The sequence below is a fragment of the Cucurbita pepo genome, chromosome LG06 (assembly GCF_002806865.2).
Source record: "Cucurbita pepo subsp. pepo cultivar mu-cu-16 chromosome LG06, ASM280686v2, whole genome shotgun sequence".
NCBI classification, from domain to species: domain Eukaryota; kingdom Viridiplantae; phylum Streptophyta; class Magnoliopsida; order Cucurbitales; family Cucurbitaceae; genus Cucurbita; species Cucurbita pepo.
In genome coordinates, this window is record NC_036643.1 from 3414393 (window position 1) to 3548228 (window position 133836).

Sequence of the window (133836 nt, forward strand, 5' to 3'; positions counted from 1 at the left end):
GAGGCTTTTCCGCTTGTTATGGTTGGTGGTGTACTCGAAGCAAAAAGAAGGTGGGACATAGCAAAAAAAGTCATAAATTCAATATCCAAAGAATACCCCGGAGTTCTTCCTGTTTGGCCCAAGGTAGTCTTATTTTCCTCTCTTTACTTTGCCTTATTGCAATTGTGGCGTGAGATCCTACGTCGGTTGGAGAGGGGAACGAAACATTCTTTATAAGAGTGTGGAAACCTCTCTCTAGAGACGCGTTTTAAAAACCTTGAGGGGAAAACCCGAAAGGGAAAGCCCAAAAAGAACAATATTTGCTACTGGTAGGCTTGGACTATTACAAATGGTATCAGAGTCAGACACCAGGCGGTGTGCCAACGAGGACGCCAGACTCCCAAAGGGGGTGGATTGTGAGATCCCATATCGACTGGAGAGAGGAACGAGTGCCAGAGAGGACACCGTCCCTAAAAGGGGGGTAAATTGTGAGATCCCCACATTGATTGGAGAGGGAAATGAGTGCCGAAGAGAATGCTAGGCTCCGAAATGAAACATTCTTTAGAAGGGTGTGGAAACCTCTCTCTATCATTTTTAAAAAAAATCTTTGAGAAAAAGTTCAAAGTGGACAATATTTGCTAGCGGTGGGCTTGGATTTCATTCATTTACTCATTAATTTAGAGAATGAGAACCATCTTCTAGATACCCTCGTGTTCGTGAGCTCACAATTGAAGAGAAGCAACCGGTGCCTAAGTGGTTGAGTGTATAGTTATCCCACATCATTTGCTTAAAATGGGAATCAGAAACGAAAGTGATCCCTTTGTTTCTTACGGTTCAAAGTCCTCATTGTTCTTAACAGGTGGAACCGGCACTTGGTGCAGCATTACTAGCCTGGAATTTTTTGAGCAAGGATTATCAGCAGGAAGGAATATAGAGGGTGTTCTTTCTTTAGCTTCACGAGAAAGGGCTGATGAACATGAACTGTACAGTTTGATTGTCAGACCAAACCTAATTAGCGATGTTGGAAAGTTAAGGTAGAAACTTGAAGTAGTCTTAGCTTGTGTTAGTGTCCCAAGGTCTTCGTTGATTTTCATCGTTATTTTAGCTCTTCATGTTAAGATAGTATATATTTTTGAGTGATCCAATCTCTCGTCTGTATGGTAAACTGGATATGGAGGGAAAATCCAATTGAATGAAACCTTCTTTGATCCTCAGAACATTTTAAAATGGTTGGTGTATAAAATATCTTAATATTTGCTAGCGGTGGGTTTGAACTCTTATAAATGGTATCAGAGTCGGACACTGACACTGAACTGTGTGCCAGCAAGGACGCTGGGCCCAAGGGGGTGAATTGTGAGATCCCACATTGGTTGAAAACCTCTCCCTAGTATACTCGTTTTAAAACCGTGAGACTAATGACGATACATAACGGGCCAAAGCGGATAATATCTACTAACAGTGTGCCTGAGTTGTTACAAATGACATCAAAGCTAGATACTGAGTGATGTGCTAGTGAGAACATTGGCCCCTAAGGGGGTGGATTGTGAGATCACATGTCAGGGAGAAGAACATTCTTACAAGTGTGGAAACCTCTCCCGCCAAAAGGAGTTTTTGGCTTGAATTCTCGCCTACATATACATATATATATATATATATATTATTAAAAATTAATTTCGATGTCTAGTTAAGATTCCATGTTTAAGTTATCAATTTATAGTTTTCGCACAAGTACACATTAATGTAACATTAGGCGAAAATACCTCAATCAAATTGGTCGGTTTTTATTAATATGAATTATCTTCATATTTTCTTCCTCTAATTTTTGTATACAAAATTGTGATAACTTTTTCTAATGTGATAAATAATTTTATTTGAAATCAATTGAAAATCACTAAAATTTATCGCTTAATAAATTTTAGTATGAATCTTTTAATTCATACGATATTCGTAAATATATTTTAATGCATAAAATATTATTTATCGATTTAATTTTGTATTCCAATTATTCAACTTAATAAATTTGGTCCAAATTACGTTATAACCGTAAATCTGAACTCCACAGTCTAGCCCAAATTATACAGGCCCATTAAGTGGCCCAGTTATCCAACTAACTTAAAAATTGGGCCAAATTATGTAGGCCCATAAATGGTCTAGTGTTCTAACTAACTATTTTGAAGTCGACAGTTGGGCCTAATTTTAAAGGCCCATTAAGAAGTTTCTGCTTAAGTACATGGGCTTTGGAATCATTGAAGATGTACCACGTGTTTTCAACGTTAGATTTAAATTAAATGCTTTTTCCTTTTTTGAAAAAAAAAAAAAAGAAAAGAAAAGAAGAGAAATTGTTGGACGCCAAAATTAAATTACAAAACAAAATATAGATCTCGTTTGCTCGCTCTGTTTCTCGGAGGCAAATGTTGCGAGCCTTAATTTTCTACAAGCTGTTGTAAATTGTGTAATTGATCCGCCACCGTACTCGTCGGTTTCCGGCCAATTTTTCGATCTCAAATGCCTAGTTTTCAGCTTCTTGTTCGTCGCCAATGATCCCTTTCAACCAAGCATCCATTGATGTTAGCTCCTCAATTTCTCCGGTAAGATTCGATAACTGTATGTGTTCGGTTGGTCTTGGAAATTCAATGTGGAATATCAAAGCTTTGACGAGGAAATTGAGCACGAAAAAGTAGACGACAATTTTCGATCTTGCTGCCTTGATCCTTCTGTTCAATATTTTTTCCTTTATTTTCTTGGCATCCAAACGAAAGAAGGAACGTACACTTCCGTATCTTCAATTTCTCAATAGTTTTAGATCCGAGTATTTTTATTTACGTGCCAAGAGTACGATGCTAATATGCATTTGAATGCACTGTTTCATTGCTGAGAATATACTGAAAAGGAAAAGGATCAGATGTCTCGCTATGTCCTCTATTGATTGGCGTCATCAGGGAACAAGTGCTTTATTCGTATTTATGTTTGTTTTTCTAGTACATAAAGTGAAAATCTAAGATTTTAATAGTTTTATCTCCGGATATGGATTTCCCTTTCCCAACCAAGCGTTCGCTATAAAAAAAAAAAGGTCATGAATCAATTCTGTTTCTGCGTGAGAGATATCTTCTCTTGTTATGACGTTTGAGATAAGTTAAATATTTTCGCCTTTTCAAGATTGATTTCATTGCCAAGATTTATGTGGTTTTTGAGATCTGCATCACTAATTTTATGGCAGTTGGAAGAAGTAAATTCATGAAGGGAATTGAAGAAAGTAGAATTTATAATGTCAACTGTCGATGAAGATGATAGGGAGCCAGCCATGGAGTCTGGTGAATCTGATGAAGGAATAGTTGTCCGAGAATTCTGTGCAAATGGGGTATGCATAAAAACTACAGAAGTAGAAGCAAAGCTCGATGAGGGAAATATCCAAGAGGCAGAATCTTCATTACGGGAAGGGTTATCTCTCAATTTAGAGGTTTGTTTATAACACTATAAAGACATTATCGTTGAAATGAACTTGAATTTCTGTCTCATGCTTCAGGCTGTTATAAACAGTGTAGTGTGCCATTGAAGACTTTTTTGAACAAGAAGGAAAAATGAAATAGGAATTGGAAATTTAACTTCTCCTTGAATTTCGCCACATGTTTGAACATTTGCTGTCTTCGGGGTAGGGAAATCTTTCCTGCTTTCTTCCTTAAGTTCTGCCAATAATCGAACAATTGTCCACATGTTTCTGCCTGCGTATAATTGTTATTTTTGATATCTCCACCCAAAAATTGTTGGAGGCTGTTTTTGCTGTGTAATTAAAACCCCCGAAGATTACCTAGGATTCTATGATTGTAAAGTTCTATTCTATATATCCCTATTAGAATAAGATTAGTGAAACTACAAAGAAGACCCACAGAAAAAACAGGCCTACTAACATGAGGACAACAAAAAAGAAGTCAAACTTTTAAAAAAAGGGCACATATGAAGTGGAAGTTCTTGTGAGATATAATCTTTTGGTTCTTAGATGGTAAATGTAGGAATCACAAATTTTATTTGAGTCAATCAATGTAAATTTTTTTAATAGGAATCTGAATAAATTTTATTTATGTCTATAACTATAGAGATGAAGTGTGTTTAAAAAGTCAAGTAACATGATGGCAGTGTTATTGTCTTCTGTGTTAGTTGCTATTTGTTGTGTTCACGATTCTATTTTCAGTTTTTCAATAGTATATGATTCACTTGAATAATTAGTTCGTAGAAACATGGCGCCAATACCTAAGATGGCCTTTCCATTTTCCCCAAAATCGTAGGCATAAACTTTAGAAATTGGTTCAATGAATAATCCAAAATCACAATTAGAATACTTTGATTACGTGAGAGTTCTCTAATTGTTAACTGAATTTGGGGAGTCTACCAATGAATGGACAAAGAAGAGACCGAAGTGATCTCTGTAATGCATCCTACTTCCATACTACCATTTTCTTGGGAGTCAATCTGTTCGAGATTCTTATAAACACAGAACTTGATGAATCTTTTGCATAAAAAATGATTGCAGGAAGCCAGAGCCCTTCTTGGGAAGTTGGAATATCAGAGAGGCAATGTTGAAGGTGCTCTACGTGTGTTTGATGGTATTGATCTCCAAGCAGCTATTCAACGATTACAGCCTTCCATTGCTGAGAAGACTCCTCCGAAAAAAGGACGTTCACGCCCTGAATCTCAACAGGCAGTTTCCCAGCATGCTGCAAGCCTGGTGCTTGAAGCCATATATTTAAAAGTGAAGTCTCTACAGAAGCTAGGGAGAGTAAATGGTAACTACGGGGACTAATCTAATGTTAATGATGATATAGATCTATTATTTTTCTCACTCTCTTTAAATGTGCATCTCAAACTGTAATTTATCATATGGGACTTTCAGAGGCTGCTGATGAGTGTACGAGTGTCCTTGATGCCGTAGAAAAGATATTCCAACAAGGAATTCCTGATGCGCAAGTGGATGGTAGATTGCAAGAGACTATCAATCAGGCTGTAGAACTCCTCCCTGAGCTATGGAAGCAGGCTGGCTGTTTCCAGGAAGCAGTATCTGCCTATAGGCGTGCCCTCTTAAGCCAATGGAACCTCAATAATGAAAGCTGTGCTAGGATCCAGAAAGGATTTGCTGTGTTTTTGCTTTACAGTGGAGTAGAGGCTGGTCCTCCTAGTTTAGCTGTTCAACTTGAAGGTTCATATGTACCGAAAAATAATTTGGAAGAAGCAATTCTACTTTTAATGCTTCTTGTGAAGAAATGTTACCTTTGTAAGATAAAGTGGGATCCATCAGTGATGGAGCACCTAATATTTGCTCTATCCACATGCAGCCAGACTTCTGTTTTAGCAAAACAACTTGAAGAGGTCATGCCTGGAGTATATCACCGCGTAGATCGTTGGAAGTCTTTAGCTCTTTGTTATTGTGCAGCCGGACAGAATAAAGTTGCCTTAAATCTTCTGAGAAAGTGTCTACACAAACACGAAAAACCAGATGATGTGGCAGCCTTATTATTGGCTGCCAAGGTCTGTAGTGAGGATCCTTTTCTCTCTGCCGAAGGTGTGGGTTACGCCCAGCGAGCACTGAACAATTGTGTAGAAAACGAAGAGCATTTAAAGGGTGTGAGTCTTCGCTTGTTAGGCCTTTGTTTGGGAAAACAAGCCAAAATGTCTTCCTCTGACTTAGAGAGGTCTCGTCTTCAGTCAGACGCATTGAAATCTCTTGAGGCAGCAAGTGGTCTGGAGAGAAATAACTTAGATTTGATGCTTGAGTTAGGAGTACAATATTCAGAATATCGGAATTTGAATGCTGCTTTGCAATATGCAAAGAAGTTCATTGATGAAACAGGTGGCTCTGTCTTAAAAGGCTGGCAGTTGCTTGCTCTTGTTTTGTCTGCCCAAAAGAGATTTTCAGAGGCTGAAGTGGTCACCGATGCTGCAATGGATGAGACCACAAAATGGGAACAAGGACCACTGCTCAGACTCAAGGCAAAGCTGAAGGTCTCTCAATCATTACATATGGATGCTATTGAAACTTATCGTTATCTTCTTGCGTTAGTTCAAGCGCAAAAGAAATCGTTTGGGCATCTCAGAATTGTCCCTCAGGTTAGAACTTGGACTCTTTATAATTTTCTTTTTATTTACTTATTTATTTATTATTATTATTATTAGTTCAAATACGTTTTAAAATAGAAAATTTCAATCACTTGTTGCTGGTTTTAACTGTAAAATATGAGTTGCTATCTTATAAACTATTGGTATGTCCAAATTGTTCAACTTGGACTAATAAATTTTTTCTACCTTGCCATTCACGTGAAAACTTGTTATTGGGCACTGTGGTTTTGGCATGGAGCTGGAGCCTCTTTGAATCTATCACGACTGCCTCACCTTAACGATGGAAAATATGACTAGTCAAATTCTACTGAGTTCACTTATAGAAGTTGTCTATATTCATAATATATATATATATATATATATATATATATATATATATATATATATATATATTTCATCAAAAAGAAAAGAAAAGAAAAAACTTCTAGAAGTTGTAAAATAGAAAAACAGGAAATCTGCAATTGTACTTTTTTTGCACCTTTTTCTCTGATCTTTCCATTTTTCTTGGTCTAAATATAAGGTAACATACTGAGACAATATATTTTGTACGCATATATGATCCACTTCCTGCCTTGATAATAGGTTGAAGATGATAAAGTGAATGAATTTGAAGTTTGGAATGGTCTAGCCAATTTATACTCCAGCCTTTCACATTGGAAAGATGCAGAGATATGTCTAGGAAAAGCAAAGGAGCTGAAAGAGTTCTCCCCAGAAGTACTACATACTGAAGGCAAGATCTGCATTTCCTACATGAATAATGCATATATTATTTTCTACTGTTCAATGAAAATTTATTAGGAAATGATCTCTTTCATAAATTGCCTTTCACTGCCTGTCTTTGTCCTTCAAGGTTATCCATCAATCATTCTATCTGGATCTTGATCTGGGAAGCTTTTAATTACCTCAAATTCTCTGAAATAGTTGCTGGACTTGGTTCTTTTCATACTTGGTCTATCTTCATGTTGCCAACCTAGGTTCAACTTCATAGTTTAGACATAGCTGAAGACTGCTATCACTGGCAGCCGTTTATCTGACAATCGAACCGACCATATTAGTGCAAGTAGTAGGATTTTTTCATCGAGTGCGTCTGTCTCGCTGAGTTATATGATCTCCTGTTTAGTCAATCTCATGAAAACTTAACGACTCTTGGAAAAATCGGTAGTTTTTCGTTGCTCTGCAGAATTCCTTTTCTCCTTAGTCTTCTTTGCCATGGCTTTGTGCATGTTCCCCCCTTTAATACTCGCCAGGATTTATATAATATGTATGTGTGTGTGTGTGTATATATGTATGTATTTATGTATATACGTGAATGAATGTAAATTTCCCTCTTTTGCAAGATTTACAATGTTGTTTGATGTTAATTGGTATGTTACATGCGTCTATGCCCTATGTCCTATCTTTTTGCATGCTTTAGCATAAATGACTTCTTTGCTGCTGAATGTTCATCACATCTGCTGTTCCATCAGGTCTAATGTGTGAAGGAAGTGAGAAAATACAAGAAGCTCTAGCTGCTTATATTAATGCTATCCTACTCGAACCGACTTACGTTCCTTGCAAGGTTTTGATTGGTGCTCTTTGGTCAAAAGCGGGCCCGGACGCATTGCCTATAGCGAGAAGCTTACTTTCGGATGCATTGAGATTAGATCCGACCAACCGTAAGGCTTGGTTTTACTTGGGGGTCATTCATAGGGACGAAGGACGAATGGCTGATGCTGTAGACTGCTTTCAGGCAGCCGCCATGCTTGAAGAATCAGACCCCATTGAAAGCTTCAGCAGTGTTCTCTAATCAGTCATTAATTTATTGAAGGTCCTCTGTTTTCATAAATTTTCCTTTGAGGATAAACTCATTTTAGATTAATCAAGTTCTATTACTTACTTTTCCACCATATCGTTCTTCGTCGATACAGGACGATCACTTCAAACTGGCTCTGCTATGGGATTTAGCATGCATTTTCTTCGGGACCGAAAAGAAGACGCCTGGCGAAAATGTGGAAGAACTACCCTGTAAGTTGTAACCGAACAAACTTAATCTATAAGTTTAATAAGATAAAAGAAAAATCTGTGTCAAAACTACATAAATTTGAAGTTAGAAAGGATGAATTTGTAGAGTGATGAGTTGGTGGATATTTTTCATTGATTGTTTGTTTTTTTTACCATTCTTGCTCAACAATGTATATTTATTCTTGTAACTGAGCAATATTAGTTAGAGGAATTATACCTTTTTTTTAATGTTTATTTGTTGTGATGTACCAAATTTTTTTCTAATCCAACCCCTCCAAAACTCTCAGGATTACTCAATATTTCTCTTTAACCTTTCAACCATTTGTGGAATTTGTCATCTACTTTTGTATCCCTCGGAATTTTTTTTAGCTCTCTTTTTTCAATTTTTATTTTTGTTTCTGATTTAAATATATACCGGTTATTAATTTGTATCATGCCCGTCGAGTATATTGTGACAAAATGCACTTTTAGTCTTCGAGATTTAGATATGATCTCCACATTAGATTCTTGAAGTTTTAAAAGTATTTTAGTCCTTGAAGTTTGAAGAATGATTCTAAATCATCTTCGACTTAATTTTAAATCAGTGAAATGGTGACGGACACGTCATCACGGACATGGATTAACGGATTAACTTGCATCGCAATTAAGTTAGAAAATTAATATGAAAAAGTGACCTATTGTGTAAAAATTAAAATGGAAAAATATTGGATTTCTGAGTCTACTACTCCCGACGGAGTTGTGTGAATTATTTAAGAAGAAAATGATGAAAGTCCCACATCGGCTAATCTATTTAAGAAGAAGATGATGAAAGTCCCAACTAATCTATTTAAGAAATGATGAAGATGATGAAAGTCCCAACTAATCTATTTAAGAAGATGGTGAAAGTCTCGGCTAATCTATTTAAGAAGATGAAAGGGCTGATGAAAGTCTTCACATCGGCTAATTTAGAGTGATCATGAATATCCATATGGCTCAACCAGAGGGGTTCATTGAACAGGATCACGAGCAAAGGGTTTGCAAGCTTAAAAGATCCATTTATGGGTTGAAGCAAGCATCTCGATCCTGGAACATAAAGTTTGATACTGCGATCAAATCTTATGGCTTTAAACAGAATGTTGACGAACCTTGTGTTTATAAAAGGATAGTCAACTCTACAGTAGCTTTCCTGGTGTTGTACGTTGACGATATCCTACTAATTGGAAATGATGTGGGAATTCTGACTGACATTAAGCATTGGCTGGCGACACAATTCCAAATGAAAGATTTGGGAGAGGCTCAGTTTGTTCTTGGAATCCAAATTGTTCGAAATCGCAAGAACAAAACACTAGCTTTGTCTCAAGCATCGTACATCGACAAAATGTTGATTCGATATAAGATGCAGGACTCCAAGAAAGGATTATTACCTTTCAGGCATGGAGTTCATTTGTCGAAGGAACAAAGTCCTAAGACACCTCAAGAAGTTGAGGATATGAAACACATTCCCTATGCATCAGCGGTCGGTAGTCTGATGTATGCCATGCTATGTACCCGACCCGACATATGCTATGCTGTGGGAATTGTCAGCAGATATCAGTCCAATCCGGGACGTACTCATTGGACTGCCGTTAAGAATATCCTCAAGTATCTTAGGAGAACGAGGGACTATATGCTAATGTACGGTGCTAAGGATCTGATCCTTACAGGGTACACTGACTCAGATTTTCAGACCGATGTAGATACAAGGAAATCGACATCAGGATCTGTCTTCACTCTGAACGGAGGAGCAGTAATATGGAGAAGCATAAAGCAAGGTTGCATTGCTGATTCCACCATGGAGGCTGAGTATGTTGCTGCTTGTGAAGCAGCGAAAGAATCTGTATGGCTTAGGAAGTTCTTAACTGATTTGGAAGTCGTTCCAAATATGCATCTTCCCGTCACTCTTTATTGTGATAACAGTGGAGCAGTTGCAAATTCAAAAGAACCAAGAAGCCATAAGCGAGGAAAACATATTGAGCGCAAATATCATCTCATAAGGGAGATTGTGCAACGAGGAGATGTGATCGTCACACAGATAGCTTCAGAACACAACATTGCTGATCCATTTACAAAGCCCCTCACGGCTAAAGTGTTTGAAGGGCACCTAGTGAGTCTAGGACTACGAGTTATGTAATCTAGGGCAAGTGGGAGAAAAGGCATGAGTATGTGATGCCCTAGTTTATTGTATTTCTCTCTACTCAACGTTATAAAACCCCACTAGAGTTTTAGTCCAAGTGGGAGTTTGTTGGGTTTTATGTCCTAAAACTCATAGTTTGTAAACAAAGATATATTCTATTTTCAATAAAGTTATTATTGTTGTTTATTCAGAAAAAATTGTTATTGAATAAAGTGAACTTTACGATCATTAATCTAAATCCAATAAACTAAGAACACTCTGGCTATAGTATGACTACTTGAACTATATGTAGAGACATAAGAGTGGATCAAGTTCAAGTATATAGTCAAAATGATCTATAGTATAAGGATAAGGCTGAGTACCTTATTCTGGGGACACTATGGATGCGGCCCACTTTTGTATATGATATAAACAATGCGATCACTAAATTGTGCATGTGGAGACATGTGAGTGGGGGCGTCCTATGCAATGAGTATTGCATAAGATCGGACCATGAAGAAAACCACTCTCACTTTATAAAGTCGTTTACTGTTGAGACTGATTTTCTTTTCATTCGATAACCTAGGTAACTCGGTTTTAATCCTGAGCTAACCATGAACTCCTGTTTATTCGGAATTATCCTTAGATTTGCATGGGTGAGAGTGGCTCTAGTTCGCCGACTCAACAGGCCTCCCATTTCAGGGGTAAGACTGGGTGAATGGCTGGGGACGTGGGGTGCAAGACGGAATTCACTCCTACCCACTTTTAGGGATAGAAGAAAGGTAGTTCCCTTAAGCACTGACTCCAGGTCTTGAACAAGGGGCCCCACCCTCTCATTGGCCTGAGAGGGATTCGGTTTACTGGTTGGACCACAAACCAATTGTTTATTAGAGGATCAGTGAGACATAAGGAACAAGAAGTAACTTCAGGGGTAAAACGGTAAATTGACCCAGCTCTAGTTACGAACAACCTGTGAAGGATCGACTTACTAATCATGGTTATATCAGATGGACAGAAATATATCTATAGTGAGGGGAGTGCAACTACTAGGCTATAGTGGAGTGTCCTAGTAGTTAACGAATGTTGGTTAACCAGGTTAATGAGTTTAATCGGTTAATCTTGAATCGTTGGAGCCCATGATCTATAGGTCCATTAGGTCCCTCTGCTAGCTCATATCGGACTAAACCATAGAACAGTGTGACGAGTGAGTTCGAAGTGTTCGAATTCAAATTAGGGAATATGCGTTACATATATACGATATATTTAACCGCAATTTTATTTTATTTACGAAATAAACGAAAAGAGAGAATCTGAGATATTTAAATAAGATTTAAATATCTTAATCAATTATGTGTCGGAATTGACTGGGATTGGCATTTGAATTAATATTAAATATTAATTAAATAGTTTAATTAATCATTTAATGTTACTTTAATTTGAAATTCATTATTCAAATTAATTGTTGAATTAAAATGAAGAAAGTCAAAATGTTGACTTTCATCTAATTAAAATGAAGAAAGTCAAAATGTTGACTTTCATCTAATGGAAAAATCATGTTAGTGGAATTTTGAGGTGTCAAAATTTGGTTTAACCAAACTTGCATGTTTGCCAAATAAACCCCACAAGTTTGAGTGGAATTTTGAGTGTCAAAATTTGGTTAACTCAAACATGCATGCTTGCCACATAATCCCAAACATTTGAGTGGAATTTTAAGTGTCAAAATTTGGTGATCTCAAGTTTGCATGAACATGCAAACTTGACTCTTTAAATAGAGTGATCATGATACTTGGAAGGGATTCTTCATCTTGATGAAAAACCTCTCACAAGCACTCTCTTTCACGTATACAAAATCCCTCCCAAGTTTAGTCACTCACCGGATTCCACAATCCCGTTCTAAGGCCGGAGAATAGTGGAGAAGACACTAGTGGTGGTTCGAAATCGGTTCGTGAGGCAAAAGGAGTTTGAACTACAAAAGGTTAGTATTTAAACTCATTAAGTTTTAATACTTATGAACATGCTAGTCATTTACAATAATTGATGTTCTAAAAGTGCCTAAGATCCAAATTGCTTCCGCATGTGTTATATTAACACCATCAATTGGTATCAGAGCAAGTTTTAGGCACTTTATTTACATTAATTTGATCATGGTGGGTACCATTTCATGCATGAAATTTGTGGTTGCTAAAGTGGATGGTTTTGGTTTTGGCATTTTTTTTATGCTTCCATTTGATACAATTATTGTAATAAGCCTAAGGTGTATGGGCTTTAATAAATGAAGAAAGGTCTGTAATTTTTATAAAGTCATTAGAGTCCACTTTAGGTTGTAATTGATCGAAAATGGAAGAGATAAGCAAGCTGAACCGAAGAGGATGGAAGAGGCGGTTCGGGTGTTTTTTCTGTCGTTGGGGACCGATTGAACGTTTTTAAGGGTTGGTTGGTCCAGTTCGTGATCGTCGGGAGCGGCTCAAGTTATTTTTAGTTATTAATGTAATAATTTAGTTAATTGCTTGCTTTAAAATGCCAAAACCAACCCACTTTAGTGTGTTTAATTAATTATGCATTATGAATGTATGTTTTAATTAAATAGAAAATGTATATGCATAAAGTATGTCATATAGATTTAAAATCCCACCATAGGCTAAGCATGTTTCATGCATTCCAAGTATGTTATAAGTGTTATAATGTATAGTATGCATGTCTTAGGGTTCCATGAGTGATAGATATAAATTGTTATATTATTGCATGGAATGGATGATTATATAAATTGTTATATAAAGCATGTTATAGGTTATTTTCAACGTCATAAAATGAGGTAGACGTTAAAATCTATAATAAAGATAAGTGCATGCTCACTAAGGGTTAAGAACCGAGCACGATCAATTTTAACAGTTAAAAGGGGTCGATGTCTTATAAAATTGCGGTTACGAGAAAGCTCACCTGGCACGATCTTGTCTAAGGCTGAAGGTACTTAAGTTGACGGTTTACGGAACACCTACTACCTGGAGATCGGACCAGTACTTGAGCTTAGTTAGCCGAGTTTTATGAGCATGCTTAAGTGATTTAAGATTTAGAAAAATCACCTAGACTTAAGTTATATTTAATTAGCCGGAATATACTTAAGTAATGAGTATACCCAACCATATAAAATACTTAGTGGGAGGAAAATGGTGTATAAGATACATCGTTTTCTCTTCACGCTCTCTGTAAAATTCACACAGTGAGATTCATGCTCGGCCTCGTGTCGCCCTGGGAGCGTCCTCCATTCGGAAGGTATTTGCATGAGTCAATAACAAGGGGAATTGAGAAAGTATTTATAGTAAGTGGGAGAAGGAAGTCAACACGTCCTATGGTCTCCACCACTAGGTTGCACCGTGAGATTCCCATGTTCCGCCTGCATGTTGCCCTAGAGCAACTACCCATTCGGAGGGTCGTAACATGGGAGTCGGAACAACGCAAACTCCAGAAATGGATAGGATTTCTTAGGTCCATTCCCAACTTTGGCCTTTTCATTCGATAGCGTTGTTGGGGCCGATTTCTGAGGTCTGAAATTGGTGGGTCACACTTGCGAAGAATTACTAAGAGTTAGTATATTCTTGACCAAAATAGCGATAACTAAAACACTATAGGAACAAGAGTTATTCTGGGATTAGTGTTTAAGTCAAGAATGTCTTGGTTTAGTGAATGAGTGATTGACTGCCCCTCGGTAGCAGTTGCTCTAACTCACTAAAGTATCGTTGCAAATTAATAATGATTTGGGTACATTATTACATTTGCTAAAACTGATTGGATTAAACAGGATTAAGTCAAAATCACTAATAGAATTTTCTTTATATCACAGCATGACAAACTCAATAGTACAATTACTCGCTTCTGAGAAATTAAACGGCGACAACTACACAACTTGGAAATCAAACCTAAACACAATACTGGTCATTGATGATTTAAAGTTTGTTTTAACTGAGGAGTGTCCTCCAAACCCAAACTCAAATGCAAACCGAACAGCTCGGGATGCATATGACAGATGGATAAAGGCAAATGACAAAGCCCGAGTGTACATTCTAGCCAGCATATCTGATGTCTTGGCTAAGAAACACGATGTTATGGGTACTGCTAAAGAGATTATGGAATCTCTAAAAGGGATGTTTGGACAACCGTCCTTCTCCCTTAGACATGAAGCCATAAAATACATTTACAACTGCCGTATGAAAGAAGGGACCTCAGTTAGAGAACATGTCCTGGACATGATGGTCCATTTCAATGTGGCAGAAGAAAATGAAGCTGTCATTGATGAGAAGAGTCAAGTCAGTTTTATCATGATGTCTCTTCCGAAGAGCTTCTTCCAGTTCCGCACCAATGTGGTTATGAACAAAATAGAATATAACTTGACTGCTCTTCTCAATGAGCTACAGACTTATCAGTCCCTCTTAACAAACAAGGGACAAACAGGAGAAGCAAATGTTGCTATCTCCAAGAAATTACTACGAGGATCGTCCTCCAAAAATAAGTCTGGACCTTCAACTTCTAAAAGTGTTTTGATGAAGAAGAAGGGAAAAGGGAAAAATAAGATTCCTACTAACCGCAAGAACAAGGTTCAAAAAGTAGATAAAGGAAAATGTTTCCATTGCAACGAAAACGGGCACTGGAAGAGAAACTGCCCAAAATACCTTGCAGAGAAGAAAGCCGAAAAGACACAACAAGGTAAATATGATTTACTCGTTGTAGAAATGTGTTTAGTAGAGTATGACAACTCAACTTGGATACTAGATTCAGGGGCGACTAATCATATTTGTTCTTTTTACCAGGAAACTAGCTCCTGGAGAATGCTTGCGGACGGCGAGATAACACTCAGGGTTGGAACAGGAGAGGTTGTCTCAGCAAGATCAGTAGGAAATTTAAAGTTGTTTTTTGGAGATAGATTCATTATATTAGATAATGTACTTTTTGTTCCTGGAATGAAAAGAAATCTAATATCCATCTCTTGTTTATTAGAACAGTTGTATAAAGTATCTTTTGAAATCAATGAAGTGTTCATTTGCAAAAGAGGTATTCATATTTGTTCTGCAAAACTAGAAAACAACTTATATATGTTAAAACCGAGCAAAACAAAAGCTATTTTAAATATTGAGATGTTTAAAACAGCTGAAACTCAAAATAAGCGACAAAAGATTTCTCCTAATACCTATCTTTGGCACTTAAGACTAGGCCACATTAATCTCAATAGGATTGAGAGATTGGTTAAAAGAGGACTTCTAAATAAGTTAGAAGACAATTCTTTACCTCCATGTGAGTCTTGTCTTGAGGGTAAAATGACTAAACGATCATTTTGCGAAAAAGGCTATAGAGCCAAAGAAACCTTAGAACTCGTGCATACAGATCTCTGTGGTCCAATGAATGTCAAAGCACGAGGAGGGTATGAATATTTCATCAGTTTTATTGATGATTATTCAAGGTATGGCTATCTTTACCTAATGCATCACAAGTCGGAAGCTCTTGAAAAATTCAGAGAGTATAAGACTGAGGTTGAGAATCTATTAGGTAAAACTATTAAAACACTTCGATCAGATCGAGGAGGAGAGTACATGGATTTAAGATTTCAGGACTATATGATAGAACATGGAATAAGGTCTCAACTCTCAGCCCCTGGTGTGCCTCAACAAAATGGTGTATCAGAAAGGAGAAATAGAACTCTATTGGACATGGTTCGGTCCATGATGAGTTTCGCTCAATTACCCGATCCGTTTTGGGGATATGCAGTGGAGACTGCTACATACATTTTGAACATGGTTCCTACTAAGAGTGTTTCAGAAACACCTTATGAGTTATGGAAAGGGCGTAAAGGTAGTTTACGTCACTTCAGAATTTGGGGATGTCCAGCACATGTGTTGTTGCAAAATCCCAAGAAATTAGAACGTCGTTCAAAATTATGTCTATTCGTAGGATACCCCAAAGAGACGAAAGGTGGTTTGTTTTATGATCCTCAAGAAAATAGAGTGTTTGTATCAACGAACGCTACATTCTTAGAGGAAGATCACGTAAGAAATCATCAACCTCGTAGCAAACTAGTATTAAGTGAGATTTCTAAAGAAGTTACTGATAAAACAACAAGAGTTGTTGATCAAGCTGGTCGTTCAACCAGAGTTGTTGATGGAGCTGACACTTCTGGTCAATCACATCCTTCTCAAAAGTTGAGAATGCCTCGACGTAGTGGGAGGGTTATAACTCAACCCGATCGTTACTTGGGTTTGATAGAAACTCAAGTCATCATACCTGATGATGGCGTTGAGGATCCATTGTCCTATAAACAGGCAATGAATGATGTTGATAGAGATCAGTGGATTAAAGCCATGAATCTTGAAATGGAGTCAATGTACTTCAATTCAGTCTGGGAACTTGTAGATCAACCAGATGGGGTAAAACCTATTGGTTGCAAATGGATCTATAAGAGAAAACGAGACCAAACCGGTAAGGTACAGACCTTTAAAGCAAGACTAGTAGCAAAGGGTTATACCCAAAGAGAGGGGGTGGACTATGAAGAAACCTTCTCACCTGTTGCTATGCTTAAATCAATTAGAATACTCTTGTCTATTGCCACATTTTATGATTATGAAATTTGGCAAATGGATGTTAAGACAGCTTTTCTAAACGGCGATCTTGAAGAGAGTATCTATATGGCTCAACCAGAGGGGTTCATTGAACAGGATCACGAGCAAAGGGTTTGCAAGCTTAAAAGATCCATTTATGGGTTGAAGCAAGCATCTCGATCCTGGAACATAAAGTTTGATACTGCGATCAAATCTTATGGCTTTAAACAGAATGTTGACGAACCTTGTGTTTATAAAAGGATAGTCAACTCTACAGTAGCTTTCCTGGTGTTGTACGTTGACGATATCCTACTAATTGGAAATGATGTGGGAATTCTGACTGACATTAAGCATTGGCTGGCGACACAATTCCAAATGAAAGATTTGGGAGAGGCTCAGTTTGTTCTTGGAATCCAAATTGTTCGAAATCGCAAGAACAAAACACTAGCTTTGTCTCAAGCATCGTACATCGACAAAATGTTGATTCGATATAAGATGCAGGACTCCAAGAAAGGATTATTACCTTTCAGGCATGGAGTTCATTTGTCGAAGGAACAAAGTCCTAAGACACCTCAAGAAGTTGAGGATATGAAACACATTCCCTATGCATCAGCGGTCGGTAGTCTGATGTATGCTATGCTATGTACCCGACCCGACATATGCTATGCTGTGGGAATTGTCAGCAGATATCAGTCCAATCCGGGACGTACTCATTGGACTGCCGTTAAGAATATCCTCAAGTATCTTAGGAGAACGAGGGACTATATGCTAATGTACGGTGCTAAGGATCTGATCCTTACAGGGTACACTGACTCAGATTTTCAGACCGATGTAGATACAAGGAAATCGACATCAGGATCTGTCTTCACTCTGAACGGAGGAGCAGTAATATGGAGAAGCATAAAGCAAGGTTGCATTGCTGATTCCACCATGGAGGCTGAGTATGTTGCTGCTTGTGAAGCAGCGAAAGAATCTGTATGGCTTAGGAAGTTCTTAACTGATTTGGAAGTCGTTCCAAATATGCATCTTCCCGTCACTCTTTATTGTGATAACAGTGGAGCAGTTGCAAATTCAAAAGAACCAAGAAGCCATAAGCGAGGAAAACATATTGAGCGCAAATATCATCTCATAAGGGAGATTGTGCAACGAGGAGATGTGATCGTCACACAGATAGCTTCAGAACACAACATTGCTGATCCATTTACAAAGCCCCTCACGGCTAAAGTGTTTGAAGGGCACCTAGTGAGTCTAGGACTACGAGTTATGTAATCTAGGGCAAGTGGGAGAAAAGGCATGAGTATGTGATGCCCTAGTTTATTGTATTTCTCTCTACTCAACGTTATAAAACCCCACTAGAGTTTTAGTCCAAGTGGGAGTTTGTTGGGTTTTATGTCCTAAAACTCATAGTTTGTAAACAAAGATATATTCTATTTTCAATAAAGTTATTATTGTTGTTTATTCAGAAAAAATTGTTATTGAATAAAGTGAACTTTACGATCATTAATCTAAATCCAATAAACTAAGAACACTCTGGCTATAGTATGACTACTTGAACTATATGTAGAGACATAAGAGTGGATCAAGTTCAAGTATATAGTCAAAATGATCTATAGTATAAGGATAAGGCTGAGTACCTTATTCTGGGGACACTATGGATGCGGCCCACTTTTGTATATGATATAAACAATGCGATCACTAAATTGTGCATGTGGAGACATGTGAGTGGGGGCGTCCTATGCAATGAGTATTGCATAAGATCGGACCATGAAGAAAACCACTCTCACTTTATAAAGTCGTTTACTGTTGAGACTGATTTTCTTTTCATTCGATAACCTAGGTAACTCGGTTTTAATCCTGAGCTAACCATGAACTCCTGTTTATTCGGAATTATCCTTAGATTTGCATGGGTGAGAGTGGCTCTAGTTCGCCGACTCAACAGGCCTCCCATTTCAGGGGTAAGACTGGGTGAATGGCTGGGGACGTGGGGTGCAAGACGGAATTCACTCCTACCCACTTTTAGGGATAGAAGAAAGGTAGTTCCCTTAAGCACTGACTCCAGGTCTTGAACAAGGGGCCCCACCCTCTCATTGGCCTGAGAGGGATTCGGTTTACTGGTTGGACCACAAACCAATTGTTTATTAGAGGATCAGTGAGACATAAGGAACAAGAAGTAACTTCAGGGGTAAAACGGTAAATTGACCCAGCTCTAGTTACGAACAACCTGTGAAGGATCGACTTACTAATCATGGTTATATCAGATGGACAGAAATATATCTATAGTGAGGGGAGTGCAACTACTAGGCTATAGTGGAGTGTCCTAGTAGTTAACGAATGTTGGTTAACCAGGTTAATGAGTTTAATCGGTTAATCTTGAATCGTTGGAGCCCATGATCTATAGGTCCATTAGGTCCCTCTGCTAGCTCATATCGGACTAAACCATAGAACAGTGTGACGAGTGAGTTCGAAGTGTTCGAATTCAAATTAGGGAATATGCGTTACATATATACGATATATTTAACCGCAATTTTATTTTATTTACGAAATAAACGAAAAGAGAGAATCTGAGATATTTAAATAAGATTTAAATATCTTAATCAATTATGTGTCGGAATTGACTGGGATTGGCATTTGAATTAATATTAAATATTAATTAAATAGTTTAATTAATTATTTAATGTTACTTTAATTTGAAATTCATTATTCAAATTAATTGTTGAATTAAAATGAAGAAAGTCAAAATGTTGACTTTCATCTAATTAAAATGAAGAAAGTCAAAATGTTGACTTTCATCTAATGGAAAAATCATGTTAGTGGAATTTTGAGGTGTCAAAATTTGGTTTAACCAAACTTGCATGTTTGCCAAATAAACCCCACAAGTTTGAGTGGAATTTTGAGTGTCAAAATTTGGTTAACTCAAACATGCATGCTTGCCACATAATCTCAAACATTTGAGTGGAATTTTAAGTGTCAAGATTTGGTGATCTCAAGTTTGCATGAACATGCAAACTTGACTCTTTAAATAGAGTGATCATGATACTTGGAAGGGATTCTTCATCTTGATGAAAAACCTCTCACAAGCACTCTCTTTCACGTATACAAAATCCCTCCCAAGTTTAGTCACTCACCGGATTCCACAATCCCGTTCTAAGGCCGGAGAATAGTGGAGAAGACACTAGTGGTGGTTCGAAATCGGTTCGTGAGGCAAAAGGAGTTTGAACTACAAAAGGTTAGTATTTAAACTCATTAAGTTTTAATACTTATGAACATGCTAGTCATTTACAATAATTGATGTTCTAAAAGTGCCTAAGATCCAAATTGCTTCCGCATGTGTTATATTAACACCATCATATCTATTAAGGCTAATTTAGGGAATGATTATTATCTCCATTGGTATGAGACTTTAGGAAAACCCGAAGCAAAGTTTTCTCCATTGGTATGGAGACATTTTGGGAAAGTCCGAAGAATTTCTCCATTGGTATGGAGACATTTTGGGAAAGTCCGAAGAAAAGTCCTGAGAGTTTATGCTCAAAGTAAATAAAACACACCATTGTGGAGGATCGTGAGAGATTTTGAATATTTTAGCATTTTCTTTTTTTAATTGTTTATCTAACTTATTTGCCATGTAATTAAAANAAAAAAAAAAAAAAAAAAAAAAAAAAAAAAAAAAAAAAAAAAAAAAAAAAAAAAAAAACATCGACATGCCATTGGATTCACGTTGGGGGATATTGAGTGCATCTTGAGCGGTAAAATGATAATCATTCTAAATTTTACATATTATATAGTTGAAGTGAACGGTAAAAAGATAGTACAGTTTACCTCATTATTACTCACAAATCACTACAANAAAAAAAAAAAAAAAAAAAAAAAAAAAAAAAAAAAAGATTAAAACAGTGAAGGGGTAATTTTTCTATGACCTCTTCAGCTTCATGAAAAGGCTCCTCCTATGGAAATAGTGACCTCATACAAAGATTAAAACTATAACAAATTGATACTCAAAAGAAACACTGTCCAACAAATTGTCTATTCCATAGCGATTACATATTCCAAATCTGACCTTTCAACAGCTGAGAGGGCCAATAATGCTCTTTGTCAAGAAGCCATATGCGAACACCCAACAGCCAACAGCCAACATGGGAAGCAATTATTATAGTGACAGCCTCCACATGATAGAAGTTGTGGCGGAAGAAGAATCAGAAATTGTTCCTAATCAATAATTGATTGCCTGCCTCACATATATTATAACTAAACGCAAAAACTTCATTATTCATCATATTCAGTAAAAATGTTAGGTAGTTGTAACATTCTTTCACATCAAGGAGACAACGCTACACTATTAACCATATCGCTAACCACTGCTACCCAAATCATTAGAACATTTGACCAAAACACTGACGGATTGATCCATGCAAAACCCATCAATCAATGTCAAACGAACATGTTGAAGGAACAACTTACAGGCGGGATATCAGCAGTGGTACTGATACTGGCTGCTCAGCTAGGACTGGTCGGAATATGTCGAGTTCCCCATAACGCTCGAGTACTCGCATTCTGCAGTCCTCGGCAGCCATTACACCAGTTGCGAATGCACCGTGCACAGAGCCTGGGAAACTTGTGCTTGTTGCCTCCCCTGCAAAGAATATGTTGTCAATGGGGATTCTCAACTTCTCATACAGATCATGGGGCTTCCCAACTATGTCATAACTGTATGATCCAAGCGTGTCGACGTCCGAACCCCATCGGGAAACGAGGAAATTGATCTGCAAATTTGAGATATGTGATGAGTTTTTCTAGTTCCAAATAGTTTTTTTATTTGAACATTCAAAAGAAAAGATTTTACCGGTTCAGAAGCATCAGGAAGAATTTTCTTGAGTTGTGTAAAGGCAAAATTTGCAGCTGCTTCATCGGACAATTTCTCGATGTCTTCGGCCAGCTGCCCAGCGGGCATGTAAACGAGAACCGAATGACCAGTGGCCTTGTGGAGATTGAGAAAGTAGCTGCATTCATATGTTGTTTCTGCAACCACTCCTAGAAACTCTACATTCGGCCAAAAAACATGTTCAAAATGCAGTATTATTTTATTCTCTACTCCTACTCCAAGGTCAGATATGGCGGATTCCTTCCAGTCTGGGAGCTTAGGCTCAAACTTTATGGTATTAGCTTTGAGCACCCCAAGAGGGACGGCAATAATAGCAGCATCAGCAACGAATGTTGTCCCGTCTTCGACCGTGACCTTAATTTCATGATATCGTCTAACAACTTTTGAAACCCTGAGAACCAAGGAAGTAAGAAACCAAAAGCTCAGGTCTTGGCCGAAACACAAATCATAAGAAAAAAAAAGTAGAGAACAAAGTTTACCTGTGGCCTAAACGGATATCAAGACCCTTAGCAAGAGTGTTGATAACAGGGAGGTAACCCCTTACCATTAGCCCATGACCTCCAGGCAGCAGCTCTTCCTGGACAATCAGAACGACATTTTTAAAAACTGGGAAGAGATTAAAGAAAATAAAGCATGAAAAAACACAATCATTCTTAAGAGAACTAATCTTAAAAGTTAACTCGTTGGAAATGATTTTATCTTTTACATTGAGGTGAGGATTCGTACGTTTGACCTTTTGGTTAGGTTGGCAGTTCTAACTCCTAGTTCATAGGGAAATCTGATGCAATAAAAACATAACTATCTATCTTTCTTTATTATCTTTTCCTGGAAAGACCCAAGCCCACTATTGGCAGATGGTCCTCATTGGGCTTAAACCTTCTAGCTTCCCCTCAAGGTTTTTAAAACGCGTATGCTAAGGAAAGGTTTCCATACCCTTATAAAGGGTGTTTCGTTTTCCTCCTCAACCGAGGTCCTTTCGGGCTACTCTTCAAGGTTTTTAAAACGTGTTTGCTAGGGAGAGGTTTCCACCCTTATAAAATAGTGTTTTGTTCAACACCCTTATAAATGGCGTTTTTTTCTCCTCCCCATCCAATGTGGGATCTCACATTGCCTGATATAGAATTACCTAATTGTGCTTCATTGGTCCAGGATGAATATCATGCCATACATATCACTACCAGAGCTAGAAAGATCGTCCAACTTTATTCACTACATTTTTGTTAATAGTTATGATTGTACTTAGAATCTAGAGATCAATTGACCTTGCAACTACACTACTGTAGCCAAAATATCATTCAAACATATAAGTATCACAAACTAAACTTTCAGCTTCCAAAAGTTAATGACAATAGATTGCGACAGCAAATATTCATTGCTATTCGGTGTTCACTATATCGTCTTTCAACATAGTAACATAGAAAAATCATTGGATTATTAAGGAAAAAAAAAGAAGGATCATGAAGACTCTAATAAAGAATACCTGATCCCAACATTTTAGTGAGATAGTATTGGCATCTGCAGCAAACCATCCTTCCATCCGACACAGATACCATTGAAGAACCTTGTGGGCAAGCCCATCCATCCTGTGTTCAAGGATATTTATCAATTACAGTTGAAATGAAAGAAGAATAAAGACTAAAATAACAACGGGAGAAAGAGCATACTTCAATTCTGGTCTTCTTTCAAAAACAATTGAGAATGCACGGGTTATAGTCATGTCCTCAGTATACTCATCTCTTACTTTATCCGCCTGTGTAAAGCATAGGAGATCAACTCAGAAAAGTTGGCACAGAACCAAAAGGAACAAAAAATAAAATTTCAATAAAAAAAAATCAAGTAAATTACGAACTTCAGACTTTGAAGTTGATTTCTAAAGATGAACTACCTCTTCTAAGATGGCCTCAAATACTTTTCCAACTTTTTTCACTAGTTCTTGAGGAACTTGTTTCCCTTCCATATCAAAGAGTGCATAACTGACAAACGCATCAGATTTATAACTATTATTCACACATAACAACAACCATAGTAATAAACTGTAATAATGAAACGTATTTGTTCCTTAAGGGTACAAAAATAAAAACAAGAAAGACCCATAACAATTATATTTGTGACTACATGTTTCATATGTAGTGCATTTACCTCTCTAAGTCGTGGTCGTATAATACAGAGTTGTCCTCACTGGTACGGTACAAGGGTAATCCCAATTTGCTAATTAAGGGAGCCAACGGATTTTCTTTGCATACCCCATGTAACCTGAAAATCAACAGAAGACTGATATTAGAACATAAATGTGGGTGACGAATGTTAGTTTCTCTAGAAAAATGACAATAAAATAACAAGTTTACCATGAAGCACCAAGGTCAACAGGAAAACCAAATGAATAATTCGTATGTATGCGACCACCAAGTCTATCCCGTGCTTCTAACAAGATAACCTNAAATTATCAACTTGAACGTAAAAAAAATTGAAAGAAAACACCAAAACAAGTAATCTGATTTCTCCAGTTTTCTTAAAACAGTCAATAAATTAGTCTCCTATACTTCCCCTTCACCAAGCTTGGTTGGAGACTGTAGCAGACATTTAACGTCAAGCTTCTGCCACCAGTTAACTATTCGTTTTTAAAGATATTGATGGAACGGCAAACTTGTTTTTCCTGATTTCAGGGAGATCCATTTAGAAGGGCAAAAGGTCTAAGCAGTCTCCCAAATGACATCATATTTCTATATCACCTGTTATTTGTACGGCATTCAAGAATCACTGACATTATCTTCTAGCTAATAAGTCATAGGCACCGGTAAGGGGTTTTAGTTTTTAGTTTCTTTCAGGTACCCATGTGATGTTGGCATACAGTAGAAACAAAAAGCATATTTTGGGAACCCAACATTAGGTAGCTGGTTTTATCATAGCTTGTGACTGACTATTATTTTTCTTTTGTTCTTTTTATACATACCTGAAAGGAGGCATCATGAAGAGCACGAGCAGCAGCTACTCCAGCAATGCCACCACCAATGACAATCACAGAAGGTGATCTTACCTGTCTTTTCCCAGGACTTGAATTGCAAACAGCTGCATCAAACAGCTTCTAGTATGAGCACACACATTTAGGGTTATATAAATATTTGCAGTCTACACAACAGGAATATAAAAAGGATCCTCACAAAAGCTATAACATTGGTGCAGACAAACATATTATTAACAAGTCAAACTAGAATCATAAGTTGTTCCGACGTCTAGGGACAAAATATACCAGAAAACATTTTGAAATGTTGCATCCTATTTCACCTTCTTTCGATCACTAGTATGGTTATCCTGAAGTTTTCTTTCGAAGCAATTGCATAATGATTAACACTATTTTCCTTCATTGAGAAACATACAGTTCTGAGATCGCGATGATTGCACTACGGCATCTCATTCAGTTAAATCAATGATATACCACAATCAGAGTAGAAACCACTTAAATTAACTTAATCGAGCACAATAACAAGCAAACATTTATGATATGCCCCTCAAAACGATCGACCCTAACCCTAATTTCCCCATTTTTCTAATCGATGACCATTTCTTTGTTTTATTCTAGCACAGAAACTAAATTAAGCCGCATTTGGCCATTTCAGCTGATCACGCATTCTCGAAATTTGTACGACATGAACTACTTAAGCAGACGTAAACAAGAGTAACAAAAACCAAATGATAATAGGAAACACGGAAATAGGAGAAAATGGGGGACCGGACCTTTACGAAGCTGGGAATTACTCCTGGAACCAGACTCCATTCTTGAACGATAGCAGCAATCAACTTAGGTCGTCGGTTTATTATTAAGAAAACGATTGAAATCAGGATTCAAAAGCAGTAATAATAAGGGATCAATGGATTTATTGTCCAAATTAAACAAAGAAGGAGTCAATTGAGGCGAGTAATGGAGGAGAAAAAGCAAGAGACACGTAATGAAGTGATTAGAATTAGAACTCAAGTTTAAACCCAGCTTTCCCAACCAGTTCATGCGCCTCGGTTTTCCAAATTCTCAAACAACCAAACTCGTCGTCCTTCAGCCCACTCCAACCGATCAAATCCGAATAAATCCACGATTACGATTCAAGCGTCCGCTCAAATTCTGCACAAAGCGATCGCGATCTCTACCTCCGATTTCCAAACGAATACAAATCTCTCCGATCCGTCAAAGAAAATGAACCTCAGATCGAAAAAACAAACAACAAAAATCCGAGGAAAGAGAGAGATGGAGGCAATCGAATTCCCGTGAAAGCGAAACACTTTTAGTGCCACTGAGAGGATGCAACGTATCACAATTACGAGACCCATCGTTGAATTTATAGAGAGAGAGAGAAATTGTGGTTTTCTATTTGCAAAACCAGCAATGTAACTAATACGCGCGTGAGTCCACGCAAGCCACGTGGCAAGTTTTGATTGATTGAGAAAGGTCGGCGGGCTACAGCATTGGGAACCTGGCGCGTGGGATTGGAGAAAATGGCCTAGCCTTAATTGTAAATTGGCTTAATTATGAAATTCTTTTTTTAAAAGGCTGTAATTATGAATTAATTGTATGAACAAATATAATTAAAATATTCCCTTACATTTTATTCGTTATATATTTAATTTAAATTTATTTTTTAGTTTTTTTATAATAAATCTTAGTTATTAAATGTTTACTTTTATCTAATTTTCAATTATATAAATACATTTTCAAAAAAATTATAATTGGGACTAAAATATCACTTTCAACTTAAATTTATATAATTTTATTTTAATATTATAATATCTTGAACGTGTCGTCGTGACTAAAATCGGTTAGATATGACCTACGAAACATAAGAAAAATAATAATAATAAAAGAGAACAAATTTTGACTCGAGAATATTCTTTTTTCGCCTTTGAATGTATTTTGATTAAAATATTATACTTTAAAAACATTCTTTATATGCTTGAAATTTCCATCAATTATTTTTAAATTTTTATTTTTTGTTTATGGACTTTTACAATTATATTATTAGATTTCCTAAATATTTAGCTCAATCTCTACATTTTTTTAATTTATTTTATTTTTTAAAAATGTCTATTTTAATCTTTGAGACTATTTTAGTATATTTATTTGAACAAATTTCGAATATGTGTATTTAATAATTAATTAAGTCCAATAAATTAAAAGTAGACGAAAAAAAATCAAAATTTAAAATAAAATAATAATTTACTTACTAATTATAGCAATTTTCATTTTTATTATTTTATTTAATAAAAGATAAAAAGACAGAATGATAGCAGCGGTAACATCTTTCCCAAACTCCTGGGGATTGATCTCAATGATTAAAAGTTGGATCGAAGATTATAGTAATTACTCGTAATTTTGAAAAGCTTTAATCACAAACTTTTGTGTCTATACGAATTAAGTTGGTTGATTCTTTTCAAGACTGAGACCTGCTGTTAATGAAGAGAAAAATCTCATCTTCGATAAACAATGGAGGAAGGAGCGAGGAGTAAAAAAAAAAATTATTTATCCCGATTCCCGTCCCCATCCCCGCCCCCACCCTAATTACATTTTTTATATATAATAATAATAATAATAAAATTATTATTATTATTATAAAAACATGAAGGGTTGAAGGAGGGATTTTGTAATTTTTTAACCAAGTTAATCGATAACGTCGAATAATTGACGTATATCTATATATCGATAATTAAATAATTTGATAGGTTAAATTATTATTTTTATATATTACCAAGTTTAAATTTTATTAGGATATATATATATATATTTGAAGGGAAAATGATTTTTTAATTAAAAATAACTTCAAATAAGATTGTTTTTGAAAAGTTCGTAAATTTTTTGTGGATAGGAACGAAGAAAGTATTAGGTCGTCACTTCATAGACATCTCTACTAGTAAGACGTTAAATTAAATTAACATTAATAAATAATGAATAGCTCAATTTTATTTCACAAAAAGTAAAAAGTAATTTAAAAATTGACATTATTTAGAAAGATATTTTGGTACTTGACAAGAGCAGGGTAAAAAAGTAAATATAAAAGACGTCACAAAATTAACCTTGGCTATTGATTTCTTCCGTTCTTCTGGAAGCCTCTGGCTATTTATTCTATTGCTATTAAAAAAAGTTGCCAACTTTGAAAATGGTAAGAAAGTTAAGAGTCATTATTCCTCTAAAAAAAAATTAAATTAAAATAATAATAATAATAAATAAATTTACCGTATGAAAATGACCAAAATACCCTTAGACTACAGGTTCAAAGTATATCCACGTCCATTTGAATTATGATTGTCATTGTCGACCGCAACAACCACCACAAATGACCATCAAATTCACCATTGTTGCCTACCAACCCCCAACTATCATTATAAAAACAAAATATTTTTTTTATAAAAGTGTGGAAACCTCAATTTAGTAGACACATTTTAAAACTGTGAGGCTAACGGTGATACATAACAGACCAAAACATATAATATCTACTAACGATGAGTTTGAGCTGTTATAATCATCCTTACCACCGCTGCTACCATCACTTGCCTAAGTACTAACATAATAATAATAATAAAAAATTTAGGGTAAAAAAAGAAAAAAAGGAATAAAATGGATAAAAGTGTCAAATTTTGGGTATTGAGAGCCAAAATTGTCAAAATAATTTTGTAGTTCGAATAATTCAAAAAGTGGACGGAAAAATGGGAAATTGCATTTAATAAGAGGAGAAATTCTGAGCATACACTTCCAATTAATGAAAAATATTGGGAAATGTAAAAATGGTTTGACACGCAACTCCGCCTTCGCCAAACTTCCCATCTTCAAACGTGCCTCTGCATCTGGAAACCTCTATAATCTTTTACCACGTCTTCATTGCATTTTTTACCGTGGGGTAAATTTATTCAAAAAAATAACCCTTCTACACTTTTCCGTACATTATAAAATTGATATTATTTCAAATACAATAATTATTAAATTCAAAATAATAATAATAATAAATATATATATATATATATTAATCCAACTCAAAATTTTANTTTTTTTTTTTTTTTTTTTTTTTTTTTTTTTTTTTTTTTTTTTTTTTTTTTTTTTTTTTAGTGTATGAAAACTTCTTTCTAATAAGACTGGTTTTAAAAACTTTGAGGGAAACCTGAGAGAAAAGCCTAATGATAACAATACGTGTAAGTGGTGGACTTAGATTGTTACAAGTGATATAAGACACCGGACGATGTGCCAGTGAGAACTTTTGGTCACGAAAGTGAGTAGATTGTGAGATCTCATATCGATTTGAGAGGGGAACGAGTGTTAGCGATGACGCTAGGCTCTGAAGAGGGTGGATTGTGAGATCCCACGTCGATTTCGTAAAAAGAATATTGTTTTCATTTAAATTAATTTTTTTTTAATAATTACAGCTCATTAATATTATGGAAAATAAAAAATAGGCCAATAATTGAAGGAGAAGGAATAGAAAATACCTCCAAAATAAAGCAAATTATTAATAATATTCTCACGTTCGTTTCGTATAAATATTATGAATTAAATCTCTCTCTTTCATTGGTTTCTGTTTTGCGGACGAGATGGGCCCAATTCCCTCATAAGCCCAGATGTAACACGGACTGTTTGGGCTTTTGAAGCAGCAAATACAGGCCCAATATAATTTCATTTGGGCCTACCAAAGTCCATATAAAGAAATCTCAAGGATTTTTCCATTTAATTTTTTAATAAATAAAAAAATAGTGTTACCAAACTTTTTTATTATGTTTATAATTTTAAAAAATTAATTTCTAACTATAAATTTATTTTAATATATGTCACTCTTCCGTCTTCATTTACATATATTTTCCCTTGAAAATCTCCTAAGTTATATGAAAATGATCATATTTATAATAAATACAAATAAAAAATATTATTTTTTATAATTAATTATGAAAAAACCCATAAACTTTTAAATTTTTAATAATAATCTTAAACTTTCAACAAAATCGGAATAAATTAATATTTTGTTTCAATAATAAACTTTTAATAATATTTTAAAAATATATATAAATTTTAAAGATTTCATTAATATCTTTCAATTTAATAAATTAATATTTTGTTTCAATAATAAACTTTTAATAATATTTAAAAAATATATAAATTTTAAAGATTTTATTAATATCTTTCAATTTTTTTAAAACTATTCTACTGTCAATATTATGTTTAAAAAATATCCATAAATTTTTGTTAATATCAAAGTATTTTTGAAACATTATTAAAGGTATTTTTGAATTTTGTAAAAACATTTGAGGATATTTTTGAAGTTTTTAAAATACTTTAAAGAAATTTAAAAAAAGAATTAAGGATATTAATAAAACTTTAGAAAACTTATGGTATTTTCTAAACCATTTTAAATAAAGTATTAATGGTTTCTATCCAAAATTAATTTCAAGTGTTTTCTAATTTTTTTAAAGTTTAGTTTTAAAAAAAATTAAGGACATTATTAAAAAATTTGAAAGTTTTAAGACATTTGTTTAAATAAATTACAAAATTTAAGTGCATCTTTATTAATTTAGTCGGTAATTATTAATAAATATAATATTACTAAAAATGCTCCTCCCAAAGAATATATATATATTATATACATATATATATTAATTTTTATTTTAAGAAAATAGTATTCTCTTGATGCTTCTAGATTCACTTTAATAATACGGATAGGATATAATAAAATCTCTTTATCCATTGAATCACATACAAATATAGAATTTCCAATTATTTAAATAAAAAAGATTCAGAAAATAATTTATCAAGATTTTAAATGTGAATACAACGAAAATATCAAATGTTTCAATAATACTCTTAAAATTTTACTAAAAAAATTAAACTTAAAAAAAATAAAAAATATTCTCCCCGGATCATAAATAGAAACCACTTACATTTTGTTTAAAAAATATATTTAAAAAAAAATTAATGAAAATTTTTAAAATTCAAGAATATTTTCTATTAAAGGGTGACGCGAGTATTTTTTAAATAAGGTATTAATCAAGATAATAAGGATATTTTTTTAGATTATTTTAAAAAATTTAAGAGTATTTTTTAGATTTTTTTTTTTAAGTTTATAGTCATTTTTTAGATAAGAATAAAAAATAAAATAATAAAAAAAGGGAAAGAAATTGAGTTATCTATCCATATTCTGTACGGAATGTGAGCAGAAAAGCAGTGGCAGTGAATGAAGGTAATAACAAATGATTGGTACACCAAATGCCTTATCTAATCTATTATCACCCACTTATTTTTCTTCACTTTTTTTATTCACACTACAAATTTTCTCTCTTTTTCTCTGCATCCAAACAGGAAAAAGAACAGCAGCACCACTCAACTCGGCTGCTTTAACTAAGCAAACACCGAGATTTGGGTTGAGTTTGGTAAGTCGGTGTTTAGCTTTGATACCATTTGTAACAGCTCAAATCCACATTTTCTTTGGGTTTTACCTTTCCGGCCTCATCTCAAGACTTTAAAACGAGTTTGTTAGGAAGAGGTTTCCACACCCTTGCAATGAATGTTTCGTTCCTCTCTCCAACCGATGTGGGATCTCACAATCCACCCCTTGGGGACCCAACGTTCTCGTCGGCACACCGCCCGGGGTCTGGCTCTGATACCATTTGTAACAGTCCAAACCCACCACTAGCAAATATTGTCTTCTTTGGGATTTCGTTACAGGCTTCCCTTCAAAGTTTTTAATACGCGTATATTAAAGAGAAGTTTCTACACCCTTATAAAAAGTTATTCGTTTCCCTCTACAACTAGTGTGGGATCTCACAATCCACCCCCCTAAGGGTCCAGCGTCTATGCTCGCACACTACCCAATGTCTAGCTTTGATACCATTTGTAACAACTCAAATCCACCACTAACAGATATTGTCCTCTTTAGGCTTCCCCTCAAAGTTTTTAAAACACGTCCGTTAGGAAAAAGTTTCCACACTCTTATAAGAAATGCTTCGTTCCCCTTTCCAAATAATGCACGACAAGTTGAGGGAAAACTACAACATACGAGTTTAACCTCTACAACAAATGCAGGACAAGTTTCCCTCTCCAACAAACATTTAACTAAGCAAAGACACAGATCTGGGTCGAGTTCAGCAACGTTCTCTCTCGTTATCTCTCCATACAAACAAAGAAACTAGAACGATAAGTCCTTAAAAAACAACCAAAGACAAGAACCCGAGTCGAGTTTAGCAAGTCAAATCCACAATTAACAACCAAAACCAAACCAAACCAAAGCCAATGATTGAGAAACACAAAGCTTCAAATCCATGGAATGTCACTAAGTTATCACTCAAAGTGGTTGGTCCTTTTCTTTTCTAACAAGTGGGGGCATGAATGGCCATGAAACAATAAAACATACCATCAACCAAGTTGGCAAAAGATAGGACTAACTTTGTGCAAAAACAAGTCCCTTTCAAACTCCCAACAATCAACAAAAAGATAGGGATAAGATGTTAAAGCTCTCTATATAGAGCTGTCAATATGCTATACCCATTTATTGAATGGTCCTTCTTTGTTCATCTAAGTCCAAATCTCTTGTGGGTCCTATTTCATCATTCTATCCCCACCCACCCTTAAACTTTAGGTCACCCCACCCTATAATATGTTCATGTTCGTATCACGAGAATAGTTGCAGAAAAGACACAAACTCAAAGATTCAAAGCTAACTTATTTTGAATTCATAGATAAATGTAAGAGATATTACATAAGCAAGAGGTTAAGCTGCTTTTAAACTCGATATCTCGGTAGAACAAACTAGATGAACTTATTTTTCGTAGCGGTTTTTCGACAAAAAAAATTGATAAATACCTTGAATTCATATAAGCTGTGTTCTTGGAGGCAAGGAGGCAAGAATCTGTATCAGATATACATGGAGAACAACAATCTGGGAATGATGCTCTGTTATAGACTGAGGGAGGAACCTTAGCTAACTGATAAACATGGATAATTTTCGGTTGTCAACCTGTTAACATCAGCAAAAGAAAAGAGTGTTAACGATAGCTACGTGACCGAGAGACACTTGCGGTATCGGATTCAAAAAGAGGAATGTAGTTTTAATTCCATTGGCCACCGTGCATTTACACTCGAGATTACGACTTGTAAAGAGAGCCACTAGAACGAATGGGGCGAATTGGTTGACAACAAGGTGAAGGGTAAGGATTTTGATGACTTGGTACCCTAAATTATGTCGAAACCGACACATATGAACATTGATTACGGGAAAAGAAGTCGTGCCCAAGTTGGATTATGTAACAGCCTAAGCCCACCGCCAGCAAATATTGTTCTCTTTGTTGGGCTTTCCCTTTTTGGGTTCCTCTTAAGGTTCTTAAAACGCGTCTACTAGATAGGCTTCCATACCCTTATAAAGAATGCTTCGTTTTCCTCACCAACTGATGTGTGATCTCACAATCCACCCCCTTTAGGGCCCACCGCTAGCAAATATTGTTCTCGTTGGACTTTCCCTTTAGGGGTTCCCCTCAAGGTTTCTAAAACGCGTTTGCTAGGAAGAGGTTTTCACACCCTTATATCACAATTCACCCATACTTCTGGGCCCACCGCTAGCAGATATTGTTCTCTTTAGATTTTCCCTTTCGCGGTTTCCCTCAAGGGTTTTAAAACGCGTCAGCTAGGGAGAGGTTTCCGCACCCTTATAAAAAATGTTTCGTTCTCCTTCCCGACCGATGTGGGATCTCACAGATTAACATTAATCATTTGTTAATGACACAATAAGAATGATTAGTAAGACTTACCCAAAGTTCCATTTACAATATCATTGGCTATAGGTCCGCCAAAAGTAGGTCCACTAGGAGGGCCAGTTGCTGCTGGCGTTTGACTTTGCAAGACTGTTGAGGGACAAAATCTGAAGACATTTATGGGCTGCAAAACAAAACCAGACATGATTAATCTTAATTGTTACAATTTTTGAACAAAACATCCAACAGACAAACTCTAAACACAATCCAATATCTAACCTGCGAGCTAGGTTGCATATGATGGAAACTCATTAGACGAGCATACTGCTCTTGCAAAGCGGGATTCGACATCTGATTTTGATAATTCACGGGGTTGAAAAGTTGAGGTTGGCATATCGTCGGTTGGTTTGGAGTCGGAGTCGCTGAAACCGATTGATCGACAACCGGGACCCGAGGTAATTGCATTGAGTTGTGAATTGAAGGCATTGAAGGTTGAGCCATTCCCATGCCCATAGCCATTCGAGACATGTAATGTTGAACGCCGGGAAACATCATTGGTGCCATCCCGTTTCCCATCCACATAACCTATAGAACATTAAGCAATTAAAAAAACTTTAACAGCTCAAGCCCACCGCTAGTAGATATTGTTCTCTCTGGGCTTTCCCTTTCAGGCTTCCCCTCAAGGTTTTAAAACGCATCCACTAGAAAAAGGTTTCCACACCCTTATAAGGAATGCTTCGTTCCCCTCTCCAACCGAGGTGGGATCTCACAAAAACGCAAAAATCAGTAGATTTTGTGGAATTCGTAGCTAAACTCATACCTGTAGTTGTAATTGAAGTGACTTCAAATATTCAATAGCTTCATCTAACATTGAAGCTTTGTCGGTCTGTGACAAAGAACAAAAGATTCATGAAAACTGAAAATTTTAAAGTCAACCAAGTTGACTTAATATGTTCCAATCATTGTCGGTTACCTTATTACAATGTGGTATGAGTTCTTGCAGTGCTTTCATCTTTTCATTTATCCTTTCTCTTCTTCTCTGCACTAAAACTAAGCTCTTAACATGAAGTTCATAATAGAAAAAAGATTGATAAATGAGGAACGGTCGATATCCTACCCTTTCCGAAAGGTTATGTACTTCAGCAGCACGAGTCCTGCGCGGAAATCCCGACCGTGGAGCTGCCTTGTTTCCCTCAGCAGATTCTAGTTCAGCAGTCTGCAGAAAAGCTCGAGGCGTGATGTTCATACCTCGAAAGTATAACTAATCGACTTCATGATATAAAAAAACGCTTAATAGCTTTACCTCGCTTTGGCACTCGGATTCTTCCCCGTCTCGACCTTTTCTTTTGTTGCTATTACCTCCATTAGATTGTCCAATTGTTCTACTTCTATCCATACTACTTCCCGAACCGCCCGAGGACGAAGTAGCGGTTGGATCCATGGTCTCAGTTTTCCCCCTCTCACCTTGTGCAGCCATCTTTTTGTTAGAGAGATCAACAGATAAGCCAGCATTCCCGACGCCACTCGTCGAAACTCGACTCACATTTGGTTCAGGATTAGGAACTTGGTTGCTTCCACAGTGGCTCGAACCAACCGTCGTTGCTGAACAATCTTTTCCCTCTCCATGTATCAAGTTTCCAGCTTCTCTCCCTCCATTTGATGATCCCAAATCACCCCTCAGTGCCACAGGAACTTGAGAAAAGTTCATCATTTTCCCTAAATCTCCCAAATCCTTCGTTTGTCGTATCGAATCCGAACACTGATATCTCGGAGGAGGCATCGTGTTCGTAGGCAGCTCAGCAAGAACTGCAGGAGGCTTAGAGTTCTGAGTAGCAGTAGCAGCAGCAGCATCAAAGGCACCAAATCTAGTTTGTGGCAATTCAGAGAAGAACTCCGAACAAAATTCCTTGTCGAACGAATCGTCGTCGAGTGGATCATGAATCCACGAAACCGTCTCATCATCTTGAATCAAAGTGCTTGAAATTCCACAAGAAATATTAGTCCTATCAAGTGGTTGATTCTGTTTCTGAATAAGGCTTGGTTTTCTAGCCTTTTGGCTTTGTAAGACCACTTGCCCATTTCTCCATAACAGCTCCACAAGATCATCATGTTCATGTCTGTAAAATCCGCCATTAAAGCTTAAAAACCATGCTTGAAAATGCACAAAAAATTTGAAAACAACAAGAAAAAAAGGGCTAACCCCATTGATTTCTTATGGCTAGCTGAAGGAAGATCACCCTCAAAGTTCCAATCAGGAAAGCAATAATTCATGGCCGCCGCCGCCGCCGCTTTGACACAAAATCTCTGTCAAAATGGAAGAACAAGGCAAAAAAAAGCCTTTAAAATCTCAAATTAGAACACAAAATTCAATACTTAGAGGCTTCCAAAGAAGAAAACAAGAAACACCCACAAATTATTCCACAAAACCCACAAAATCTAGCATAGAAATTGACCAAGAAATGACATAATTAATGAAGATTAAGCCAAAGAATGAGAAGAAAGTCCAAGTAAAGCAGTAAATAATGCACATAATTGAGTATCTAAACAAAGAAATGATTAGAAAACGCCATAATCAAGCCTTTAAAACAGAGAAAAGGAAAGAAAATACCCAAAACCCAATACCCATAAGCAAAGAACACGAAGAACACGAAGAACACGAAGAACAGAGTCTAAAACCTGAAGAAATCCGAGTTTGAATCGAGAGAAAGCTGGAAAATGGAAGTGACCCTGTTCGTGATTTCTCTGTGAAAGGAGAAAACTCCACAGCAAATGCAATGGAGCGAGTGAGAAATGGACCAAAAGGCATTTAAAACCAGTGGTGAGGGAAAAGGACGTCACACACACAGAGGTCAGAGCAAAGATTCGGTACTATAAGGAATAGAGGTGAGGTAGAAGGGGAGGACACGTGGCGAAGAGGCAAGGCGTCTGTGATTTTCTTGTAGGACCAACGGGGGAGGTTGAAGATCAATTTCCATGGAGGGTGTGTTTTATTATATCTCTCAATGATGAGAGGGAGAGGAGACAAATGTGGTCGGAAGAACAGTAATGACAACTCACCACCTGATTTTGCCTATCCCAAAAGTTATGTTATCTTTCAGGTTAAAGCTATAGATTTTGTCCTTCAATTATTATTATTTATTTTAATTATTTAATCAATCCTAAATTTGTTATTTTGTGTTTAATAATTATTTAATTTTATAATTCAATTCTCTCTATAATATACTTTTAAAAGTAATGATCCTAAGTTTAAAGATTTTATATTTTTGGAAGAAAATATTTGATTTTTTTTTATATTAAATTTAAAGAATAAAAAATAATTTTTTTTATATAAATATTTGAAAATTTAGTCCATTTTTTATGAAAAAAATATGTTCTTAAAAACTAATTATTTTAGTTTTTTTAAAATTTGGATTGGATTCTATTGTCCTTCAATTATTATTATTATTTATTTTGGTATGTTTTTTTTTTTAAATATTTTATGAATCCTAAATTTGTTATTTGTGTCTATTAATTATTTAATTTTATAATTATTAAAAAATTTAAATTATTTAGCTTTTCAAAATTGTAAGGAAATATTTGATTTTTTTTATTATTATTAAATTAGGAAACAAAAAATAATATATATATTATTTTTTATTTTTTTATTTTTGAAGACTCCACCGACAACGACCACAAATTAAAGAATGAAAATTACCATTTTTTCATCAAATCTATGAGGTCTCATTTGTATTTATTTTGTAACAGCTGAAGCCCTACCGTTAATAAATAATATAAGAGCTAGACATCGAGCGGTGTGTCAGCAAGAATGTTGGATCTTTAAAGAGGGTAGATTGTGAGATTCCAGGTCGATTGAAAGGGGAACGAAACATTTTTTATAAGGGTATTGGAAACTCTCCCGAGTAGACACGTTTTAAAATTATGAAGCTGACGACGATACGTAACAAATCAAAACGGATAATATTTGTTAGCGGTGGGCTTGAATTGTTACAATTTTATTTTGAATCATGAACTTTGCTATCAATTTTTGGCTCCGGGGATGGGCACCACGTTGTCTTGTGCTATTAGCCAATTAAGCGCTACCTGATCCGAGCCAAGTAAGCCAACTTTCAGCATTCTTATTGAAAACCTATAAATTTTACGTAGAGAAGAAGAAATCAATTAGCTACCTGTGTGGATGTTTTGTTGTAGGTTTGTCCTATGTCCCGGATCCGGTTTAGTAGCGGTTCGAGCTGAACGTTAAACAAATACTTTAGAAATGAACGAAACGTGTTATGGGTATGTTCAAAGTATCGAGTGTTTCTACCGACCTTTGTTAAGAACTGTGGAGTGTAGATTTGACCTCGAAGACCAGTTGGAGGATTTGTAGGAGTGTACTTTCCCGAGAGAACGCCTGCATTATAACCGTAGTTAAAATAATAATATTGTCGTTATTGAGGGCACTCCCTCCAACAATGGCTTGCGTTCGGCTTGGCTCAGTTACATGACATTCATGGTGAGGGACGATGCTCTCTTATAGTGAATGGGATCGATCAACGTTACATGATTACAAAAGCAAGTGAAGTTTTTGAACTTGAAATGCGATAACAAAAGCGTTAATGAATATGAACGAGAATTTTATTAGACTGTCTCATTTTACTAAACTTATGGATACCGAAGTTTAGAGAGCACAACGATCTATTATGGGTCTAAGAGAGAAAATGTAGAACACGATAGCAACTCTAGCTCCATCAAATCACAAAACGACCCACTTGTTTAAGAGTAAAATGACAAATCGTTACGGTTGATATCAGATCAGCTCAAAGCAAAAGCAATGAGATATTTGAATGGACTTACCTTGCCCAATAGGCGAATATGCAATTAAGGTGATTCCAAGTTCATCGCAGGCGGCCTTCACACCGTTCTCTTCTGGTAATCTGTATATAAGGCTATAATTCACTTGGTTTGAAGCCAGTGGAATACCTCGTTTCTTCAATTTCTCATGAGCTTCTCGAAGTCGCTTTTCTAGATTGCAAATTTATCAGAATAAGAGTGATCGGGAATAAATTAAATAATGGTTAAAAAAAATTTAATTCAAATAATCATTATTAAAATTAATTAATTAATTAAATATTTATATTGAATAAAAATAAAATAAGAAGTTTATTTATTTATTTTCAAACCTACTAAATCAATTTTCATATATTTTATATTTCAAATAATTAAAATTTATTTTTAAGAGTAAAAATAATCATATTAAAAAGAACTATAATAAATAATCGTAAATTATTTTTTAAAATTAATAATCAACTCGAGTTAGTCAGTTTTAACTTAATCTAACCATAAATGTTTTATTTATTTAAATACAACTCAATTCAAATAAGTTGATAAAAATAGTCAATGGTAATATAAGTAGGTTCGTTACATTCATGATTTTAAAACAGGCCTGTTAGTGAGAGGTTTCGTTTCCCTCTTTAACCGAGATGGGATCTCACGATCCATCTCTTTAGGGGTCAGCGTCCTCGTTGTCACACCGCTCAGTGACTGGCTCTGATACCATTTGTAACAATTCAAGCCCACCGCTAGTAAATATTGTCAGTTTTGGCTCGATACGTACCTCCATCAGCCTCACGGTTTTAAAACGTGTCTAGTAGAGGGAGAGGTTTCCACACCCTTATAAGAAATGTTTCGTTCTTCTCTCCAACCGATATGCGATCTCACAATTCACTCTTTGGAGGCCAGTGTTCTCGTTGACACACCATCCGGTGACTAGCTCTGATACCATTTGTAAACGGTCCAAGCTCAAACCCACTGCTAGTAGATATTGTCCGCTTTGATCGATTACGTATCGCCATCAGCCTCACGGTTTTAAAGCGCGTCTACTAGGGAGAGGTTTCCACACCCTTATAAGGAATGTTTCGTTCCTCTCTCCAACCCATATGGGATCTCACAATCTACTCTTTGGAGGCCAGCGTTCTCGCGGCACACCATCTGTTGACTAGCTCTGATACCATTTGTAAACGGTTCAAGCCCAAGTCCACCGCTAGTAGATATTGTCCACTTTGACCCGTTACGTATCGTCATCAGCCTCACGCGTCTACGAGGGAGAGGTTTACACACCTTTATAAGGAATGTTTCATTTCTCTCTCCAACCGATATGGGATCTCACAATTGAGCTCCTCGAGTAACCAGGTATATTTTGACACGACCCAAGTTTTTACTGCAGTAATACTAGAACATACCGCTGTAATTTGAAACACCAACGGCCTTCACAAGTCCCAGCTCAACAGCATCTCCAAGACCATCAATATACCCTTTAAAAGCAATTGTTAATGAACTAAGCTTATTCTTTATAGAGAAAATTCAAGTTCAAGGTTGGGGAGTGAAGAACAACCTTCATTTCCCCATATTCCAGGCCTGAGAAACAAAGCCAAAACCAGCCAATATAATGAGTCAAAAGCTATATATGTAGTAAAGAGAAGCTGCTTGGAAGAGTCAACAGGCACTGACCAATGAAGTTGATATAGGTCGACCGACGCAAGTCCGAGGCGAGCGAGGGAGTCCTTAAGGACGCATATCACGCTTCGACGACCTAGCCTCCATGGTAATGCTGCAAATTTTGTAGCCACTGTGACATCAACTCCCGGATCCTTTGCCTTCTTTTCTTTAATGAATCTGTAGCAACACTCGGAAGTCAAGTCAAGTGTTGATAGGTGGGACGTAAAGACAGTTATTGTAACAACTCGAGGCCATGGCTAGTAGATATTATACACTTTGGCCCATTATGTATAGCAGTCAGTCTCACGGTTTTAAAACGCACGTCTATTAGGGAGAGGTTTTTGCACCCTTATAAGGAATGCTCCATTCCCCTCTCTAATCAATGTCAGATTTCACTGTTATCAAATAAAAACGTCGTAAAAGAGACACGAGAAACAAAGACGACGTAAAAGAGAAACGAGAAGCAAAAACTTAGTAGGGAACGAGACACGAGAAACAAAAACGTCGTTTAAAAGGGTACCTTCCTAAAAGAGTTTCTGATTCTACAGCACCTAAAGTATACTGCAAAAGAGGAAGGTTATTAGATTCATTAGCAAAGGTCATTTTCGGAATATAAAAATAATAAGGTGAAAATAAGAGGGATATATCCGACTGAGGCGCCATAGATTTCAGCAGTGTCAAAGAAGGTAATGCCATGGTCAACACTGGCGTTGAAGGCAGCTTTAGTAGCCTTCAGCTTCCTATCTGAAACAAAATATCTCAAACCACGTTAACCCGAGCATACCACGATAAATAAGACTATAATTTCGAGTATCAAAAAAAATCTCAAACCACGTTAATCCGAGCATACCACGATAAACAAGACTATAACTTCGAGTATCAAAAAAAATCTTAAACCACGTTAATCCGAGCATACCACGATAAATAAGACTATAATTTCGAGTATCATTTTAAAAGATCGATGATTCGATTATTCCACTAATTAAAAAAATTATAAAAAATTTAAGTTAAATATATATTTTAGTTTAGAAGTTTATTCTTTATTTTAAAAATATTCCATTTAGTTTATATAATTTTAAATATTTCAATTTAATTCTAATAAGTCATTAATAAATTATATTTTATCGACTTAGGCATTTATTATTTATTATTATTATTATTATTATTATTATGTTATATATTGTTTTACCATAAACTATGATACAATCAACCAACCCAATTACTCAAATAAAAAAAATGTTGGGATGATGAAAGTCTCACGTCCGCCAATTTAAAGAATGATCATGGGTTATAATCAAGGAATACTCTCTTCCTTGTGAGACCTTTTGGGGAAGCCCAAAACAAAGCATGAGAGCTTATGCTCAAAGTGGACAATATCATACCATTGTAGAGAGTCGTGTTCATCTAACATGATATAGAGTTATGACTTAAACTTAGTCGTGTCAATAGATTGGTAAATCCTTAAATATCAAACAAAATACTTGAAAAGAAAAGGAGTCGAGCCTCGTTTAAGGGGATAATATCATACTATTGTGGAGAGTCGTGTTCATCTAACAAAAAAAATATACAAAAAAGAAACTTTAAATCGTAACAATTAAATTTAAATTAAAAAAAATGAAAAAAATTTAAAATTATAAGTTAATCTGTAACCATAATTGAAACTTTTTTGTTGAAAAGGTAAATAAATATTAAAACAGTAATTTTGAGATGGTAATTGATATATTATCTACTAATTAACTACTAAAATTACATATATTTACTCCGATCTCAAAAGGGTTAATTCCGATTTTTTATTTTTTATTTTTTATTTTTACCTAATTTGAGAGTGATTTGATAAACTTACCGTCCCAATCAAGGCTGTTCCAATAGATGTCACCCCAAGACCAAGCTCCAATACCAAGCCTGGTTACCTTCAGTTCAGAACCGCCCAACTTCACTTTCTCTTCCGCCGAAGCAGCCACCACCACGGCGGTCACTCTGTAAATTCTACGGCCGTTTATCGGAGGAATTGAAAAGAAGCGGCCGGAATTTAACGGCACCGCCATGGCTACGGCACCCCAAAGATTAAAAGAAGAAGGAATTTCTTATTGTTTTCGATTTTTGTTTCTGAAGGTGAATGGTTGAGAATTCAAGCTTTCATGTGTGGTACTAATGAAAATACGTGGTATTAATTGTTTGGTCATTTTCTTTTAAATTATATTTAGAAATAAATTTATTTTATTTTATTTTATTTTTTTCTTCCGTTCCAAAAAAGAATCTTACAAGAGTGTTTACAACCATTTTTCTCTATTCCCCCACATTTGTCGTATGTGCCTCCATTGAAATGTTGGACACATACGATAGATACCTCTACCTCCATCGACACGTATGTGTTATACGTGATCATCGTACAAGCGAGAAGAACAAAACAAATCAAAATTTCATACCTACAAGACCTGTTAGACGAGGGTTTTATTCGTCTCAACGTCTCACTCTGGAAAGCACTAGTGTTGTTTATAATAAAAGACGGATCAATTAGATTGTGCATCGAATACCATAAAAGCTAAACAAGGTGACAGGGAAGAACAAGTACTCTTTCCCTAGCATATTCTCACTGAATAACATAAAACGTCAAGTTGAAAACAAAAAAGTCAATGTTTCAATAACGTCCTAGCTTAATTTATAAACCACACGACATTGACGCAAAGCTATGTAGAAGCTATTTGTTTGACTAAATTTATAGCAAATGGAACTCCACGATGATAATACGTCGTTTCTACTACGTCATTAAATATAGCTTAGAAAAAGAGATGGAACATATACTTCATAAAAATATGAAATGGATTTAGACAGAAGCATCACTCAAAAGCATATTCAATTAGAAGCCAACAATGAAGTCAACTATGACATAAAAACAGCAAACTTATATTCCAAATCCAGCTACCTCTTAAAGGTTGACTTGACTAAATATTTCTTTTGTCGTCTCTCGACGCACGATAATACCTCCTTATAACATAGTAGGGTATCTCTCGAAGCTCCGACAATACCTCCTTATAACATAGTAGGGCATCTCTCGACGCAGCCCTTGGACTCGGCAAAGTCCGACAATTCCTCCTTATAACATAGTAGGGTGTCTCTCGACGCAGCCCTTGGACTCGGCAAAGTTCAACAATACCTCCTTATAACATAGTAGAGTAGACCACGAGCAACAATACAAGGATACAAGGAGCAACCCTCTACTACCCCGATTAAGAAACTAAAATCGAAACTCGACCTACTCGTCAAATCCAGCCCCAAGTCAAAATTCAAGGGACGTTAGGAGGAAGGTGAAGAGATATCCCAATGAATTAACACCTAAAGGAAGATAAAAACAGACGAATGTTTCAAAGCAACTCATTGAAGAGCAAAGAAACGGTAAGATCTCACATCGGTTGGAGAAGAGAACGAAACATTCTTTATAAGGGTATGAAAATCTCTTCCTAGCAGACATGTTTTAAAAACGTGATAGGAAAAGCCCAAAGAAAACAATATCTGTTAGTGGTGGACTTGGACCGTTACAGAACCCGTCCTTTTAGAACCATGTAAGAAAACACCAAGCTACCAATAGATTATATGTCTGATAACCAAAGGCTCAATCAAGTTTCACACAAGAATATGAAGTACATGAAGCATATTTCAATGCTCAATGCAAACCACAATAGATCATAGCTGCCAAAGCATTGAATTATCGCTCGGAACCCCATCCCGAACTCGATAAGCAATCCGGTGAAACAAAGTACATAGTATTCTAGATGCCAAAGCAATGAATTATCACTCAAAACCCCATCCCAAACCCGATAAGCAATCCCATGCAACAAAATAAATGGTATTCTAGATGCCAAAGCAATGAATTATCGCTCAAAACCCCATCCCGAACCCGATAAGCAGTCCCGTGAAACAAAATAAACAGTATTCTAGATGCCTAAGCCAGCCATCTCAGATCAGTAACGTATCAAGTAGACGAAATAAAGCGAAACGAGTACCTTCGAAATAACTTATTCATTTAAGAAATAAACTTCATGATTCCCATTTAGCATGAATCTTAACTTAGAAAAGTGATTATAGTAAGTATTTACAGGAGCAACAGTCAGAGAGGAGGGAAGAAAAGAATAAGAACCAGGGACAGCGATACGTCTTCTCGTTAAGCTCCGCCGTTGCAATAGTGGACGCCGTTGCTGTATGCATTCTTCGATTTTACATTTAGTCCCTTCACGCCCCAAATTCTAACCGTATGGTCATCGCTGGCCGATGCCAGCATGTGCGGGTTCGTAGGATTCCAGCTCACACAATTAACCGAGCCAGAGTGACCAGTCAGCGCTTCGATAAGCTCTCCGGATCCTCGGTGCCATATATATACCTACAAACAGCAAGGACAAAGGATCAATTAGGATATACAAAAGAGTATTTATATAGTTCATAGAAAGAAGAAACTCGAGATCTCGAAAGAGATTAGTGTTCTCATCGAGAGATTAGTGTTCTCATTTTAACTAAGTCATCAACGTCCTTCATTCGATGCCTTCATTTTAACTAAGTTCTCGAGATGTTAAAAGGACGAACGATTTGCCTACCCGTGAGTCCTCACTGCCACTTGCAATAAAAGCTTCCTCGAGTCCTCCAAAACAGGATCGAATAACAAACCGAGACCGCTTATGACCTGTATACTTGCATACAAGATTGGGTTCACCAACTAAGCTCCATAGATGGATTTCTTGATTCAGAAGATTAACCAGCAAGAATTTATCATCTTTGGACAACTGAAAAGAAGTTATTGCTTGATCTTCTTCAATCCATCTATCAATTTTGGTCTCCCTATCGAGAAGCAAAATTGCGGTTTCTCGACATATAGTAATAATGTTCTTCCCGTCGTCCGATATTTCTAAATCCGATATCTTCGAAATCCGTTGCCCTTTCCAAGAGTCCAACTCTTTGCCATCTAAATCCCACATGGAGATACTCTTGTCATTAATACCAGCAAGTATAGCCTTCCCATCAGGAAACCATCCACATGAAACCAACCCGAAGCCAGCCTTTTCATAAACATGGAGGCACTTGCCAGTCGAAACATCCCACCGCCTAATAACCTCCTCCACCCCACACGTTAGCAGCTGATTATCGTCGGGACTCCATGAAATCAAGGAAACGGGTTTTTGGTGGCCGGATAGTTTATGCTTTAGAGAGAACTTACCATTGGAGTTTACCTACAAAACAAACAAGTACACACAGAGATTAGATATTTGAACGCACGGGGTATTGGCCCGAGTCGCATGGTTAATATAGCAAAGGCAGGATGAAAGAGATAGTAACGAAAAATAGAAAGCCCTCGTATAAAAGTTGGATCGGAATTGAGCATTTTTACCGAATAACTCTCAAGAAATTGGTTATGGAAACTAAATTTTCAAGACGAGGCGAGTAATTTTTACCGAATGCTATATGCTCAACGAGCGTAGTTCTAAAGAAAATGAATACAGGTTTGCCTGTTGTCACCTTAGATTAGCTAAGCTAAGCTAGACTAAGGTGTTCATCAACTAACCTGAATTCTTACGGATATTAAAATCCTAAAAGTTTTCCGATAATCAAGTACAATACGGTCAACCTATTGTCACCTTAGATTAGCTAAGCAAGTACAATAGGGGCAACCCGTTGTAATCGTAGATTAGCTAAGCTAAGCTAGGCTAAGGCGTTCATCAACTGACCTGAATACTTACCGATATTAAAATCCTACAAGTTTTCTAGTAATCAAGTACAGTACGGTCAACCTATTGTCACTTTAGATTAGCTAAGTTAAGCTAAGCAAGTACAATAGGGGCAACCCGTTGTCACCGTAGATTAGCTAAGCTAAGCTAGGCTAAGGTGTTCATCAACTGAACTGAATTCTATAAGTTTTCCGATAATCAAGCACAATACGGTCAACCTATTGTCACCTTAGATTAGCTAAGTTAAGCTAAGCAAGTACAATAGGGGCAACCCGTTGTCACTGTAGATTAGCTAAGCTAAGCTAGGCTAAGGTGTTCATCAACTGAACTAAATTCTATAAGTTTTCCGATAATCAAGCACAGTACGGTCAACCTATTGTCACCTTAGATTAGCTAAGCTAAGCAAGTACATTAGGGGCAACCCATGCTCACGTAGATTAGCTAAGCTAAGCTAGGCTAAGGCGTTCATCAACTAACCTAAATACTTACAGATATTAAAATCCTACAAGTTTTCCGATACGGTACGGTGAACCTATTGTCACCTTAGATTAGCTAAGCTAAGGTGTGCTTCAACCGACCCGAATACTCACAAAGATCATAAAAGAAATGTAAATATTTCCCGATTGGGGTGATAGCGATTATACCTCCCATATGATTGCAGATAGATCACTAGATGATGAGGCTAAGAACTTCCCATTATGAGAAAATTGCAAAAACCAAACTTCATCACTATGTGCTTGTAATACCTGTCCGAAAAAAAAAACTAAATTTAGCCAAAGAGGATAATATCTCGAACAATTATTTAAAATCTCACCTGAAAAGTTTGAGAAGGTATCTTATGTTTCCCACAGTCATGATCCGTATACAACGACATTTCTTGATCCGAAGCGTTGTGATAAACACAAGAGTCTCGTTGCAACAAAAGAGCCTGTTCGACTAAATCTTCCAACCTATTTTCAGGTATCATAATCGCCGGTGGAAGAAGTTTCTGCAATTCCCCGAGCAATTTCGTCCGAGACTTACCTCTCGAATTCTCTTCACCGATTAAACCACTCCGTGAAGGAGACATAACGAAGGACGAAAGTTCATGTATTCTATCAATGTTAATAGAAAGTGGAGCAATCTCAGTCCTCAATGTCTTCAAAGCTTCCATAACCTTATCAATTTCCAAAAGCTCCAAATATTTCTGTTCTAATATCAAAAAACAAGCAGATTTAACCATGTTTTCATTGGATAAACCAAATTTATGTAAGGTTTTAATGCTTTCATCCCAATTTCCATCAAGAATTTGCTGCATAAATATATTTACAGACGAAGAACGCAACGGTATCCCAGACTCTTCTTCGAGACGAGCGCTACTGTTCTTGTAACCGAGAGAATACAATGCATTAGCAATTATTCTCACGAACTCATCTCTTTTAATAACTCCTCTGGATCCAATAACCTTGCCATTGTCTCCTTCAGACGGTAGGGGTCTAGCCATTAAGTCCTTGGAAGAACCGTTGGAAAGAGCCCTAAACTCAGTAGAGGCTAGTTTCATGCGTTTCGAGGCTGGTTCTTCATCCTCCACACCTCCCATGAAAGGTGTAGCTCAGTCCATATAAAAATATATATATATATATAGCTGTATAAAAGGATCCGCCATTAAAGGAAAGCTACAAAGATCTTAAACAATGAACAAAATTACAAAAATGCCTAAAACTCCGATTACTTTGACTTAAAAACAAGCACTATTTGAAGTTCATCAAACAGATTTCCAGCACTTCCAGTGAATCAAGCAATCTCAACAAATCAAAGATCCAAACAAGAACAAGGAATTGGAGTATTCAACCAAATCAATCAAAGATGAAGTGTGAACTAACCGATGATCGAAGGCAAGATTCTCAAAGATAAGGCAATCCCGCGAGCAAAGGAATATGAAGGGGAATTTAAGAGGAGGAGAGAGCAATAATGGAGGAGGATAAAAGAAGGAGATGAAGTGTGGAGGGTCAAAATTCATAAAATATTTATTGGAATTGATGATTTGGGATATAGAAAGGGGAAGGAAAAGGGAAGAGTCGGTAGCATTTTTGTGGGTTGGAGCTTGGAAGAGGAGTTCACTGGGTTTGGCTTTGCTTTGAGGAAACCGCATCAAAAGGTTTTGGTGTAGACTGCGAGAGAGACTTGGAGACGCAGAGAGGAATGGAAACATGGCCGCCATGGGAGGCCTGCTTCTTCTTGGTTTGGGCCTTCACATAAATGGTCGGTGTTTCTGCGTAATGAAGCTGAATTTAAGGGCTTCCTGTTCTGTTTTCTNTTTTTTTTTTTTTTTTTTTTTTTTTTTTTTTTTTTTTTTTTTGTCTATTAAATTATATATCATCGACCAAAACGTCAAAAACACGATTAAAAAGGTTCGAGAACAAGCATGTCTTAATTTTGAGTATGATGTCTTAGATTTCATTGTTTTATCAAAGCTTAACGAGGTAGCTATATTGCTTACGGACCAAGCATTCAAATGTAACTGTTCAAGATCACTGCTATTTGGTCCGTTACGTATCACTATCAGTCTCACGATGCTTACCATTGTGGACCAAACGTTCAAATGTATCTACTCAAAGTCACTGCTAGTAGATATTATCCGTTTTGGTCCATTATGTATCACCATCAATCTCACAATTTTAAAATGCATCTACTAAAGAAAGGTTTCACGCCCTTATAAGAAATTCCTTTATAAGAAATTCTTCAGTGGCTTGGGAGCCCAGCATCCTCAAGACATCTTGAGCCCAGCATCCTCAAGACACCTTTATAAGAAATTCTTCAGTGGCTTGGGAGCCCAGCATCCTCAAGACACCTTTATAAGAAATTCTTCAAGTGGAATCTCATATTCCACCCATCTGGCTGCTCAAGTGGAATCTCATATTCCACCCATCTGGGAGCCCGAGTTCAACCACCCAAGCCCACTTCTAGTAAATATGATCTAATTTGGTCTGTTACTACTTATTACCATTAACCTCACGATTTTAAAACACGTCTATTAGAAAGAGGTTTCCACATCCTTGTAACGAATGGCTCCATTCTCTGGCTTCATTCTCCTCTCCCACCAGGATCTCAAATCAAAAGTACTTCTAATATATATAGAGAGGAAAAAAAAGGAGAATTAAATGGACTGAGAATTTTATTAATAGCAACTTTGAACGTCAAGAACTTGGAAAGAAGCAGCTGAAGGAGGAAGTATTTACAGAATAACAGAGGCACAGTAAAAGGAAAGAAAAAGTGGATACAAATGGGTGTGAATTTGTATTATTCTTTCTTCAAGATGTTCCTCTATTGCTACAATGGACGCCATTACCATTACCATTACCATTACTACTACTACTACTACTGTGTTGTTCATTGCTTTTGGAGTTGACAACATCCAAATCCATCCCTCTTAGGCCCCATATTCTAATCGTATGGTCGTCACTGGCCGATGCCAACATGTGAGGATTTGCAGGATTCCAACTCACGCAGTTTACAGACCCTGAGTGTCCTTCCAATGCCCCTACAACCTCCCCTGTTCCTCTCTGCCATATGTATACCTGCCACAATCCATACACCATCCATCAGCCACAATCAAACCCGAATCCGAGCTCGAAAGAACATACAACGCCATGCAAAAAAAAAACAACCCCACAACGACCGACCTCAAACTACCCCTACCGAAACGATTTCGAATCCAAAAGAATGAATCTCAACGAACGACGCCTATAGAGAAGCATAGAACCTCACCTAAAAGGGAGAGTTCATAAGGATCTTCTCGATCCCGTAACACGCTACAACAATCCCAACCAAACCAAGCCCACAACAACGACCGACCTCAAACTACCCCTATCGAAACAAATTCCAATCCAAAAGAATGAATATCAACAGACGACACACATAGAGAAGCATAAATCCTCACACCCACAAAATAAAAGATCTTGAAGAAGGAATACAATCCTAAAAGGGAGAGTTCATAAGGATCTTCTCAATCCCGTAACACGCCACAACAATCCCGACCAATATGATCGAGGTCAGTCAGTTAAACCGTAGGGAACCTTGTAGAAAGACATTCACTTCATCCTCAAATCGAGCAATAAGAAGGCAGATATGCAGATATGTATTATACTTCATCTTCGTATGTTCTATTTAACTAATATCAAAATGTTAATAAGACTAGAATTATAAGTTAAAAGGACGAACTAAGAACCATACCAGTGAGTCCTCACTACCACTTGCAATAAAAGCCTGGTTGAGCCCTCCGAAACAGGACCGAATAACAAAGCGGGTGCGCTTGTGACCTGTGTATGCTGTAACAATCTCAGCCTCGCCTTCTAAATTCCACAGATGGATTTCTTGGTTCAAAAGGTTTACAAGTAAGAACTTATTATCCCTCGACAATTGAAAAGATGTTATTATTTGATCCTCTTCGATCAACTTATCGACGTTTAACTCCCTGTCGAGTAGCAATATCGCAGTATCCCTACAGATACTGATAATTTTCTTCCCATCATTGGTTATTTCTAGATCAGAGATCTTAAGAGTTCTTTGGCCTTTCCAACCTTCCAACTCGTTCCCATCTAAGTCCCACATGCAGATACTCTTATCGGTAACGCCAGCAAGTATATGATTTCCATCGGGAAACCACCCACAAGAAACCAGTCCAAGACCAGCTTTTTCATAAACATGGAGGCACGCACCCGAAGCGACATCCCAACGCCTGACAGCTTCCTCCACCCCACATGTGAGTAGCTGACTGTCATCAGGACTCCATGAGACCAGAGAGATCGGCTGCTCGTGACCTAACAGTCTGTGCTTCAGAGAAATTCTTCCATTCAAGTCTACCTAAAAACAAAAATGAGGCAAAGAAAAAAAAAAAGAAGAAAACCCTTAGACCTGAAAGCATCAATAAAAGAGTGGAAGTTAGAGTGAGTGCAATATAGCTACCTCTTTTCTTCCACACACACACACAATCGATAAACTAATTCTACGTCGTCATTCTAGAGAGAAAAATTTAAAGCGATCACCATAATTACCTCCCATATGATTGCAGATCGGTCACTGGAAGACGAAGCTAAGTATTTTCCATTGTGAGAAAATTGCAAAAACCAAACCTCATCGCTGTGATCTTGTAACACCTACTCAGATCGAAAAAATTAAAAGTTTCAACTAACAGCAGAAAGAAACGACCCGCACAGTTACAATTTTTTCCCTTAAAAAACCGCTTAAAATGAAATAATTATATTAATACAATATGAGAAGATAAATCTTGACAAGGTAGTGTTATGTATATATATATATATATACATGTGTGTGTGTGTGTGTAATGGAATTGGATACCATTCAACCTAATCCAAACAGTTCTAAAAAAGTATTTCTCACCTGTAAAGTTCGAGAAGGAATCTGATTTTTCCCACAATCATGATCTCTATATAATGACATCTCCTTATTTAAGGCGTTATGGAAAGCGCAAGCATCTCGTTGCAACAAAAGGGCACGTTCAACTAAATGTTCCAATCTTTTTTCCGGAATCATAAGAGATGCAGGAAGAAGTTTCTGCAATTCCTCCAGTAATTGTGACCGAGCCTTGGCCTTTGCACTTTGTTGGCAGGATGAGTCAATTTGAGCCCTCATTGACGGAGAAACCAAGCAGGACGAGAGCTCACGAATTCTGCGTTCATTAACGTGATATGGAGTAATCTCGGTCCTCAGCGTCTGTAAAGCTTCAGTGACTTTGTCCCCTTCCAGAAGCTCAAAGAACTTCTGTTCTAATACCAAAACAGACGCCGCTTTGACAACACTTTCATCTGATAGACCAATTTTTTGCAAAGTTTCAACACTTTCATCCCATTTTCCATCATGGATTTGCTGCATAAGCACGTTTATGACCGGAGAATGTAGCGGTATCCCAGACTCCTCTTCTAGATAAGCACCAGTTTTCGTATAACCAAGAGAATACAATGCATTGGCTATAAGCCTCACAAACTCTACTCTTTTGATCACTCCCTTCGAACCAATAACATCACCATTGTCCCCTTCGGATTGTAGGGGGCGAGCCATCAAGTCTCGTGAAGAGCCCCCTGAAGGCTCGACCACAGATGAACCGTTCGATAGTCCCTTCAATTTGTCCGGCAATATCTTCATGCGTTTGGAGGCTGGTTCTTCATCCTCTAAACCTCCCATGAAAAGTTCACCTCAGCCCATATATAACTACGATGAACGGATAAACAGATATTTTCGGAATCAAAAAACATCCCGAATAAATTTCTAACTCACTACTCCACAATGTAGCCAAAGAAACAATTATAAAACTACAATAAATCAAATTGAGACGCAAGAACATAGTAAAGAACTTCAAACCAAATCCTGCTTTTCAACAACAACAATAAAATAAAATAAAAAATTAAAAAAAAATTAAAACATTCCCAAGAACAGCAACTTCAAGCGTCGTATATGAATCTAAAGACATTTCAATCATCCAGCAAGATCAACTTTCACCACTTTCCTTAAGTAGATTTACAAAATGCAATCAGCAGTAAACAACATGCCGAAAAAGAGAAGAAACGACGTCGTATTACTAAAGCAAACATAATCAGAGTCAAAACACGACTTAGCGTAATCTCAAACCTGATTAATCAAGAACCAACGCAACACTAATCCCATAAGAATATCATTTTGCGATCAATCAAATAGTTAGCAAAATTCCAACGCAAACACATTACCGACAGAGAATCAAGAGAAGAACATACCGTATCATAAAATCAAAAACAAAACAAAGAAATTCAACAGAAGAAATGGCAACATACCGATGGTCCAAAGCAAGATTCTCGCACAAGAAGCAACCGAGAAATTTCTTTTCAACGAAAAAGAAAAAGAAAATTCAAGAAGACGGAAAGAGTTCTCGGCGGTTGAAGAGAGAAAAAAGAATCGGAGAAATTGGGGAATCGGATTTGGAAATTGAGGGTTTGGTGGAGATGATGATGAGATGATGATGGGTTAAAGAAGAGTTGAAAGAGATGATGGCGAAGAAATATAAAAGAAAAATCACAGAGTGGGTTTGGCTTTGCGTGGAGGAAACCAACTCAAAGAGGGAGGGGGCTTTCCTTGTGCAGTGAGTGAGAATGAAGAATAGAAATGGAAGAATTCCAACAAAATAATACAGTGAATGTGGCGAGACGAGATGAAGAGCCGTGGGCGCCATGGAAGTCAAGCTTGGGCCTTGTTTTGTTCTTCATTTGGGCCTCTCTAATGGGCCTTGTTCTGTTCTTCATTTGGGCCTCTTTAATGGGCCTTCTTCATGGCCCATTTTCATTCTGTGTATTTATGATTCTTCAGTTGACTATTTTGGTTTTTACTTGTTTTTAGATTACTAAAAAGAGATGAAAAATGTGGCAAGCACAATCATACTAGAATGGTTAAAGTAGCCTTTGATTTACGAGCGTCGTTGACAATGTCATTTGTTAGTGATTGTCTTTGTAACAGCCCAAATCACTGTTAGTAGAGATATTGTCTGCTTTAGCCCATTACGTATTGTTGACAATGTCATTTGTTAGTGATTGTGTTTGTAACAGCCCAAATCACTGTTAGGAGATATTGTCTGCTTTAGCCCATTACGTATTGTTGACAATGTCATTTGTTAGTGATTGTGTTTGTAACAGCCCAAATCACTGTTAGTAGATATTGTCTGCTTTAGCCCATTACGTATTGTTGACAATGTCATTTGTTAGTGATTGTGTTTGTAACAGCCCAAATCACTGTTAGTAGAGATATTGTCTGCTTTATCCCATTACGTATTGTTGACAATGTCATTTGTTAGTGATTGTCTTGCCCAAATCACTGTTAGTAGATATTGTCTGCTTTAGCCCATTACGTATTGTCGTCAACTTTACAGTTTTAAAATGTGTCTGTTAAAGGGCCTTGCATCCTTACTAGCATATTGCCCGGTGTCTGGCTCTGATACCATTTTTTGTAACGACTCAAGCCCACCGCTAGTAGATATTGTCCACTTTGGCCTATTACATATTGTTGTTAGCCTCAAGGTTTTAAAACAAGTCTACTAGGGAGAGGTTTCCACACCCGTATAAAAAATGCTTTATTTCTCTCTCACATTCCACCCTCCTTGGGGGCCAGCTTCCTCACTGGCACAGTGTCTGGCTTTGATACCATTTGTAATAACTCAAGTCATCCTTAGTAGATATTGTATGTTTTAGTCTTTACGTATCGTCGTTAGTTTCATAGTTTTAAAACGCGCCTACTATGGTATGGAGAGAATCTAGGCTTACTCTGACCAGTGTCTCACACTGTTCGGTGACTGTCTATGATACCATGATGTAACGGGCTAAAACAGACAATATCTGCTAGTGGTGAGTTTGTGCTTGGACTGTTACAGTTTTTCTGATAAAACTTTGTCGCTGATTGTTAAAGTAGAGCGGTAAAATTTAGTTAGTACTAAGATAAATAGAACTGAACAACTCGACTTAAATTAACCTGAACCGCCAATTGGGACTTATGTCTCACTCTATCGCTTTGAAAAGCTCCGAATCAAAATGAATACTAGAGGCTTTTGCTAATAACATGCTACCTGTTTTGATTCCTTTGGTTGACACGTGTCAATTTCTTATTGATTAAATAAATTCAAATTCATAAATTTTGTTAGGTCGATGAATTTCATAAAACGATCATTTTAAATATAATTATTTTGTTCTTATTTAAATTTTAATTATTTTTATTTATTTATTCTTCAACAACTTTTTTTAATTGCGAATCTTAATTAAATACTTAAAAATAAATTAATATTTTACTTTTATTTAAAATAAAAGTTTAAATAAATGAATTAAACAATCTTAAAAAAATTATAATTAAATTAGGTTGAATTTATTATTTAATAATTATTGATTGAGTTAAAAAAAAATAATAATCTAATTTAAAAAATATCTTAAATCCCTTAAAAAAATAAATATAAAATTTCAGAAGAAAAAGAAACATATAAATTTGAACTACCGAACCAAATGGATGAGATTAGTCAAAAGTTTATTAAATCCTTTACATCGCCACCGTTGGTTTCTAAATCGTTAGCCATCAAACGTCCTGCAACGATCCTCAAGCGAGTACGCCATTTTATCCCAATCTCGTGAAAGTATAACACCCCATCTGCCCGCCAACCTGCCCTAGGCATTAATTTCAGCCCAAACTTCCCCCAACTAGATCATAGGTACTTCATTATTAAATTCTCGAGCAAATTCAAAGTACTTTATGGATATAAATACGATCTAATTAAGACATATATCATTCATTAGAAAACATTAAATATCTTGTATGTACCTTACATATTGAATTACCGAAAAATTTTAGGTCGGGTTCAAGGGTTATTTTCTTTTCACTTAAATATCATCTCGAGCACCTGCACAAACACGATTGAATGTATTAAAATTTCATAATTTTGATCATGTTCGTGGTTTGTCCTCCAAAGGCCTCCAACTTATGTCTCAGTTTAACTTTAATGCACATTTTTCTCGGTATGTTGAATGATGCACTGTCTTCTTTGATTGGATCACGACACTTGCTTGTCTAAGTGTCCATCCTCAGTCTCGCGTGCCCGAACAGATGTCACTTTAGGTCATTACGTTGTACGTGAAGGTCATAATATACTGTCTTCATTGTATGATTGTGAAACTCTCCCCCATTTAAATTTTCACGAGCGCACGGTCACACAATATAACTCAATAATTCATAATTTTTTATTTTTGTAATTACTTGTTGATTGCCCACTTAATTTCATCATTTAATTCCTCAAATATTATAATATAATAAGTTTAGATAAATAAATAAATAAAAGGGAAATTAATTTAATGGAAGCACAATTCGAAGTCTATCCACAATTATAGAATGGTAAATACATTTTTTATTTTCCTTCACTCGCTAACAGAAGTTATTGGTGTTTCCATAGCCCTTCCATATATATATTTGCCTTATTTTTTCTTCATCATTTTCACTATCATTCGCTTTCTCCGTATTTCTGCTACGTTTCTCTCTCTCTCTCTCTCTCTCTCTATCTATCCGCAGTTGTTATTGGTTGCTGATTCTTCTCCGGCGCGTTGCGACGTTTTCTGGCGATTTGCCGGTGAGTTCTTTATGGTTTCGGTGATATATGTGGTGATTTTTGCTCATCGCTTTGTTTTGATTGATGTTCTTTTTTCAAACGCGCGTTTCTGTGTTATTTGTTATTTTGTTTTAATGCGTGTTGTTGATTGCGTTGTTTTGTGCTTAATCTTTGTTTTTGTTTTGTTTTATTTAGTTTGGTTGATTTCTTTTGTTGCTGCGTTAGAAATTGGTGCCGAACTTCCTTCGCGAAACTTGCTGATTGCCGTTGACGTTTTTTGGACGATCTTCTTTGTGTTTTGATTTTCGCGATGAGTGTAAATATGAATTCTACTTGTTTATTTCTTTCATTTTTTAGTGTGATCGATTGCTTTTGTCGCTGCATTAGAATTTGATGTTAGACTGCTTTTGTGAAACCGACTGATTGCTGGTGATGCTTTTGGACTATTTTCATCGCGTTTCGATTTTCGTGATTAGTGTAAATTTGATTTGATTTGATTTGTTTATTTTTTTTTTCTTTTTCAGTGTAGTTGACTGCTTCCGTCGCTGCATTAGAAATTGATGTTGGACTGTCTTCGTGAAACTTGCTGATTACTGATGTTTATGGAGGATCGTCTTCGTGTTTTGATCTTCATGTTGTGTGTAAATTTGAATTCCACCTGTTTATTTCCCTCTTTGTACAATGTGATTGATTACTTTTGTTGCTGTCTTAGAGTTTATAAATTCATGTNAAATTAGGTTGAATTTATTATTTAATAATTATTGATTGAGTTAAAAAAAAATAATAATCTAATTTAAAAAATATCTTAAATCCCTTAAAAAAATAAATATAAAATTTCAGAAGAAAAAGAAACATATAAATTTGAACTACCGAACCAAATGGATGAGATTAGTCAAAAGTTTATTAAATCCTTTACATCGCCACCGTTGGTTTCTAAATCGTTAGCCATCAAACGTCCTGCAACGATCCTCAAGCGAGTACGCCATTTTATCCCAATCTCGTGAAAGTATAACACCCCATCTGCCCGCCAACCTGCCCTAGGCATTAATTTCAGCCCAAACTTCCCCCAACTAGATCATAGGTACTTCATTATTAAATTCTCGAGCAAATTCAAAGTACTTTATGGATATAAATACGATCTAATTAAGACATATATCATTCATTAGAAAACATTAAATATCTTGTATGTACCTTACATATTGAATTACCGAAAAATTTTAGGTCGGGTTCAAGGGTTATTTTCTTTTCACTTAAATATCATCTCGAGCACCTGCACAAACACGATTGAATGTATTAAAATTTCATAATTTTGATCATGTTCGTGGTTTGTCCTCCAAAGGCCTCCAACTTATGTCTCAGTTTAACTTTAATGCACATTTTTCTCGGTATGTTGAATGATGCACTGTCTTCTTTGATTGGATCACGACACTTGCTTGTCTAAGTGTCCATCCTCAGTCTCGCGTGCCCGAACAGATGTCACTTTAGGTCATTACGTTGTACGTGAAGGTCATAATATACTGTCTTCATTGTATGATTGTGAAACTCTCCCCCATTTAAATTTTCACGAGCGCACGGTCACACAATATAACTCAATAATTCATAATTTTTTATTTTTGTAATTACTTGTTGATTGCCCACTTAATTTCATCATTTAATTCCTCAAATATTATAATATAATAAGTTTAGATAAATAAATAAATAAAAGGGAAATTAATTTAATGGAAGCACAATTCGAAGTCTATCCACAATTATAGAATGGTAAATACATTTTTTATTTTCCTTCACTCGCTAACAGAAGTTATTGGTGTTTCCATAGCCCTTCCATATATATATTTGCCTTATTTTTTCTTCATCATTTTCACTATCATTCGCTTTCTCCGTATTTCTGCTACGTTTCTCTCTCTCTCTCTCTCTCTCTCTATCTATCCGCAGTTGTTATTGGTTGCTGATTCTTCTCCGGCGCGTTGCGACGTTTTCTGGCGATTTGCCGGTGAGTTCTTTATGGTTTCGGTGATATATGTGGTGATTTTTGCTCATCGCTTTGTTTTGATTGATGTTCTTTTTTCAAACGCGCGTTTCTGTGTTATTTGTTATTTTGTTTTAATGCGTGTTGTTGATTGCGTTGTTTTGTGCTTAATCTTTGTTTTTGTTTTGTTTTATTTAGTTTGGTTGATTTCTTTTGTTGCTGCGTTAGAAATTGGTGCCGAACTTCCTTCGCGAAACTTGCTGATTGCCGTTGACGTTTTTTGGACGATCTTCTTTGTGTTTTGATTTTCGCGATGAGTGTAAATATGAATTCTACTTGTTTATTTCTTTCATTTTTTAGTGTGATCGATTGCTTTTGTCGCTGCATTAGAATTTGATGTTAGACTGCTTTTGTGAAACCGACTGATTGCTGGTGATGCTTTTGGACTATTTTCATCGCGTTTCGATTTTCGTGATTAGTGTAAATTTGATTTGATTTGATTTGTTTATTTTTTTTTTCTTTTTCAGTGTAGTTGACTGCTTCCGTCGCTGCATTAGAAATTGATGTTGGACTGTCTTCGTGAAACTTGCTGATTACTGATGTTTATGGAGGATCGTCTTCGTGTTTTGATCTTCATGTTGTGTGTAAATTTGAATTCCACCTGTTTATTTCCCTCTTTGTACAATGTGATTGATTACTTTTGTTGCTGTCTTAGAGTTTATAAATTCATGTCTGACTGTCTTTGTGAAACTAGCTGATTGTGTTGATGTTTTTGGAAGATCTTCTTGTTTCAATTTTGGTGATTATTGTAAATTTGAATTCTACCTGTTGATTTCTTTCTTTCTTTAGCGTGGTTGATTGCTTTTTGTTGCTGTGTATGTTGGACTGCATTTGTGAATCTTTTTGATTGCTGTTGATGTTCCTGGAAGAATGATTTTGTAATTAGTGTAACGTAATTTCTACATACCGTGTTACTCTGAACTTAATTCACAGTTTGTGCTCGCTTGGTTTTATCTTTCAGTTCCTTTGTCATGTTGAACTCTATCTGTTGTGCTTAATCTGTGTTTCTTTTGTTTTTGTTTTTTAAATTCATTTACACATATTTTCAGTGTGATTGATTGCCTTTTGGTTTTTCCTCCTATATTAGGAGTTTAAATTAGACTGCCATTGTTAAACTTGCTGGTCACTGGTCCTTGGCGATCTTCTTTGCATTTCAATTTTCATGATAAGTGTAAGTGGAAATTTTACATCCTGTGGGACTCTGAAGCTAATTCACGATGTTTCTGTTTGGTAGTTTTTATCTTTCAGTTTCTTGGCTGAGGTTGTTATGTATTATTCATTGTGTAGAACTTCATTGAATTGCTGGCTTATGTTGGTTTAGGAGGTGCTCTGTACTATCAACCTGTGAACAATAAAATCTTCACATGTTTGTTTGCTTCACTTCAATGTTGATGGAGCTGATATGTTTGTGAACTAGCGATATTATAATTACAAAAGATGTCTTTGTGATTTGAACAACACCAAGAGGCCATATGCTGTACACTATAGAACAAAAGAAGCCTCTATATTCCGCTTGTTTTCAAATGAAAGCTTCAAAACGAGGCCTTAAACTTGATAAACCTATGGGTACCATTCCAATCATAATTCCTTAACTAGGATTCTGAGAGAACACTGCCACAATACCCTTGCCATCCATTTGGGTTACCTCTGTAGAGTGGTGAATGTGAATAATGCTCTTGTTTCTAAATCTGCCCATGATCTCTATTATTCTTCATTATGTTGATTAAGCTGTTTACCTATTCTTTTGAAGACAGATGTAAAGAGGAGGAGAAGTTAAAGAATTTGGATGAATTGGGCATCTTGTTGTTTCTTTTGAAACCATAGCATGCTGTAACCGAAGATTGAAACAAGCAATCATGTCACTTAAGTCGTATCAAAGCCAGGCTGAGCAACTACTTAAGTATCTTGTACTATCAGATCCTGTTGTACCATACATTTCCATTCCCGCAGGCATACTTGCTAGTAAATTGGTACCTCCCCGTCATTTATGGCTCTTTTATCTTGTTGAATGTGGGTCCCTTGCATTCGACTTTATCTTCAATTCAATCATCGTGGTGTTAACAGGTTGATAGTAATATGCTATTAAGTAGTTTCTCTTCTTTGTGTGAGTTTGCATGTCCTCCTCCTCCTCCTCTTCTTCTTTTTGCCTGTCATTTGTAAATCATCCTTTCGTTTCCAGGTCTATGACGTAACTGATTTGATCAGCGGTGTTTACTTCAAGAGTTATTCCAACCTTTCTAGGATTCAGCGGGTGGAGTGGAACAACCGGTAAATGATCATTCCCTTCTTTGTATTGGTTTATTTATTTTTCCTGGTAATATTATTTCGTTTGCTGTTTTTACAGGGCTATGTCAACTCTCCATGCCATTTTCATCACAGCAGCGTCATTGTACATGGTGTTTTTGTCAGATCTCTTTTCTGACCGATATTTTAGCCTTATTACCTTTCGTAGTTCAACAATATCTGCATTTGGCCTGGGTGTAAGTGCGAACTTTGTACTAAATTCATATATATGGCCAACTTTTCTGTTGTTGGACGGTCTGAAAATCAACTTTCATTTTATTTCTCACGTCCACCTATTTTAATTTTAAGCTCTGTTTTAGTTGCCAACGGTAACTCCCATCACCAACCATCATTTCCATAATAGACTTAAAATTTTGCCAATCTAAAACATAATAGACTTCAAATAGATTTAAATTTTGGTGATACTCCTGCAGGTGTCTGCCGGTTACTTCTTTACTGATTTGGGAATGATCTTGTGGTTTTATCCTGCACTTGGTGGAATGGAGTATGTAAGTGCGTTCTCCCTTTAAATATTGCTGGTTATTGTATATTCCTGTCATATTATCTTGTGTGTTCTTTTGGGTAAAACGGTTATGTGGGAAATTTGTTGTTTGTGGAAAATCATAATGTTGTCTTTTCAGGTGTTACATCATCTCCTTTCTCTCTTAGCTGTGGCCTATGCTATGTTGACTGGTGAGGGGCAACTTTACACCTACATGGTTCTCATCTCTGAAACGACTACACCTGGAATCAATTTGAGATGGTAGTTTTCTGTTTGTTCATATCTTTATCTTGTGTATAGCATTTCATCAGAATATGATCTAAAAGAAACAATTCCCTTCGCATAGGTACCTTGACACAGCTGGAATGAAGAAGTCAAAAGCATACCTCATAAATGGGGTTGTGATATTCTTCGCTTGGCTGGTGAGTATAAAATATCTGATTATTATATATGTATTTTGATTTTATATTTCTTTTCAATTGTGCTCCATGGAGAGTTGGGAACAAAGCAATTTAACTTGTATATTACATCAGGTTGCCAGAATTCTTCTGTTCATGTACATGTTTTACCATGTCTACTTCCACTTGAATCAGGTATCATCAATCTCACCTTTTATCAGTTGTTTGGAATAACTTTATAAATGCTTAAAAAGTGTTTTTAATTGCTAAAAATATATTTATATACTTAAAAAACTCAATCCAAACATACTTCATACTAATGGCAAAACATTAACAATCTGTTACTGGCCATATGATAACTTTGTCGCAGTACAAGTCTACAATTGTTTGAAAGAGACTCGTCAGCTTGCATGCATCATATGAACCATGTGCCATATACATATATTTGTTTCCTTCTTTACAAATCAATACAACATTTTTCTTTTATAAGAAAGAATTAATTTGATTGATTATATGAAATTTTAAAAAAATGAAAAAACATGGTAAATTACGAGCTTAATTTCCAAACTTTTTAGATTGGTGTGAAAATGTCCTTTAAGCTTTAAAATTATCTAATATGTCTCAAAACTTTCAATTTTATGTCTTATAGAATTTTATGTCTTATAGAACCTTGGAAGTATCTAATGAGTCCATAAACTTTCATTTTTATATTAATAAGTTGTTCAAACTTTTAGTTTTGTATTTAACCTTCTTTAAAATTCATGAACCTACTAGATAAAACATTGTAAGTTTAATGTCTTACCAAACAATTCTATTAGACACTTTTTAAGTTAAGAATCTATTAACAAAAGCTTGAATCTATTAACAAAAGCATGAAAGCTTAGGGGGAGATATTTTATCTCCTAAGTAAGAAAAAGTATAGATTTGTGAACATGAGATTAGTTTATCAGCTAAAGCATTCACTCATTTATTCGAGGTTGGAACTCCAAATCTCCACTAAATCTGTACTAAAAAAGAAAGTATAGATAGACTTGAGAAGGTTTTGGGGTGTCATTATTTATTTGGAAAATTTTATGATCTCTCTCAAATCAATTCAACAATTTTCAAATTTACCAACCCTTGGTTATGAAACATGGTAATGATTTTTGGATATGGTGTGGGGGAGAGTCCTTAATCATTACTTTTTGTAATTTTCAGTTTGGTATCATTCTTTTGGATCGATCTCCTTTCTTGTAGTTGAGGTCTCTCTCTTTTAGCTTGTTTTTGAAATTTTGATTTTTTTAAATTGTACTTTATTCTTTTCGCCACATAAAGTGTTTTAACAATTTCGATCTTTGGGGTCCCTCTTGTCAAGTTGGAGTTGGTAGTTGAGACTTTTTATTGTTAGTGGCATGCGACACCAATCATGTCTTTTGGGTGAATAATTCTGTGATCATAGCTGTGTGCCATTTAAATCATAGCCTCCATCCAGTCTGATGATTACTTCTAACTTTAAATTCTCATTATTTAATAATTTAACGCTAAAACTTATATTAAAGTTGTCAAAATATTATGACCATAGTTTATTTTCAATGATTTTTTGAAGAAATTGATGTATTTGTTCAATTTGGTAGAGAAAAATAAAGGGAAAAACTCATGTTCTGAAGTTTGTGTTAATGCATTTCCCTTAATCATACAGGTTCTCCAGATGCACGCTTTTGGGCAGCTTTTGGTTTTCGTGGTTCCATTGGTATTATCGGTCATGAACTGTATGTGGTTCGCGATAATATTCAAAGGATTGAAAAAGACATTGGCAAAGAGACAATGAAACAGAAAAACATCTGCTGCTATTTGGGCCAACGTTGTGAGATAAGGTAGTGTTTCAAAATTCTCTTCTTTCTTGCACCACTTGTACATGTTCAAGTTGCAAATCTGTACAATTTCATGTTAATTTTTAGTACATAGATAGCCATTCTAGATCGAAAAATAATGGGGAAAATTTTTTTTTAGCATTATTTAATGCATAATGAATGATTGTTTATTGTAGATTTACAGGATGGGATATTTGCAATCAATGCAAAATGCCTTTGCTGATATAATCTCTCTCTGGTTTGTTTCTGATTTAATTTCTCAAACTTATATATATTTGTGTCAATTTTGTTTAGTTCTTTCGATCTCGCGTCACTGTTTAATTCCTAAATTTTTAAGTGTCTAATAGGTTATTGAATTTTTAGTTGTGTCTAAGAAAGTTCTTTCGATTTTGCGTTAGTTCCTAAATTTTTAAGTGTCTAATAGGTTATTGAATTTTTAGTTGTGTCTAAGAAAGTTCTTTCGATTTTGCGTTACTATTTAGTTCCTAAATTTTTAAGTGTCTAATAGGTTATTGAATTTTTAGTTGTCTAAGAAAATATTTAAATTTTAAAAAATGNTCAAATTTACCAACCCTTGGTTATGAAACATGGTAATGATTTTTGGATATGGTGTGGGGGAGAGTCCTTAATCATTACTTTTTGTAATTTTCAGTTTGGTATCATTCTTTTGGATCGATCTCCTTTCTTGTAGTTGAGGTCTCTCTCTTTTAGCTTGTTTTTGAAATTTTGATTTTTTTAAATTGTACTTTATTCTTTTCGCCACATAAAGTGTTTTAACAATTTCGATCTTTGGGGTCCCTCTTGTCAAGTTGGAGTTGGTAGTTGAGACTTTTTATTGTTAGTGGCATGCGACACCAATCATGTCTTTTGGGTGAATAATTCTGTGATCATAGCTGTGTGCCATTTAAATCATAGCCTCCATCCAGTCTGATGATTACTTCTAACTTTAAATTCTCATTATTTAATAATTTAACGCTAAAACTTATATTAAAGTTGTCAAAATATTATGACCATAGTTTATTTTCAATGATTTTTTGAAGAAATTGATGTATTTGTTCAATTTGGTAGAGAAAAATAAAGGGAAAAACTCATGTTCTGAAGTTTGTGTTAATGCATTTCCCTTAATCATACAGGTTCTCCAGATGCACGCTTTTGGGCAGCTTTTGGTTTTCGTGGTTCCATTGGTATTATCGGTCATGAACTGTATGTGGTTCGCGATAATATTCAAAGGATTGAAAAAGACATTGGCAAAGAGACAATGAAACAGAAAAACATCTGCTGCTATTTGGGCCAACGTTGTGAGATAAGGTAGTGTTTCAAAATTCTCTTCTTTCTTGCACCACTTGTACATGTTCAAGTTGCAAATCTGTACAATTTCATGTTAATTTTTAGTACATAGATAGCCATTCTAGATCGAAAAATAATGGGGAAAATTTTTTTTTAGCATTATTTAATGCATAATGAATGATTGTTTATTGTAGATTTACAGGATGGGATATTTGCAATCAATGCAAAATGCCTTTGCTGATATAATCTCTCTCTGGTTTGTTTCTGATTTAATTTCTCAAACTTATATATATTTGTGTCAATTTTGTTTAGTTCTTTCGATCTCGCGTCACTGTTTAATTCCTAAATTTTTAAGTGTCTAATAGGTTATTGAATTTTTAGTTGTGTCTAAGAAAGTTCTTTCGATTTTGCGTTAGTTCCTAAATTTTTAAGTGTCTAATAGGTTATTGAATTTTTAGTTGTGTCTAAGAAAGTTCTTTCGATTTTGCGTTACTATTTAGTTCCTAAATTTTTAAGTGTCTAATAGGTTATTGAATTTTTAGTTGTCTAAGAAAATATTTAAATTTTAAAAAATGTTGGGAATGTCTTATAATATTTATATAAAAAAAAAAAAAAATTAGACTAAATGGGTAACTAAAACATATAATATGAAATAGAACATTACAACAAAACAATATAATCCACAAAAAGTGTAATAAAATACCTAATAATCCACAGAAAAAGGGTAATTAAAATAGCTAAAAAGCTATGAATCTAATGGGAAAGTGGGAAAGAGGGGTTTCATATGGTTAGGTCCAAATTTGTAAGGTGGGGAGGAAGGGGAAATTGTTTTAGTTGTACAAAATTGAATTGGTATATTTGTGGGGAGGTAGAATTGGAAGAGCTGCTTACATCTTGGCCGCATAATTGTCGTGTCATTGGAGAACGAGTGGGTTTTAGGGATAACGACAGTTCACAGTCACATGCTTCCTCCTGGTCGTCTAACATTTCTTCTGACATTCTGCTTTGCAAGCACGAATCTGAATCCTGCAAAATAAACCAATAAATCAATAAATAAAAAGGTTAAATGTTTAATTTCAAGTTCAGTTTTTTTTTTAGGTGTTATGCATTTCTGAAATTTGAAGTAATTAAATTTAAAATTAACCAATTATGTTATTAAAAAGCTTAAATGATTAATTTTAAGTTTAGTTTTTTTAGGTTTTATGCATTTCTGAAATTTGTAGTAATTAAATTTCATATTAAAACCAATTATGTTATTTAAAAGTTTTGTTTTAGGTTTTCAGAATCTAAAACTGGGAATTTTTTCTGTTCAGGGATACTAATATGAATGAAACCAAAACAATTGAGCTTTTAAATACACATTTTTTCATTTTGTTTCTGGTTGTTTCTGGTCGAAAATATCGAAGTGGTAAGAGTATAAAAGCAACCAACATAAAATTAAAATAATAGTAATATTAATTGTTACCAAATATGTCTAGAATATCAAAAGCTAATAAAAATTTTACCATATAAAGAATATTTCATTCAATGGGTTGATAAGATTTTTTGTATTTTTAAAGTTCAAATCAATTAGCGTCTATATGGTTCTTAAAATTTTAAAATAAATTATCCGTAATTACCAAGTATAGGATTGTACGTCCAATTAAGCGATAATCTTTTCTTGTTATATTGGGAAGGATATTTGAGATCAATGACATGCCGTCCATGCCATAAGCCATTGAAAACAAAGTGATAAAGTTTTCTTGTTTGTTTCTAGATTTAGATAAAAATATTTTTAGAAGTTTGTTATATAGAAAGCACAAATTAATTGGCTGATGTATTAGGGATTTTTTCAAAATTAGAAAAAAATAAATTGAATTCCATATTTCAAATAAAATTTGAAACGTTACTTACCTGTTGAGAAATAATGCTGTCCTTCATGATGGATGAAGATTTGTGTTCTCTTTTACTTCCGTTGAACTCTTCTTCTTCTCTCAATGTCCTGCAATGTATTGAATACACATTTTTTTATATACTATTATTTAATTAAGTTCATGTTACAAACCAAGAGAATTAAATTTCATGTAATTTTTTTATTACTATAAATTAAATAGAATACATTAGATATCTGTTTTCATTATAAAAAAAAAAAAAAGGATACTTTAAACCTTTCGTAATCAACCTAACATTATATAATCCAATTAGTAATTTACTTTAAATTATCTTTTGATTTTTACACCTTTATATATAGAAATTAAGAGGGATTAAACTATAGTTTGATCTAACTTTCACATACATGCTATATAATTTGTAAAAAAATGCAAAGATAGAAGTTATATTTTCCATGTATTTCAAAACTTATTTAATTTATTTCGATCTAGTTGTCTTCAACTTTTCATTGCCCATCCTATCGGTTTATATATTTAATTTATTTTTACAAAACAAATTAAATAAATAAAAGATAGGGGGAGGAGTCGAAGAAAAGCTAGATCGAAATAAATTAAATAAAATTTTGAAGCTACATGCATGTAATCGATAGTATATAACGGTCTACATATGTAGAAGTTTACAAAAATACTTACAAAATACGACAAAACCATTTTATTAAAAAAAAAGATGTCATAATTCATATTGAACTACCGTTAATTTTTTTATAATGTTTTATTTTTTTAAATAAGATTGTGATTCCTTAAATTTTTTTAGTTTTAAATTATTGAATTCAATTTTGAAAACATCCCTAAAAATTTTAAGATAGCAAAATAAAAAAAAATTATAGATTATAAATTTAACCTTCAACAATGAAAAATAAAAAAATAGAAAACAAACTATGATACGACTTTCTGTTATTGAAATTTGTACTCAACTTTTTCCAATTTTTTTATGGTCGTTTTTTCCTTTCTTAAAAAAAAAAATATTTGAATTAAATTTTTTTAAAAAACTACATTTCTTAATTTTTAAAACTTTACTTGATTTTTAAAATTATTATAACAAAATGAAAAAGAAAAAGTGAATAAAAAGTCTTTATAAATTAAATTTTAAATAATAATAAATAAAAAAATAAAAAAATAAAAAAAAGTCATCAAACAAAGTCCCGATGATTATTAAACTCCCGCAAACAAAATGAAACGATTTTTACGGTCATTATAACGGCAGTAAATGATTAGAGGAAGAAAATTGATGAACATACCCACTTGAAGAGGAGACCGAAGATAAGAAGATTTTGATATCAGAAGAGTGCAGCGTTCTTCCTCTTGTCTGCTTCGTGGCTTGTTTCAGCACTACATCCTCGAACCTACTGCTACTGCCCTGCTCTAGTTTCATACTTCTGTACATCTGCCCAAAATGGATAGATAATAAATAAATAAATAATGAAGAACAGCAATTTTACTAGAATACAAAAAGCTATGTACACACTCACAAAGAATAATGGTTATTTACGACTCATGATTAAAAATGAGTAGCGTCGCCATGCACGAACTCGTAATGATTCTACTTCTTTTGTCTTTATTTTCATATTTAATTGAATTTAAAGCCTACTTTTCTCTCCCGCTGTATGGAATGTACCTAACCAAAACTTAATTAATACAATGTTCAAATCCTACCTAGGAAGCTACTACTATTCTTATCGTTGTAGTCTGTTTGGCTTAATGCCATTTTCACATTTAGAGAGAGAGTTTACACGGCTTGATTCAAATATTTGAATAAGTTTCTCGGAATTTTTTTATTTATAATTTGTCTTTTCCGGTTATGAAAATACTTTTCATTACAGATCATGCTCGGCTCATTAGGTTTAACAAATCAAATTTGAGTTTGTGTAATTAGGAGTTAGAAAGTTCAAATCTACTTAACAAACATGCTTGGCTTGTATAGATCCCGTATAAAATGTGCTTATTCTTTTTTAAAACTATGATTTGTGGTAGGTTTATGAGATCAGCAGACTCTAACAGGTTATACAAGTCACAAACTCCAAATTGTAAACGGAAACATCCAGTTGAAGGATTAAATAAGACATAATCAAACAAGACCTTAATTCGTCTGTATTTGTTTTGGTATCAATTCACCATCCAAATACTGAATCAAGCATGATCATACCGGAACTATAAATAGATTTTAAAAAATCGGAGAGGTTTTTTTTTTTTTTTTTTAATGAATTGACGAGAAAATGTAACCGTAATAAAAAGAAATAATCACTCGTGCCAACGATAGCGATGGAAAATTAGCGTTTATCAAAATTTAATTGAAAAGCACCTGTAAATGGCTCTTTATGTGTGATATCTTCAGTCCTTTCACTCCCATCATTTGCAGGATTCTTTTCGGCGTTGCTTCTGCAACAAGTCAGATTTCAGAAAAAAGCAATCAAGATTCCAATACGGACGCATACACTCTCTCTGAAACAGTTTTCTGTTTCAAAGCGTGATGAAAGTAAACAAACCTAATAAATACAACTTACGATTTCTTCCGCCAAGGATCTCGACGGTCTGAACGAAGTACCGATGAAGCTCCGGCGTCCACCGCAGCCGCGGCAGTTCCGATTTATTATACTGTCGAACTCCGATTCTCTCCGATGAACAGGATTTCATCTTCTTTTGCCGAAAAACGAAGAAATCTAACTATGATGATTACTTGTTGCAGAAGAATACTGAATCGTCATACAAAAACAGATGAAGACGAAGAGGAAATGGATCGACCGATCGATATAATCGCTATATAAAATCAGATGAAGACGAAGAGGAAATCGATCGACCGATCGATATAATCGCTATATAAAATCAGATGAAGACGGCATAAACTCTGAAATTCTCCTCAAATTCGTCTATGGAGCTCACAGAAATCGAAGCGAAGAGATAATCTGAGGCGGGAAGCAGCAATTGTGGAAAGCGGAAACCGAAAATCCTCTCTAGTCTAACGCCCTAGACTTTCACACTACGTAGTTTTTATGAACTTCCTTTTCATGTTTTTCTCCTTTTATATTCGGTCTTATAATTCATTTTGAAAAATTCCTTTCGTATTTAATATATATATATATATATATATATATTTAATTTAATGCTTTAGCTACCATCTTTTTGAAAATTTCCCTCCATACTTAATAAATGCTTTAAGCATTTTTTAATTCTTTTTTTTTTTAAAAAAAAAACCTTTTTTTAGTAAATATTTATTTACAACAAATTTTTAGAATTTAGACTACATTATTAAAAAAAAATAAAAATTTGTATTTTGCCAAATTATTATATTTTTATTTCATATTAATTGTGATATCCACTCTGGTTGGGGAGGAGAATGAAACACCCCTTTACATGGGTGCCTTGAGGGAAAGCCCGAAAGAGAAAGTTTAAATAGGACAATATCTGCTACCGGTGAACCTCGGGCGTTACAAATGGTATCAGAGTCAAACACCGGATTATGTGTCAGCGAGGAAGCTCTTCCCCGAAGGGGTTAGACACGAGGCGGTGTGCCAGTAAGGACGCTAGGCCACGAAGAAGGGTGGATTTGGTGGGATCTCACATCAATTTGAAAATAAAGAACGAGTGCTAGCGAGGACGTGGGACCTTGAATGGTGAATTAAACTATTATTTTTAATATAAAATTGTGAAAATGAGAGATTGAACCTCGATTTCATGAGTTTATCCATTTACATCTTTGTTCTGTACTTAAAATCTCAAATTTTAATAAATAATTTGAACAAATACAAAAATATATTAATACGAAAATAGTTTTATTAACTCGAGCCATTGTGAAGTCTTCCAGGTTGGAGAGGGAAACGCAACATTCCTTTAAAGAGTGTGGAAACATCTCCATAGTAAACATGTTTTGAAATTGACGTCAGGTCAAATGAGACAATATCTGGTAGTAGTGGGTTTGACCTGTTACAAATGGGAGAACCATCCATCCTTTACAAGTGTGTGAAAGCCTCCTCTTACTAGACGCATTTTTAAACCTTTGAAGAAAAAACCCAAAAAGGGCAATATCGGCTAGCGATAAACTTGAAATGTTACAGTATCAGAGCTAGACATCGAGCGTTGTGCCAACAAAGACGCTCATTGGGCCCCCAAGGCAGGAGGATTACGAGGGCCCACATCGGTTGGAGAATGAAGCATTTTGTGCACATCGGGCAATGTACCAGCGATGACGCTCGATGGGATCCCTTACTCACAAGTATGTGAAAATCTCTTCCTAATATATTTTTTTAATGTCAAAACCGACAATATCTAGTTGTGAATTTTTAAAATAAATATTTATAGTCTGGGATAAACTTGGGATGTTACAATATCAGAGCTAGACATTGAGCGTTGTGCCAACAAAGACGTTGATTGGGCCCCCAAGGCAGGAGGATTACGAGGGCCCACATCGGTTGGAGAATGAAGCATTCCGTGCACATCGGGCAATGTACCAGCGATGACGCTCGATGGGATCCCTTCCTTACAAGTATATGGAATTCTCTTCCTAATATATTTTTTTAATGTCAAAACCGACCATATCTGCTAGTGGTGAATTTTTAAAATAAATATTTCTAGTCTCCAAATTGAATAAAATAATTTTAAAACACTAAAATTAAAAAATAAAAAATAAAAAAAAAAGGTGGGAAATTAGAAGTCAAAGGCGTAAACTAAAAGAAAGTGATCAAATTCTCCTTTTTTTTGTCTATCAAAAATTTGGTGTGTCAATTAAAGACGGTGCCTACTTTTGTACCCATCTCTCCCATTTCAAAACCTAAGAAAAACATTTAGCCTTTCACTTCCAAAAATTTCCTTTTTTTTTAATGTCTTATATGGTTGAGCCGACATCGATTACGTCTATGTCCATACAAATGTAGGATCTTCGGTCATGTCCTTTTGATCTCGTAAACAAACCTTTTTTATTATAATGATTAGATTGACATCTAACACGTACGTTTATATTCACACTGTAATACGATCAATCATCCCACTTCGACAACTTTTTCACGTGTATCCTCCATAATTNCGACAATATCTAGTTGTGAATTTTTAAAATAAATATTTATAGTCTGGGATAAACTTGGGATGTTACAATATCAGAGCTAGACATTGAGCGTTGTGCCAACAAAGACGTTGATTGGGCCCCCAAGGCAGGAGGATTACGAGGGCCCACATCGGTTGGAGAATGAAGCATTTTGTGCACATCGGGCAATGTACCAGCGATGACGCTCGATGGGATCCCTTACTCACAAGTATGTGAAAATCTCTTCCTAATATATTTTTTTAATGTCAAAACCGACAATATCTAGTTGTGAATTTTTAAAATAAATATTTATAGTCTGGGATAAACTTGGGATGTTACAATATCAGAGCTAGACATTGAGCGTTGTGCCAACAAAGACGTTGATTGGGCCCCCAAGGCAGGAGGATTACGAGGGCCCACATCGGTTGGAGAATGAAGCATTCCGTGCACATCGGGCAATGTACCAGCGATGACGCTCGATGGGATCCCTTCCTTACAAGTATATGGAATTCTCTTCCTAATATATTTTTTTAATGTCAAAACCGACCATATCTGCTAGTGGTGAATTTTTAAAATAAATATTTCTAGTCTCCAAATTGAATAAAATAATTTTAAAACACTAAAATTAAAAAATAAAAAATAAAAAAAAAAGGTGGGAAATTAGAAGTCAAAGGCGTAAACTAAAAGAAAGTGATCAAATTCTCCTTTTTTTTGTCTATCAAAAATTTGGTGTGTCAATTAAAGACGGTGCCTACTTTTGTACCCATCTCTCCCATTTCAAAACCTAAGAAAAACATTTAGCCTTTCACTTCCAAAAATTTCCTTTTTTTTTAATGTCTTATATGGTTGAGCCGACATCGATTACGTCTATGTCCATACAAATGTAGGATCTTCGGTCATGTCCTTTTGATCTCGTAAACAAACCTTTTTTATTATAATGATTAGATTGACATCTAACACGTACGTTTATATTCACACTGTAATACGATCAATCATCCCACTTCGACAACTTTTTCACGTGTATCCTCCATAATTTTACTTACATATATTCAAAAAAACCCGATAACCCAAAAAACTTGATCAACCAACCTCAATTCGTATGATTTGAGTTGGATTGTAAACTTATTTTGGGTCGGGTCGAACTAAAATAACCTAAATTTATTAGTAATTTTTTAAAATACATTTTCACTTATATATACATCATTTTTATTTTAAAAGGCGATAGAGTTGTAAAACTTAATTAAATGCTTGAAAATAAATAAAAATATATTTTTAATAAAGGACTCGAACAACTCGAACTATCCAAACCCAAATATTTTATAGTTGGTTTGAGTCAAATTTATTATTGAATAAAAATTATTTGAGATGTCGACCAATTGAATTTGGTCAACCGGACCTAATCCAACCTCCAAACACTACTAGTTTTGCTCGTTTAATTATAAATACAATCTCCCATCCAAAAAAATAACTATATATTATATGATTAGGTTAAAACCTGATATACGTTAACTATTCTTTCGTTTATAACACTTTCATTATTAAAATAGATCCTACAATAAATTAAATTAAAAAAAAAAAAAAAAACCTTATTATTACCATAAATATATTTAAAAAAAATCACAAGATTTTTCAACGGTCATTCATTTCCAAAGTGAGTTGTCATGAAAAGTTGCACCAATTATTTATGCCTTTTCCATTTGATTGCCAATTGGTGAGAAACTTACAAAATTTAATTTTATTAATTCGATTGACTAATTCAACCTTTTGACCACCCTTTTACACATTTATTGCAACAAATATAAATTAATTAATATATATATATATATATATATATATTATGTTAAAGGGTTTTAAGATAACAAATATTGTAAAAAAACAATTATTTCCAATAATATTTTTTTTTTCATTTTATATGATTTTTTATAATTAATTTTCTCGTAATATAATAATTAGCTTCGTAATCTGACTTTTATAAAATCTTACACATCATTGATGAAATCGTAATTTTTTTAAAAGAAACGTCTTTCGAGAGAATTTTGACTTTTTTACACGTAAAAAAAAATTATAAATATATATTATTAAAAAAAAATTAAAGAATATTTTAAGTATAATTTTGGATAAGACAAATTTAATAATAGTAAGATATTGAAATTTGTGTATATTTAATTATATATATTTAAAGATAAATGACTATGAATTTTCATATACATTTGAATTTTGATTTTTTTGCTTTAATTGAATGAATTTCAATATTATTATTATTATTATAAATACCAATAAATTCAACTCAATAATTTTTTTGCTTCTTTTTTTAATGGAATGCTGGAGGAGCATTTAATGTTAAAGGGTTTTAAGAGGACAAATATTAATTAACTTTGAAAAAAAAAATATCATATTAAATAAAGAAATAATTAAATTCCTTTGAATATAACATTCTAACCTTTTGAAATTATTATATTTCACTTTCAATTAGAAAAATATGTACCTTTTTAGTAAAAAATAATAATAATTACGGTAATGTAATTAATTATCCAAACCAACATAATTATTTATTTATTTTAATTATTGTAGTTAAAAATATATTTTTTAATTAACCATAATTAAAACGACAAAATTATTAGAATCGAACATTAAATAATATCGTCCAAAATTTTGTATAATTAGAATGCAAAAAATTAATTAATCTGAGCGTATTCAATAAATAAAATATTAATTATTAATTTAAATATAATAATAAAAAATAATTTAAAAAATTACATAAATATTGGGTAATGTTTTAATAAAATAAAAGGTGGGAAGAATGTGAAATAAGCAGCAAAAAAACGTTGTTAGCCCTTTGAAAACTCTGACTACTTTTGAAATTTTCTTAAAAGAATTATTTTTTTATTAATTAAAAAAAATATTACCATAATTAGATATTGTAGTAAACAAATAGCTAGTGGATTAATTTTAATTAAAAACGAATTATTATTATTATTATTATTTTAATAAATTATTGATCTATTTTTTAATGGTGTTAATAATTAATGAATTATTAATTATATTTTAATGAAATAAAATAAAATATTATTTATATATAAGTCAAGGAAAAATAAATTAGATTTTTGTTCTTTTTCCACAACCGACCAATTCCAAATTTAAAGATAAAAAAAAATTTAATTTAAAAAAACACGAGTACAAATATAGGGTTGTTAAAATTTAAATTGAATTAAAATATTAAGTAAATTAGAGTTTTATTCCCACAAAAATAAATAAATCTATAATACATCGTTGTTTTAATTAATTAATTTATTTATTTATTTTGAAATTAATTGTTTAATTTTAATTAAATGTTAATGATAAAATAAAAATAAAAATTTTGATTTTGATGCCAAATTATTTTTATTTTGTTATATATATATATATATTAAAATACAAAAATGGAAAAAGTTAATAAGTTGCTTTTTTTAGGTGCGAAAAAAACGAAAATAGAGAAAGAAAGGAAAACGTGATACAAGCCTATCGAACACGTGCTTTTTAAACTTAAAATTTGTGTTTGGATTGAAATTACAAGAGAGGGACAGAGTCGTAATTATTGTTGACAAAAAGTTTCCGACAAAATTTGTCATAAGGAAAATTTCGATAAGTTGAATAATATATAAGTTAGATGAACACGACTCTTCACAATGATATGATATTGTTCGCTTTCAATATAAGCTCTTGTGACTCTGTTTTGTGCTTCCCAAAATACTTCGTACGAGTGAGATAGTATTCATTTATTATAAACCCATAATCATTCTCTAAATTAGTATTTTCTTTATTAGTATATTATTGTATTTAAAAATAAATAAAAATTTATTCTATTATTTTGGTCGAAATTAGTTTACTATTTAAATTAAAATAATAACTATTTTAATTAGTTTTTATTTTTTAAATCAATTTTAACAAATTATAATCTATAATTAAAATAATAAATATTAAAAATTTATGATCAAATTAGAATAAATTAAATTTTTTAAAAAATAATGCTCTTAAAAATGGTGAGAATTTGATAATCTATATTTTTATTTACATTTATTACATTTTGTAGAATAAATGCACCTTTTGAAAAAAAGAAAACACAAAAAAAATAAAAAAAAAAAAGTTTGATTTTGATGGAAGACTTTTGGTTGCAAATTCATGCATATGCCACCATTTTAATGGAAGATATTACTATGCATATTCGGCGCCTACCTTTAAGATTTTTTAGCCCTATATTTAATTCGGTATATAGCTCAAATTTCTTAATTTCTTCTCGTAATTACCATTTTTTTTTTATTCTTTTAACTAATTATAATTTATATACGACAATTTTAAAGAAAGAATGACCCGTCATAATGATCATTATTACTGCGACTGACATATAGTACTAAAGTCGTCGAACATTTAGACTTATTTCTATAAATTTAGGGGACGGGCAACCATACAGTAAAGTGGTCGAACGTCTAGACTTATTGAAAAATTAGGGTTTATTAGTGAATTTTTTAAAAATTAATTGAATAAATTTCATAGTTTTTAATAAATTGAGAAGAAAAAAAAAAGTTTTAAAAATATATAAAAATTAAAATATCAAGAAGTTTGTATCTAAAATAAAAGGTTTTAAAAATTATTATTTTTTAAATATGATTTTAGTCAAAATATAAGTATTTATTTATTTATTATTATTTTATAATATAATATTCTTTGCATCAAAATTTTCTGCCTCAACTGCTCCTCCAACTTTGTCAAACTTTCCACTTTGAAATAAATAAATAAAAAATTGAGCAAGTGGGATTGTAAAATGACCAAAATGCCACTACTCATCAACTAATTATTAGGTAACTCTCCTTCCAACTTCTAAACTCATCCAAATTTCCATTTTGATCAAAATGACCAAAATGCCACTACTCATCAACTAAGTATTGGGGAGGCCCATTTCTCCTAAGCCCAATAGGCCCAATAACAAAATAAAAAGCCCAATAGGATATGAATAAAAAATCGAACCCACATTTTGTAGTGTTCTAATTTGGTAATGTATTTGAAAATTTTAATTTTTAATTTTTAATTTTTATTATTCTCGCAAGGTATCATCAAGATACTTGTTTCAATGTCGATCAAGGTCATGAATTTATTGATTGACGGTTGTTGATGATTTATGATTTTAAGGTTAATTCTATGTATATTGAATTTTAAGTTGACGGGTTGTGATAAATTTAAGTATATCAATATTGTAACGCCTACGATGTTTCGGTTCAATTTTAGGTCAAATAAGGGATGAATTGGTGCCTAATACGACACACCGATATGATGCTAGTTTAACGTACTCTATCTAATACCTAAATCAAACGAGAGAATGTATCGTCTATCGAGAGGTTAGCCTAGAGTTACTGATTGCTTCCAATATTGATCTCGAGAGCATTCTCCCATATCTCACTAATAGATTATTATCTGTGGATGATTAGTGAAATCAAGCAAAGGAGGGGAAGACGACGAATAGAAGCTTAAATGAGCTGCAATCGGTTTAGTTTGCCATCGAGAATCCTTCGTTTCAACGTTACGAATGTATATAAATGTCGTTATATTGGACGATCCGAGGTTCAGATATAAATGGAAACTTTATAATAGACGGTTAATCGTTTTGATTTTAAATTTTATAAAAAGATATTATATAAAAAAATTTAATGCAAATATTNTTTTTTTTTTTTTTTTTTTTTTTTTTTTCTCACGGACTCATAAATTTCTCCGTCACGGTACTGACACCACGCGCCAACGCGCCAAAAAATTCTTTTGCCTGAGTACGTCCTGGCATTCGGTAATACTTGCCACGTCGGTATTCCAGACAACTTAGGCCCACGTGTCAAGGCAGCTATTAGAGAAACAATGTGTGCCAATTATAAGACGCCACGTGGAAAAAGGTCACCCCTTGTATATGATCTTCCCGTGATCCACGGGATATTTCCATTTCCACAACACACAAAGAAGAAGAAGAAGAAACACTGAAGCAGCGCCATGAGGAAAGATGTCGAAAAGGCCAGAGCTCTGACGGAGGCGGTGGCGACGACGGCGACGGATGGAATCACTGCCGAGTCGGAGTTCACGCTTAAAGGATTCAGGAACTTCGTTCGAACGAATCCGAAGTCGGATCGGTTTAAGGTTAAGCGGTTCCATCACATTGAGTTCTGGTGCACCGATGCTACGAACGCCGCTAAGAGATTCTCCTGGGGTCTCGGTATGCCGATTGTGGCTAAATCGGATCTCTCCACTGGAAATATGACTCATGCTTCTTATCTTCTCCGCTCCGGCCAGCTTTGCTTCCTCCTCACCGCACCTTATTCGCCCTACATTGCTGCCGCCGCAAACCTCAGTCCGGAATCTACTGCTTCGATTCCTAGTTTCGACCATTCCGCCTGCCGCGCGTTCGCCGGTAGCCACGGATTAGGCGTTCGAGCAATCGCTCTAGAGGTCGAGGACGCCGAGATCGCATTCAGAACCAGCGTCGCACACGGCGCGAAACTTTCGTGCCCTCCGATTGTTCTCGAAAATCGCGCCGTTCTCTCTGAAGTCCACTTGTACGGCGACGTCGTTTTGCGTTACATTAGCTATAAAAATCCTGTTCCTGGCGATGATGGCGAGAATCAACCAGACGTATGGTTCTTGCCAAAATTCGAGGCCATGGAGGAGATTTCTTCGTATCCGCTCGATTTCGGGATTCGAAAACTGGACCATGCAGTCGGAAATGTGCCGGAGTTGGGACCGACGGTCTCTTACTTGAAAGGATTTACTGGATTCCACGAGTTTGCAGAGTTCACCGCGGAGGATGTGGGGACGAGCGAGAGCGGATTGAATTCGGTGGTTCTAGCGAACAATGAGGAAACGGTTCTGCTACCATTAAACGAGCCTGTGTACGGAACGAAACGAAAGAGTCAAATCCAGACGTATTTGGAGCACAATGAAGGAGCAGGAGTTCAGCATTTGGCATTGATGAGTGAGGATATTTTCAGAACCTTGAGGGAGATGAGGAAGCAAAGTGGCGGTGGTGGATTCGAGTTCATGCCGTCGCCGCCACCGACGTATTACAAGAATCTGAAGAGCAGGGCGGGAGATGTGCTGACGGATGAACAGATTAAGGAGTGTGAAGAATTGGGGATTCTGGTGGATAGAGATGATCAAGGAACTTTGCTTCAGATCTTCACCAAACCTGTGGGAGATCGGTACGTGGTTAATTGCTTCTCTTAAAAACCATGGCGTTTTTTCTTCTGCTATCTTCATTACTACTTCAAAATTTTGCTGAATTTTTCCATATTATATCTTCATAGTTGTAGTCTCTGTATATAACATTGCTGGATTGCTTCCCTATACGCTTTTGAGCTGCAAATTTCTTAGCGAAATTGTAATAGTCCAAGCCCACACCGGTCAGGTATTGTCTCCGTAGGAAGGGTTTTCCGTTCCGTGCTTCCCTTATTGGACTTTCCTTTCCGGGTTTACTTCGCTTTTGAGCTGCAAAGCCCGTAGTGAAATTGTAACGGCTCAAGTCCACAACCAGCATATATGTTCCTTTTTAGGCCTAGCTTCCTCTTTGGGCTTTCCCTCCCAGGCTTCCTTCACTCTTGAGCTGCAAATGTCGTAATGAAATTGTAACCGTCCAAGCCCACACCTAGCAAATACTGTTCTCTTTTGGCTTTCCGTTCTAGGCTTTTTCTCAAGGTTGTGCTACGGAAAGGTTTCTACACCCCTTACGAGGAATGATGCTTCATTCTTCTCTTCAACTAATGTGTGATCTCACACTCCACTCCCTTCGGGGCTAGCGTCCTCACTAGCACACTGCCACCACCTAATGTCTAGCTCTAATACCATTTGTAACAACTCAAACCCACGACCGGTAGATATTGTATATTTTGTGCTTTCTCTTCTGAGTTTCCCTTGATCTGCTAGGGAGAGGTTACCACACCCTTATAAGAAATGTTTCAATTTCCTCCCAACCAATACGAGATCTCATAGAAATTGTCCTGTTTTCTCGAGGTCGATGATGATCCCGTCAGTGGTAGCATAGATCTGTAGGCATAGGTGTTTCTAACCAATCAAAGCTGTAGTACGTGATATTTTGTTTATGTGTTGGTAGATTTAATCCATATAGCTCATAAGTTCATATACATATTTGTGTGCAGACCCACCATATTTATTGAGATAATCCAGAGAGTGGGATGCATGATGAAGGATGATGAGGGTAAAGTGTATCAGAAAGGAGGGTGTGGTGGCTTTGGAAAAGGAAACTTCTCGGAGCTCTTCAAATCCATCGAGGAATACGAGATGACACTTGAACCCAAGCCAGTGGCTGAACCAGCTCCATCCAATATTATAACATCAAACCCAAACACTAACCGTCCAAGCTCACCGCTACCCTAGATAAGATGGTGCCCTGAATTCTAAATGTCGGGACGAGCAAGAGCAGGTTGAATTTGTTGGTTCGGGTGAACAACGAGGAAATGGTTTTTGTTACCATTGTACGAGTCGGTGTTCGGAACGAAGCGAAAGAGTCAAATAGAGCGGATGAGCAGATTAGGGAGTGTGAGTGAAGGGTTGGTGTTCTGGTGGATAGAGATGATCCCTACTGATTTAAAAGTTTCGAATTTATTTTTAGTGTTAAATTTTCTATTTTAGTGTATATATATATATATATGTTTTGTTATTTATGTTATGGAGCGACCCCGAACTTCATAGGTCAGTCTCCTAGGGGTGAGACGAGGAGGAACACCGACCATACGTGGAGGGTATGGACGAGACACGCTCTTTTTCGCTCCAATTAATGAGGTACATCAAATTACTATAGGTTTAGCAATTCTCTATCTAGTCTAACGAACGATAATGTATGCAACTATTTTAGCTCAACTCGACATCAACATGATTTAACACGTACTTTATTAGTATTTAATTGGACGACTAAAATCTCTCGTGTTAATTTGAGATTTTTTTTGTTAATACAAAATTTATATGTTAAATTTGACTTTGTTTGACATTAAATTGAAATTCATATACATTCGAAGATGAAATTGAAATTAAGCCTGAACTATAAGTTTATACCAGTAAATTAAATTGAAATTAAATTGAAATTCATATACATTTGAACATGACACAAATGAATAATTCAGACATTTCAAATGGGCCGGGCCGGTTAGACACTTGTTCGGCCCAGTTGTGGAGTAGCACTTTAGGGTTTTACTTCGTTCTCTCAACACGAGTCTAAAAGCTTTGCAGCATCGAGAGGATCAAATCGAAGCACCGGTGCCGATCTCTCTCAGATCCTCGAGTTCAAGATGGTCACATTCAGAGTAAGAATATGAACACTCAAATCTTCTCGATTTGAATTTTCTTTTCCGTAATTTTTTTTGTAACATTTTCTTCTCTGATAAGAATGCGTTCTAGTTGTTCATTGGATTCGCTTCTCCCAATTGGAAGTGAATTTGCTAGACTTTGATCTGTTTTTTTCATTATCTTTTCTCTTTTGCAGTTTCATCAGTACCAGGTTGTGGGGAGGGCTCTTCCTTCTGAAGCGGATGAGCATCCGAAGATCTATCGAATGAAGCTTTGGGCTACCAACGAGGTCCGCGCCAAATCCAAGTTCTGGTATGTTCTTCAATCCGTCAATGTTTATCTATCGTTTTGTTTAGTTGTTCGGGAGAAAATGTAGCGGAAGAACGAGAGTTTGAATCGTTATTAGTGGATTTGTTGTTTTCGACGTGATTTTGTCTACAAATTCACGAGGAGATTTTGAAGGAATCTGTGTAGCTTGAATCCCTATTCTTTTGATCCTTGCATCTGGATAGGTACTTTTTGAGGAAGTTGAAGAAAGTTAAGAAGAGCAATGGTCAAATTCTTGCCATTAATGAGGTATTATTACTCGCTTAGTTCCTTCTTACGTTGCTCCATGTTCTAAATCATAATACAATCAATAATCTTCTCGCGTTCATATTGCAATTTGTAGATCTTTGAGAAGAACCCAACCAAGATCAATAACTATGGCATTTGGCTGCGGTATCAGAGCCGAACTGGTTACCACAACATGTACAAGGAGTATCGGGATACGACATTGAACGGTGCTGTCGAGCAGATGTATACCGAGATGGCTTCGCGTCATCGGGTTAGGAGCCCCTGCATCCAAATCATTAAGACAGCGACTGTTCCTGCAAAGCTCTGCAAGAGGGAAAGTACGAAGCAGTTCCATGACTCAAAGATCAAATTCCCCTTGGTGTTTAAGAAGGTGAGGCCACCCACCAGGAAGCTCAGGACGACATACAAGGCATCTAGGCCTAACTTGTTCATGTAATTCTTCTCATCTTTGACCTCTCTTCTTTGATATGGGTAGTTTATAGAAACTTGGAGAAGTAGATTAAATTTCTGCACAAAAAACCTTTTGTTTTTCTAGCACAATTACAAGTTCCTCTGCTTTGGGTGTGAGGTGAGTTTGACAATTTTGGTTGGATTAATTTAAAGCAAATTTTTGAGGGTTTGTTTCTTAAGTGTTGGAAATTGCAGTCTTGAATTGTTTTATTTGGTATTTGGTCTCAAAACATTTCAATCATGCGTGGTTTGATTTTTTGAAGTAAAATTTTCTTCTCTTATGAGTTTGGCCTAATTCAAAAGTAATATTGTCTCTTGCCAATCGAATCCAACTAAATTGGGATGATCTTGATCAAACCAAGGTTTGGTCGCTTAGCCCCGTTCATTTTTGTTTCAAGAGATTTTTTCAAGAGATTTTCTAGAGATCCCCAATGACCAATCAAGGATTGCTAATGATCCAATAAGTCTATCGGTAATTCCGTGTCAATTGGGAAAGGATTGCTAATGATCCAATAAGTCTATCGGTAATTCCGTGTCAATTGGGAAAATGCATCCATAATGACTATTGCTAATGATCCAATAAGTCAATTAGGCAAATGCATCAAGAATGACTGGGTGATATCGGGAAGGATATCACGGAACCGAAAACTAGCCGTTAGCCCTGTCAATCCTCATGACTCAATTTTCTCCCTGACACCTATTTGTGTCAGTGAAATTGAGTTGGTTGAATTGGCATATGGATTGTTTTTTAAAATTGGTTTATGGATTGTTTTTTAAAATTAGTTGGAGTTGAATTATCTATTGTCAATCTCAGAAATTGGAAATGGGCTTCATGGGCCCATAATACAAAGAGAGCCCAATTTGAAAAGTACAGAAATGGACCTATTCAGAAATTGCAAAATGGGCTTTTTCATGGGCCTATAAAGCAAGAAGATAGCCCAATTTGAAGTATAGAAATGGGTCCATTTTCTTGGGCCCATTCGGAAATTGCAAATGGGCTATATTTGTCATAGGCCCATAAAGTAAGAAGATAGCCTAATTTGGAAAGTACAGAAATGGGCTCTTTACAGAAATTGCAAAATTCATATGTAAGTTGATATTTTTTCATAATTATAAAATACCCAAATTTTCTTAACTCTTAATAATCAACTTAATCAGCGTTATAAAGTTCTCCATCATCTTAAAATTTAAAACTTAAGTCATTAATTTAATCATAAGAACTTAGGTAAAATATCAATTTGATGTTATGTTGAATCATTTGCACCAACTTTTCTTTTTATTCATAATGAACAATAACACAATAATAACTTCCTTTCCCTTTTTTTCTTTTTAAACTTTAGATTAATGTTCAAAAGAAACATGATAAAATTGAGTGGAAGAGAAGAAATTAATTAGAATGGTCAAAATTTAATTTAATTTTTTTTTTGTATATTTATTTAGTCACTATTTATAAAAAAAAAAAATTAAATTTGTGGTTCACGTGCTCTCCAACATGTATTTTTTGTGCCAACCCAAATGTAGAACCGATTAAGACAGATTATCGACCAAAATTTAGATATTTGACTCCCACCACCTCACATGTCGTTGATATAAAAGAAAAATTTTAGCGCTCTCTCTATCATTCTTTTTCAACGTGTATGTATTGTTATGTCATATTTCTCTAAAAAGCTAGCTAGCTAGAACAACTCAAAAGGTAGCCTTTATGGGAAGCTTGATGATTAAATGTCATTTTGGATGTTTGCTACTATCATTTTTCATTTGTTACGATGATAGAGAGAGTTTATTGCTAAATCTGCGTCTTTCATCAAAATTTGAAATTAAACATTGAAATTAAACAAGTTTATTAAAATTCATACTTTCGGTATATCAACTAAATTTATCATAGAATTTCTAAACCAATTAGACATTTTTAAAGTTATACAGTCTAGAGACCTATTAAATAGATAAGCGTAATAAACTTTTAAACACAAACTTTGAACTAAATTGGACCCATTTTAAAATTTTAATAAACACGAACTAATAATCTCATAAACATGTGGGCAAGACATTATATTCAATCAAGTATTTTGGTTTCCTTTATTAAAGAGACAAAGAGAGAAAGGTGTTCTAGTAGTTAGTTAGATGATGCTAATCACTACTTGATTAAACTTCAAACTCAAATTTTGCCAATCATCCCTTTTTGAGAATTTTTTAAATAATATAATTTCTTTCATTTCTTAGAAATATTTTTAAAATCTCCCGTCAATATTATTTTAAAATGTAAGGACAAAATAAATAAATACAACTTTATCAAAAAGTTCTTTTAGTTATGAAAGATTTGCATTTTTGATTTTTGACTTTTTAATCATATCAATTGAACTATGTTCATGTTGATACCTTAATAAAAATTAAAAGATTATTTCTTGTTGTTAGACGAACACGACTCTCCACAATGGTATAATATTGTCCATTTTGAGCATAAGCTCTCATGGGTTTGCTTTGGGATTCCCAAAATTAGCGGATGTGGGACTTTTATCATCCAACACTCGTAATTTAGTCATAACAATAATTATAAAGATAAAATACCATAATTATTATTTACTCACATTAGAACAAACCAGCCATGCATACTTATCAGCTAAGAAATGAATATTGTTGGCAAAATATTATCATAAAAGTGGACAAAGTTCTCTCTCTAATTTGACCCACAAAAGTAACTAAATTATCCTAAAATCTCTGAATTTTACCATTTGGATTACATATTCAGAGGAACTCTCTCTCTACAAAACATTATGGAATTATATTCAGATTTGATGTAACTAAAATTACCCTATTTTTCTTCTTTAGTATATGCTTTTGTTGAATGATTACAAGAAGGTTAATTTAATTTCCTGGATTAGCAATTACAATCACGGGTTCAAAGCCACTAATTAACAATATATTGTCAAAAAGAATCAACCAACAGTAAAAAGATAATTTGGATAGACCCAACTTTTTTCTTACCCACCTCGCCTTTATAGATCTTCATGCTTCTTTTTTGGTCTGTGAGTTAAAAAAAGACTATACATTAATCATAATGAACAATTGAATCTATTAGCAATTTTGAAAAGTAAAGATGCTTTTTCCTAATGTACTTTTTTACTGATTTATTGCTGCTAATCTTCTAAACTTTCACCTTCAAATAAAACTAAATTTAGAGTCGTGTAGCTTATGGAGCAACTTTTTCGTGTCTTTTCCTTTTCGGGTGTGAAATTTCGTTCTAGTTGGTAAAAAGTCAACTGCTACGATCAAGGTCCATTTATTGACATGTGAAGGAGGAAGATTGAGCTCGTGATGTTTAAGTATTTCATATTATTGAATTTACCATAACCGGGTTCGGTGGTGATTTAGCATGATAATATAGCAGATATTGTCCACTTTGATTTGTTACGTATCGGTCGTCAGCCTCACGGTTTTAAAATACGTCTACTAGGGAGAGGTTTCCATACCCTTATAAGGAATGTTTCATTCCCCTCTCCAACCAATGTAGGATCTCACAATCCACCCCCCTTGAGAGCCTAGTGTTCTCGCTAGCACACTGCCCAATGTCTGAGTCTAATACCATTTGTAACAACCCAAGCCCACCACTGGCGGATATTGTCCACTTTAGCCCGTGTCAACCTCATGGTTTTAAAACGTGTCTACTAGGGAGAGGCTTCCACACCCTTATAAGGAATGTTTTGTTTTCCTCTCCAACCAATGTGAGATCTCACAAATTTCCACTTGTTAACCATCTATATATTTTCAACTTTTGAGTTCAGTGGTGATTTACCTGTACAAGACATTCGTCCATTCGGCTATACACCGCCTCTACCCTTGAAAACGACATATTGCAATTTGAATAAAACCTACAAAAGAAGGAAGAAAGTAGTAATTTATGGTTAAATAACAGCAGAATGACTGAAAGAAAAACAAAAATGGTGACTGAAGATGATGCAAGATTGGAAGAGATTCTATTGACAAATAAAGAGCAATTAGTTCAGCGCCAATATAACACTACACCCGTGAATGTTCAGCTAAATAGAAACAAACAACTTTCTTGAGTGCGTGTGTGTGTGGGGCGACAGTGGCGTATGTGTTCACAAGAGACCACAGTGGACAACAAAAGATAATGTTCTGAGCAGTATCCACTAACAACCCACTTTCATTTTCAGGCTCATATTTTCTTCTATTATTGAAAGTCCCAACTATTTTGCTGCAAAATCCCATTACATTCTTCCTTTCATACCGCAAAAAATGATATCAAATTTCACAGTGAACCCCCACATGGTTGAAAACTTTGTCTATACTAACCCCCCCAAGACCTTGAAATTTTTATACTAAAAAATGTTTATAGTATCACCAACTTTCAAACATTTTTCCCACTTTTTCTTTTGCTTTCTAGATCATATGAGAAACTGAGAGGAAAGAAAAAAAACTGACAGCCCACTTTAGTTTTCTAATCATTCACGATCAAACTTCTAACTTTTGTTCATCGGAGAGAGAAACGAGTGCCAGCAAGGACGCTAGGCCTCGAAGGGGAGTGAATTGTGAGATCCCACATCGGTTGGAGAGGGGAATGAAATATTCTTTATAAGGGTGTGGAAACCTCTCCCTAGTAGATGCGTTTTAAAAACCTTGAAGCCTAAAGAGAACAATATCTACTAGCGGTGGGCTTAGAGTTATTGGAAGAGAGAGAGTAGTTGTATTTCTTGAGAAAAATCAAGTACCTCTAAGTCCAGTGTCCACTTTAGGCATTATTGACCACCACCATTAGTGGTCCTCCTCTGACATTGTTCTGCTTATTCCTTTTTCCTCATTGCTACAAAAGCTTTCAAGATGGCTTGTGAAATCCATAGCAAACAAGTAAGCAGCCAACGCGGGTGGCTTCTGCATTGTGCTTGGAGCTTGTTCCATCAGGATCAAATAAACAATGCTCTTTTTACAGAAGAGAATGTTTCCTTTCTCCATCCCTGCAAGTTCTATACTTTTTCTCCTCCTCCTTCTCAAGTTTCAATCAGTCAGCTCATCCCAACAGCCCTACAAAAACGAAAACTTCCATACAAGCAAGAAAGACCACAGCCAGAAGGTTTCCTCTTCTTTCATTTCATATTTTACATGTCTTGATATTTGAAAAGACACACCAATGCAGAAAAAAAGAAAAAATGTATAGCTGAAATTGATTATTGGTTATAATGGTAACAGATGAGTTCCAGCCTACTGTTTGATATCACACTCCATGGGTTTCTCCTATGGGCTTCAATGGGGTTTCTTATGCCTGTTGGGATACTTGTTATCAGAATGTCTAGCAGGGAGCAATGTGGAAGAAGGCTGAAATTTTATTTTTACATTCATACAATTCTACAGGCAAGTTCATCTCTACTCTCTTTGTTCATCACAATCTTCTCCAGCAATACTCTCAAATACAAAAATAAGTACTTTTTTTTTGTTATTGTTTTCATAAAGAAGAATATTTTTTTTAACTAAACAGACAATAAATGTAGAGAGTTGCAGGAAAGCATCATTAACGCAATTAACTTTATCTTTTCATCAAACAAGCAAACAAACCATTTTTTTTTTCTATACTATATGAGCTTAATGATGGTTCAAGGGAAACCACAAGGGTCCTGATTCTGAATATCTTATACAGCCCCCAAGTTTGTTAACACAAAAGTTGATTAAACAGATAATTATGAATACTTGTGTCGAAAGAAAAGATACAAATCATCATATTCTAACTAATTAGAAACTCATAGCCAAATATCCATATTGTTGAAATCTAGCAGGTTTATGGATTATAATATAGGAGTTAGGTGAGTTTTAGCTCTAAAAAGTCAAAAAGGATATAAAAATATGAAGTTGAAGGATTTTGATCATCCTTCAACCACATAGATGGGGTCCACTTTGATGGATCTCATTCCAAAAAAGAACTGTGATTTGTGATCACAATGCTAGTATTTTCCATTCTAAAATAAGTTAATACAGTCATTATATGATCTTCACTTGATTCTGTTCAACAGATACTCTCTGTATTACTAGTCACAGCAGGAGCAGTCATGTCTATCAAGAAATTCAACAATGCTTTCAATAATAGTCACCAAAGGATAGGGATTGGCCTATATGGGATGATCTGGTTACAGGCGTTGATTGGAATTGTAAGGCCAAAGAGGTAAAATTTCATACTTCATCAGATATAAGGCAATATGTCCTGTTCTATATTCGAAACATTTCTAAGAATATGATTGGGCAGCTTATAAATGTTTGTGTTATTATACATGCGAGCCAACAATTTTTGAAGGATGAAGAGTATTGGTTGTTGTAAGAATAGGCCAACCAAGAACAGACTCGGAAAAACAATTTTTGTCACAGATATTCAACAACCATGTTTCTACTGATCTTTTGTTAAAAGAAACGATTAGAAAAAACAAACAAAGTTTCCTTACTCCAAAGTCAACTTTTGTATTGACTTCTATATGCTGAATTCTCTCTTTTCTATCTCTCTTGCAGGGGCTCTAACACAAGAAGCCTATGGTTTTTTATACATTGGATGCTGGGCACTGCAGTATCTCTCCTAGGAGTATTCAATGTATATTCAGGATTATTTGCTTACCATGAGAAAACATCTCGAAGTATACGAATTTGGACTATAATTTTCACTGTTGAAATTTCTTTGATTTCATTCTTTTACCTATTCCAAGACAAACTGGAGTATATACAAAAGCAAGGAGTTATTTTGGGGAATGATTTGGTAACACCTACCGATCAAGTGCTCTCTCCAAATGACAAGCAAAAGGAGCTGACTACTGATCCTTGCTGAAGGAGTAAATAGATTTGTCAGAAGCTTGCTTTCACTAACATGAGATTGTTGTCATTCTTCTTACTCATATCTCTCCTCTTATTGGGATTTGTATAGGGAAAGAGTGGTATTTTGTAAGAGATGAGATCTGGGCTTGCAGGAGATATTTTCTGATGTGGTTTTTCTGTTTTCTATCACAGATTTGAACCTAATGAATACAGAGTTTTTGAAGAATAAAAAGAAGATACTGTCATCTGGTTTTTTTTAAAAAAGAAAGATACTGTCATCTGATAGTTGGTAAACATAAGAAATTATCTAACATTATTTTCAAAATTTTGAGATCCCACGTCGGTTGGAGAGGGGCACGAAATATTCCTTATAAGGGTGTGGAACCTCTCCCTAACATGCGCGTTTTAAAATCGTGAAGCTGACGATGATACGTAACGGGCTAAAGTAGACAATATATGTTAGTAGTGTGCTTGAGTTGTTACAAATGATATCAGAGCCAGTCACCAGACGGTACGAGGCACTGGTCGGAGTAGGGCTAGACCCTCTCTATAGAAGATGCGTTTTAAAACAGTGAAACTGACGGCAATACATAACGGGCCAAAAACAAACAATATCTGCTAGTGGTGGGCTTGGGCTATTACATTCATACTTTTCCAGAAATATAGAACTCAAGTTGAAAATTAAGATGAAAACAATGGGCAATGAATCTTCAATATCATGAGATAATCACTTCTATAAATATGATGTTTGTATAAACTGTATATCATGGAAAAAGTTAGCCCTACTTTTTATAGCCAGTTATTATAGCAATTCCCAATATTAAAATAGAAGGCAAAATTATAAATGCTTCAACTGTAGCAAAGAAAACTGAATCGTTCCTTTGAGATATTTCATTCAAGTATGATTGTCTTTTGATATTCCTCTTCTGAGAAATTGTCAAAAACTTGGCACTAACCTTCTTCAAGTTCTTACCCAACGGAACGTTAAAATCGTCATATCTGTCTCTGAACAACCGTGCAAGCTGATCACGGATCGTAATTTTCTGGTAACTGCCATCGCTTTCATAACCTGATAACATAAAATCTCAGTAAGTTCAAGTGAAATGGGGATGATCTCTTTCAATGAAAGAGGGCTGATGTCATTCTATTTCATTGCCATTTTGTTTGCTTGTTAGAAGAGAGAATCAGCTCACTTACCATCAATTATTTGGCTACCAGAAGAGAGTTGCTCCAAGAGATCAAGCTGTGTACGTGCAGAAGAAGATGATCCTATACAGTTGAAAAGAAAAATAATGATAATCTTTAATTGCTCCGTGAAATCTTTAAAACAAGCAGGTTAAACTACACTTTTGACTTCTCATGCTTTAACCTTATTTGAATTTGATTCCGTTACTTCTAAAATTATCATATTTCGTCCTTATGAAATTGTTAAAATTTGATTCCTCATGAAATTTCTAAAGGCATTAGAACTAAATTTGGAAATGGAATCATGCTATGTCGAAGCATAGAAACTAGAAACGTATTTAGCCAGGAAAAACAAGATAATCTTTACTTTATTATATTTGTATAGATAAGGCACTTGAATTGGAATTGGATCCCCTTCCATATCAAAAAAAGGAGTCCATAATGTCCATTCCCTTAATAATATATTCTCAAAAGAATTTAAAATCTCAATCGTTCAGATTTACGAATAGGATTCTTCCATTGTATAGGTAATTAAACTATAGGATCGATTACAGAGCTAAGAATCAAACGAATCACAATTTTGAAGAAACAAATAGAAAGAACAGCAAGAAAATACGCATCAACGAAACAAAAGCAGTGAATTAATGCATACCAGATGAAGACGAAATGAGAAGTTCCTCCTCTTTAACTCTACCCTCCGCGCCCTCAGAAACAGCCAGTTTTCTCGAAGAAGATGAACACAACGAGGATGAAACTTCAAAAGCGGCCATTTATTCTACAGAATATTTGAAGAAGAAGAAGAAGAAGAAGAAGAAAAGTGTGGATTTGAGCCATGGAACGCAATCACGAAATTCGAGTTCATGATTTTATTGTATTCAAGCGAAAAATCTATGGCTTCTGGTCTCCATTACAGGGACTTGGAGGGGAACTTGAATTGGCGGCTACAATTTTTCCATTTTTTTCGAACTTTAATTTACATAATGCAATTTATAGCCACTTCAACTTTCATAATTTAATGGAAAATAGCTTCGCGGCAACAAAATCTTTATTTATTTTAAATATTACCGTCGCAAAATTAATTAATTAATTAATTAATTTAATATTGCTAAAAAAACATATTTATAATATATATTAAAAATATATTTATTTTAAGCGCCTGACAACCAATATAATCTTGTTCTGACCCTATTTATTTTACTGAAAAAAAAAAAAAAAGTTCTCCACCCCTTCCCTCATTTTTTTTTATCTAAATAGGAAATTATCTCTTCGTTCGGGCAGAGTCCCATAAGTAAAATGAACATCTCTATCATTCATATCATGAAATACGAGATTGAATTTTATATAAAAAAAAATAAGTTTCGAGTCAGCTTCCGATGGCTAAAAGGGTTCAAATATAATAATTAAATTCTACACTAAATTTTTTCATGAAAAAAAAATTAAAATACGAATCAATTTGAGCTAAAAATAGAAAGAAAAACTGTGGATTTAAAATATTCACATGAAATTATTTATAATCTAAAGTTTAAAGTTGTATTAATTAAAATCGAAAATTAATAATTATGTCCATTTAAATCCTAGAGATGAAGAAGGGTATTTTGGTAATTTGGAGAAAAGAGAAGAAGGGAAGGGATTTGAAAATATGACCGTTGAAGGCGTTTTGGGGATCATTATTGTATTCTATTTGGAAAGAAAAAGGAAAATATTTTAAGAACTCCACATCGAATCAGATTCAAAGTGAGCGAAGCCTTTTTCCCCAAAAATACTCTCTCACACGCTCTTACCCACATTTCTTCCTTCTTCTCTCGGAGAAACCCGGCGGCGGGTTAATGGCAAGTCCCGACACGGCGGAGTCGACACCGGCGGCGGCGGCGGCGACGGAGGAGGAGGCTCATCCCTATGCTTTTCATGTATCTGGACCGCGCAATGTTATTTCTCCTAATTGGCGAGATCTCATTAATTCGAGTTGGTAACTTCACTCTCCTCTGTTTCCACCATTTTTTTCCGGCTCTGTTTTCTTCTTCACTTCTTAAATCAAGCTTATAATCTAAGATCAAATAACATTTTGATGTTCATGAACTTTTAATCATTTTGATTTCATCCTTCGAACCTAAATTTTATCGAAATTAGTAACAATTTTGATTTGATTCTTCAAGTCTAGACAGTGCAGTTGTTAGAAATGGAATTTGTATGCAAGATGTTTGTGGAGTTCTCGAGATCATTACGAATCTCAATTTCTTTAAAATTTTGGTTTGTTAATGCAGGATGAATTTGACCAGGTTGAGTGTTGAAAAAAAAAGACTTAGGGTTTGAGTTATGAATTTGTTTGAACTGATTTAAATTCAAATAGATGAGAAAACTTATGGGTTGGGTTTTCACGAATTTATGTAAAACTAAATTGGATTCAACAGAATTGAATCTATTGTTAAATCTTTTAATTTTTTTCTTTTACAAAAATTTTATAAATCTTATGTTGAGTTGGATTGAGTTTATTATTTAATAAGGGTTGTTTGAGTTTAAAAAATTTGTAACCTGAATAATTGAGTTAGGTTTAAAAGCTGTCCCAACTTAACTCGAACCAACAACCCATGAACACCTCCATGTCCCAACTTAACTCGATCCAACCCAACCCATTAACATCTCCATTCGAGACTGGCCGGAAACCATGCAGTTCAATTGAAACATTTTTTTTATTAATTTTCTTAGTTCAATAATATGGTAGTAGAAAATTCGAACCTCTATCATTTTAGTCGATAGTATATGATTTACATCAATTGAGTTATGCTCACTTTGACATTCCGATGAGGAACTTCGGTGCAGGAAGGACGGGAATTACAAAAGAACCGTCGTTGCATGTTTTATCCAAGCAGTTTACCTGCTTGAACTAGACAGACAAGAGAACAAAAGCAACAAAGAAAACGCACTGGCTCCCAAATGGTGGATCCCCTTCAAATACAAGCTAGTACAAACCTTGATAGACGAAAGAGATGGTTCCATATTCGGTGCAATACTAGAATGGGATAGGTCAGCAGCCATGGCTGATCTAGTCCTCATCAGACCCAGTGGTGCACCAAGGGCTGTTTTAGCACTAAGAGGTACATTACTCAAAAGTCCGACGATCAGACGGGACATCGAGGACGACCTTCGGTTTCTTGCTTGGGAGAGCCTAAAGGGTTCAGTCCGGTTTAACGTAGCTTTGAAGGCACTGAAATCAGTTGCTGAGAGCTATGGAAGCCACAATGTTTGCATTGCTGGGCATTCCTTGGGCGCTGGGTTTGCTCTACAAGTGGGGAAGGCCTTAGCTAAAGAAGGAATCTACGTTGAAACTCATTTGTTCAATCCTCCTTCTGTTTCAGTGGCTATGAGCTTGAGGAACATAGGGGAAAAGGCTGAGTTTGCTTGGAAGAGGATCAAATCAATGCTTCCTTCAGGGAGTGAAACTACAGGGAATAGCAGCATGGAAGGGGAAAAGGCCAGTGGAGGGGGAGCTGGTTTCAAGAACTGGGTAGCTAATCTAAACAGGTTGAAGAATCCTGGGGTGGGAATTGGGAAGTGGGTCCCACATATATATGTAAATAATAGTGATTATATATGCTGTTCATATACTGAATCAGATCAAGTAGAGAAAAGCAATGAAGGGAAAGAGAATGTTAACCCTAAAAATGGGAAAGCAGCTGCAGCAGCTGCAGCAGCGAAGTTGTTTGTAATGTCTAAGGGAAAGCAGAAGTTTCTTGAAGCTCATGGATTGGAACAATGGTGGTCTGATGATTTGCAGCTTCAGCTAGCTCTTCATGATAGCAAGCTTATAAGCAGGCAGCTTAGGTCTCTGTACCCTATGTCAACAGGACAGCCAATACAGGGAAATCCGGGTAGGTGAAGTTAAGTTTTGGGGATTTTTGTGGCTAAATAACTCGTTTTCGACTTCGGGATATGTCGGTACAGTTCTTATAAGCAGGCAGCTTAGGTCTCTGTACCCCCTATCAACAGCACAGCCAACACAGGGAAATTACAGTAAGTGAAGTTCAGTTTATGGAATTTTGTGGCTCAATAACTCGTTTTCGACTTTGGGGTATGTCGGTATAGTTCTTTTGGTGTCGTGTCTCGTGTTTGTTGCTTCATTTGGATTGTGTTCATCGTGAATATATGAGATTTTTCTCTTTGTGATTCTTTTCAACTCTGTTTGGTTGAGCAAATCATCTTGCAGTGTCTTGCCATAAACTAGACAGATACATCATTATAAAGACAAGTTCTAGATTCTTTTCTGAAATATGCAATGTTTGAACCTAGTGGAGAGAGTTTACTTAGTTTTCTTTTGTGAATTTCGTATGGATGAAACAAGTATTCTATAAGAAATGCAAATAAAGTTGATCATAAGCTAAATTTTTACACGCTGGGCATTGATTTTAATTTTGTTTTTTCTTCGTGTATAAGTTTAGGGGGCATAATCTTTTTTAATTAACAATATGCTGTGAGATCCCACGTCAGTTAGAGAGGAGAACAAAACATTCTTTATAAGGGGGTGGAAACCTCTCCCTACTAGACGCGTTTTAAAAACATTGAGGAAAACCCGAATGGGAAAACTCAAAGTGACAATATTTGCTTGCGGTGGGCTTAGGCTATTACAGATGGTATCAAAGCTAGACACGAGGCAGTGTGCCAGCGAGAATGCTGGAGCCCAGAGGGGGGTGGATTGTGAGATCCCACATCGATTGGAGGGGGGAACGAGTGTCAGCAAAGACGCTGAACCCTGAAGGGAGGTGGATTGTGAGATCCCACATTGGTTGGGGAGAAGGAGAACGAAACATTCATTATAAGAGAGTGAAAACTTCTACCCAACAGACGCGTTTTCAAAACCTTGAAGGGAAACTAGAAAGGGAAAGCCCAAAAAGGACAATATCTATTAGCGGTGGGCTTGACTGTTATATATGTCGTTAGTGTTCGGATAATGAAAATGAATAAATCATATAGAAATGAGCAGCAGCCTAGGTCTCTAACCATTTGCAGTTTATACGAAAGAAAGAAAGCAGGAGATTAGCAGCAGCCTTACCTCCATCCCCATGTTTCTAACTGTTCTCTGCCAAGTATATACTAAGCGTCCATTCCTTACGTATGAAACCAAAAACGATCAGAAAGCTATAAACAGAAGAATCGAAGATATTACAATCAGTTAAACCAGACAAAAGGGTGTTTTAACTTTGAACTTTACCGCTTAAAAGTGGGCACAAGGATCATCTTGCTCGGAATGTCACGATCCACTGATATAAGCAAGAACAAAACAGAGAATAGAAGAAGAAGAAAACAGGGAATATTTCTTCAGGAACCTCAAGTTTGTATATTTCTGCTCTTAATCGTATCTCCCAAATTCTACACATCATATTGACTAAAGCAGCAGCTACACTAGTCTAGAACATGAAGGTATGACTAACATGAGAAAAATTTCTACTAGAATTCAAAGGAAATAGATATTTCCACTCCATTACCATCACTGGTTAGCTAACTTAACAAATCCTGTTCTTCAAGAGCTGTTCTCCAATAAATGAGATGAAGCTGTCCGACAGATAAAGGAGATGAAGATGGAACTGGCTTACCCAGAAAGCAACACATATGTACAGTCTTTGCTAGAGATGGAAACAGGCATGATTTGTCAGCGTTGGGCATTGAAATGACGATCCGGGCATAGATATGATGAGGTTATCAACAGCCATGAATGGAACTGGTTTTGAAGTTGCAAGCTACTCGGCCTTGAGAATCGATTGATGAAAAGAACATGAACTGATTCCTGCAGAGATAGGAGCAAAAGAACAATTCACCATTGACATCCAAAAGGAATAAAGCTAAAACAAACATTTTAAGCCAAAGAAAATGCATACAGAGCAAACATGGAAGTTAGGCAAGTGAAAGCAAACAGAAGAACTCAGAGGAAGAAAAACTATATAAAGTGAACTTAGAAAGCCATTAGATAAACAAAAATGGAAAAAATATGTGAGATCCCACATCGGCTGGGGAGGAGAACGAAACATTCTCTATAAGGGTGTGGAAACTTTTCCCTAGTAAACACGTTTTAAAAACCTTGAAGGGAAGCCCGAAAGAGAAAGCCCAAAAAAAAAACAATATCTGCTAGCGGTGAGCTTGGACTGTTACAAATGGTATCAGAGCCAAACACCGGGCGATGTGCCAGCAAGGAGGCTGAACCCTGAAGGAGGGTGGACACGAGATGGTGTGCCAGCAAGGACGTTAGACCCCAAAGGGAGGTGGATTTGGGGTCCCACGTCGATTGGAGAAGGGAACGAATGCCATCGAGGATGCTGGACCCCGAAGGGGGGTGGGTTGTGAGATCCCGCATCGATTGGGGAGGAGAATGAAACATTCTTTATAAGGGTGTGGAAACCTCTCCCTAGTAGACGCATTTTAAAAACGTTGAGGGAAAACCCGAAAGGGAAAACCCAAAGTGGATAATATCTGCAAGCGGTAGGCTTGGACTATTACAAAATAATATATGAAGCAAAGAGAAAGGGGTACGTGTGTAAGGTGTAGGGCTGAAAAGTTGGGATGGTGATGCTTGTGCAACAACAGAAACTGAATGAAGACAGTGCCAAAACTACATGAAGTAGAATGATTTTATACCAATGGAATAACTTCCAAGCTCCCTACAGCACCAATAAGTATCCATCCTCAAGGTAACACTCGCAAACTTGTTAAAAATTTGAACAAGTCAAACTAAAATCAGTCTATGCTAGAGTGAAAAGCCATGATACGTGAAGATAAATGTGCCAGTAAAATAGTTCTAAAGAAGAACTTCCATGGTGAGTGAAACATATGCAACATAGAGTTCAAAAGATCCAACACAATTATCTTCAAGATTCTAGGAAATATACACTCAAGGCTCCAATTGACTCGTAGACCAATGTAATCTTGGTCGATGGTTCCCGCTGCCATCAGACATGGACACAAGTTCGATATCTTCAAGATTTTGGTGGATGCTTACAATTTTGAATTCTGCCCTTACCCACCTTCACTCGATAGGAAAAATAACGACACACACCTACGTTTTTATTTCCCTCTTTCCAAAGGCAATAATACTATAAAAAGTATTGAACCAAAATCAGTAAGCTTCATCCATATTGATTGCAACGCAGGTACTTGTTGAGGTAAAAAACAAGAACCAGTTAACGCAATATGCATATGAGAGAGATCGACTTACAGTTGGTTGACTGTTGACCCACTTGTCCAGGTTCCGTAAGACTTAATTCAACGTCGTGACTAGCTGTCCAACCGGGCTCGTAAGCTTCAAGAAAACCCATTTTTGCTTTATTAGGTAGATCATGAGGATGAACAAACGGCACCCCAGGAGGCCATCCAATCTCCATTCTTGTGCTGGCACAAGGGCTATCTAATGTGTGAATGTGATTCTCACAGTCCTTTAGATTACAGAACCTCAATTTGATACCCTTCTTATCTGCAATTTCCTGTACTCTCTCCTTCAGAACTCTCTGTGCCTCGAGCCGTAATCTCTTAGAAGGGGGTAGAGGTTTGGTACTTGAATTATTCTTTCTCCTCCTCATTTTTAGGGATCCTGTACCAGCATTTCATCGATCCAATAGCCTGTTAATTGAAAGCTTCTCACTAAGGGGGCTACTAACACTAAGCAATTACTAAACAAGAAACATTGCCCAACAAGTGAATAAAGACGAAAAGAACAAATAAAAACTCAAGCAAGCAATATATATTGAAACATGAATCATTTTCTCACACGCTCTTTCACTATGTAAATAAATTAGATACGTTATTCAAGCACTTGAACCCACTTAGATCACATCTAGACAAATCGAAGTGGGACGAAGGGCAATGACATGAAATGCACGACGAGATGGCAATGCATTTATCAAACTCAAAATGGATTCGACTTCGGAAATGCTCCAAATGGGTGGATATTTTAATACTATTTGTCGGCACAATAATAAAAAAATTATAAAAATAAGATTTGACCTACCATCTTGGGATGTAGAGAAACTGAAATTCTGGAAATTTGGGCGGTTAAAGAGTTGGTCAGTTGAGGGTGATCTCTGCATAAAGTCGTCCACCGGTACTGGGAGCTGGAACTGAACGTCTACCCCATGGCCAGCTGCTCTCATTTCTGAACAACTGAGGCTAGTCATGGATTTAGGCATGAGTTTGAACGACAAGGAACACCGTCCATACATACTACCTTGAATATTATTCACATCGGTTCTGAGCAAAGCAGGATTCACATACCCTGCAGTTGCTTGATAGAGTGCAAGTCCAGGATAAACTATAGCATCTTGAGGGCCAAGATCTCCATCCACAAGAATCCACCTACCATTGAAATCCTTTATTAGTAAACCTGCCTTATCTGACTTGACCAGAGTAAGAAGACTTTTATCGATTTGATGCTCATGGTCCGACGTATACATAGCCAACTGACTATCCTCTTGGGGAGTTAATTTATGGTGATGCTCTCCATGAAATGAGGGCCTCCCATAACAGCAAGCGGATAACACAGAAGATGATATCTCCCTACTTCTTAGAGGAACATTATCGAGTATTTCCGTGAAAGGAGAGCTGCGCAAGTTTAGATAGAAGCTGATGGCATCCAAAATAATTCGAGATGCCTTTCCATAGAGTGCAAATATGTCGGCCAAACCTGCAGGTGGTAACTCCATTCCATTGCTGGGCTCAACTGGAGTCAATCCAGGCCTATAATCATACGTTTCTTGCCACATCTGAGAATCTACATAGTAACCAGAAGTTCTGCACCACTCCCGTGTATCATTATTTTGCATCAACTCAGCAGATGGACATGCAGCTCTCTGGTGGAAGTAGAGACGAGCAGAATCTAAACCAGACCTTAAAAGAGCCCCATCACAAGCAGGGAATTGGATGATGGCAGCAGAGTATTGAGCTAGTGAATGTGACAGAGTTGAGACCGACAATTTGAAAGTTTCAGAAGGAACGCCTTCAGATGGAGCGATATCGGTAAGCTTCACACGACCCAATGATGGCAGGCCATTGCCTGCCATGAAATGAAATGCTTTCAACGGCCAAACACCTCAATTCAAGAAACTCTGCTCATTCTATACACAAGAACAAGCGAAAAAGCCCAATCAGTGACAGCAAAGATAAATACCAATTCATGGAAGTATGTATTACAATCACAGTGGAGTTTAAACATTTCTATTTAAAAGAACAATCAATATTCTTAACATACATGGTTTTTCGCATTCACAACTCAAACAAACAACCATTTACGACTGAAACTTTTGCAGAATTAGCATGAGGTAAATAACAGTATAATCCCCAAGTCACACAGGCAGAAGAGAATCGATTGTAAAATGTAAAGCCAAGCAGAACCCATCAATTAGAGAAACATCCGAAGGTCGGGTTTGGATCAAATTCAAAGCCCTAAATCCATGGCCAAACATTGACGCCAAAAACCGAGTAACTAGTAAACGAACCTGAATATGACGAGTATTCCTTAGTCGCCGGAGCAAGTCACTTGCCCTGTGTTCCTGACAGCAGCTGAGCGAAAGATCAAAATCAAGCTGAAAAAGTTCGAAAAAATGACATACTTTATAGGGCAAAAAAAAAGAAATTTATTAAAAAGAAGATGAGAATTCGAGTTCGAGGAGAAAAGCGACCTGAGGGAGTCAATTTGACCAAGAAGTATGCGCCGTTTTTCTCCCCTTCCATTTGGTGCGTTACTATCCCAAATGGCGTTTTCTGTAAATCATGGAAAATATCCGCAAAATAGACCATCTATAGAATTCTGGAACTCGAATTTTCCCCCCTTTAAAACGACGTAGTTTTAATCAAAAATAAAAAAGATATAAAACAAACTAAAAGTTTAAAATGGATTTAAACCCAAAACAATTCTGAAAAAGTTAAATTTTTCTAAATTCAAGATTTCCATCTATATAACAACTTTTAAAAAATAAATGTAGACATTAAAATAAATAAATAAAAATTAATATACCCCAACTTTTACTTACTACTTAATTTTACTCCTAAATTTTTTATCTAAAATATCTCACGAGATATACCAGACATGAAATTCTAGAGTAAAGGAGGATGAAATGCTAATTTCGTCTACTATCAAAGTCATGCCCTAAAATTAGACATGCAATAACTCCAAAAGAAAAGGAGTCAAGCCTCCTCGAAGGCCGTAAAAAATGACCAAGACTTTGTTCGAGGGGAGATGTTGCATGATAAAAGTCTCCCACATCAGTTAATTTAGAGAATGATCATAGATTTATAAACAAATAATACTGATGCCTTTTGGGAAAATCAAAAGTCCAAAGCAATGCCACGAGAGCTTATACTCAAAGTGGACAATATCATACCATGTGGAGTCGTCTTCGTCTAACACCTATGAATCATAAAATAAAAAATTCGGTTAAAAACTTATTAATCATTTTCTAAAGTTGCGAGCAGAAATTCTTCACGAGAAAGGATAGGAAAATCCTAAAGACGGGCATCTTGTTTCGTGCCCCCACCCCACAAGAGTCGAATAGACACAAACTAGACCGACGTAAAATACAAGGGGATGTCTCTAAAACGAATAAGAAATGGGAGAACTCGACGTCTGAGCCTTTGTATAGTAGAAGAAATGTAATAATACAACAGAGTGCAGTTAGAAGCATGGATATCAAAATGTTTTGATTCAATAGTGACAGGAAACTAACTACTGCTGACAAGCCCAAAATGGCATTTAATCCACAAATATTTTCACTACAAGAAGGCTCGGCTCTTCACCAGGTGTGGGGAAAAAATGTCGCATCTTTTGGAATACACAGATAGAACAAGAGAGAATTAGGGAGTGAGAGGGCGCAAAATGTGTAGAGTTCTTTCTTATGGCTTGCGGGGTGGAGAACTACTGCTACTGCTCCTGCTGCTGCTTCTCCCTCTTAAAGGCCTGTACACCAAACGATCGCACAACATAATTAAATATGTATGTATATTATAATAATGCTTGTAATAATATGATTAAGAGAGAATTAATGGATGTTTGGTTAGATGATCAAGAGCACATATGTAACGGCCCAAGTCCATTGTTAGTTGATATTGTCTGCTTCAACCCATCAGCCTCACGATTTTATAAAGCATCTATTAAGAAGAGGTTTCCATGCTTTTATAAGGAATGTTTCGTTTTTCTCTCCAACCAATGTGGGATCTAACAATCCACTCCCCTTCGGGGCCGCACACCGTCGGGTGTCTAGCTCTTATGTTATTTGTAACAACAGCCTAAGCCTACCGCTAGTAGATATTGTCTACTTTGGCCCGTTACATATTGTCATCAGCCTTCATGGTTTTAAGAGAAGTTTCCACACGTCTACTAGAGAGAGGTTTCCACGCCCTTATAAAGAATGTTTTGTTCCCCTCTCCAACCGATATAGGATCTCACAACGTAACTTAAAAACACTTCAAAAGTATTTAAGTACTTTCTTTCAGAAGTCATTCCAGACTTGTTATACTCGGTATCTGTAAGCTCGATATATAGAATAATCCAATTGCAGTGGTTCTCTGTGGGTTTATGGGTTTGGAAACACACTCGTCTTTAGTTAAAAAGAAACGGCAAAAGTCCATGGAAAAGTCAAGTGATTTAAACTGGGCAGCAAACTGGCCTACAAGAATATCGAAAATTCCTAACATTTTTGGAATATCAAATGCACAGAGTTACCTTCTTGGACTGCGAGATACTCTCCTGGGCACCTGTAATTTAAAATAGAGAACAATGAAGGCGCTCGGGATGCAAGGAAGAACGAACAATAATAAACCCAGAGCGGTGAAAAAAAATGGCAAGATCAATCACAGCAAACCTTGCGTGGACTAGGTGATGCAGAGTAGGACGATGATCTCCCACGTCTACCAGCAGCTGCAGGCCGACCTCTGTATAGAGAGAACCATAAGAATACACGGACATACAAAACAAAAGGCCAGAAGAAATATGAAGCAAGCAACAAGCTACAAAAAGGGGGTCTCACTCCAATAAAATATGATCTAGCGAGTAATTACAAATTGACCAACTAGCCAAAGTTCAAAGAGAAACATAGAATTTAACAACGGACCAAACATTACAATAAGATCTTTCCTGCCATTGAAGAAGACTTCTCACACCAAAATCCCTACAAATGGAACATGCAATATGACTACAGATGCACATTATTCGCATCCTTTCTAAAAGCTAACTATACAAAACAAATGTTATCCACTAATAGGCAACTACGCACATACCTTTTTGGGGAATTTGGAGGTTATTATTTCCTATACAAAGTTTCAGGTAAGAAATAGGAACTTGAGATCGTTTAAAGCTTAGTTTCTAAGCATTGTTGTAATATGAAATCCCAAGACCACAACACCAGAAATCTGTCAAAGTTTGCTTAAAAAAAACTGCAATTGAAAAGAAGCTTATACATCTGTCAACGTTTGCTTCTTTTGGAAGAAACTTGGCCTGGCAAGTGGCAACTAACTTTAGCCAAGAGCATCTTAGACGTTATCACAATTATTAAAGGACACCTTGTGAATGCTCAACTTTAGATTTGCTTCCCTGGAATGTCTGGCCCCAATTGTCTAGATCGAAAGGACCCCTCAGGACCCAAAGGAAAGACTCTAGAACATGGAATGCTGAAAATCGGTCATTTGATTTCCAAATCTCGATTCAAACATCTTATGAACAAAATCTAGAGCAATTACTCGAGTGTTTTCTAAAACGATTTGGATAGCAAATACTCCAATAAAGTGAGAAAACAACAGACTTTACAACAATTTTACTAGCTTCCTACACCAATATAATTCTTTGGCTCAGTACTAGCAACGTGCTATGATGGAAAACTAGAACATGAGAATCTTTGAACTTGTTTCATAGCCCTCACTTGGGGCTGTTCAGAAATGGTTTATTATGACTATTATCCTTTCTTGATCGATGCCAATGGTTGGGACTTCTGTGTCTACTTCATCATTTAATTTATGCACCACAAACAGAGTGGACAAGCAAACAATATGAAATAATTTTTCTTTAGAAGGGAGTTGATCATGAAAAAAAAGTTCATTGGGCATCCATAGATACTAATATTTTTTCTTTAANAAAAAAAAAAAAAAAAAAAAAAAAAAAAAAAAAAAACATTAGGCATCAAGTTACCTCCGCGGTGAAGATGATCGGGAACGTGATCGAGCTGGTCTTCTAATCGGTGAACGGCTCCGTCTACGAACTACTGGAGACCTTCTGGGAGGACTACGAGCACGGCGAGGCGGTGTACTGAAAGAAACACAATTTAGTTAAGTAATGCTCATATACCTAAGCAAAAACATAACTGAGACCACTGAGTCAGACTACATCATTTTCAAGTAAAAACCATGGGTCAACCATAGTGAACAAGCAATTAAAAGCTCCCACTGCCATGCTTAAATGCTTAAACTTCTCAAACATTAGAAAGTAATCATGCCCCCAGTCACCATTCTTCTAATGCCTAAGATTAAACTACAGGAACACCTTTGTACCATAATTAGTTTTAAATACATCAAGAGTAACTCAGATTGCTACTTCATTCTAAGTCTGAAATAGCATTATTTTGAATTTGCTCGGATCACCCAAAAACCACAGTTACCTGTGTCTAGGCATAACAAAATGATCAATGGCAAACAAAAACCGCACAACTAAACAAAACCTGATGCAATTTTTATTCTACAAAATACCTGATGTAGCTGGAAATCTAAAAATAAAAGAAACACACTCTAAAATCAAAAGCTCAAAATAAAAATTGATATTAACATATGGTCCTGCATAATTCACTACTCTCCAGACGTTTACTCTAACTCAGAAACAATAAGATTAAACTTAACACGTGCAGTAAGTCATAAATAGTTCACCTTGTCATTATATGAAGATTTGTGAAGTTAGAAACAATAAACATGTCTGTGTACCATTCAAATAAACTGCAAGAAAAAATACTACGATATCTCAGAACAGTCAAATGTGTAATACCGGCGCCTAGGAGGGGGTGGTGAACGTCTTCGAACAGGACTGTCACGAATTCTTCTTGGAGAGGGCCTATTCAACCGAAGTTAAACAATGTTAATGCTCCCACTATTTACAGGAAAGGAGATAGATTGTGTGTGTGTGTGAGGCTGGGGGGTTGAAGAGTGGGGGGATGATGGTCAACCTTGGAGGAGATCTATGTCGCCTTGCCAAAGGCGATGGAGAACGGCCACCTCTCATGGGTGATGCAGGCCTCCTTCTAGGGGGAGATTCTAAGCGGCGACGCGGAGGAGACTCTGGACGGCGGCGAGGAGAATCGGGTTGTCTTCTAGGAGACCCACCTCGTCGAGCAATAGGCGAGCGTCTTCTAGGAGAAGGAGGCTTTCGACGAGGTGAAGCTGATGTGACAAACCAGACATAAATCACTAAAATAATATATCCTCATGAAAAATAGAATAGAATAATAGGCAAAAACAATTATACGTTCTCTCTGTCTTTTCATGTCATTCTTCTCAGCATCAGCACCAACATTTTCAGGCTTAGGACCATCTCTCTTTGGAGCGGTTGCTACAGTCCTTGGAGGTGTTGGGATCTTCTGTCTTTGAGGCAATGTAAATCTTGTTCGAATAACATTCCCATCAATTTGGGCCTACATTCAGCCAACCATCACAATCATTTCCCAGTTATGAGAAATTATCAATAGATGTACTTCAAGTACTTGAACATTTAAGAAAAACATACACCATCCATATGCAATTGGGCTTTTTCAGCATCAGGTCTTGTTTTGAATTCAACATATCCATATCCTTTAGGAAGGTTGACCTGTAAATATTAAAACAGATGCATCAATATATTATTCAAGAAAAAGTTCTTCAAATACAATATGCATGGTAAGGACTCACTGTGCGATCCATTGCCAGCTCAACATGGACTACTTCACCAAAATTACCTAAAGGGTATCAAGAAAAAGAAAAAAAAAAGGAAATTCATAAGAGTTACAATTTTTTTATAAAATAACAAATTACCTATTCAATCCAATATCATCAATCCTAACTAAATAGATGGAGACTTTTGGAGGGAAAATCGTATTTAAGGGGATCACTTCAATTGAATGAGGATAAAAAATTCATGAAAATGAACTGTCTATAATTTCAAAACAGTCGAGAGGAAAGGAAGGAATGAGCATGCCGTGATGAAGAGTAATTGATAAGACAAATTACTCAATTATTGAGGACAAAACAACACGGTCAATGATCATTACCAATAAACAGGCTAGGTTGAATTGAATCTAATACATAAATACATACGTTTACACAAAGTCTTTTTTTGTAAGACAAAATACTAGGTTCATGAAGTCAAAGTGTTGTATCTTTCACATAATGTGATTGAAGGTTGAAATAAGATTTTCTTTTCTCTTACTCTTCGGTTTTAATTGATGAATTTTACTTGTAACTTTTAAAAAAAGAACGATCTGAAGAAATAAGTGCATTTATCCAACAGAAAAATTGTTTAAATGCTAAATAAAGCGAGTGAAAAACCATACTGAAGATTTCTTTTAAATGGCCCTCATGGACATTCCTACTCAGTGCATCAATGTGAAGAACAAGTGACTCGCGTACAGGAGATGGTTTCCTGAAATCAATTGACAGCGTGATAAGCAAATTATATAAATACAACTGACAGGCAAGGAAAATATCACAAAATGAAAGAATTATATGTAAATCGCTGATAATACAGATGCATGACTAAAGAAAATATTGGTATTAAAAAAATGCAAATGTCAGCTTTTAAATAGTCAATTACATATACATTTGCAAGTGATTATAGATTACTAAGATAAAATTTAGTTGCAAGATAATTAAAGCTAATAGAACATTCTTTATCACATTTGAGTTCAACAAGGGCAAAAAATGATTAAAAGTTAAAATAATGCAATAGTTACACTACAGTTCCGTAAAATTATTGAATTCAAAGATTTTTTTAATGCTTCGTTAAATAGTTAAGGATTTAAATCAAACCATGTTTTAATTGACTAAATGATAAGGAATAATGAGCTTCTTAGAATAAAATAAAAAAATAATATATTAAACCATATTTAAGTTCAAAAAACAGTATAGACAGATTTTTAAGAGGTAAATACATCAAAATCTTATCTTCTTTGTTTTTCAGTTTGTTCGAAACAGATCCGCATCCTCTTTGAGGAGAGATATGGACAGATTTTCATCGAAAGAAGGTTCCATTTTTCTTTTGGGAGGGGGGGAGTTCTTTGGATGCATTTCGGATTTTTTTGTGGACAACATGGAATGAACGTAACCATAATCTCTTTCAAGATAAGTACAACACTTTTGATCATTATTTTAAGCAAATTTACTTCCAAACAACGTCTTTGGGTAAATGCACTTCCTTTATAAATCTTATGGTCTCTCTACACTTTTGACCAATTGGATTCTTTTAACTCCTTTGGTTTAGACTCTGACCTTCTTTTGAAAGCGAAATTGTTCCCTTGTCATCCATAATTTGTAACTTACTAAACAAACAGCAGAAAAACAACCATTGAAGAGGCTCGGAAGCAGTCTTTAACAAAAGGCGGGGATAAAAAACCGCGCCAAAGTATAAATGTAAGAGGCTTATCGGAAAATGCATGCCATGAACAAATAATGAAGAGCCTAAATGTCAATAAGATGATAAAAAATGAGAAGTTGGATTTAACTGTAGGCGAGGTATTATTACCTGGGTGGCGGAGAAATTCGTTTAGCTGGTGGAGGTGAAGCGCGAGTCCGCCGAGCTGTTTCATTCGGACTGAAAAACAAATGAAGATGTGATAGCGATATACAATGACCGCATAAAAACGGTTTTTGGTATATGGAGCGCGTCTGTTTCTCGATAACGTAATGATTCCAAAACATGCCTTCGAATAAATACAAGAAAAACCAATCAACAGCGACAAAAAAGAAAATGCATAATCGACCAACCTCCCAAGCATAGAATACCTAATTCCGATACTTCCTCTCACACTGACAACCAATAAGCACCAAATGCAAGACCTCAGAACGAAAAATGCAAGCTCAAAAGAAAGACGAACCTCTTTCTTTGAGGAGGGGGGCTTCGGCTTCGAGAAGTACCGCTTCGAGACAGAGACGAAGACGAGGAAATGGACTTGGAACGAGAGCGGGAGCGGGACACAGATGCAGACCTGGAACGCGAGCGGGAACTGGAGCGGGAACCAGAGCCGGAGTACGAGCGGGAACGTGAGGAGGATCCCGAACCCGACGGCGGCGAACGACGGCCTCTGCTTGGTTTAGCCATGGCCGGCAATAGCTGCAGAGCGAAATTTGAAACCCTAACTTAAACCCGTCTCGTTTGGGATTTAGAGATATTGAAGAGAAAAGCGACACAGAAATGGTCGAAACGTATTCGTACGGAACCGAATGGACCAAAAAAATTTTTACTTTGGCGCCATATAAATTTTTTTGCTAAATTACTAAAATAACCTTTAATTTTGTAATTTATCTCTAAAATATCTATAAATTTTCAAAAATAATATCGGAAAAAAAAAAAAAAAACAAATTAAAATTATTTATTTATATAAACCATTAGTGTTTTAATATTTTAAACTTTTAATAGCATTTAATAAATACTTTATAAAAAAAAAATACCCATAAAATTTTAAAAATATCAATAACACCCTTTGTAAAAAAAATATCGTCAATAATATGAACAAAAATCATCTATCAACATCTTATAGATTATCTCTAACCTTTTTAATGTTATTTTTTTAAAGTTCATGAATATTTTCTTAAAACGTAATACTAATTATAAGAATATTTTTAAATTTTAAAAAAAATTAATAAAGATGTTTTTTAAATTTTTAAAAAAGTTTAAAGGTATTTTAGAAGTTTTTTAAAAAATTAAAAATATTAATAAACATTTAAAAATTCAAAGTTATGTTTTTTTTAGCACTTTTGAAACTTAAAAGGGTATTTTTGAAATTATGACTCAAATTCTCGACATGTCTCTGTTCTCGTGTATTAATATACTCGAACATAAGGGAATGCATACAGCTCAAAATACAGTTATTTCAGTTTGAGCAAGTGAACTGAAAATCTTAACAAACACCAACAGTTCTTACATGGACGATCTATTTCAGTTCTTCCATGGAAACAGAACCATCCAAGCGCTGTCTCTTAGCTTCGTGGTCGCCCAATTGCAACGAGACGCAAATATCTTCGCAGTCGTTCCGAAGCAAAGATAGGTTCTGGGAAACGGCATGAACCAGAGAGCTGTTTTGATGGGAGGGAGAACAACTGAAGAGGCTTGGAATGAACTGATGTTCTACACTGGGAGCCGTGTTCGTTCCAGCTTCGAGATGAAACTCGGTCTCCAGGAGAGACGATTGGTCTTTAGCTGAAGAAGGTTCTACTTCTGTAGGCATATGCTGGATCTGAAAACCCAATGGCTCGAACTTCTCTTCGCTCTTCTCCCTTGGTAGCGTTGTGTCGGGAGGAGAGGAGTCTCCAACAATCGAGCCGATAACCGTCGCTGAAACGGTTCTTTGCTCTTGCACTGCCGCTGCATATAGTAATGAAGAAACATAACAAAAATATTTATCAGAACATGGCCAAAATGGTGAAACTAGCCCAAGCCTACCGCTAGCAGATATTGTCCTCTTTGGCATTTCCCTTCCGGGCTTCCCCTCAAGGTTTTTAAAACGTGTTTGGTAGGGAGAGGTTTCCACACCCTTATAAAGAACGCTTCGTTCTCCTTACCAACCGATGTGAGATCTCAAAGTCATTTATCGAACGTCGTGATCCATACTAAAGTGTTATCAAACGCATATTCTACTAGACAGAAAATGAGTCATTCCAGATAAGAGAACGTGAGATCCTACATTGGTTGGAGAGGGGAACGAAACATTCCTTATAAGGGTGTGGAAACCTCTCACTAGTAGACGCGTTTTAAAACAGTGAGCCCGACGATGATACGTAACAGGCTAAAATCGACAATATTTGCTAACGGTGGGCTTAGGTTGTTACAAATGATATCAGAGACAGACATTGAACGGTGTGCCAGTGAGCACGCTGGACTCCCGAGGGGGGTGGATTGTGAGATCCCACATTAGTTAGAGAGGGGAACGAAGCATTCCTTACAAGGGTGTGGAAACCTCTCCCTAACATCCGCGTTTTAAAACCGCGAGGCTGATGGCGATATGTAACGGGCCAAAGCGGACAATATCTGTTAGCGGTGGGCTTGAGTTGTTACAGAGAAAGACTCCAATGAGTTTGAGGGGTGGTTTAAGGGTCGGAGAGGATTGTTACGTGTACGTAGGCACACAGTACTTTATCCCTAACATAATTGGAAGAAAGTCTTCAACAACACTTCAAAAGAAAGAAAAGAAACACAAATGCTACAATAGATTAAAGCAATTTGTAAGACATTGAGAGAATGGATAGGAGAAGCTTTTAAAGTCCTAACCTTTGAGCCCTTCATCACTTGTGATCAGGTCAAGTTCAAGCAGGTTGAGAAGGCGCCCGAGATCGACCCCACTCGTCCAATTCTCAGGAGGTTGCCCGACTTTTAACTTAAGTCGACCCCGGTTAGCCGTTCCACCCCATATGATCCCGATCGGTTTCAAACTCTCTCTATTCTCACCCTTTAAAATGATGAGGCTACCGCTATCTCCTTCGAGATCAAAAGTCTGTTGATTCTCACCGACGACGAGAAAATCGGTTAAGAAGCATATTCCTTTCTCGTCATTGTACTCGAGAGCATAGGCCAACACAGTTCCTGTCGTCAAGCCAGAACTTCTTCCAACTTTCACGACCTGCTTCCCTATGAGCGTACTGATAGGCGACTGCAAGTCGATGAACTTCACGTCACCGATCTCTCCAACACCTTTTACAGATGTAGTGACAGTGGACATGTCGAAATCATCAGCAAAAGGAATAAACGACCCATCTGCCCGTACAAACGTCTCTGCAATATAACAAAATTAGAATACGTGCACCCGAGCTATTAACGTTTGGCGAGATGAAAATGGAACAATAACACTGTCACTATCTAATGATCTTTTGTTTTGGCATGAACTGTATTACCTGGATTTATGCCAGCAAAAATTCCGTACCAAAGCTCGTCCGTGATGAACGAAGTAGCTCTCTCTACAGCACCAAGATACACCCCGGGCCCGAGTGTCGGTGGAAGAGGATGAAACATCTTCTGGTTCGGATAATCTAAATCAACAGCGACATGACGGTTTGTGAGAAAACCAACTTGACGACTGCCCGTTTGACTCCTTACTATAGCGCCCAAGGTTCCGTAAGTCTCCTGGCTGGCCACCTGATGAGGTGGAATTAAATTCAAATAAACGGTTGCTAGGTGTCACAATCGCACTTTGTGAAAGAAAATAAAGGGTTTGGCATGACATGGGCATGCAGCCACAGGCAACATGCCCCGGACAAACATGACTGTGATACTAAGAGGCACACCGTGCCTCAAGACGTATCCCTCAATTTCAAGTATAGGGCTACTTCATGTAATAACATTAGAAACGATTATAACCGGGAAGTATCAACAAGTGTTCTTAATCCTAGTGTGATGCTGTAACAGCCCAAGCCCACGCTAGTAGATATTGTCCGTTTTAGCTCGCTACGTATGACCATCAGCTTCATGGTTTTAAAATGCATCTGCTAGGGAGAGGTTTCCACACCCTTATAAAGAATGCTTCGTTCCCCTCTCCAACCAATGAGGGATCTCACAATCCACCCCGTTGGGGGCTCAGTGTCCTCGCTGGCACACCGGTTGGTGACTGGCTCTGATACCATTTGCATCAGCCCAAGTCCACCGCTAGTAGATATTGTCCGCTTTGGCCCGTTACATATCGCCATCAGCCTCACAATTTTAAAGCCCATATGTTAGGGAGAGGTTTCCACACCCTTATAAGGAATGTTTCGTTCCCCTCTCCAACCAATGAGGGATCTCACAATCCACCCCGTTGAGGGCTCAGTGTCCACGCTGGCACACCGCTCAGTGACTGGCTCTGATACCATTTGCATCAGCCCAAGTCCACTGCTAGTAGATATTATCCACTTTAGCCCGTTACATATCACCGTCAGCCTCACAATTATAATACGCATATGTTAGGGAGAGGTTTCCACACCCTTACAAGGAATGCTTCGTTCCCCTCTCCAACGAATGAAGTTTCTCACAATCCACCCCCGTTGGGGGCTCAGTGTCCTCGCTGGCACACCGCTCGTTGACCAGCTCTGATACCATTTGTAACAACCCAAGCCTACCGCTAGTAGATACTTGACCCGTTATGTATCGCCGTCAACCTCACGGTTTTAAAATGCATATGTTGGGGAGAGGTTTCCACACCCTTGTAAGGAATGCTTCATTCCCCTCTCTAACCAATGTGGGATCTCACAAATACGGCATTTTGAAAATCAAATATTAGTTGCTTCCAATAAAGGGGCTCACGATTCAAGTCGAAACGAACATGATTAGTAGAAAATCTCACATTTCGTGCCCGTTGCCAATCGTTCTCTCAAACTTTCCCCCTTTTCTTAAGCCGTTTAGATGTCTTTTTCCATATAATAGCAAGTTTTTAGGTCCCTAGTTGCAAAGAAACACGAAAGTACCTGTGAACCCGAGCCAATGCACGGATCAGAGCCACGCAGATCATCGACAATTTCGGTATACAACTGTTCTTTAGGAGCAGGGTTCGGTGCACCGAAATACGAAAATTCTACAACATCCACATCACACCACACACCGCCCGGCCCCTGAAAAGAATCCAGCATACTCATTAAAGATCAAAGTGAAACTAAAAACACTCCTACTTTGCAACCATGAGGTAAGGAAGAAACTTGAATACAAAGTAAAAGGACTTCAGCTTCAGACCTCCAGGGCAGTGGGCAGGCATTGAATAGGACTAAGCCATTGCTTATGAACTTTCCTGGAAACAAAAACAAGAATAGCAGGAATGTCGGTCAGCACGCCCTTTCGAATACGGAATCCAATAGCCGTTCCGAGACTGTAACAACGCAGGATCTTGCTATGGAAGGCTCGTATCGTCATGAGCTCGAGTAACGTGTTTGCCCGCTGCCCTTTTGGTAACGGATGAAGGATATCGGGTAGCACTCCTTTTTGAAGATTTGCAAAATAGTTTGCCCGCTCCTCCGTACCGACGCTTATTCGGATAGGGGTCGGCCATGAAAAGTAAGCTGCATTGCTCTCACAATGCTGTCCAGCAGATGCAAATGGCTGGAGTGTAGGTGAGCTGAAAGAAGGTAAATTTGAGTGACTGCAGCCATTTCTTTCAAGATTCAGAGCTGATTCCTCTGATGGAGTTGAACCAGAGCAGTTAATCCTGTTATGGCGTCTAGTTTGCTCCATTATCGCCTAATGATACAAATAGAAAAAGAAAAGAAAATAACCAATCAAACCGGTTGATGGAACGACAAGGAAGAGCCCGTAAAACTATCATCAAGGGAGAGGTTTCCACACCCTTATAAGAAATGCTCCGTTCCCCTCTCCAACCGACGTGGGATCTAACAATCCACCCCCTTGGGGGCCCAACGTCCACGCTGGCACACCGCCCAGTGTTTGGCTCTGATACCATTTGTAACAGCTCAAACCCACCGCTAGTAGATATTGTCCGTTTTGGCCCGTTATGTATCATCGTCAGCCTCATGATTTTAAAATGCGTCTGTTAGGGAGAGGTTTTCACACCCTTATAAGGAATGCTCTGTTCCCCTCTCCAATCGATGTGGGATCTAAGAATCCACCTTCTTGGGGGCCAACGTCCTCGCTAACACACCGCTCAGTGTCTGCCTCTGATACCATTTGTAACAGCCCAAATCCACCACTAGTAGATATTTTCCGCTTTAGTCTATTACGTATCGTCGTCAGCTTCATGGTTTTAAAACGCGTCTATTAGGGAGAAATTTCCACACCTATATAAGAAATGCTCTATTCCCATCTACAACCAATGTGGGATTTAACAATCCACTCCTCTTGGGGACCAGCATCCTCGCTGGCACACCGCCCAGTGTCTGGCTCTAATACCATTTATAACACCTCAAACCCACCGCTAGTAAATATTATCCACTTTGGCCAATTACATATCGTCATCAGCCACACGGTTTTAAAACGTGCCTGTTAGGGAGAGGTTTCCACACCCTTATAAGGAATGCTCCGTTCCCCTCTCCAACTAATATGGGATCTAACAATCCACCCCTTTGGGGCCAGTGTCTGCCTCTAACACCATTTGTAACAACCCAAACCCACCGCTAATAGCTATTATCCACTTTGGCTTGTTACGTATCGTCATCAGCCTCACGGTTTTAAAACGCGTCTGTTAAGAAAAGGTGTCCACGCCCTTATAAGGAATGCTCCGTTCTCCTCTACAACTAATATGGGATCTAACAATCCACCCCCTTTGGGGCCCAGTGTCTGCCTCTAATACCATTTGTAACAACCCAAACCCACCGCTAATAGCTATATCCGCTTTGTCTTCTTACGTATCGCCATCAGCCTCACGGTTTTAAATCACGTCTATTAAGGAAAGGTTTCCACACCCTTACAAGGAATACTCCGTTCCCCTCTCCAACCCGACGTGTGATCTAACCGATGAATCATACACAATCTTTTATAACACTACCTCACATGTAAGTTCATATGTTAATTTCATTCATGAAGTTCAACACCTAAAGTATTAACACCAACGAATCAAGGATGAAATAATTAAGAACTGGAGTTCATCCTACCAATCATAATACCTAAATCAACGCATAACCCAGCAATCAAACCATCAGAAACAATCAAATCAACGCATAACCAAGTAAACAACAAAGGGGCAAACTAGATATCACAATCAAAAGGGAAAAGGAGAGCTGATACTCACTCCAAGCAATGAGGAATTTGAAGAGGATAGCACAGGGAGCTGAGTTTAGGGTGAAATGGTTTGAAAAACGGCTAACCCATTGAAGCTTTAAGCAAAATTAGAGCATGGATTTTGGTCAAAGACAGGAATATAGACAGAAAACTGCAGCTGAGCTCAGCTGGAGCAGAGAAAAGACAAGGACGGAGGCTTCTTCTGCGCATAAACATTGAAAAGTGAAGGTTTGAAAGAGAAGACTTTACACGAAAAAGGTAAAGTTAAGGGAGTAAGTGCGCGCATTTTTTAATTCGCTAAGCAAACGAAGGTTAAGCGATGGTAGGGAGACGTGTCCACAGTGATTGCCTTCTTCCGCCAATTCTATATATTTTGTGTTCATGTCGGAAGGCACTGGTGATGTTGGAGGAGTCCCACATCGGCTAATTTAGAAAATGATCGTAGGTTTATAATCAACGAATTCTTTTCATTGGAATAAAGCCTTTTGGGAAAGTTCAAAGCAAAAGTACGAGAGCCTAGGTTCAAAGTGGACAATATCATACAATTGTGAAGAGTCGTGTTCATTTAACATGATATCAGAATCAATTATAATCAGTGAAATGAGGCCTCTTGGGGAAGTCCAAAGCAAAGGCACGAGAGCTTTGAAGAGTCTTATTCATCTAATAGGTCTCAGCCCAGTCAGGTTGTATTTTTACTCGAGAATGGAACATTTCTTACAAAAGTGACGAAACATCTCCCTAGTAGACGTCTTTTAAAATCGTGAGGTTGACGGCGATATGTCAGAGGATACTGTGCCCCCGAGGACGTTGAGCCAAATAAGTTTCAAAACTATGAAGTTGACGGCGATACATAATGGGCGGTGGGCTTGGACTATTACCCGAATAATAATAATAACTTTTAAATAAAAATTTTAATGGACCCTTTTTAAGAAACGGCCCATTGCAGTTTCATTAAATTATATATAATATATATATATATATATATATATATAATAAAATTCCAAATATGTGAATATGGTGCGGAAATAAGGCCGTTAAAAAAATGGTTATTTATTTATTTATTTATTTTTAAATATATAAATAGTTTTAAGGCCAATTAGGCAATAGAAGGGTTGGATTTATTTTTAGCCCCTACTTTATTTATCCAAGTAATTAAAAAAAATATATTTTATTTTATATGATAAAACTTCCACTTATAATAATTTTTGAAGTAGTTGGGTTGTTAGCATCATTTGTTCCTAATATGGGATTTTATTTACTCAATTATAAGTTTGGTAACATATATAAGTATTATAGGCAAAGATGAATCTTGGACTATTTCATGAAAAAGTAATAGTTGGATTTCATTACTTGTTTAGGGAAAAATGGTACTTCAATGCCTTTAATTCTTTCTTTTTTAACGATTTGGTGAAAAACTGTGTGTCGGTACGTATTTTGAGTTCAATGTGTGTGAAGGTGGAGATTCGAGTCTTAGACCTCTCGGTTAAGGGTTTGTGTTGCGTATATGGGTGTATTTTGAGTCTGGTGTGTGAGGGTGGAGATTCGAGTCTTAGACCTCTCGGTTAATAAGGGTTTGTGCTGCGTATATGGATGTATTTTGAGTCTGATGTGTGAGGGTGGAGATTCAAGTCTTAGACGTCTCGGTCGAGGGTTTATGCTATGGGGTGGAGATTCGAGTCTTAGACCTCTCGGTTAAGGGTTTATGCTTCAGGGTGGAGATTCGAGTCTTAGACCTCTCGGTCAAGGGTTTATGCTACGGGGTGGAGATTCGAGTCTTAGACCTCTCGGTCAAGGGTTTATCCTATGGGGTGGAGATTCGAGTCTTAGGCTTCTCGGTTAAGGGTTTGTGTTGTATGTGCGAGCATATTTCGAGTCTAATGTGTGAGGGTAGAGATTCGAGTCTTAGACCTCTCAGTCAAGTGGTTTATACTGCGTGTACGGGTGTATTTTGAATCCAATGTGTAAGGGTGGAGATTTGATTCTTAGACCCCTCACTCAATGGTTTTGAGACTAAAATTGAGACACGACCACGACCACGTGGATTTTATACTTTAGTATTTTTAAACTCATATTCACCCTCGACTTATTCAACCGAATCACAAAGAAAACAAGAACAAACGGTCGACAACTACAAATAAATACAATTCTGATTACGAAAAGTAGATATACAAGACGANAGGATTACCAAACGAAACCCTAATACGTACCGAACGAGCTCAAGAGAGAAACAACCGCTCTCTCTCTCTCTCGGGCCGGTTCCAGTTTCAATTCGAGTTCGAGTAATTTTCGGAACTTTAAAACACATAAAGCTCAGCCAATTCCTCTAAATTAGAATCAAAACAAATATTCGGATCAGAATTCTCCAACATCCACAAGAGATGATCAAACAGAACAACTTCACATCTCACTGAAATACACTCATCATCATCATCTTCATTATTACCCTTAGGAGGCTTTGATTTATCAATAAGAGCATTAAGCAAAGGATGGCTCAAATACTTTGAACTTATTGCATATCTCTTCCTTGTACTCCCAACATAGATAATTACATTACTGCCACTCACCTTTTCAAACCCTTCGTGTTCTTCGCGTTCTTCGTGTTCTTCGCGTTCTTCGTGTTCTTCCATCGTTCTATCACAAACCCATAGATCTTCCCTTGTGGATTTGGACCTCAAACTGCTGTATGAAGAGGACCTCCCCAATTGCCTTGAAAGGCTCTTGCATTTCCTCAACAGAGAATTCATTTTCATCATTGTTCTATCTNAAAAAAAAAAAAAAAAAAAAAAAAAAAAAAAAAAAAAAAAAAAAAAAAAAAAAAAGAGGAGAGAGAAAGGGAGGAGAGAGAGAGAGGGGGTTTGGTGCAAAGTCTCTGTTTTTTTGGTGATATATATATCAATATCACTGCACTTTTGCCAACCAGATCACCCTTTTGGTTTTAAGTTATAAAAAGAAGGTTAATTATAGTCTTTTTCATTACTTGAAAGATAGAGAAATAAATAAATAAATGACTATCAGATTGATCCGAGCATAACCCAATTAGTTCAGACATATTTCGTTGTGATTAAGAAGCTAAAATGCATCGAATTTCTCCCTCTGAACTCGTTAAATTGAACTCGAAATAATAATAATGGTTAAAATTATATTATATTGGTTCTCGTACTAACGACTTGTTTTATTTTTGTTTTAATATTTTTAATAAATCTTGAAATAACATCGTTAATTGTTGATTTTCGTATTTTATTTAAGAAAATTATTGTTCTTGAACTAAATTAGATATATATATTTTTAAGTGTATGGACTAAAACGGAGGAAAACTCGAGGTATAAAGATGATAATGATATTTTAACGACGAGATCCTACATCAATTGGAGAGGGGAACCTCTCTCGTGCAGACGTATTTTAAAAATCGGGAGGTTGAGAGTGACACGTAACGAGTGAAAACGAGCAATGTCTGCTAGTAGTGAGTTTGGACTATTACATTAACCTATACATATTTAGATAAAACGAAACGTGTGGTGTAGAGACTAAAGCGATATTTTATTTTCACACATTAAATATTTAGATGATGACGATCACATTTGCCTTAGTTGCATAGTTTATGTTATAGCTCATTTTTACGTTTATTACATCAAATAATTCGATTAGAAGAAACGTCTCGAAATAACAATAACGACCCACTTATTAATTAATGAGAGATTTTCATCAAAATGATACTTTTAAGAGTAAAAATGGATCAGTGATTGGTTTAAAGGTTAAGATTGTTGAGTAGAAGCTAAACAATACATGTTGCCATAATTTAATGAAATTTACACAAATTTATGATAAATAATAAAGGAATATGTCGTTTCCAATATAGTATTAGAGTCATACCTTTAACTCAGTCATGTCAATAGAATCCTTAGTGTCGAACTAAGAAGTTGTGAGCCTCGAAATTATAGTCAAAAGTGATTTAAGTGTTGAATAAAGGGTGTAGTTTATTCGGCTCCAAAGAACGAGTCGGGCCTCGATTAAGGGGAGGCTCTATGGTGTACTTTGTTCGAGGGGAGAATTGTTGGTATAAGGCTTTTAGGGGAAATCAAAAGCAAAATACTAACCGTTTATACTCAAAGTGGACAATATCATACTATTGTGAAGGTTCGTGGTTCCTAACAACGTTATGAAGGAATAAAAAATAGACTGCAAAGGGAATCGTAACAACACGTCGATTACACACTAGAAGTTGGAAAATAATGGAAGGCAGACAATGCCTCCTGACCTAATCGTGTGGAGAAGCGGTTTAGTATCGAGCAACGCCCTCGAAAAGAATCCATTTTTTTATTTTGATTAAAAAAATTTTAAAACAATATATCTAGTACAATAGATGTGGATATTTTTTTAACCATATATTTTAGCAATAAAATATAAATAAATAAATAAATAAATAAAGTGTTTAAAGGTAATACCAAGATTAATTGGGGCATTCATAATGAAGATTCCGCTTTTAAAAAAAAGTAGGGGTTGATGCTTAATGGTGTAATCAAAGCTAAGCTAACGACCTACTGCCATTTAAATGCCACATCAATGACACAAACAAACAAAAGTCCTACCGGTTATTTAAAAATTACAACAAAATAATAATATATATATATATATATATATATATATATAAAACTTTCAAAAAAAAAAAAATTATAATTCTTAAAACTTGGATTAGATTTTAAAAAGTAAAAAGTGAAAAATTAATTAAAATTTACCTAAAATAAAATGAGATTTTGAGATTAATTAAAGTGTTCCAATATATTAGAATAATATTTTTAACAATAATTAATTAAGATATTTAAAACATGATAAATTAATTAAAAGTTAATATAAACAAAAATTAAAAATTTTGGATTTACACGGACCATATTTTCAATAAAACTCTAAGCTTTTAATTTTGTATCAAATAAATTAATAATTTTAAAAAAAAATCGAAAAAAATCTATTAAAAAGTTTAAAGAAATATAAAATATTTTTAAAAAAATGTAAAGACATAAAAATTAAAAAAAATTAAAATTTAGGGATTAAATGAAAAAAAAAAAAAAAAAAAGTTGGGGGAGATGTCGATTCACCAATAGGGTAGATTTGAGAGCAAAGAGAGGTTGGACCCTTTGGCTCTTGTGGTGCTACCAAAAAGAAAAACACATGCTAATCATTACGTTTTAAGAACTTATTTTATTTTTGTGCCTTCTTCTCTTCCCATCAAGTGGCTTCAATAATATCATTCATTATATATATTTATAATTCACATATATAATTTTTTAATTTTTTTTATTATAAAAGAAAGCGATATAATAGGTCGACTTAAGCGTTTCACTTTTGGTGGTTCAATGTTTTTGAAAGCTTCTCGATATGGTTATCCAAAAAGGGAAAAATCATTAAAAACAGAAAACAAGTCCAAAAAGTAAAGTATATGAATAAGTGAAGCTATGGATTCTTGCATCTTAAGGACTAGAATTAATAGTATTTTTTCTTTATCAAGATACTCGAGATTCTATTCTTTTATATTTCTATATATAATTCTATATAGACACCAAAATTTGACCATTTGAGGAATTAAGCTAAATGTAGATTGGTCGGTATGGACTTTTCTTTGTTGGCTTTTATGATTATATCAAGCGTTTTTTTCAATGAATTTAGACTTCTTTTTGCACTATTTGTTTCGTTAATTGGTTCGAAATATGTCCGAAGGAGTTCATGACCCCTCCATCTCCTCCGACCTACAAAGAGACCCACCCAACCTAAGTACCAAGCTTGAAAGATCACAAACGTTTAAACGATTGAGTTTTCCACAAAAGGATATCTTCATACCTCCTAACCTTTTCGAAAGACGCGTCCAACCCGACGACCAAATTTAAAATACGACCACGGAAGTCTTAAATCATAAGGTATTTTGACACAGGGATCTGAACCAAAAACTTGATAAAAAGATATCCTAAAAGCCCCATGATTTTGAAAAGAGAATAATACAAGAAAATGGCACCGAATTTGAAAAGGATGGAAAGAAGTGTGTAGTGAAAAGAGTAGTAGTAAGAGGGTAAGAATGGACTGAAAATGGGGAATGCATGAGGCGCAGTGCCCCACAGAAATGGCCATTTGACCGAGAAGATTGTCGTGTAGAGTGGAAAAACAAAGGGACTGCACGTGCAGACGATATTTAGAGGATCAAATTTGATGCAGTGTACATAAAGAAAAGATACAATTGAAGGCCACACATGGCCCACCAGCTTTAGCTTAACCACAGACATCCATTTCTTCCATTTTGCTCGCACATAGAGAATTCGGTGCATGAACTCTGCTCATAATTCCCATTCCCTAGCTCTCGTTACTCCCTCGACTTTTTCTCTTATTATCCATTCAAACCTCTCTCTTTCTTCATTTGATTCGTATAATTTGAAAATATTCTTGAACTTTTGTTTGGTAGATCGAGTTTCAAAAGTTTTATTGGGATGTTGTTTGTGATTTGGTTTGAAGGTTTATGATTTGTAGGAGTTACGGGTGCATTTGGCATGTGTTATGATAAGGAACAGTTTGTACCTATTTCATCGGTTTTCACAGGACTACTGTCTAACACTACTACATTTGGTTGTCAAAAATACTTGTAAGATATTAAATCTCACACTATTTTTTCCTTTAAGTTATCTCTCGTTCACGGAAGAAAAGGATGCCCTTCTCTTAAGTTTTTTTGGCTTACTTGAATCTAATCTCCAACCTCATATTTATAAATATCTTCTATCATAAAAAATCAGCGTCTATATTATAACTTCTCTCGGTTGAAATGGGTCCATGAACCAACCAAGAACATGTCCTAAATTCAACCTATTTAAACTAGATAAAACCAAAACAAAGTTATAATCTAACTAGAGCCAAACCATTCTAGTTAAGTTATACCAGACTGGGCTAAATTATGTGCATAGATGGAAATATATACATACATCTATATCATTATCCCAAAAAATAATTAAAAAGGGAATCTCCTAATTACAAGAAAGGGAACATGAAATCTAGCAGTGTATGACGATGTCTCTACTGCCGAAGCAAGCATGGGCAAAATGCAGATTTTAATGAGACTAACTCTTTTATAATTTCTATGCATTTGATGTGTATACATAAAACAGATTACTTTATATTAATATTTTATCACCTTTCTGCTCCTAACAAACATGCCCCATCATCGAAGTACTAAATTACTCGTGCCTAAATAATGCTAGAAAAGGCAATAATGAATTTTTAAAGAAAATAATAATAATAATAATAATAATTAAAGAAATTCTATTTCCACATGCAGCATTCCTCGACTAACCAACATTTTTCTAAGCTGAAATCAAGACTCTATTAGAATTATGACAAGGAAGAAATTCGTGGTAGCAAAACACAGAATTTTCTATTATAAATAATTATGTTGTTGAAGAAAAAGAAAAAAGGTTATGGTAGTTTTGGTCAAGAAAAGATCATTGTCTAGCATATACAATTTACCAGCCTACAAGACATGGACAAGTTACTTGCCTCATATGGCCAATGATACTTATGTTTCACAGACACCCATCTAAGAATATAATAAAAACTTGATTTCATGTCCTTTCAACATATATTTTCAAAGTATTTAAATTAGTATTTGGAGTCTTAAAAAGCGACCATTTTAAATCATATTTGTAAAAGTTTAACAGGAAAGTAATTCACGGTGAAAACATTTTAATGCAAATTTATAACAAAATTTTAAGATATTTAGTAAATGAAGTATCATGCTAAAATTTCGGTTGAAAACAAAAATGAGATAAAAGATGAAAATGACGGAGTCAAAATAGTCAATTTTTAAAAGTAGATCAAATTGGACATTTTGAAAGTATTAAGAACTAAAATGATCATAAGACCAAAATGAACAGAAGCGAAAAAAAGTATAGAGACAAAAGTAGTATTTAAGCCTAGAAACTATCATAATTGTGACAAGTGGGTCGAAAGTACCAAAGTTTAATTATTGATTTCTTTCATTTTCAAAATGGTATATTCAATTTTATGGACTAACTTTTCTAAAGGTGCACTTTTGACTAAGGCTAAAGCAAATTTAAAAACTTATCTAGCAAGAATAAACAGCCAGGTCGTGTCTTGCTTAGAAGCAAAAAAGAGCATTGCTATATACGTCTTCTAAATATCGCTAATACAGTAAGACATTGAAGCCAAGCAAAAATCACTATTTGACAATGACTAGCTATCTAGTTAGGATAATGATCATCTCTCAGGACATTGACATCATCAATAAAGAGAAAGTAAAAAAAGAATTCATTATCAAAGATAATTCTATGAGAATAATGCACATACCTGTTTCTGTCCAGCCAAATTTCCCCCGTTGATTTAGATCTTGAAACCACTGTACAATCTGTTAGGTAAGATAATATTACAATGGCAAGAATTATCGAGTAACAAGAGTCCAGGGAACCTTCAAGATCTATCAGGATGGATGAAGTTCAAAATTGGGATATCTTCAAAGATCATATTAAGGACATGAGTAATTTTGGAAGACAATCACACATCACTCTGCAACTAGTTTAAAGTATAAAGTTCCAGTTCATATAAACTATAAAATGCATAGCGGGTTTGAGTGCCTTTAAAATTATTTTTGTCGGGTTCAAACCACACTGAATATACTTTTAATCATTCAAAATCAATTTGATGTATGGTTTCGCATTCTAAATGCAATTAAACATCAAAATTAATTTTGAACAAGAAAAAAAACATATTTTCAAGTGATTTTAAACCTGACAAAAATCACTATAAATTCAATTCAACATAGTGAACATGTGAGTGACTATGACACCTACTGCCAAAGATGCTAATCAAGTGGCTTCCACTTTTCTTTACAGCTCTCAAACTCAACAGTTGGAGATTGATAATTCAGGATTTACAAGTCCTGATAAAAACTCTTTATCATTCTTAAACACTTAAAAAATCATTTCAAACATACCATTAATCTTCTTTACTTGAATTCGAGAAGACCATAGAAATCGAAGAACACAATATGGAAACTTTTGTACTACTATCATCTATATTTAGTCACATCACCAATATTTAAAAAAGAAGAATTTATTAAACTAAATAACAAACAAACAAACAGGGCAAATGGGCTTTTCCTTCTTTTGGTCTTGGTAGTATGATTCCATCGACTATCACTTCAAACTAGACTTATCTAGAAAGGAACTGGACAGTTCGCTTCCTTGTTCTTTAATTCGTTATTATTAGAATATTTTCTAGTAATTCTTGTCTGGCTTTGGTAGCTTTGGTATGTTTTATGTATGGCCTAGTCTTATAATCCTAAAACAAGAACTATGGTACTAGAAGTTTTCCTCAATCCTAAAACAAGATATTGTATTTCCTCTTTGTTTCAGTAAGTTATCCTAAGGTCTCCTTACTGCGACGTCCATAGATCTTCTTAGAAATTTTCGCTTGGTGTGATGAGTCGGATCTGTCATCAACCTGCTAGCTGAGGTTAGATTTTGAGTCTCCTGATAACTAATCAACACTTGCCGGGTAAGGAAAAGGGACTAAGGGATTTGAAGAATGGAAGAAAGGAACTTTAGTGTTCGTACATAAATCTTGAGTCAATACTAAAAGTTACAGATCCCCTTCCCACCACTAGGTACCAACCACTCTCCCTACCTTTATTATGTGTGTAATTCTGCCTTTCGTAGCCTATTTATATCTGTTCGTGCAATAAACTATGCACTCTACATTCAAAATTGTCAACTCATACTTGGCTCCCATTGACCAACAAAAGACGAACCCAAACAATGAGAATTCCCAAAAGCATCAAATGATAAATCAACTTCAAATATTCAACCTTGCATAAAAAAAACGCCACTATATTTTCTGCTTCTTGGACATCTTGGTCAAACTCAGCAGCTGCTAAACATTGAAACGAAAGAGCATGACATCCCCTTCCTGCACAATATATTCTTTACCCTCAGCTCTCAACTGCAATAACATAACATGAAAGCTTCAGTGAGTGAGTGAGTGAGTGGAGGAAGAGGAATTACTTTCACTGTTCATGGAATTAAAACGCAGAAGCCTTTAAACACTTCCATTAGGATTTTTTTCGAGATGGACTGCTATGTTGTCATTTTACTACGAGTGAACTTCTCAACCAATATGGCTCAGACACAGAACTACTTAAACCTCCTTACAATGTTAACTAAATAAACTTCCTTTTGTTGGTGTGCTCCTTGAGACTTCGAACTTTAATGACCAGGCTTTATGTTGTCATCTTTTTTTATAGTAGAAGCAAAGTGCTTCGGGTGAACGTTAAGCCTTAGTTGGTTTCTTTGCAGTGAATGAAATAGAGCTTCTGAAGGTATAGAGAAGGAGCATAGTGCTCTTTGAGAGTTCCTGACTTTTGCGATTTGTAAATTGAAGGCGCTAAATAAAGCTGTGCAACAATCCTCCTTTAATTAAGTATCAAATACAGGGCATTTTTGCAAACTCCATTCGGTACCACTTAGGACGATTTCTTATCTCTTTGTTGGTTTTATGTGTGATCCTTCACTAACATAAAGTTTTCTTTGTTCTTTCTACCAAAATAAATTTTGTGGCACGGAAAATCAAAATAATGAGAAGTTGAGATCACAAATCACGTGCAACTCTTGTTTTCTTACAAACCAAGTAAAAATAAAAGATCACATGCAGAATAGGTCAAAATAGATCATAATAATAGTAAGTGCATATACAAACCAGTAATTAGAAAGGACATAAATGTTCCGCATAAGAATCAAGGCATAAAATTAACTTGCAGTTATTTCCATAGATAGATTAATTGAAGGGAAAATTAGTTAATACAAATTTCTGCTCCACATACCCACACTTCTCTAGTAGGCAACCATCTTCATCAAGAAAAATGGAAGTACAAGAACACAGACACAAAAACGAATAGGGCCTCAGGTCATCAAAAGGCAACAAAAGAGAAGAAAACAACCAAGTCCTAGTTACAAGAAAACATCCCAATTAACAAAAATCATAAAAAAGGGGAGCATCCTGAACCCAAATAAACCCTTTTTTTTTCTCTTTTTTGTAAGAAACTGAGTTTCATTGAGAAAACGGAAAGAATGTATGGGAGTATACAAAAAATATATATACACACCAAGACCAAGCTAATAAATTATTATAAAAAAATTGATTAATGAACCCCATAAGGAAGCATTAAACCTCACTCCCTCCCACGTGTCCTCCAAAGACTTCTTAATCCAAATACTGTCATTTTAAGGAAAAAACTAACCCAATACACTCATAATTTATTGACAAGGTTTATCCGTATTGGCGATTGATAGGCATGACACAGAATTATCAAAGACCAGATTCTCATTAAAATCAAGAAAAATATACATTTCCTTCATTTACTTCGCATAACTATATCCATCTTACAAATTTGGCTATTCATAGACATGACACAGAATTATCGGTCATTCTATTTGTAACATTGCATTTCAGCAACTTTTACCTTAACCTATTCCTCCGTCATATGAGAATTGTTTGAGAAACAAGGTGGCCACAAGCTATATCCAGTAGGCTATATCTCCTAAGCTATATGTTAAGCTTGAACTATATTATTAACTGAGCTACTGTCCACAGTAAATACTCCATGGACTTGAACTTAGTCATGCACTTAATTCAAAGATCTTGTACCATAAATATGCCATGTTGTATGCATACCATTTTAGAGTTCAAAACATACAGTAACGAAACTACCAACTTACAAGTCCTTTCTCCCTTGCTGCAGAAAATGAACCCGCAGCTACAAAATCGTCATAAGCCACCTATGTAAGTCAAAAAAAAAAGTCTAAGAAAAGGAAAATCTGAAGACAAGATAAAAGAAGAAAAGAGAAGCACAGAAACATGGATTATCATAACCGAAAATATAGACCATGAGTAATTAAAGATACGAGTAAATTCTTAGGCTTGTTGAACAGGCCTATTGCCAATTGACATTTAGCATTAGTTTGTTCATTTGTTTTCTCTTTAAATATAAGTTAACTGATCTGTATGAAGATAAGGTAACAATGGCATTATTTAATAAGTTGTACAATAAAGCTTGGTATTTCTTTTCAGTAAAGGATAACTTTAAACTCTTATTAGAACATTCCATTTTTCAGAAATTTAGAATTGACAAGAAAAAATTGTTTCAAGAACTTTGTATTTGATAAATTCACAAAACCATAATATGAAAAATTTAGGATGATAACTACTACTTATTCATAACGATAGAAGCATACAACTTTTTTTATTTTTAGTTCAAAGAAGCCTCCAATTTTTCTCCCTCAACTTGCAGACGGGATTTTGATGGATATACTTAGTTTTATTAGTTTACTTGTGTTTTCTTTTTCAGCTAATAATTTAAAGCTAAATGCGACAGGCTTCTTTATTTTCACAAGAAAAGGATATAAGTTGGACTGAGAAAATTTAACTCTTCAAACTCTCGATTTATTAGGCAGAAAANGGGGGGGGGGTGTTGTGTATTAGTGGGATAAAGTGAAGGATCCTCGTGAATCTTGATAACTTTGGTGGATTTACGGAGAAATTTGGTTATAAGGGGCAGAAGAAAAAGAATATAGATTAGAGGATATACAATAAGACTTTTAATCTCACCGTCTCTGCGCGAATGAACCCTCTCTCAAAGTCCGAGTGAATGACTCCAGCAGCTTGTGGTGCAGTCATTCCTAAATAGAAAATAAAATAAATCTAAACAATTGAACACCGAGAGTATTCAAATCATGCATAAACTATAATGCTTAGTTCATAAATAAAAAAATCATGCAAGTGTTTAGCTTCGTTAATCCTGATTGTAACTAAGCTCACATGTAATGAGTATGAAAAACAAGTTAAATGATAAATCCAACTTAACTCATTAACTTTAGCTATTAAAATTAAATTTTTGAGATTAGTAGCAATTTAACAATACTTTTTTTTTTTTTATGTATACTTTCCTTGTTCTCCCTACGAAAATTCGGTTTCTCATAATATATATATTATTAGGGCCAAGTATGAAAAATAAATAATAAAAATCTGATTCGACATAGAGACCAATTAGCATACATCAAAATAGGAATTTTCCTTCAGCACACATAATACACGCATGTTAGGAGAGAAGAATCAGGTCAATGTCAATTAATTTCCTCAAATTAGTAGAATTGAAGCAAACCTGAAAGTATGGTCCAGGCTTTTGTTTCCTGTAAAGGCCCCACAAACGATCTCTCAGTTAATATAAAGATTGTAAACCAAATACTAAAGTAATTGTCCAAAACCCTACCTTTTCACCCGAAGTAAAATACGTACGGAGTCCCAAAAGGTTATAGGTTGCCCTTATAAGATTTCCCAGGCCACTTTCACTTACACCAAGAGATTTTAAATATTCAACCCTCTCTTCTGATGGAAGTTCAGAAAGCTCAGACTCAACCTGAAAATATGACGCCCCTCAATTCAGATTTTCATCAAACATTGTCAATGGCTTTTAGTCTATTTCATTTTGCAGAAAATTATTGAGACTTGAGAGAGATATTTTTAGAACACCCAAAAAATTGTCCCAGCCCAACCTGTGCAGAAACTGTCACTATTCCAGATTGCAACTCTGAAGCAAGACTCATAACTTCTTCAACATGAGGATTACTTGCAGGCTCCGCTAGATCAGATTCTGCAACATTGGCCACATATATGACCGGTTTCATTGTGAGCAGGCAAAGATGCTTTATAGCATCCTTTTCAAAATCTGTTAAAGTTACTGATCGGGCTGGTTTCCCATCCATAAGGACCGTCTGGATTTTTTCCAATGCAGATTTCTCGGCTTCTTCCTTGAAGATATAAGGGAAGAGAAAATAAGTTTAAGTAATATGCGTGAACCACAGAAGGGTAAAAAGAAAATACGAAGATACGGAAGCATTATTAGGAATCATGATGATCTAAGAGGCAAATCAACAGAAATGTGGGAGATCGGATCCAAGAAGACACTGATATAGGGACACTATTTGTTAGGAAGGACACAAGAGATGTAACATATCCATGAATTATATCAAATTCTAAAGATAAAAGAACTTTAAATACAAATTTACTGTCGTATGGTTATCATAATCTATATTGCATCTTAATGTAAACTCGTTGTACATTAAGTTATTTTTTCAATAGGAAAGCAAACACTATTAAGAATTTCAAACAACAGTCATTGGACCAGCCTTTGATGTTAAAGTTAGCAACCTTAGTATTTAGTTCCTTTATTGGAGTATTACATTAATGCATACACATCTTGTAGCCACCTACGTCCAATGGAATTTAGATTAAATGACCCGAAGGTTTGGGTTTGTTAATTTACCATCTTCAAAGTTTTAGCGAGGGTTTGTTACTTTCCATATCAACAGAGCACCACTATTTCTCTTTTATTCCTCTTCTTAAATTTTTCACGAGGCATGGGATTTACTTTTCTCACGGTAATCACTTCAATTCTTCATTTCTTTGCTTCACTAATGTTTTCTATTATGGTCCTGAAATAGTCCACAGAAGACTAAGCCCAAGCAGTAAGTGCCTTACAAAGGCACGTAATTAGTCGGGATGAATTTGATTGTCATTATAAGGACAAGAGCAAGCCTGAGCAAACATTTTAATTTCAACATGAATGCCCTCAAAGCATGCCATCATTTCAGTTCTTGACATATTTGATTTGGGTTCCATCTTGTACTTGAACTGAATTGACATTTTCAATAGCCTCAACTAAAGGGCCTTAGATGCCTGCTATTAATTAGGCTTTGAAATCGAGTAATTTAATTTACACCTAACCTTATCTTTCCATTGCCAATGACAATTCTTCTTTGGCCAAAACATTTTAAAATTCAGGTTAGATTTTTACAAACAAATTTAATCATACTTTGAGAGCAGTCTAATAGTTAATTAAGCACATCAATATAGGAAAGTATAATTTATAGCAACAAGCAGGCTTGTGAGATAAACACACCTTGACTTTAGACTGTGAATCCCTTGCCTTGCCTTTCTTGAGCTTCTCTAATCTCTTCTCAATCTGCATCTCTTTTAAAATGTACAATTTAGTTTTGATCAGATCATCAAAATGACAGAGCAAGGAGACGTCACATTCAATGAAATCCAATGAATTAGTCACACGACATAGATGGCAGAATAGCATGAAAAAATTTATGCCAATGAACCACATTGTAAGACAATGTCCCAAGGGTTATCTTTCTCCTCCGTAAGTAGCACATACATTTGTATGCATCCAATATAAAATTCAACAAGAAAAACAAATATTAAACATTGCTTAACTGATGCACCCAACTAAGGGGATGATCTAAATAATTATGTTTTTCACTTCTATTTTAAGCTCAAAAGTAGAAATCGAAGCGGCAGCATAACTAATACATAGTTCTTCGATTTTTATAACAATCTCCTTTGGCATGGGTTGGGAGGTCCCTTACTTCTCTCTTTTCACCGAAAGTAATTTCTTAAGAAAGATACTGGTAATAATAATTTTTGCCATCTCATCAAATCAGTAGCACTCAAATTAGACGCCCAACAATGGCCCTTTCCCCCAATATCTGTCTCCTCCGGAACAAAAGTTCAGAGACTAGTAGCCATCTTGTCCTCCACTGTCATTTTCCGTACAAGGGGTGGTCTTTCCTCTGCAATATGTTCCAGCTAGCTTGGTGTTTTCCTTAAAATGTGAAAGATGGCTAGCAAGAGTTGTTGTCTGCTTGGTGGTTCAAAAAGAAAGTAAGGGTGTTGTGGAGTAACATTACCAGAGCGCTTTTTTAGAAGATTTGGATGGAACGAAATAGCAGACTTTTCTCATATAAGACTTCTTCTTTTGATCTCTTTTGTAAAAATGTCAGCTTACTACCTCCACTTGGAGTGCCTTACACAATTCTTTTTGTAACAAGCAATGCTCGCTCATCAATGTAGATTGGAGGCCCTTTATTTTTTATCCTCCAAACTAGGCTTAGGGACTGACTACTCATCCCTAAGGCTCCCTAAGGCCTTTAGGCTGTGTGTTTCTCTTTTGTATCTGTTTCCCATAAAAATAAATAAATAGAATGGAAAAAGTAAAAGGCACTTAAAACAGCTGTATCAACCCAGTCAGAGGACATGCCATCTCTTCTTCAATCGAACACGAGAACTTTTTTATATACAATACTTTTAATCAAGTCATAAAAGCTCTAGCACGATCAGCTCTATGTTATCATAATGAACCATCAAGGAAAGAAGAGATCGAAGAGGGGACAAAATGCAAACATCCAAACAGCTTCTAAGACAACTCTTTTTTTTTCTCAGTAGAACTCTAAAGCATGGGATCTCATCAAGTTGCCCCCTTTTCCCATATGAATCTATGATGAATTAAGATTGTTGGGAGAAGAATGCAAAATTTTGCATGATTACAGCCTGCATTCCGAAAGAAGCAAAACTTGCATTGAAATATATTAAAGGTTTCAATGACATTACCTGGTCCAGATCTGAAAAAACAAGCTCTAAGTTAATCACATCGATATCAGTTTTTGGATCAATTTTCCCATTGACATGAACAATGTCATTGTCTTCAAAACAGCGCACAACCTGAAACAATAATAATAAACTCTCTATCGGTACAAAATTTTGTACTGAAAAACGCAAGAAGCACCCAGATTATACTTAGAGCTTCCATGGCATTGCTTAACCTCATTGACATGCACGCGTCTTACATAACAGAAAAATAATATAAGAGAATGTGTACGTTGAAGTATAGGAAGAAAAGCTAATACAAATTTTATAAAACAAACAAATAATTCAACAAGTTAAAGTATGTTCTTTAAAAAAAATGATGTACATTTTTTATCTTAGTTCAAAGTCGCGAGACAATTGATATTGCAGAGACATAACCAGCGAGTTCATCTGTTATGAGGAAAAAACTAAAGGATCAAGTAGAGAAAAAACCTGAAGTATGGAGTCCACCTCGCGAATATGGGATAAAAATTTATTTCCCAATCCCTGCAGTAATAAAAAATGAAGGAAAATTATTGTTATTATTATTTAATCCTATAATTACCGCGACTGATAGACAAATAAAAAGGAGATGCATGATGAGAAAGAACAATGAGGTGAGAATAAACATTACCTCTCCTTGACTGGCTCCTTTCACTAACCCAGCAATATCTACAAATTCTATCGATGCTGGGACCGCTCGCTGAGACTTGCTGAGATCAGAAAGTTTATGGAGACGGGGATCTGGAACTGCAACTACTCCTACATTTGGCTCTATTGTACAGAAGGGAAAGTTGGCAGCTTGAGCCTTGCCATTTTCGACCTACCAAGGTAACATCATAAACAATGGGTGTCATGCGAAATTGATATAAATTTCCTAGTAGAAGTATAAACTATAACATGAAGCTATCCAATTCACAAGAATAGATAAGTAGTTCGAAGTTAAGTAAGCTTTCACAATCGATTACAGAACAGCACACTATTTCTCGGAAACGGCATGATTATCATCAGTAAAATACAAAGTATGATATAGCTTGCATAAAAAATTGTTAAATCTTATTCTGAATCGACTTTTTCAGTTAAAAAATATTGAAATCCACCACGCTCATCATCCGAATGAATATTTAAAAGCTATCATGTCAAACTCTTAAGGCGTAGCCTAAACATGTGAGTACGCGAATCAACCGCTATTAGTGAATAAGGAATTTAGACCATAGAAATTCGAAAATCCACAGAGAGCAGGGATTTATGAATGGCTACTGTTTATAACTACCTTCAGTAAAATCCAATAGTTCGCAACAACTCCTGCTTCAAAAAAATCACCATCCACTGACTATAACAACAACTCCACATCGGATTCTTCAATGTCCATGGAGTTTTTTTTCGAAAGTAAACAATCAGCTCATTGGCGCTAAATCCAAACAACATCAAATTGAATCATAAGAGACATAGAGAAAGCATCGGAGATTAGCTTACGACGGCATTGAAGAGAGTGGATTTTCCAACATTAGGGAGGCCAACAATTCCGGCTCTGAGGCTCATACTGATCTTGGAAGAAGAAGAGAAGCGTCGGCCAACCACCATAACACGGTCGAAATGAGAAGCTCTGGAGAAGAGCGAGGGAGTTCCGAAGAAGGAGGATTTGGAGGGGAGAAGAAGAGAAGGAATAATGTGAAAGCAAGCTGTTCTAGCCATGGTTGCCGCCACCCGCTGCAGCTCCGGGACCAAAGCCGAACAGACAAACCGACGGCGATGAAGCAAATAGTTATCGCGGGGAATGAGATTGAAAGGTGCAAATTGAGAGATGTCATGCGCCAAGCCAAATGGTTCACATAAGCCCGTTGGGCCTTCATTTTCCCTCCCTTTTTTTTTTTTTTTTTCCCCCTTTTTTCTTTAATTATATTTATACTTAAATTGATTAAAAAAATAAATTAAATTTTATATTTAATTTTAGAGTTTCTACAGGTAATAATTCATAGAATAAAGTGTATTTTTTTATTGATATCAGTAGTAATTATATGATATAAATCTTTAATAATAATTTCATATTTTTATGACTATTCTTAACTAATTTAATTTATTAGTAATTTTTAAAATATGAATATAAAATTATTGATTGAGTTAAATTAATCACGATAATTAGCGTTTCAATCATTGTAATCATAGTTAGACACGGAGCAGTGTGCCAGTAAAGACGATAAGGACGATATTTTGTTACCTGTGGGCTTGAGCTGTTACAAATAATATCACAGTTAGACACCGAGCAGTGTGCCAGTAAGGACGATATCCATTACATGTGGGCTTGAGCTGTTAAATAATGTAATAGTTAGACACCGAGCAGTGTGCCAGTAAATACGATAAGGACGATATTCGTTACCTGTGGGCTTGAGCTGTTAAATAATATCATAGTTAGACACCGAGCAGTGTGTCAGTAAGGACGCTATTCATTACCTGTGGGCTTGAGCTGTTAAATAATATCATAGTTAGACATCGAGCAGTGTGCCGATAAGGACGATATTTGTTACCTGTGGGCTTGAGCTGTTACAAATAGTATCATAGTTAGACACTGAGAGTATGTCAGTAAGGACGATAAGGATGATATTTGTTACTTGTGGGCTTGAGCTGTTACAAATAATACCATAGTTAGACACCGAGCAGTGTGCCAGTAAGGACGATAAGGACAATATTTGTTACTTGTGGGCTTGAGCTGTTACAAATAATACCATAGGTAGACACCGAGCAGTGTACCAGTAAGGACGATATTCGTTACCTGTGGGCTTGAGCTGTTAAATAATATCATAGTTAGACACCGAGCAGTGTGCTAGTAAGGACGATAAGGATGATATTTGTTACTTGTGGGCTTGAGCTGTTACAAATAATATCATAGTTAGACACTGAGCAGCGTGTCATCAAGGACAATAAGGACGATATTTGTTACATGTGGGCTTGAGCTGTTACAAATAATATCATAGTTAGACACCGAGCAGTGTGTCAGTAAGGACGATAAGGATGATATTTGTTACATGTCGGCTTCAGCTGTTACAAATAATATCATAGTTAGACACCGAGGAGTGTGCCAACGAGAACGATAGGGACGATATTTGTTACATATGGGCTTGAGCTGTTAAAAACAATATCATAGTTAGACACCGAGCAGTGTGCCAGCAAGAACGGTAGGGAAGATATTTGTTATCTGTGGGCTTGAGCTGTTACAAATAATATTATAGTTAAATACCAAGCAGCGTGTCAGCAAGGACCATAAGGAGTATATTTGTTACCTGTGGGCATGAGCTGTTACAAATAATATCTTAGTTAGACATCAAGCACTGTTCCAAGAAGGACGATAGGGACAGTGTAGAAACCTCTCTCTAATAAATATGTTTTAAAATTACAACAAAAAAAAATATTTATAAACTTATTTTCTAAACCATTAAAAAAAAAAAAAAAAAAAAAAAAAAAAAAAAAAAAAAAAAAAAAAAAAAAAAAAAAAAAAAAAAAAAAAAAACTGTTAAATAATATCATAGTTAGACACCGAGCAGTGTGCCAGTAAGGACGATAAGGACTGTATTTGTTACCTGTGGGCTTGAGCTGTCACAAATAATATCATAGTTAGACACTGAGCAGCGTGTCATCGAGGACAATAAGGACGATATTTGTTACATGTGGGCTTGAGCTGTTACAAATAATATCATAGTTAGACACCGAGCAGTGTGTCAGTAAGGACGATAAGGATGATATTTGTTACATGTCGGCTTCAGCTGTTACAAATAATATCATAGTTAGACACCGAGGAGTGTGCCAACGAGAACGATAGGGACGATATTTGTTACATATGGGCTTGAGCTGTTAAAAACAATATCATAGTTAGACACCGAGCAGTGTGCCAGCAAGAACGGTAGGGAAGATATTTGTTATCTGTGGGCTTGAGCTGTTACAAATAATATTATAGTTAAATACCAAGCAGCGTGTCAGCAAGGACCATAAGGAGTATATTTGTTACCTGTGGGCATGAGCTGTTACAAATAATATCTTAGTTAGACATCAAGCACTGTTCCAAGAAGGACGATAGGGACAGTGTAGAAACCTCTCTCTAATAAATATGTTTTAAAATTACAACAAAAAAAAATATTTATAAACTTATTTTCTAAACCATTAAAAAAAAAAAAAAAAAAAAAAAAAAAAAAAAAAAAAAAAA

General features: G+C 35.7%; 19 protein-coding genes and 1 long non-coding RNA gene across 30 annotated transcripts in view; 7 read left to right on the plus strand and 13 right to left on the minus strand.

Moving 5' to 3' along the window:
* The window catches only part of LOC111797748 (N-acetyl-D-glucosamine kinase-like), a 4012-nt gene extending 2819 nt beyond the window's left edge, over window positions 1-1193 (plus strand). For both annotated transcript variants that reach the window (XM_023680869.1, XM_023680870.1), the window contains 2 exons: window positions 1-123; window positions 839-1193. The exon at window positions 1-123 is cut by the window's left edge and continues 8 nt beyond it. In XM_023680869.1, coding sequence (XP_023536637.1) covers window positions 1-123; window positions 839-913 — 198 coding nt within the window. In that variant the 3' untranslated portion in view covers window positions 914-1193. The remainder of the gene's footprint in view (window positions 124-838) is intronic.
* Window positions 1194-2321: 1128 nt separating this feature from the next.
* LOC111797535 (protein NPG1-like) lies at window positions 2322-8349 on the plus strand. Of its 2 annotated transcripts, none has more exons than XM_023680562.1 (7): window positions 2322-2567; window positions 3197-3436; window positions 4505-4757; window positions 4865-6075; window positions 6667-6814; window positions 7551-7891; window positions 7992-8349. In XM_023680562.1, the coding sequence occupies exons 2-6, from the start codon at window positions 3245-3247 to the stop codon at window positions 7868-7870; spliced, it is 2124 nt and encodes a 707-aa protein (XP_023536330.1). In that variant the 5' UTR covers window positions 2322-2567; window positions 3197-3244; the 3' UTR covers window positions 7871-7891; window positions 7992-8349. The 2 variants fall into 2 exon arrangements, with proteins under 2 accessions (XP_023536330.1, XP_023536331.1); XM_023680563.1 differs by lacking the exon at window positions 2322-2567 and adding an exon at window positions 2961-3111.
* Window positions 8350-20762: 12413 nt separating this feature from the next.
* LOC111797083 (probable polyamine oxidase 2) lies at window positions 20763-25978 on the minus strand. Its single transcript, XM_023679980.1, has 10 exons — window positions 25406-25978; window positions 24624-24739; window positions 24019-24107; window positions 23813-23926; window positions 23559-23646; window positions 23338-23423; window positions 23154-23256; window positions 22153-22250; window positions 21635-22064; window positions 20763-21554 (listed from the first exon to the last, which is right to left on the minus strand). Exons 1-10 carry the CDS (start codon window positions 25443-25445, stop codon window positions 21249-21251), a joined length of 1470 nt encoding a protein of 489 aa, XP_023535748.1. The 5' UTR covers window positions 25446-25978; the 3' UTR covers window positions 20763-21248.
* Window positions 25979-32336: 6358 nt separating this feature from the next.
* On the minus strand, window positions 32337-36201 carry LOC111796510 (transcription factor PIF4-like). Its single transcript, XM_023679163.1, has 9 exons — window positions 36050-36201; window positions 35574-35677; window positions 34677-35490; window positions 34491-34589; window positions 34347-34412; window positions 34194-34259; window positions 33653-33958; window positions 33431-33557; window positions 32337-32643 (listed from the first exon to the last, which is right to left on the minus strand). The coding sequence occupies exons 2-9, from the start codon at window positions 35642-35644 to the stop codon at window positions 32639-32641; spliced, it is 1554 nt and encodes a 517-aa protein (XP_023534931.1). The 5' UTR covers window positions 35645-35677; window positions 36050-36201; the 3' UTR covers window positions 32337-32638.
* Window positions 36202-37309: 1108 nt separating this feature from the next.
* On the minus strand, window positions 37310-41981 carry LOC111796583 (uncharacterized oxidoreductase At1g06690, chloroplastic-like). Its single transcript, XM_023679271.1, has 10 exons — window positions 41691-41981; window positions 40500-40591; window positions 40368-40408; window positions 39860-40024; window positions 39744-39766; window positions 39592-39663; window positions 38207-38374; window positions 37681-37763; window positions 37540-37602; window positions 37310-37453 (listed from the first exon to the last, which is right to left on the minus strand). The coding sequence occupies exons 1-10, from the start codon at window positions 41890-41892 to the stop codon at window positions 37391-37393; spliced, it is 972 nt and encodes a 323-aa protein (XP_023535039.1). The 5' UTR covers window positions 41893-41981; the 3' UTR covers window positions 37310-37390.
* A 1857-nt stretch (window positions 41982-43838) lies between these two features.
* On the minus strand, window positions 43839-47788 carry LOC111796580 (WD repeat-containing protein 26 homolog). 2 transcript variants are annotated; one of them, XM_023679267.1, is made up of 5 exons: window positions 47421-47788; window positions 46373-47072; window positions 46203-46304; window positions 44434-45063; window positions 43839-44222 (listed from the first exon to the last, which is right to left on the minus strand). In XM_023679267.1, exons 1-5 carry the CDS (start codon window positions 47756-47758, stop codon window positions 44007-44009), a joined length of 1986 nt encoding a protein of 661 aa, XP_023535035.1. In that variant the 5' UTR covers window positions 47759-47788; the 3' UTR covers window positions 43839-44006. The 2 variants fall into 2 exon arrangements, with proteins under 2 accessions (XP_023535035.1, XP_023535036.1); XM_023679268.1 differs by having other exon boundaries at window positions 46373-47182; window positions 47421-47513.
* Window positions 47789-48689: 901 nt separating this feature from the next.
* Window positions 48690-52712, minus strand: LOC111796581 (WD repeat-containing protein 26 homolog). Of its 2 annotated transcripts, none has more exons than XM_023679270.1 (5): window positions 52362-52712; window positions 50938-51725; window positions 50592-50693; window positions 49771-50400; window positions 48690-49115 (listed from the first exon to the last, which is right to left on the minus strand). In XM_023679270.1, exons 2-5 carry the CDS (start codon window positions 51697-51699, stop codon window positions 48849-48851), a joined length of 1761 nt encoding a protein of 586 aa, XP_023535038.1. In that variant the 5' UTR covers window positions 51700-51725; window positions 52362-52712; the 3' UTR covers window positions 48690-48848. The 2 variants fall into 2 exon arrangements, with proteins under 2 accessions (XP_023535038.1, XP_023535037.1); XM_023679269.1 differs by having other exon boundaries at window positions 50938-51765.
* Window positions 52713-55541: 2829 nt separating this feature from the next.
* Window positions 55542-62941, plus strand: LOC111797737 (transmembrane protein 56-like). Of its 6 annotated transcripts, none has more exons than XM_023680851.1 (10): window positions 57511-57644; window positions 58148-58260; window positions 59431-59650; window positions 59860-59948; window positions 60025-60160; window positions 60398-60472; window positions 60605-60726; window positions 60812-60887; window positions 60999-61058; window positions 62542-62941. In XM_023680851.1, the coding sequence occupies exons 3-10, from the start codon at window positions 59537-59539 to the stop codon at window positions 62668-62670; spliced, it is 801 nt and encodes a 266-aa protein (XP_023536619.1). In that variant the 5' UTR covers window positions 57511-57644; window positions 58148-58260; window positions 59431-59536; the 3' UTR covers window positions 62671-62941. The 6 variants fall into 6 exon arrangements, with proteins under 6 accessions (XP_023536621.1, XP_023536619.1, XP_023536616.1 ...); XM_023680848.1 differs by having other exon boundaries at window positions 59435-59650; XM_023680852.1 differs by lacking the exon at window positions 58148-58260 and adding an exon at window positions 58768-58851 and having other exon boundaries at window positions 59435-59650.
* Window positions 62942-64725: 1784 nt separating this feature from the next.
* LOC111797654 (probable transcription factor KAN4) lies at window positions 64726-68880 on the minus strand. The gene is made up of 5 exons (XM_023680721.1): window positions 68430-68880; window positions 68228-68304; window positions 67167-67312; window positions 65894-65981; window positions 64726-65026 (listed from the first exon to the last, which is right to left on the minus strand). The coding sequence occupies exons 1-5, from the start codon at window positions 68557-68559 to the stop codon at window positions 64781-64783; spliced, it is 687 nt and encodes a 228-aa protein (XP_023536489.1). The 5' UTR covers window positions 68560-68880; the 3' UTR covers window positions 64726-64780.
* Window positions 68881-76907: 8027 nt separating this feature from the next.
* Window positions 76908-79865, plus strand: LOC111797268 (4-hydroxyphenylpyruvate dioxygenase-like). Its single transcript, XM_023680225.1, has 2 exons — window positions 76908-78147; window positions 79102-79865. Exons 1-2 carry the CDS (start codon window positions 76946-76948, stop codon window positions 79337-79339), a joined length of 1440 nt encoding a protein of 479 aa, XP_023535993.1. The 5' UTR covers window positions 76908-76945; the 3' UTR covers window positions 79340-79865.
* Window positions 79866-80156: 291 nt separating this feature from the next.
* On the plus strand, window positions 80157-81450 carry LOC111797269 (60S ribosomal protein L18a-like). The gene is made up of 4 exons (XM_023680227.1): window positions 80157-80262; window positions 80442-80557; window positions 80758-80821; window positions 80916-81450. The coding sequence occupies exons 1-4, from the start codon at window positions 80248-80250 to the stop codon at window positions 81255-81257; spliced, it is 537 nt and encodes a 178-aa protein (XP_023535995.1). The 5' UTR covers window positions 80157-80247; the 3' UTR covers window positions 81258-81450.
* Window positions 81451-84031: 2581 nt separating this feature from the next.
* Window positions 84032-86086, minus strand: LOC111797252. Its single transcript, XR_002815505.1, has 3 exons — window positions 85999-86086; window positions 85062-85137; window positions 84032-84292 (listed from the first exon to the last, which is right to left on the minus strand). It is a non-coding gene; the product is annotated as an uncharacterized LOC111797252 (long non-coding RNA).
* A 37-nt stretch (window positions 86087-86123) lies between these two features.
* LOC111797251 (cytochrome b561 domain-containing protein At4g18260-like) lies at window positions 86124-88317 on the plus strand. The gene is made up of 4 exons (XM_023680207.1): window positions 86124-86357; window positions 86474-86635; window positions 87289-87437; window positions 87776-88317. The coding sequence occupies exons 1-4, from the start codon at window positions 86202-86204 to the stop codon at window positions 88083-88085; spliced, it is 777 nt and encodes a 258-aa protein (XP_023535975.1). The 5' UTR covers window positions 86124-86201; the 3' UTR covers window positions 88086-88317.
* A 322-nt stretch (window positions 88318-88639) lies between these two features.
* On the minus strand, window positions 88640-90203 carry LOC111797343. Its single transcript, XM_023680323.1, has 3 exons — window positions 89910-90203; window positions 89270-89341; window positions 88640-89141 (listed from the first exon to the last, which is right to left on the minus strand). The coding sequence occupies exons 1-3, from the start codon at window positions 90025-90027 to the stop codon at window positions 88855-88857; spliced, it is 477 nt and encodes a 158-aa protein (XP_023536091.1). The 5' UTR covers window positions 90028-90203; the 3' UTR covers window positions 88640-88854.
* Window positions 90204-90985: 782 nt separating this feature from the next.
* LOC111796571 (GDSL esterase/lipase At4g10955) lies at window positions 90986-93558 on the plus strand. The gene is made up of 2 exons (XM_023679246.1): window positions 90986-91223; window positions 92075-93558. The coding sequence occupies exons 1-2, from the start codon at window positions 91084-91086 to the stop codon at window positions 93129-93131; spliced, it is 1197 nt and encodes a 398-aa protein (XP_023535014.1). The 5' UTR covers window positions 90986-91083; the 3' UTR covers window positions 93132-93558.
* Window positions 93559-94543: 985 nt separating this feature from the next.
* LOC111797542 lies at window positions 94544-99011 on the minus strand. Of its 2 annotated transcripts, none has more exons than XM_023680575.1 (5): window positions 98911-99011; window positions 98728-98814; window positions 97245-98346; window positions 96456-96827; window positions 94544-95033 (listed from the first exon to the last, which is right to left on the minus strand). In XM_023680575.1, coding segments are annotated over exons 3-5 (1422 nt in total). In that variant the 5' UTR covers window positions 98293-98346; window positions 98728-98814; window positions 98911-99011; the 3' UTR covers window positions 94544-95031. The 2 variants fall into 2 exon arrangements, with proteins under 2 accessions (XP_023536343.1, XP_023536344.1); XM_023680576.1 differs by having other exon boundaries at window positions 98728-98791; window positions 98911-98994.
* Window positions 99012-99833: 822 nt separating this feature from the next.
* Window positions 99834-106643, minus strand: LOC111797603 (serine/arginine-rich splicing factor SR45-like). The gene is made up of 12 exons (XM_023680658.1): window positions 106327-106643; window positions 105975-106043; window positions 104788-104876; window positions 104147-104193; window positions 103986-104066; window positions 103728-103893; window positions 103429-103642; window positions 103251-103316; window positions 102408-102524; window positions 101089-101158; window positions 100950-100981; window positions 99834-100184 (listed from the first exon to the last, which is right to left on the minus strand). Exons 1-12 carry the CDS (start codon window positions 106548-106550, stop codon window positions 100121-100123), a joined length of 1239 nt encoding a protein of 412 aa, XP_023536426.1. The 5' UTR covers window positions 106551-106643; the 3' UTR covers window positions 99834-100120.
* Window positions 106644-107233: 590 nt separating this feature from the next.
* Window positions 107234-113476, minus strand: LOC111797652. The gene is made up of 6 exons (XM_023680719.1): window positions 113146-113476; window positions 111141-111641; window positions 110879-111022; window positions 109337-109577; window positions 108717-109217; window positions 107234-107813 (listed from the first exon to the last, which is right to left on the minus strand). Exons 2-6 carry the CDS (start codon window positions 111633-111635, stop codon window positions 107383-107385), a joined length of 1812 nt encoding a protein of 603 aa, XP_023536487.1. The 5' UTR covers window positions 111636-111641; window positions 113146-113476; the 3' UTR covers window positions 107234-107382.
* Window positions 113477-115318: 1842 nt separating this feature from the next.
* LOC111797313 (auxin-responsive protein SAUR71) lies at window positions 115319-115892 on the minus strand. The gene has a single exon (XM_023680292.1). The coding sequence runs from the start codon at window positions 115886-115888 to the stop codon at window positions 115430-115432; it is 459 nt and encodes a 152-aa protein (XP_023536060.1). The 5' UTR covers window positions 115889-115892; the 3' UTR covers window positions 115319-115429.
* A 6812-nt stretch (window positions 115893-122704) lies between these two features.
* LOC111796453 (ribosome-binding ATPase YchF) lies at window positions 122705-131471 on the minus strand. Its single transcript, XM_023679061.1, has 11 exons — window positions 131118-131471; window positions 130276-130464; window positions 130095-130148; window positions 129627-129737; window positions 128131-128193; window positions 126725-126979; window positions 126442-126588; window positions 126334-126361; window positions 125781-125851; window positions 124892-124951; window positions 122705-123119 (listed from the first exon to the last, which is right to left on the minus strand). Exons 1-11 carry the CDS (start codon window positions 131334-131336, stop codon window positions 123051-123053), a joined length of 1266 nt encoding a protein of 421 aa, XP_023534829.1. The 5' UTR covers window positions 131337-131471; the 3' UTR covers window positions 122705-123050.
* Window positions 131472-133836: the final 2365 nt, after the last annotated feature.

What these genes read in the sequence shown, in the direction of transcription:
- LOC111797313 (XM_023680292.1), bottom strand. Translation starts at nt 115,888, where the DNA reads ATGATGAAAATGAATTCTCTGTTGAGGAAATGCAAGAGCCTTTCAAGG.
- LOC111797535 (XM_023680562.1), top strand. Translation starts at nt 3,245, where the DNA reads ATGTCAACTGTCGATGAAGATGATAGGGAGCCAGCCATGGAGTCTGGT. An exon ending in GAAGCTAGGGAGAGTAAATG is followed by an intron (nt 4,758 to 4,864) that starts GTAACTACGGGG and finishes TGGGACTTTCAG; the next exon opens with AGGCTGCTGATGAGTGTACG. An exon ending in ATCTCAGAATTGTCCCTCAG is followed by an intron (nt 6,076 to 6,666) that starts GTTAGAACTTGG and finishes CCTTGATAATAG; the next exon opens with GTTGAAGATGATAAAGTGAA.
- LOC111797737 (XM_023680853.1), top strand. Translation starts at nt 59,537, where the DNA reads ATGTCACTTAAGTCGTATCAAAGCCAGGCTGAGCAACTACTTAAGTAT. An exon ending in CCTGGAATCAATTTGAGATG is followed by an intron (nt 60,727 to 60,811) that starts GTAGTTTTCTGT and finishes CCCTTCGCATAG; the next exon opens with GTACCTTGACACAGCTGGAA. An exon ending in TGATATTCTTCGCTTGGCTG is followed by an intron (nt 60,888 to 60,998) that starts GTGAGTATAAAA and finishes ATATTACATCAG; the next exon opens with GTTGCCAGAATTCTTCTGTT.
- LOC111796580 (XM_023679267.1), bottom strand. Translation starts at nt 47,758, where the DNA reads ATGGCGGCCATGTTTCCATTCCTCTCTGCGTCTCCAAGTCTCTCTCGC. An exon ending in AATCTTGCCTTCGATCATCG is followed by an intron (nt 47,073 to 47,420) that starts GTTAGTTCACAC and finishes TACTGAGTTTAG; the next exon opens with GGCTCTTTCCAACGGTTCTT. An exon ending in TATCTGCAATCATATGGGAG is followed by an intron (nt 45,064 to 46,202) that starts GTATAATCGCTA and finishes TTTGTTTTGTAG; the next exon opens with GTAAACTCCAATGGTAAGTT.
- LOC111797083 (XM_023679980.1), bottom strand. Translation starts at nt 25,445, where the DNA reads ATGGAGTCTGGTTCCAGGAGTAATTCCCAGCTTCGTAAAG. An exon ending in TAATTCCCAGCTTCGTAAAG is followed by an intron (nt 24,740 to 25,405) that starts GTCCGGTCCCCC and finishes TGTTTGATGCAG; the next exon opens with CTGTTTGCAATTCAAGTCCT. An exon ending in TTCCTGATGCTTCTGAACCG is followed by an intron (nt 21,555 to 21,634) that starts GTAAAATCTTTT and finishes TCAAATTTGCAG; the next exon opens with ATCAATTTCCTCGTTTCCCG.
- LOC111796510 (XM_023679163.1), bottom strand. Translation starts at nt 35,644, where the DNA reads ATGAATTATTGCTTTCCTGATTGGAACTTTGAGGGTGATCTTCCTTCA. An exon ending in TCATACCACATTGTAATAAG is followed by an intron (nt 34,260 to 34,346) that starts GTAACCGACAAT and finishes TCTTTGTCACAG; the next exon opens with ACCGACAAAGCTTCAATGTT. An exon ending in ATATGCAACCTAGCTCGCAG is followed by an intron (nt 33,558 to 33,652) that starts GTTAGATATTGG and finishes TTTGTTTTGCAG; the next exon opens with CCCATAAATGTCTTCAGATT.
- LOC111797654 (XM_023680721.1), bottom strand. Translation starts at nt 68,559, where the DNA reads ATGAAATCCTGTTCATCGGAGAGAATCGGAGTTCGACAGTATAATAAA. An exon ending in ACATAAAGAGCCATTTACAG is followed by an intron (nt 67,313 to 68,227) that starts GTGCTTTTCAAT and finishes CATTTTGGGCAG; the next exon opens with ATGTACAGAAGTATGAAACT. An exon ending in ACAGCATTATTTCTCAACAG is followed by an intron (nt 65,027 to 65,893) that starts GTAAGTAACGTT and finishes TTTATTTTGCAG; the next exon opens with GATTCAGATTCGTGCTTGCA.
- LOC111797652 (XM_023680719.1), bottom strand. Translation starts at nt 111,635, where the DNA reads ATGGAGCAAACTAGACGCCATAACAGGATTAACTGCTCTGGTTCAACT. An exon ending in TTTTGCTGGCATAAATCCAG is followed by an intron (nt 109,218 to 109,336) that starts GTAATACAGTTC and finishes GTTATATTGCAG; the next exon opens with AGACGTTTGTACGGGCAGAT. An exon ending in AAGTGATGAAGGGCTCAAAG is followed by an intron (nt 107,814 to 108,716) that starts GTTAGGACTTTA and finishes TACTATATGCAG; the next exon opens with CGGCAGTGCAAGAGCAAAGA.
- LOC111797268 (XM_023680225.1), top strand. Translation starts at nt 76,946, where the DNA reads ATGAGGAAAGATGTCGAAAAGGCCAGAGCTCTGACGGAGGCGGTGGCG. An exon ending in ACCAAACCTGTGGGAGATCG is followed by an intron (nt 78,148 to 79,101) that starts GTACGTGGTTAA and finishes ATTTGTGTGCAG; the next exon opens with ACCCACCATATTTATTGAGA.
- LOC111797603 (XM_023680658.1), bottom strand. Translation starts at nt 106,550, where the DNA reads ATGGCTAAACCAAGCAGAGGCCGTCGTTCGCCGCCGTCGGGTTCGGGA. An exon ending in CGAATTTCTCCGCCACCCAG is followed by an intron (nt 104,877 to 105,974) that starts GTAATAATACCT and finishes AATTGATTTCAG; the next exon opens with GAAACCATCTCCTGTACGCG. An exon ending in CCACCCCCTCCTAGGCGCCG is followed by an intron (nt 102,525 to 103,250) that starts GTATTACACATT and finishes TGTTTCTTTCAG; the next exon opens with TACACCGCCTCGCCGTGCTC.
- LOC111796571 (XM_023679246.1), top strand. Translation starts at nt 91,084, where the DNA reads ATGGCAAGTCCCGACACGGCGGAGTCGACACCGGCGGCGGCGGCGGCG. An exon ending in GATCTCATTAATTCGAGTTG is followed by an intron (nt 91,224 to 92,074) that starts GTAACTTCACTC and finishes ACTTCGGTGCAG; the next exon opens with GAAGGACGGGAATTACAAAA.
- LOC111797542 (XM_023680575.1), bottom strand. Translation starts at nt 98,292, where the DNA reads ATGGCAGGCAATGGCCTGCCATCATTGGGTCGTGTGAAGCTTACCGAT. An exon ending in TTTCTCTACATCCCAAGATG is followed by an intron (nt 96,828 to 97,244) that starts GTAGGTCAAATC and finishes ATGCTGGTACAG; the next exon opens with GATCCCTAAAAATGAGGAGG.
- LOC111796581 (XM_023679269.1), bottom strand. Translation starts at nt 51,738, where the DNA reads ATGGGAGGTTTAGAGGATGAAGAACCAGCCTCCAAACGCATGAAGATA. An exon ending in TTCCTTCTCGAACTTTACAG is followed by an intron (nt 50,694 to 50,937) that starts GTGAGAAATACT and finishes CGATCTGAGTAG; the next exon opens with GTGTTACAAGATCACAGCGA. An exon ending in GATCTGCAATCATATGGGAG is followed by an intron (nt 50,401 to 50,591) that starts GTAATTATGGTG and finishes TTTTGTTTTTAG; the next exon opens with GTAGACTTGAATGGAAGAAT.
- LOC111797251 (XM_023680207.1), top strand. Translation starts at nt 86,202, where the DNA reads ATGCTCTTTTTACAGAAGAGAATGTTTCCTTTCTCCATCCCTGCAAGT. An exon ending in AGAAAGACCACAGCCAGAAG is followed by an intron (nt 86,358 to 86,473) that starts GTTTCCTCTTCT and finishes TAATGGTAACAG; the next exon opens with ATGAGTTCCAGCCTACTGTT. An exon ending in GGAATTGTAAGGCCAAAGAG is followed by an intron (nt 87,438 to 87,775) that starts GTAAAATTTCAT and finishes TCTCTCTTGCAG; the next exon opens with GGGCTCTAACACAAGAAGCC.
- LOC111797343 (XM_023680323.1), bottom strand. Translation starts at nt 90,027, where the DNA reads ATGGCCGCTTTTGAAGTTTCATCCTCGTTGTGTTCATCTTCTTCGAGA. An exon ending in TCTCATTTCGTCTTCATCTG is followed by an intron (nt 89,342 to 89,909) that starts GTATGCATTAAT and finishes TCAACTGTATAG; the next exon opens with GATCATCTTCTTCTGCACGT. An exon ending in TGGTAGCCAAATAATTGATG is followed by an intron (nt 89,142 to 89,269) that starts GTAAGTGAGCTG and finishes TTATGTTATCAG; the next exon opens with GTTATGAAAGCGATGGCAGT.
- LOC111796453 (XM_023679061.1), bottom strand. Translation starts at nt 131,336, where the DNA reads ATGGCTAGAACAGCTTGCTTTCACATTATTCCTTCTCTTCTTCTCCCC. An exon ending in TAGTGACAGTTTCTGCACAG is followed by an intron (nt 126,589 to 126,724) that starts GTTGGGCTGGGA and finishes TCATATTTTCAG; the next exon opens with GTTGAGTCTGAGCTTTCTGA. An exon ending in CAGCAAGGGAGAAAGGACTT is followed by an intron (nt 123,120 to 124,891) that starts GTAAGTTGGTAG and finishes ATGTTATTGCAG; the next exon opens with TTGAGAGCTGAGGGTAAAGA.
- LOC111796583 (XM_023679271.1), bottom strand. Translation starts at nt 41,892, where the DNA reads ATGGCGGTGCCGTTAAATTCCGGCCGCTTCTTTTCAATTCCTCCGATA. An exon ending in CTGAAATCTATGGCGCCTCA is followed by an intron (nt 40,409 to 40,499) that starts GTCGGATATATC and finishes CCTCTTTTGCAG; the next exon opens with TATACTTTAGGTGCTGTAGA. An exon ending in CTCCACAGTTCTTAACAAAG is followed by an intron (nt 37,603 to 37,680) that starts GTCGGTAGAAAC and finishes TTTAACGTTCAG; the next exon opens with CTCGAACCGCTACTAAACCG.
- LOC111797269 (XM_023680227.1), top strand. An exon ending in CGCGCCAAATCCAAGTTCTG is followed by an intron (nt 80,558 to 80,757) that starts GTATGTTCTTCA and finishes GCATCTGGATAG; the next exon opens with GTACTTTTTGAGGAAGTTGA. An exon ending in AAATTCTTGCCATTAATGAG is followed by an intron (nt 80,822 to 80,915) that starts GTATTATTACTC and finishes TGCAATTTGTAG; the next exon opens with ATCTTTGAGAAGAACCCAAC.